Here is a 101,530-nt window from a genome sequence, read left to right on the forward strand (position 1 = left end):
TCTATTAGCAATAAAATTTTCTTCTTTTAATTTTAAGCTGGAGATCAAAGCTAATAATCCAATCAATAAAAATAGATCCAGTCATCCAAGCTTTCTGTGAGCTATAATATGAGACAAGACATCCATAGTCAAAATTTTTAAAACATCTAGGCATTTTTGTTTTCCAATCATCACAGGTTTCAATTATGACTTCCGGTCATGTTGAACAAAGCATATAGACACACGGTCTTAAAATTTTTGTATCCTTGGAATCGGTTTCTGCATACGCTTTTCGATGGAATAAGCTTGTAGTATAATGCAGTTTCATCCAAATTATAAATTAGATCAGGCTTATACGATTTAGAAATTTCTTTAATTCTTCACGAAAAGAATTAATGTCAACTACTTTATCTGTTCGCATCTCTCCATGTAATTTTAGCATTCTTAAACCGTGTCTCTTTTGAATTTTGCCAGAAATCCATTAGATTTTTAAAGTTACTAAGTTGTAGCTGGCCGGGTGGTGCAGTGCTTGAAGAATTTGGCAGTTTAGCGAAGCTCTGGGTTCGAATCTCACTGCTATCATTCCGGCTGAAGGTTCCATGCATTACATGCACCCAGGATTGACGAGTGACGCCGTCATCAGTGATTTCACTGCGGAACCGGATGTCTACATCAGCCACAGCACGAGAGAAAAATAGATGCGGGGGGGGACAGCTCGTTTGGATTCGTTCGTTTGGATTAGTTAGTTCCTAATAACATGTTCTCTCTTTCTATCTTGATCTTATGTGGCTGGCCAGTGCGAGATTTCACATTAAGTTGCGATCTTGCGGACGTGCCTCTATTATATATAAAAGTTGTAGCTCTTCGGCAAAATGCGCAGCCTTACACGATATTAAGGAATCATTCAAAAAACCACCTAAAAATTGGTTTTCAATTAATACCTTTAGACTCTATTGTATCCATCCATTCGATCAATTTTTCTTCAAGCGTAGGAAATTTTGGTTTGTGAGCAGCTTTATACGATTTTGATAGATTTTCGAATCCCGTAAAATAGAGTCTTATTAAGCAGTAGATTATTGATCGTCTTTCTCGAGATCGTCTTGTGGAATAAATGTGAGAATCTGTCAGCCAGAAGCTGACACGAAACACTGTCATTTTCTTCCTTGTAGTTTATAATTTGTGTTTTTTCAAGAAAAGTGAGCCGAGTATAACGTCCACGAGAAATTTTATAAGACATGTGATTAAAAATAGTTTATTTTCTAATTAAAAAAAAATAATAATTCAAAAATTGTGGCCAATTTGAGAATTGGCCAATTTACTAAGAAAATTAATTTTTTCTTAGTAATTGTGAAAAAATTGGCCAATTTAAAAATTGGCCAATTTGCGAGGTGGCCAATTTGCGAGGATTCACTGTAATTTATAATTTTGATAAATTGTTTTATTTATTTCAATTGTCGATATTGTAAATTTTATCACAACAAGAGTGAATTTATATTGCGAGACAATAATCAGATTTAATTAGTCTCAATTGAAGTCGACGTGCTTAAAAATTCTCTATCAGCCATCAAGTTTTTATTTTTAGATTTATAAAGACTTTTAGCTGATTTTTATTCGTTTTAAATAAACAAAATAGTTAATTATATAATAAATGATTTTATAAATAATAATTTTAATAAATTGTTGCACGTTTTATTCGTATCCTAGCTTTTGTTATATATGGGTGTTACAACTGTCGATAAAGTTCTTTAAAATCATACGATTTTCATTTATTTAGGGAGATAGACACTTTGCCCGTCAGCCGACTGTGTTCTTAAATAAAAAACCTTCAAAAATAACAAAAAAACAGAACCTTCGATATGTCAAAAATGTTGGCCTGGGCATTAAGACTCCTGCAGAAGTAATTTTTAATATTTTACAATTTAGGCTATAAATGGTACCTACATTGACAAGAAATGCCCATTTACTGGAAATATTTCAATCAGAGGACGACTTATCAAAGCCACAATCAAAAAAATGAAGATGAACAGAACTATTGTTGCTGTGCGGCCTAGTCTTCATTATATTCGCAAATATGGAAAGTATGAGAAACGGCATCAAAATATTTCTGCCCATATGTCTCCGGCATTCAGGGATGCCAAAGAAGGCGATATTGTTCTTTTGGGAGAATGTAGACCGTTGAGTAAAACCGTCAGCTTCTCTGTTCTTAAGGTTCAGTCTGCGACTGGAACTACTAAGAAGAGTTTTACCAAATTTTAATTCGATAACTTTCTCTCTCTTTTTAATTTTTGGACTTGTTTTAATTTTGAAATTAATGAAATATAGGTTAAAAATAAGAAACGAAAATATGTTAAGGGTTTTTTTCGGTTCATGAGTCTAAACTTTTTATAAACAAAGTTCTGTATTCAAAAGGTGGTTAAAAAGTTACAATTTTGAGACGTTAATTTTGAAAAACATGTATTTTTGGACACATTTTTAATTATTTTTGTTTTTTGTAAGAGATGTTCGTTTTGGCGAATAAAAAGTTTAAATGTTAATTTTAGATACGTCTCGATCTAATTAAGATCTAATTTGTCCAATTATCATCGTCATCGTTAATTAATTATCATCGTTGATTGAATGATTGATTTTTGAAAAAGAACAAAATAGATTAAGGAAACAAAATTTGTCCAATATTTTATAACGACGTTGATAAATCTGTAATGTTATTCGATTGGTGGCACATTTCGGCTTAGTAGTGTAATCACAAAATGTAATCAGGAAATTTGTTTTTATTCTAATAAAATTCTATTCTTTTTAGAGAGAAACGAAAAAATGAACAAAAATTGCTAGAAAACTAGCACAGATCTAAAAAGTACGACAATCTATTTCCTGAATGTGATCAGGTAAATTGAATAAATTTTAATTGAAAAAATTGAATATAGATAGTCGTGTAACGTGTTCATCAAATTGCTGATAATCAAGAATTTTCGACAAATTTAGGATCTACCGACAACATCACAACTGTATCTCCATTTTGATATCCATACCACTTACTACTTTTCTATTTGAAATAATTATTTACGACAGGAACAAACCAGGGAAACAAATTTACTTCTCCTGGTAACTAAGGCGATTACATTATAAAGCATTGAATTAGATTCGGTTTCTACAATATTATAAATCTGAAAAATACCTAAAATGTAGGTTTTTAGAGTTGTCCTCGAGACTTTATCCAATATATAAACCGTCTCGGATACTACAAACACACGGCTTTTAAGCTCCTTGTTGAGACGAATTAGAACAAAATCATTTACCGAAATACTGAAATTAGAAAACCCATTTCAACTTATTTATGGAGAGTTTGATTGATTTTATATTAATCTCTTCTGAGATAGAACACGATTTTCCGCAAAAATCTTTTTCGGTTATATTTTCAGTCGACATAAATAAATCAACTTCATCTTCGTTTATTTCATCACTCTCATCAATTTCATCCTTTTGCACTTTTTCAGGATCTGATGAATCCTTTTCAAATTCTCGCAAGATTTCATCAACTATTGTATGACTATCGGCCATGTATTTTGGAATAACAGTCGGATCAAGAAAATCATCAGCCTTTGCTTTTAGATAGCCTTTATTAATATATTCAAAGTCCGGATTTTCGTTTGAAATATTCTCGTATTTTTCAAAACTTTCCGGAGCTATTTTTGGCAGATACTTGTCATAATCAGATGGTATTTGTGCCTAAATTTATTACTGATAATAATTTACAGTAAAATTTAACGAAATTTCTTGATCCAAAAATTCAAAAAAAGCGACCAGAAAATTTTGACCTTTTTTGATTAAGTTAAGTTCAAATATACTCAAGAACTTGTAAAAATCTACACGTTTCTCGTTTTCACGTTCAGTAAACTTTTTTGCCTGGTCAATAACCTGTTTTGCCCACTAAAATAAATAAAATGAGTTAAATTATTACATTTTCGAATTTCATATTGACCAGAACCCGTCTCATAGTTTCTCTGATACCAGCTGAATATATATGGGAAGAGTTCAATATTTGATTTAGAATCTTAACATTAATATAAGACTTGTCCGAGTTTTTTATAAGGATAACTATTTCGTCTTTCAATTTAACAATATTTTCAATGTAACACAATATAGTCCTAAAATTTCATGGAAATGACATACATAGCATGTTTATTAACCGAATATTGTATATTTTCTCTATAATTTGAAACCATTTTGCATTTCTCTACTAATGAAAAATACTCTTGTTCATTCTTGGATTGTTCTTCCATTATAGAAGTAATTGACGTATTATTTTGACAAACTGAACTCATCGAATTAATGACGTCCTATCAAAATTTAAAATTCACATACATTAATATTTTTGAGAATATTTTGAGGCTCATTAAGTAAATCTGTCAGTAACATGCTAACATTAGAAAATATATTTTGAGGATCATCAGAGAAAAATAAATCTACAGTATTCGTCCAATCATTTTTTAACTTCAATATCTTTAATTTTTTCTAAAAGAATTATAATGAGAATATTTAAAATTTATGAGTGTTAAATAATACGACAAAAGCCAAAAAATTATCAGTAAACTTAAAACTTGCAATTGATCAAATATATTTAATAATACTTTGTCTAAATCTTTCAAAACAGAATTTGCATGTTCAAAAAAAGCATCCTCTCCCTTCAAGAAGATTATTAAACCAGCTCTTACAAATCCTTCAGGCATTATCCAATCAAACAGCGAATTGGATTGTAAATATTTCAATGCTTCCGAGTTTTGTTCATCGAGCCCATTCAAAACTGGATTCAAAAACGAATCGAAAGCTGGAATATTTTTTAATTTTGATAGAACGCTAGGAATACTATCGAACATATATTAAAACTGATATTACTCCTTAATAGAATTCTTCAAAATTTCACATTCTGTTAGAAAGTCATCAAAAAAATTCATGGAATCAGAAATCGCAGAAACGATTTCTCTGTTAAAATAAAAATATGTTCAAACTTTTTTGAAGCCTCCGAACTTTTTGCCATGATTATGTGAGCTCTGCAGAGTTGTGTGCACTCATAGGATATTAAATCAAACCACTCCAATATTTCAGTAATTTGTCGTTGCATGGTCTAAATTAATGTTTTAACAATAAAATTAATTTCTCTACAATGCAATTATTCTTCACTGCTGCGTAATCATCTGCTGAATTGTAATCAAATAGATTATCAAATGTAAAATTAGCTAATATATTATAGTGTAAAAAACGATTTTTATCTGTCAGTGTATTCAATTTATCTGCAAGTTCTGAGTCTTGGATGTATAGAAATAATGGAATTGAGATCTGAAATTATAGAATTTTTAGAGTACATGATCGCATGCAATTTCGGAAAGTAAAAGTCGATCGTAGCAAAGTCGCCCGTCCGACTGGAGAAGTATTTGAAAGTGAAATGGAATTTGCAATTTTTTTTCAATGCATTTTTTTAAATGTGAGATTTCAGGATTTTGCATGTTACTGTTTATTTAGATAGTAAATTTAAATAATGATACTCGAGTGAAGGAAATTGTCTTAATTTTCCCAAAGGAACAACAAAAATGAAATACATTTCAACTGAACTTGAAATAAACCAAATAATTGATCACAAAGTTTTATTATTTTTTTTAAATTAAATAATAGCAACAAAATTAAAATCATTAATATTTTCAAAATATTATCAAAAAATCCAGTAAAAAATGGGATTTAATAATTCTTGGTGATTTAATAAATAAATAAAACAAACGGTTGACGTAAAGTATGTAAACAGAGAGAATACACTATAAACTAAAAAATATATTTTTTTGGCAATTTAAAAAGAATTGTTTAATTAATGAACAAGATTACAATAATTTATATTAAAATCAATTTTAAAAATAATAAATATATTCCACGTTTGATTTTGCCTCCTTATGGTGATTTTTTCTTGTCATTTATACATAGACAAAACCATTAGTCAAATCAGTCAATAATATAAAAATCATCAAGAAAAGAACCAAAAAATTTGTTCGTCATCAATCTGATCGATTTGCACGTGTCAAGGTATAAGATATTTACCTCAGTCTATAATTAGAAAAATTGGAGGAAGCCAAAAGGTATTGACAATGTGGTTCGCCAGCGATGCAAGGGAACAAGAAGGACCCCAAAATAGGATACGGATCAAATAAACTCACCAAGAAAATGCTTCCAAATGGATTGAGAAAATTCCGTATAAACACCGTCAAAGTAATCCCTGTTATCTATATCTCAAGGATGTTGATATTCTCTTAATGAATAATGGGAGATTTTGTGGTGAAATTGCTGGAACTATTTCAAGCCGTAAACGTAAGGTTATAGTCGAGAGGGCTGATCAATTGGGCGTTTATATAACCAATAGAAATGCCAAACTTCGGACTGATCTTAAGGACTAGTTTAATTTTCTCTATTTTCATGATTTTAATGAATTTTGTTCTCAAATGTGTTTTTTAGTAATAAAATTTTTGGTGAAAAATTAAGATTTCAGATTTTTTTAAATTTGTTAGCACAACTGTACTTATTTGAGATGAATATTTGCAAGAATTTAAAAATGGGTCGTCGGCTAATTGAATATTTATTGTTTTTAATGCTATGAAATCTGTTAAATTAGAAAATAGTTTTTATTGTGCATCAATATATTGTTTTTTAGGATATGCATGCTAAAATAATTACAATTTCCAGCTGCTGCATTTCGATTTGTTAAGTAGCATATAATGTCTTAAATGAAAATATAATAAATGCAGAAGCATGATGAAGTTTATTCGATCACATCGGAATCAAATCAAATGACTGAAAATATAAGAAAGATATCGTGTTCATTAGCCAACATTGGTAGCCCTACAAAGCACGTTTATTTAAATTCCTTGCAAAAAAACCCAAATAATAACGTAATAAGTCATACAGTATTTGAAAATACATTTTGGGAACTCCAATGGCAATATAATGTTAAAAATTCGATCTTAGTGACAGTCGGGATAAAATTGTTCAGCTTTATCAAAACTTGGAAGAATTAAAAGATAGAAACCTTATTATTCTTTTTGAAGAACTTCTGACGTTCCTACTTACCGATTACGACAACATTTCCACTGATTTGAAATCAATTAAATTAAAGCACAAAAGGTACATAAAGTATTTTAAATATAAAATAGTGAAATTGAATATCAAGAAAGTTATATCGAGTCCATGGAAAGTCAATTTCAACGTGAGCTTAAAAATAGGGAAAATGAAGTTAGAAATCACGTTTTAATTTATAATCAATAATTTCTAACAGGAAATCACAGAGGCAAAAAAACAAATTGATGCAATTAATGATGATTACATGACGAAAATTGATGAGTTAAAACTTTTTATAGAAACCAGCAAAGTAAAAAAAAACTCTTTCTTTAGAACGAGCTACTAAAAAAACAAAATAATAATAATTTAGGGGATAACAATTTAGAAAACCAGCAACTTAAATCTCAGATTAATGAATTAAAAACTGAAAATATCTTGTTGAGTTGTGAATTAGCTCATTTCCGAAGTTTAATACAAACATATAAAATTACCGGAGAAAGGTTCTATTTGAAATAAATTATTATTAATTCTAAAACTTGTGGTTTCAGGGAATTGAAAAAAATGGCGGAAATTGAATATGCTAATGACGATTTAACCAAACAACTTCAGATTGTTTAGTATAAATATTTTAGTAAACACTAATATCAAGTTTAGTACTACAAACAAACGTTTACAAGATATTAATGACGAGCTTCAAAATTTAGTTGACCAAACTAAAGAAAATAATTTTGAATTAAACGAATACGTATGTTATATAAATATTACTTTTTAAGAAGACAGTAATAAATTACAAAGATTCTTTAAAATTGAGTCAAGATAATATGTTTTGCCATTTTCATTACTTTTTAATAGTAAAAACATCCAGGATAATAATGAAATCATAAACATAGAAGGTTCGGCGAAAGATATGGTATCAGAATGTAGAAGTGATTTCGAATCTATTCCTATTTCTGAACATATTAAAGATAGTTGATTTACTAAAATTAAAATTTTCAGACAATAATATTTTGGTTGTACGAAAGACTGATGAAAATGAAAGTGGAGACATCCTGAATACAAATATTAACGTTTAAAATATTTTATCAAAGAGTTAGTATAAACCGAGCGATTTAATAAAAATAAAACAACAACGAACGTTTCGCATAGTGATGGCCGGGGACTCCGCAGTCGGAAAAACGAGTTTTGTGATAAAATTATGCCAGCGAAAACTTCCATCAACAATTTCTTCAACTCTTGGTTGGGTTTATGAAATACAATTGAAGGAATTGATTTTCATTCAATTATGTTGAATATCGACCAACAATCAATAGTTTTGCAAATATGGGACACAGCAGGTCAAGAGAGGTAATTTTTATGTTTTATTTTCAGATTCAAAGGACTAACAAAACCTTATTTCCGAAGAGCTGATTGTATTCTTCTCATGTATGATGTGAGTTCAGAGCAATCATTTCTCAGTATACAGTCATGGATGAATTCCATTCGTGTAAATATTCAATTTAATCAGATTGCAGGAGAATATAAAAGACTCAACCATTGTCATGATCTGTGGAAACAAAACTGATTTAAGAAAACTTAAGAAAAATAATGAAAGCTTTGTAAGTACTAATGATGGGAAAAGACTTGCTAAAGTTGATATTTTTAATCTCATATTTTAATGAAAGCAAAATAATGCATTATTTATGGAAATCAGTGTCCAGTGTGGAATTAACATCATAGAATCTATAATCCAAATTACTAAGTGAGTTATATATTACTATTCTTCTTATTAATAGAATATTGTGCCTGAAAGAAGACGTTGAAGTATATGAAGCGGGGTTAAATCTGATAAACAGACCATTAAATTCTAAAACCCAGAAAAAATGCTGTTAATGATATTAAATTAATAGAAATATAATATTATGAGTTAAAAAATGTTTTCCCTAATTTATGACTTATCCTTTTTAAATATTAGAGTTCTATTAGGAAAGTAATCTTTAGTTTGCATAAATAAATGGTTTAGGTAAATATAAATTTTATAAAGGTTTGTTAAATTAACTTTATTTGATGTCACAGGTTTTATTTTGAACCAGGTTTATTTTGGACCGAGAAAAAAATCAATAATAAAAATTTTATTCCACTAAAAATATATTAGTTAATGTTAAATTATCGAATTTCCACCTTCTTTTTCTCTTCATATTTTCTCCAGCTTTTTCTATGTTCTCTAACACTTCTTTCTCATTTCTCTCATATTTTGAGTTTTGTTTTCATCTATGAAATTATCATTTTCTTCTGCATTTTCTCCTCCCTCGAAAGCAATCATGGAATCATTTCTATTTCTAATATGGGTTCGTTTTTTATTATTCCCATAAAAACATTAAATGGAATGTTTTTCGTTGTGGAATAATGCGTTGTGTTATAATCATATACAATACTTTGAAGAATATTAAAATATTCCCCAAATCTCCCATTGGAATTGCTTGTTGAAGATATCCATCTTTTGATTGATTTATTAAATCTTTATATAAAAAATTAGTTACCTTTCTACTTGTCCTTGAATTTAATTTTTTTGTCTCGATTAAATTTAAATTGGGAAGTAATTTCAGTACCAAAGGAACAATGTTACTTCGGAATGAAAAGTGCGAGTTACAAAACCTATGATTTTAGGATATCATTGTTTAATGCATGATTTTCGCTATTAAAAGAGTATCTAATTTCACTTTTTATACGGGGAATACCTGAAAATTCTGGGAGACCTTGCAAAGTACTGGGTGCATGAAAGATAGTTTAAGTGCAATATAATCATACTCGTATAATCAGAGTCTACTTTTAAATATTCGGAAACTAAATATAACATTTGGAGACTTCCTATTTCAAAGAAAATGTTTTATGAAATATTTAAAGTACAATTATTAAACTTTATCTGAAATAGGCGATTGATAGAGTTTTATTTTGTATTATATATTCCGTAGGGACACAAACAGAAAAGAGTTATATTCCTACACGTGCCACACAGGACACGACCTTCTGTATCAACGATTTCCAGCTTCCGCTTCCGCGGTTATTTTGTAATAATAAAAACATCTTAATTTTTTAATTAAAAAACTAATTATAAAATTTTTAACGAATACAAAACAGACTTAAAACAATTTTTAGTTTCCGCATTTTTTAAAAGTGGAAACAAAAAAATATAAATTTCCATTTTAAGGATTTTTTGACGAAAAAGTCTTAATTTAAAATAAAAAACGGTACTAAATATCATTTAACAATGGACCATACAGAAGAAGTCAAAAGTATAATAGCAAATAGCTTTGACCTTGTTTGGCAAAATATCAATGATCAATTTCAATCTTTATCCAAAGTAGTCAGCAATGTATTTACATCGAGTTTTAAATAGTTCAATTTAGAATATTGCCGTTTTGTGTGACAAAAATGAAATTCCAGATAATTTTAACAATGAAAAGGCGGAGAATCAGATTATTCTAGGACATTCTTTCATCACTGAAGCCATACATAAACCATTTATTGGTATTTCCCAAATATCATTCGGAGAACCATATGAAAATTCGTCAAATAAAGATTTATACGACAAATATTCAAGTTTTAACAGTGTATTCTAAAACTACAGATGTATCACAATCATCAGTTTTTGAACCGACAAATAAATCTATTAATTTGCAAAATAATATCATTTCTACGCCTAATGAATCTGATATTGAGACTGGAGATTCTGCAGAAGACGAGGAAAGAAGTTATTTATATATTTCTATAATATAATAGAGCTTGTAACGTGTGTATATGATAAAATCGCCAACGCAAAAATATATTCACATCCTAATGTTAAAGGAAAGATCAGTAAGCAATAGACTAATGATATGATAATAGTTGTACCTGAACCTGCGCCTCCTGGGGTTCGCAGGTCGTCAAGGATAAAAATATGTGGCCGCGATCATGTTATTGGAGAAAGAATTATCTATGATAAGAAATCGAGAAATATCATCAAAGGAATAGAAATAAACAAATCACAATGTATTATCTATATCAAATATTTCATAGATAAATCAAAATTAACCAAAAAATCCAACCGAAGACAAATTCGACAAGATTTTACAATTTGTCAGAAAACAGGCGTCAAAAAAGGTAGTTTTATTTATATAATGAAATAGACTGCATTGGATTAGTAAATGCCACTGTTTACGACCATGGAAATTATTTCACGGAAACAAGATATCAAAATTTAGAAAATGAAAATGGAAATCAAACAAAATTACAATGCGGTGAAATAACGTTGAAATCCAAATCTCTAAAACCAATGACTTTTCTGCAAAATTCCAAAATAGTATTATTACAAGCAATATTAAATTTAGATTTTTACTGTACGTAGCGGACTAATTAGCGTGGTGATAAATAACTCTTCTGAACGTAGATTAAAATGTGGAGACTATTTTATTGTTCCCAGAAGTTTGAATTTATAAATTGAAATAAATTTTAGAAAATTGGTATTCAATAAAAAACATGAAGAACTATCCTGCTAAAATATATTTCATAATCATTGAGGATGAAATATTAAATCTTTAGTTCTATGATTAATAGTTACTAAAATTAATTCGTTTTCTAACTTAAAAATCGTTTTTTATTTGTTTTTTTCCAATAAGGCAAATTACTCCCTAAGAAGTGCAGGAATTCTGCGGGTCATTAATTCGTAGAAACCACATATGGCCACCGTCGCAGAATTTTTATTTCAAAAATAAAATATTCAAAATGTAAATAAATTATCAGTATCAAACCTGATGAAAGTCAAACGTGCATATTGGCCGGAAAAAATCGCAAAAAGCCCTTACATTTTATTTTGTTCCAATATCTCATGAATACTGAAGTTGATGTTAGTGAATCTAATTGCTAGCAAGTCCATAGAAACAACGCGCCTTGTAATTTTTCTTAGTTATTTACTTTATGACATTCTTATTTTTTGATCTAAGAACGGTTGATTCGTTTATCAATATAATTTATTTTACAGCTAAATATCGAGTTCAGTTAAAAATTTCGAGTTTGTCATTTTTACTAAAGAACTGGCTAATCTTCTTTCATTCAAAAAAGAGGGAACGATAGATGGCTGTAACATATGACAAGACTCGAGAGAGTCATCTTGGCTCTTGGAATGTTTGTCAATCGCTGTGATCCGAGAGAATGGCCTTGCTATTTGCAATGCTAATAAAGCGTCTCGTAAAGTCTAAATAATTTAACTTTCTCGTGTGTCTTACAACTTTAATAAATTATTCATATTATTATTTATAATGATTAGCCACATGATACATGTCAATCTTAGTTAAAATCTGAAAACGTACCTAATCTTAAAATTGAGAAATTGTATATTATAGTTTTTTAATTTCACTAATTTTTTTTAATTTTATAAACCTGAAGCGCATGAGGTTTAAATTTGAACGGAACAAGAATTCCGAAGACAAAAACTCAGGAAATACTCGGTGTGACTCTTCTCTAAGCATATTAACAATCTGCTTTAACAATATACATTATATACGAGCAATATGTCGAGCTTTCCATTGGTTATGCATGTGGTGCCTGGGATGATATCTGTTCTCAACAAATCTGTAAAGATCTCGAAACTACAGCTGAAGGCTGCAAAGTCTATCTCCAGTTTTACTGAACGGCTTATAAAGCCACCTGCTTTCAAAACGCTTGTAAGGGCGACGGGCTCTTTTTTCCACGTTAAAACATATTGGCAACAGCCGAGACCCTTGCATCCTCCCTGCCTGAACACAGAAAGAAGTTGCGTAATTTAATTTGGGATGTCGGGATCACCTAACCGATTTTGTTCTGGCTTTGACGGTGTTCTTGTTTTAAATAATAATGAGTTATTGTAATGATTGAGAATATTCAGCATTAATTTGACATTTCTTTTAAAGCCTTGTCATTCGTCAATTATAATAATGATATCGGAATTTCAAAATTGTTTTTCTGACATTTCCAAATCAAATCATTGTATTTTTGCATTGTTGTGGCACAATCTTTCCTAGCAACACAACTTTCTTAACGCATATTAAACAATGTTATCTTTAATTCTGATCAAAATTATAACAGATAAACAATAATTACAAAAGGTCAACTTGTATTTACTCCAGACACGCTCAAATAAATTTGTCGATATTTCGTTTCTCTAATTATCACGGATTTTCAATTAGATATAGGAAAAAAGTATTAATTATCACAGCTTCATCAAAAATTTAATTGAACTACGAAATCTTATTATATTTTAAATCGCAAAAATAAAAATTTACACGAATATCTATATTTTTCCAGCACTTCAAATTAATTGAATTTTTCTTCCAAGATTTAAGCTCAATTAACGCATTTTTTATATTTCAGATTATGGTAATGAAATATAAATCGTATCAATTCTTTATTTATGAATTCAATGAATAACATTAAAATATTTTTTCAGAACCAGATGTATTTTTATATTGCATTTAAGTGGAATGTAAATTTTTAATTTTAAATTCCCTCCTATTGTTTGATGACATAGTAGTGATGCTTGAGGGGACAGGTGAGAGTATAATTGTGCTTTCTTAAATGTCAGGTGTTTGCTTATGTCAATGTCACTCACATTATTCACAATCAATTCATTTAAAATGCTTAAATAGTCGTTAAAGTGTTACTTAAATGTTCCCGGATTTGACAGTTAACTTTAAAAATCTATATACGTTAAAATCGGAAATTTTATATCCTAATTGGATATTTAGATAAGCTGATAGGTTAGAAAAGGCTTTTCTAGTTATATTTAAATTGTATTTTCAGTCTATTAATTTAGGATGGCAACTCAAATAAATAATCACAGAGTTGCAATAATGAACGACCATTTTCAATCATCAAACGAAAGCTCAAAAGAATCTTCGAAAGAAAGACTATTATTTGATATAAGGTGCGGTGTTTGTGGTGACTATTCATCTGGAAAACATTATGGAATTTATACTTGTGACGGGTACTCAATGCTATATTTATTTTTTAGATGCGCAGGATTTTTCAAGCGAACAATTCGGAGAAAACAAAATTATATTTGCAAATCATTGAGTGGGAAATGTCTAATGACACGAGAAAGCCGAAATCAGTGTAGATCTTGTCGTTTAGATCGGTGTTTATTTGCAGGAATGAATAAAAATGGTTATATTTTAAATAACATTTTAAGCTGTCCAAAATGAAAGGGGTCCAAGAAATGTACGGAAAATTAGTAATTCAAAGCCAAATCTTTACAATCCAATTCCGAATAATTTTCAATCAAATATTTCAGAAAACATTTTTTATCAAAATATGAATTTTAAAATTGACCCCGGATTAAATGATGTAATAAAAAAATATATAGTTTTAGTTTAAAGAAAATAATGACTATTCAATGAAGAGTGAAACAAATTTTTTCTATTTGAGTTTTTTAATCCGTTTAAGATGGACAATGCTTACTCCACTTTTTATGGATCAAGAGCCATCAGATCAATTTTTACTACTCAGACATGGACTTGTTGATATACTAATTATCACTGCTGTAAAACTAAAAACGAGAATTAATTCATTTTTTGATTTTAAAAGTAATCAATTCCATAAATATTTATTAGATATTGATGATAACGATAGAAGAGCAATTGAAGACATAAATTCTACTATTAGCACTTTCTTGGAAATGGATCTAAATGATTTAGAATTAGAATATATATTTGCTATTTTTTTCTTTAAATCAGGTAATGAAAGATTTTTGTGATATTTTAGAAATTGCCATTTCGGATGAAATTCGATTCAAACTATTGAATTATGATAAAAATGAAAATACACTGAAAGCAATTGCTACAAAATTTGAAAATTATTTAACAACAAATTCCGAGAATGGAAAGACACGTTATTTATATATTATGGAATGCATAATGAACCAAAATAATAAGCATCAACAAAGATTTGAAAACAATGCCTTTTTAGTTAAATGTTTGTCGGAAAATCATTTTGGAACCTATTATAATATTTAAATAAATATAATTTTGCTTTAATTTCTATTAATTTTAAAATTATTTTCACTATTCAGCTGTATCATAATTAAAATAAAGCTTTGTTTTTTCAAAAAACAAATTGCGATCCTGGACTAAACAACATAATGCCTTTCCCCTGGACTATAGTTAATATTAGTCAGCCATTCGTAAAACTTTCTAATATCAACATTTGGCTCTGACTGTATTTAAAGAGAATTTAATTATGCGCTTTTAATATAATAACACGTCTTTTTCTCCTCACACGCAGACAACCTCCTTCGCAAATGCGAAAAAAATGAACATCCTCCGAACTCTATCTGGTATATGAAAAACGGGTCGCACCCAGTACTGGCAAATATCTACCGCTAGTACTTTGAACCATCTATCGCCTACGCCTGCAGATCTTGGGGTCCGCGGTTATCGTGGTCCAACAGGAGGCGAATCAAGGAGGCCCAACAAAGGGCCCTCAGATTAACCGATCGTTGGTTGCATGATAGCGAACGCCCCGGTCCAGCTTCTCTGGAAGACCTTATCAAGCTGAATCTCGGTCCGTCAGCAAATGCTCCGTCGAAAACGGCCTGCCGCCCGGTGCGATCTTGTATGGGCTCGTGGAAAGATCACCGAGCGAAGATGAGGTCCCTGGTCGAGTGCATCGGGATCAGGTGACATTTGTTTGATCTTATCGTGGTCTTGGCGGTTAAATAAATAAACATGTGAATGATTTGATAAAGAGATATATTTTTACATTTTAATTTAGAGTTATAAATAAAAATAAAAAAAAAGCTGCGATGGCCGAGTGGTTAAGGCGACGGATTCGAAATCCGTTGGGGTAACCCGCGCAGGTTCGAATCCTGCTCGCAGCGATTTTTATTTTTTCTCAGATTAACAATTAAAACACCCGCAACCACCTCCTTGTATGATTAAAAATTTTCCATGATGTTGGTGGCAGAGTGCAGGAGCAAAATTGTTGCTTTCAAAAACTTTTTTATACATCGAACTCGTGTTTTTTCTTTCCGGATAAATAAAAAAATCCAGGACCCGCCAGAAAGAACCTATTACGTAGCTTGCAGATAAACATAAATAGGATCGCTCTCCTGAACTTTATTCTTTTATGAAGAAGTACAATGTGCACGTTGCTTTTGTGCAAGAAACGAAGCTTTTATTTGAAAACCGTCTGCCCAATTCTTCAGGTTACAAATATATCTGTCGATACAGACTGGACTCTGTAAATTGTGGCGACCTCTTAACTCTTATCAAAAAATCAATCCTGTTCACTAACTTTACACTACAAGAATACTCGCTAATCTTTAGAATGGTTTAAAATCTGACATTGACATACACGCCGCTGTTACACTAACTACAAAAGAGCTTTTTGGGACGAGTCCTCTATCGAACAGAGAAATTTAGATAAACAAATCACCGCTACCATAAATATCCACGCAAACTCCAAATAACTCAATTTATTGCCTCAATTACAGATCAAACAGCTCCAACATTTGGAAGATCCTAAATGACATGAATGCCGTGATGTATGAAAAGTCAAATTCCTACAAATGTGTTACCTCTCATTCAAATACTTCACTCAATCCGGTTTGTCGGGCAAATATTCTAATGAAACATTACACTTCATTAAGTCATAAAATATCTAACAAAAATGATCGGGATGTTGAGAAATCTCGAAGATTATCATTCACGGAGTCAATACTGATTTGCACCGCAGATGAAATTTCACAATGTATTAAAAACTCGAAAAACTCATCCGCCACGGGTCTTAACAACATTTTAATCTACCACCTTAAAAGACTTGGCCTTAACGCTATCGAGACTGTCTTATAAAACGACATTATTATTGCTTAAAACACAAAGACTACAAACCCGCCTCGTTCAAAATTCAACAACAACTATACTCAGTTGAAAATTCGCTCGAGGCTTCGTCCTCCAAGTTTTCCTTCCAACAGAAGACAATAAAACATACATCCCAACCAATCTCTCTTTGATTCTGACCTTCCGTTAACGAAAAACCCCAACGGAAACCCTCGGACTTACCTTTGACCCAACCATGTCCTTCAACATGTTGAACAAGACAAAAATTCTAAATACAATAAGTAGTCGCATTACTGATGCTTAGAAACTACTCCTCAAAAGGGTCTACAAACAACACACTTGCCCCGTACTAAGTTACGCGAATCCGAGCTGGCCTACCTGTTTATCTACAAGCTCCATTGGGGACCATAATCAGCACAAAACAAAGCTATGCGTAAAATATCCGGGTGCCTGAAATCAACACCCATCCACAACCAGCACCTTAAACTAATTTTCTCCCAATACCTAATTAGTGATGTATATAATTACATATTTTGAGAGATTTAGAAAGAGTGTTACTTGGACTAACTTTTCAAAATAAATAAGCAAAACTGATGTTAAAGTATTTTTGTTTATCAAAGACAATTTTGTTTAAATATTGAACAATTAAAATAATTACGGACAATGCCTAAGATGACTGCCTACTTTGACAGTTGGAGCGCAAACGAATCGAAGTTGCCGTCGGACTTCTTACAGAAGAGTTATGACAAGATTGTGTGCGAAGGTCGGTTCGAGAGTCTCCTAAAGACATCGAATCAACACCGTAGAGCATGCTTGCTTGCCGGGAGGTCCACGGGGAGTGGAGAATGGTTGGAAGCCTTCCCGATCGGAAGCTTGGGGACTCTCTTGGATTCTGACACACTGCGAGTTGGTATCTGTCTACGTATCGGTCTCAAAGTTTGTGAACCACACAAATGCCGCTGTGGTGCATTGATTAATCAATTTGGACTTCACCCTCTTTCCTGTCGAAAAATCGCTGGTAGATTCCTGAGGCATTCAGCTCTCAACGACGTTATAAGAAGAGCTCTCGATTCAATCGGATTCCCATCAGTGCTGGAATCACCTGGATTGAACCGAAATGATGGAAAACGCCCAGACGGGATGACTATCTTTCCGTTTTTGAAAGGAAAGCCTCTCGTATGGGATTCAACATGTTCCGACTCCTTGTCCAAGACAAACATGTTGGAAAGTGCCTGCAATGCCGGCACAGCTGCGGATAAAGCAGAGAAAATCAAGAAGAAGAAATATGATGGGCTCACCGATCGTTAGGTTTCCGGCCGGTTGCTGTCGAAACCCTGGGATCGATTGGGAAAGAGTCGTTGTGCTTCCTCAAGTGTATTGGACGTCTCAAGACCTTGAGAACACACAACCCTCTGTAGACGAGATGGCTCCTCCAGAACGTGTCCCAAGCAATAGTGAGGGGAAACAGGATCGCCATCAGTTTTTCTTCTTATTGACCTTAGTTAACAGTTTGTGATATTACGGACAAAGTATAATATAAGAAAAAGTAGTCAAAAATAAAATATATTTATTCACGGCATAAATATGACTATTCAATGTCATTATCAACTCCTCGCCAACGTTTCATGTAATTCCGACAATCAAAATTGGGTTTCCCGAGTATTTGATTCATGTAGTTGTGGAAATCGCACATCCAACGACAAAGGGAGGAATTACTTTCGACTTTTGGAGGCTTATTTTGTACACTAATAAATAAAACAATATTTATTTACTAATCAATGAATTCTGGCCGACAATGTAAACATGGATAGATTTGAGAAAGTGAGGTCAAAAAAACATTAAAATTTTTCTTAGTTTCTATAGATGGGTTGTCTGGATAATATGCGCTAATGGTGTGTAGCAATGTCCATGTAGAACGTCCTAATTCTGCTCTATCGGGAGGTTGTTCTTCTTGACTGTTTGAACTCTTTGAATTTGTCTAAAAAGTAAAATATTTTTGTACAAATATTACTTGAAATTTTGAGAATTCTGAATATTCGTCGCAAATTGGTTCTTTACAGTTATTTTTATTAAAAATAAATTCACGTGTCATATCACTTTAAGTAGGTTTAACACACCACGTCAAAAAATAGAATAAAATTTATTTAAAATCTATAATGTGATTTTTACTTAAGATAATATGTAAAAAAATCAATTACTACTTAATTACAGTCCGACCTCTAAATGGGGCACTAAGTGCCTCAAATCAGAGGTTTCCCCAAAAAAGAGGTTTTTTCAAAACTCAATAAATAAAGAAAAAGAACATTATTTTTTAAAATAATCAGTTAATTTTTCTCCATATTTATATTTATTTTTAATTCCTAACGACACTTTCTTTCTGAATTCATAAAAATCATGAAGAGAATCTGGAATCAAAGATGTTTGTCTCTAAGTTTTCCATCAAACTTAAAATTTGTGATATTGATGGTTCGCAGCTTATATTCTCATAGATATTTGGATCATCAAGAAGAAGATTCACGTTCACGTGGTTGCACTTTGTTGTTGTTGTTCATTTCTTTCTTTTCATTTGTTCATTTCTTATTCAATAATCCATTGTTGTAATTGTCATCTATCTAATAGTTATTCTCTGTTTATTCTTTTTCTGATCCTATGTCTCCCTGCAGCAAGTGCGAACTTACGTGCCCTCGGAAAAAGGGAAGGTATTGTTCTTCGTGCCAACTCTACTTCCACCTCTCCTGTGTCGGCTTATCGAAGATCAGCTCGGCAAGCATCGCAAACTGGAAATGTTTTCGCTGCTCTTCTTCCCCTCTGTACATCGAGGCCCCGACTCTTTCCAAAATACCTAAAGACCGGTCTTGTTGCAAAGCTCGCGAGTTTCTTGTACTTTTGTCTCGTTTCCGGAAATCGAGATCTATTCCGTCACGCATTCCTAAATCGGCCAGGATCCAAGTGGCTAACTCCTTAGCTTTGGCTATTGAGCGGGCTCTGACCTCGAATTCTTGGAACGATTGGCTCAAGTTTCTCTCATTTGTCCCTGTCTGTCTGGGCAACCCTTCAAACGGCACTCTTCGTGGTGACCGCTTGTCCCTCTCGCAGCAAATTAAAACAAACTGTGAGTTTTTCAACAATTCAGAATTTGATATGAGCTATTTTTCCCTTGATGCTGCTGAAAGGCTCCCTCGTTTAATTCGGAGCACTCAGGACATTTCCCGAATGGTTCGCAACAAGCTTATGCAAGGCGACGTTCGGAGTGCAGTACGTGTTATTTCCTCCAACACCACAATTGCCCCCCTTCTGACAAAATCCTCGACCAATTGCGCTCTAAACACCCCGGCGCCCCGGATGACTTATCCGAAATCCCGGATCCGGTGACTGATTCTATATATCCCGTCTCTTCGACGGATGTAACTGCCGCCCTCAGCTCTTTCCCATTCAGCAGCAGTGGGGGTATCGATGGCTTGAAACCGATTCATATAAAAGATCTGATTTCCCCTGTGACTGCAGAGGGTGGAAGACGCTTATTGTTGGCCATCACTTCTCTCTGCTCAAGAATCATCTCTGGTACGATCCCTCCTTTCGCTAGGGACGTACTCTTTTCCGCAAATCTGACTGCTCTTAACAAAAGTGATGGTGGTGTACGGCCTATCGCTGTAGGCAACAATCTTCAGACGCCTTGCTGCTAAAATTATTTGTCAATCAGTGGTTCCGGAAGCAAGTGCTAAGCTTATGCCAATTCAACTGGGCGTGGGCGTAAAGGAGCCTGCGAAGCAGCCGCCCATGGCATACGGCAGCTGTCTTCTGCAAAATGTACTGAAATCCCATTCCTTCTTAAAATTGATGTCAAAAACGCGTTCAACTCGATTCGGCGCGATCATATCCTTGAAATTGTTCGTTGTCGTTTCCCTGCCTTATATCCGATCGTCCATCTGTCTTACGCCTCCCCCAGCTGTCTCTTGTTTGCCGACAATGTTTTATGTCCGAAACTGGCATCCAACAAGGCGACCCTCTTGGCCCCTTTTATTCTCACTCGGGGTTGATCACATTGCCCGCCAATTGTCCTCCGAGGTAAACATTTGGTACCTCGATGATGTTACTCTCGGCGGGGCTTGGAGACCGTCAGGAAGGATATGGAAAAAATTATTTCTGGTTTTGCGTCTATTGGGCTCGCTTTGAATGGATCCAAATCCGAGCTGATATGCTTGTCTGCGAGCCCTTCGGAATTCAAATTAATTTTTTCGACCTTATCTCGCCATATTGAAGGCCTGGGCATCACCCAGCTTGATGACCTCATCATTCTGGTTCCCCAATCAATAGCAAGGCTACTAAGAAGGCTTTTATAGGCAGGCTCGAAGAATTGGAAACTTTAATCTCCCGCATTTCAAACTCGAATCCCATTTAGGCCTTTTTTTGCTAAAGAACTATCTCTTCATACCGAGGCTAACTTATCTCTTGCGCTCATCGCCGTGCTTTCTCGAACAAAATCACTTATTTCGTCTCGACAACATGGTCTCCGAAGCTCTTGAACTCCTCGTAAATATCAAATTCAAACCTTCAGACATGCGACGGGTTAATTTACCTATTCGTTACGGGGGCATCGGCATTCGTTCTTGTGTTGATTTATCCTTCCCATGTTACCTTTCCTCGTTGTCTGCCTCTGCTACTTCCTTCAACTCTGTTCTCTTCCCCTTCCCTGAACAGCCCGAGTTGTTGGAATATGCGGCGGGTGTCAACATGTGGATTTCTCGTGGGCTTAAAATCCCGGACGTCCCCTCAGTTCAAAAGAACTGGGATGATATACATTGTTTGCATACACTCGAAGATATCCGCCTACGTGCTGACCAGTTTCAGTTGGCAAGCATCAATTGTGCCTGTCAACCCCACTCGGCCGATTGGCTTGACGCTTTGCCGATTTCCTCCTGCTGGAATGTTGCTGGACGACGAATCTGTCCGCATCGGAATCTGTTTACGGCTTGGCATAGAGATTTGCCTGCCACATCAGTGCAGATGCGGAAAGGTCATTGACAGGAGAGGGCTACCCCCCTCTCTTGTCGCCTCAGTACCGGCCGTATACCCAGACATCCGCCTTGAATGATATTGTCAAGCGCGCGCTCAACGCCGCTGGATTCCCTTCGGTCCTAGAGCCGGTTGGTTTAGACCGTGGCGACGGAAAACGTCCCGACGGGTCCACGCTATTCCCGTTCAAGGGGGGACTCGCTCTCGTTTGGACGTGACTGTGTCGACTCGTTTTCCTCGTCATCTCTCATGGACTCTGCCTCCCGCCCTGGCTCAGCCTCCGCACATGCCGAAACAAAAAAATAACAAAGTATGCCTCATTGAAGAACACCTGCCTTTTCGTCCCCCTGGCTTTCGAAACGAGCGGGATAATCGGCCCAAAAGCTCTTGAGTTCCTTTCGGAAATCGGCTTGATGATCTCAAGGAGAGTCACGAGAGACGTGAGTCTAGTTGGCTTTTTCAGCGCATTTCGCTCGCGATATTGCGCGGAAACTGCCTATCTATTCGCGCGTCCTCTCAATCAAAGAATTAACATCATAAATTTACTTAATTAAAAAAAAAAAAATTTTTTTGATTTACTTTGGATCATTATCTTCTATTTCATCAAAACATTCATCAATAACATTATTAATATTTCTTCAGATGATTCATTTATGCAACTCGAGTCTGATGGAGATTGTCGAAAAACCTTTGCCAGCAGTTATAATAATATCCGCAGATACATTATTCCAGGCATCTGAGATTATTGTTACCACTTGCCGCAAATTTAATTGGATAAAGACTCTATAAACAAATCCTGGTCGTCTTGAAAACATAAAAAATCAATTAGACAATTCAAATAATTATCAGCAGATGCGGATTCGCCTGACAATGTTCGGAATTTTAATTCATGCCTCTGCTTGAATTTTTCTAACCATCCATTTGAAGCTTTAAACTTGTTTAAGCCCATTCTCGAAGAAACAGTTAGGGAAATTTTTTTTTAAGAGTTCCAGAAACTGGAACATTCTGATCCCTTAGACGCTGAAAAATATCAATGACTTTTTCATCAAATCCGTTTTTATTTTCACTTAATGATGAGGAAAGAAATCCTTTTTTGATAAATGGAAGAATATTCTTTTTTATACGAAAATAGTTCCCTTGCTAGTATTGTACATTATGGATAATCTCCTCTCAGAATGTTCTTTCTTTAAAAGATGATCAGCAATCTTCAACTTGGTTTCATAATTCAAAGGCATTACACAATAAATTTGAAATGAAACGTGTCTTAAAATATTTATTTTTTAAATTGGTATAATTAATTTTATTTAATAAAAAATCAATGCCACAAATAGAGATGTTAAAATTAATTGATTTTTTATAATTTGGTTAAAAAATTTATAATGCCCCAAAACAGAGTTTTCCCCAAAAAAGAGGTGCCCCACCCCTGGAGGTGCGCCCCAATTAGAGGTCGGACTGTATCTATCTAAGTACTGAGTTTTTCAGTAGAAAAGGGGCGGTATTCCACACAGCTTGTTCCCTTTTCTCTTCTGGTTTTCTAGACCTCCGAAAACGTGTGTCCAACGTTTTTCCTGACTAAATGTCGAAAAAGACTTAAATTGAAAAATATCAAATAAATTACTTTCTGGCTTCTAAGACCATTTGACTGTAAATAAGCCTCTAAAACATTTTACTGTGACTTATTCCAATTCTATTTAATGGCTAATCCGTCCCATATCATTACACAAGAAATAACATTACCGTTCTACATCAATTCTAGATCATAATTCTTTCTCTTCTCCACTATTAACAAACGGTCTAGAAATTGTATATCCACCTCCACATCATCCGGGGAAACAGTTGGGCAATCCCCCAGGCTACATATCTACCATAAACATAATACCATTAATTGTTTTAATGTAGTTTTCTTTACAAAATATTTTTTATATTTAAAAACAATAATTTAATTAAACGTGGTTTAATACTTTTTTTTGTTGTGTGTTATCCAGGCTAGTCCGTTTCTATTTGCATAGGAATGTTCAAGCACTGGTATATTAACAAGGAGATGTATTAAATGTTTTGCTCTCCGACATGAATAATAATTCCAATTAATGCATTTGGTTATCTTTACTATTTTCAGTAAAGTACGCGAAAGTGCTACATTATTAAAAGCTTCGTGTTGCCTCCTGTCCGGTGGTTAGTATGGCTTTTTACATTATTCAATTGTTTTGGCTGCAAAATTTCTTTTGTTTTCATTTTGATTTTTTAATAAAATTTGTTTTTTACTTCCTAATAGATGTTAAAAACTGCTAAAATGCAATATTTCTGAATTCTAGAATTACTGTTCTTATACTATACTAATTCTAAATCTGCTTAAATACTATTTATCTTCATTAAAATCTTTTAATTTAATTGATAGATGTTAACTATTCTCTACAAGTTCTTTTATTATTAGCTTATGCTGTTTTGCAGGAATTATAATGACATATTTGGTATAAATTTTGTAAAAAAACTGTTTCTTTTTAAGCAATTTAATGAGCTTTGTCTTGAAGATTGGTTCTTTCATTCAATCGAAAACCATTAAAAACTAATTTCTTTTGTGATTGAGAAATCGACAACTCATTGCTTTGAATAAAATTTGTCTTATTAATTAAACATTATTGATTAAAAACCAAAAATTTAATTAAATGTGGTTTAACATTAAGCTGGATTTCTAATAAGCGTTTTCATTCATTTGGTGGTTAGTATCCCTGTTTCATCATATTATTGATTACAATGAAATGCCAAAAATCCAGGCCAATTACCAGATATATTTTGAAAATCACTGCGCTTGTTTAGAATATGTGCCAATAAGGGAATTGTTAGATTTATCGTCTTTCTTTGTATTTTTGACATCAAAAGTTTAAACTGAATATTCAATATGTATCTCATTTTTAGTCTATGAAAATATAAAATTAGGATAGCTGATCAAAATCACTTCAAATCTAGACAGGAGGTGGGTCGAATTGGGAATAAAATGTCCCCCTATGTTTTTAGAAGAGCAAAAATTTTGCAAAGATTTATATGTAGCGGTTGAATACGGACTCTGTTGAAAACGATCACTTGATTGCTGCAAATTTCTATGTTTAATTTTCGCCTTCTTGTTGATTAATCGGGTTACTTTTTTTCAAATTTTAATAATTAAAAAAATTATTGAATTAACAAAAGTAATTGAAACAATAAGAATTTCAGATTTTAAATAAAGAATTTATGATTTGGCGTGATAGATTAGATTTATCACCCGGACACTTAGAACGGGTCCAGTCATTATAATTTATAACAATAATTAATGTAAAGTTGAAATTTTATCTAGGTTGCAAGTATTATGTGTATTTTATTGATTATTTTTGTTGACTGTGGACACCTTTGTTAATTTTTGAAATGGATATTTTATTTGCACTTTTAATTTGAGCGCAAAGATAAATATTTTAGAGGATAAAATTGATTAGTGTGATGGTGCTTCATGTCTTTTAATTTTATTAACGTTAAACGTGTGAAATACAGTCCAAGCTGTCAATTTCAATAAATGAATGTTTTTAACACAATAATCCTCAAAATTGATACCGATAGTTACCATGGATACGTCAAGAAAATATAACAATGTGGTATTTGTTACGAAGAAAAAATGGCTTTCCATAACTAAATTGAAATACACTTGTACTTGACCCGTTAATCTCCTTAATCTCTTATAAAAATATAAATATCATAAAAACCAAGTTTTTATAGTGATTTTTAGTGTTTTAAACCCAATAAAACTTTGATTTCCTTAAAAGCGAAAAGCAGGAATTTATATACGTTTTCGGAAATAAAAATTCAATTTATATTTTAAAAAAAGATCTTAAATTTAAAGACTGGCTTTACTGAAGTATCTAACAATAAACAAAATAAATTGATTATTAAATTCAATTTATCTTACTTAACGCACAATTGAATTTAATTTTCAAGTGTTTTACTTGTATATATTTCATTATTAAACACAGTTTAAGTATTATAAATAAATGATAAATGATAATGACATTAAAAGTGAAATTAACAAGGAAATAACGCTTTCTAATTTAATGAGATTCAAAATCAACAATTTGATTGAACTGAGTTTTTTAGAATGTAAAATTAAAAAATTCAGAAAAAATAATTTATCAGATTCATTTAAAAAAATTTCGGAAATGTGTTGCGATACGAAAATTGATAAATTGTTTGTAAATATAAATAATCTCGAAGAAATTTCAGTAGACATGTTTATCAAAAACTATAAATTTCGGCAATCGGATAACAATGATATTTTAGCAGCCAGAATTATTCTGAATAATGTAATCAATTTTCTAAAATTTAATAACAAAGCTACAAATGTTATAAAAGAAATTTCAAACAAATGTAAAATAATTGTAGATACTATACTAAAAATGATTTTGAAAATGACAAGTATCATTAAAATAGATTTTATACTTCAAATTGAAAATCGGATAATTATGAAAAGAAAAGAATTGCTAGAAAAATCTCATAAAATAAATAAATGCATTCAGTCTATTGACAAAATATTACAAAATTGTAGAACATTTCTAATTTTTCAAGATAAAGTAATTAAAAAAAATCAAATTTCATTGAAACTTTCCAATGATTTGATTGAACTTACAAAATACATTTTGAAATTGACCGATTTTATAAATTCAAAATTACAGAAAGAAATGATTAATTTAAAAAACCAACAAATTATTGAAACAAAATTATACCGAAGATGCTTGACTAGAGACATTGTAGCTCAAGCATGTTACAATAATTCAATATATTGTTTAAAGAAACGTGGTGCTTCAGAATTCCCAAATGAATTCACTATTTTTGCACAAAAACAAGATTCTTTAGCTTACCGTTTTTCTAATTTAATATGTTCCCATAAATTATTCGATAATAAATTTTCAATAATTAACAAGTCAAAAGAAGAAAAAATTAAATTTGATAAAGTAATTTCAAGTAAAAATAATCATTAGGCAAATAAAAATGTTTTAAAAATGAAAGAAATCAGAAAACAGTCCTGGCTTCGAAGGTTGGAGATATTCAATACTCAAATTGATGTATCGACTTACTACGAGTATGCTAAGCAACACTTAGTTCTACTTACTAGTTAGTAGCGTTTAATTTAAATTTCTTTAGGAAATGAAAATTTTTACTGACAAATTAATTCAATTATCGTTAATATAATCATGTTTTCTTTAAAAAAATTTTAAGATATTGATATCAATTCTGCACCCAATAGACTATAATTTTAAGAATTTGGCAATTACTAAAATTTAATTTATTGATAATTTATTTTGAAAATATACACGATTTAAAAATTATTTGGAATTAACTTTGTAAATGATAATATTACTGAGCTCAGAAATCTGGGGTTCATTATTAGCTTTTCCTGTAAAACTTGAAGACATTTATGAAAACAGAATGATCATGGTTTAAGACGCTTAATGCCACCTATTTTGATTTTAAGACCTTTATTTCGTTTAATACAAACTCATGTTGATAGACAGTTTATTCATAATCTACCTCTTTTAGCATTACATTTTATGAAAATTTTAAATAAATGAGTCATGTTTTTTAAGATCAGATAAACCTGTAAACATATTTTAAATAATAATTTTCTATGAAACGGGTGAGTTTTCTATAAATAAGTATTACAATAGCTTACTAAAATTTGAAAATAAATGTTGTTCATGCTATTCTTAATATTTATGTATTTTGATTTTGACTTTTTGATGATTCAAACATTTGATCCCATGCATATTTTTTAATATTTTGTATTTTCCTAACTTTTTCATGTGCCTAAAAAGTATAATATAATCTTGATTTTTGACTCACCACATCTTTATTCATTTTTCTACGATTTGATTCGTCCAATATTGATAATTTATTTTCAAATACTTTTTGTAGATAGATTACATTTGAAGAACAAAAAGATGATATATTCCGCTGTTGTCGAAAAATAGAATACTCCTTAACAATCTTTTGGTTTTTAAATTGATGATAAATTGAACTATGGTGAAATGCTTGAGCTATTATATGTCTACTTTTGTTCTTTCGGTATAATTCTTTGGCACAATTTTGTTCATTTTCTAAATTTTTAAGGTTTCTCCGGAGTTTTAAATCAATAAAGTTCGTTGAATCTAACACATATTTCGCACACTCTATCAAGGAAATCGAAATCATTATTGAACATTTGATTTTGGTAATCACTTGATTATGTATTATTTGAATTTTATGACGATTACGCAATATTTTATCAATTGAGTCAATACTTTTATTTAAATCGCTATATTTTTCGTAAAATTCTTTTCTTTTAGTAATTATCAGACTTTCAATTTCAATGATAAACTCCATTTTTGTAAAGTCTGCCAAAGTTGATATCATTGTGAGTATAGTATTTATAATCTTCAAGCATTCATGGGAAATTATTTTAAGATATGATGCACTTTCATCGTTGAATTTAAGAAATTTCGTTAAATTATTAGAAAAAGGATCTTTGTCTGCTTTTTGATCTACTGTTTCAAAATTGAAATTTCTCAAAAACATTCCAGCAAATAAGATTTGGTTCCAATAATTTTTTTGGCGTGGTAATTTAAAAATTTTTGGCTTTTCGATTTCCTTTATGGGTACTTTACCAGATGTTTGTTCTAATTCGGACAAATAGCTCTTCGCAAATTTCTGTACGTCATTTTTATAAAATTTCAATTCTATTAATTTATGATTTTTATATCTTTTCAAAGTAAGGATAGTAATTTCTCCTAGGTGTATACCATTTTCGATATACATTGAAACGATAAAAAGTAAACTACTATTTATGATAATCTATTGTGAAATCTTCATTATATAAAAGTCAATATGTGCGTATCTTATTTTTAATGTATTTAATTAAATATTGAAATTTTATTTTACACCAAAGCCTTTAAGCTTTATATTGTTACTACTAAGATAAAGATAATTGTTTCAAATCATAAACAATATGTTTAATGATCGATCATATTTGATACACAATAAAATAATCTAATGTTGAACTGTAGTTTCTTATTTTGTTTTTTTTAGTTACAAATTCATAGTCAAATAAATAAATATAAATAATCACAAGAAAATTGTTATTTATTTTTTTCGCAAAAAAGGGAATGCTTATTGACGAACAATTAATAGTTAACATAAAAATAACAAAGTGAAAAATAAATAGTTACCCTTTCTGAGAAAATTGTCGGTCTCAGATCGACAGATCTGAAAAATCTGGTTGTCCTTGGTTTGTCAATCTCCGGTGGAGGGATATCTACTGCTATCGCGGATAAGAAACGTGAGCAAGTCCTGACCCTGAAACGAATCTCCGACTTCTATGCACACGTGGGGCTATTCCTCATTAAAAACTATCTTTGTATCCCGCGTCTTACCTACTTACCACGTTCATCCCCGTGTTTCCGGGAACCCGACCTGTTGTCTAACCTGGATTCTATTATCTAGAAGTCTGTCGATAAATTACTTAATGTTAACTTCTCTGGAGACAAACTTACTCGTGCAATGTTACCTCTACGATTCGGTGGTATTGGTACCCACATCTCTCTGCATTGCTGTCTATCTTCGCTCTCGGCATCAAAAAATTTTGTCAGTAATGTTCTTTTTCCCTTTCCCGAACATTTTGAACTGACTGAATTTTCCTCTGCCCACGAAGTTTGGACTGCATCTGGTCTTGCCATTCCCAAGCTGGATCATTTTCAAAAAAATTGGGATTTCATTCGATGCAAAGAAATCGTAAAATCTCTGAAAACAAATGCCGATCAAATTGAACTCGCCTCAATTAACGCAGCTTCGCAACCACACTTAGGGGACGGTTAAATGCTGTCCCACTATTCTCACCTAATTTACTCTTGGATGATGAGTCAGTTCAACTCGGTACCTGTCTTCGACTAGGAATCCCTCTTTTTCATCCCCACCCGTGCAAGTGTGGGCAGTTGATAGACTCTGATGGCCTCCACCCTCATTTCTGTCGGTTAAGCGCTGGACGTACCCCGAGACACTCCAGTTTGAACAACGTCGTCAAACGGGGCCTTAATGCCGCAGGGTTTCCTTCGGTTTTGGAGCTCACTGGTCTTGATTGCGGAGACCGAAAACGTCCGAACGGAATGACGGTCTTCCATACAGAAAGGGAAGTGTCTCGTATGGGATATAACCATGCGGACACCTTTGTCCTAGGGACCGTTACTCAGTCTGCGTCGTGTCCTGGCTTCGCGTCTTGCCGGACCGAGGAAAACAAACGGAGGAAGTACGCGTCGCTTCCTGTAGCGTCCCAATCGCCGTGGAGACGAGCGGCGTGATTGGGCCCGAGGGGATGAGGATTCTTTCGTCGATCGGGAAGCTTTTCGGAAAGAAAACTAATGACTCCCGGGAAACCAACCGGCTGTACTAGACTAGTGGATATCAATAGCAATTTTGCGAGGTAGCTGGCTTGCTATCCGCAGTGCGGCCATTGGCGAATTCTGATTTTCAAAATTAGCAGTTATGACAAAAAAATTCAAACAATTATGACCATTTTTGCATTGGAAAATGTCACCAAAATAACAAAATTAGCTCATAATTGGACTATTTGTCAAAATGTTTGACTGCAATTTTTCCGAAGGATTTTACTAACACCAATTGTTTAGAGGCAACGAAAATAAAGAAAAGATTTTGGAAAAACGATTTCTTTCTTTTAGCACAAAAAAACATATCCAGGAATTACGGAAGAAAAAGTTAAGGAAAGCGAATGAAAAATTTTCTGCGTTTTTATGTTTCAAAAACTTTCAACATTTAATTGTTATTTCATAAGGTTATTTGCCTTTAACATCTAGGTAACCGACTAGTTAAAGGTTGAAGAAAATCCAGCCTTATCTAGTGGTCTGTTAACTTTCTAGAATAAAACATCCCGAAATAAAAAAAATCAGTAAAAAGACCTCATTAGAGTTATTGTTGCTAAGATCCTTAACATAGATTGGCTTTAAAAAAAATTATAAATACCAAAGGGCATACTTGAGAATCACTGGTCTAAATGTTGGGCACTCCAACTTTTTCACCTTCGAGACTAATCATTTATTTATACACTAGTTGGTCGATTCTAATGAGGAATGCGTAATAAACTGCGCGCTGTGGTTTACAAAAATAATCTTGACTGACAAAAATATGATTGCGTCGGATAACTCTATTTTGAAACCTTCATTAAAAAAATTAGTTTTTAAAATTATTTTATAATGATATAATAAATGAAAATCATAATTAAATTATTATGAGAAAACAGGCATTCTAATAATTGAAGGGGATATTGGGAAGTAAAAGACCTAAATCAAATTCTTCCGTAATTCATGGAAGCAAAATTGGAATAAACGTGACCTGAAACACTATTCAATAAATCATTCCATTTGTCTTTTCCCACATAATTGATAAACTCCCCAAAAAACTAAAAAAATAAATCAAATTTTTGATTACCAAAACAATTTTTGAAAGAAAGCCATCAGAAATATTCAACGAAAATAAAGCTTCACAGAATAGATTAAAATGATCCACCAAAGGAATTGGATTAACTTTCGAGACAATAAGCAGACCCCACATAGCTTCTTCTTTCCGGAAAATATCATTAACAGATCGAACAGCACACACCTTACATGAAACAATAAAAATACCAGGATTCTATAAAAGAAGATAAATGAGGAGAAATCTCATTCGGATAATAAACACATATTTGTCCCAGGGTGAGAGCTTAAAAATAATATTCCATCATAAAATACATATATTTCCATGCAATACGGAATTTGGGGCCGAGTAGTACAGGTTAATCAAATCTGAGATACATTGCGAAACATAACTGGGGGGAATTCCTTCTAAAATATTTATTCCTAGCCAAAATATATACTGCAACCACTGACAAGCTTTCCGAGAGCGTAGACAGCATTATTTGAGACATTTATGGATTGGTGATCAATATGAGCGATCAACAATTTCATAATCTCATCTTTTGTAAGTATAACAACAATACCGTAAATAGGGAAGATGGTGGATTGATTGTGGACGCTCAACTCTCCAATAAGAGTAAAAAGACTTCGCTTCCCGCCCAGACTTGGATCCTGTTAAAATGAGATAAAATATTTAACAATAGCTTCATTTTCTTCAATTTTTAAAAAACTAAAAATAAGGCTAATGAGTTTGGAATCAAAAAAGAATTCAAATGGCCCGTCAAATATTCTAATAGCGATCCCAACGAGATCCATCCCAGCGCAGACTAATTCCCAATTGACCTGTTCTTCTTTCACAAAAATCTATCAATACACAAAAATAATTAAAACGTCGAATCTGGAAAGTAAAATATCATATATTTTAAGAATGACAGCTCCAGAATATTCACATGCGATATTTCCAACAGTTTCAAACACAGTTGATACACACTATTCTAGAATGTCATAAAATACGTCAAAAAGAGGGATAATCGCTTCATCTCTGTCATGATTATTAAATCTGCAGATTAGAAGCGGTAAAATCATATCACAGTGGTTCTAGAAATAATCAGATAAATCACCTTTTTACGAATTTCAGGACCAGCTGACAGATAAAGAGTCGATGTTATGTCATAAAGATTTATAATAATTTTTTTCTGTAAAATCAGCACAAACAATATACTTTATATTTCTGGAACGCCAGAGAAATCGTATTTATTATTTTATCAATCAAAAAGTCAATACAACTACCAGACACTTCCTCAAAAATTGAAATAGCAGAACAGGCGGCAATCTGCACTCTTTTATAATCATCCAAAACACAACACAAAATCTAAAAAAACTCAAAAACACTAAAAACTCTATCAATAAGGACAGAGAAGAACTCCTTATTTGTTTTGGTTACAATAGTGTTGGCATAACGACTCAGAGTCCAACAAGTTATGGAACGGACGAGAAAGGATTGGTGAGACAGACAATTGAGTAGATATGGCATCAACGTGTCCAAATGTCTGTACATACTGAACACAGATCCATTAGATATTGCCCCGATTGCAAGTATTGCTGCTTCTTGCACAGCGAAATTATCGCATGAAAGCATTTGTTGCAACTTTGGACTAATTTTGTCGAGAATTTCATTTTGGAAAACTCCCGAAAGACAGTCGAGTGAACTAGAGGCCGCTTTCCCTGAACTAATTACTAAATGTAATAAACTCAGTGTCCATCCAGCAGAATCATTATAAAAATAATCATCGTCTTCCTCATTGAATAATTCCCCATCTTTGTGAAACTGGGGACAAATCTCGTCATCATTTTCTTGTTCCACTGCCTTAAATAACATTTTATAAATCATACCATAAGACTGTCTAACTCATGTTGGGAATAATGCATGTGGTCGAGTAGGATTAAACAGACACGGGCAATGTAAGGAGAGAGAATATCCCTCGCCACATTCTCCCAGGAAACCACACTCGTCCAAAATTCACACGATTCAATAGCCACATCAAGTTCATCGGTAATACAAAAAAGCAAGAACTAGAAAATATTAAATTAGTCAAATACATCAATTATCGGGCATATGTATTGAAAAATCAAATTTAAACATGAATATTGAATGGCTACTATCATAGAACATAAGCCTTTGCGAACTAGAGGGGACTGGTCGCCAAACATGGCCACAATAATCTACCAAAATTACTAAAATAAAAACAAACCTGACAAATTTCGTTAATATTTGACATAATTCTCGGATTTTGTGCGAATATTAGTTTTGTAGTACAAGACAGTGATTTTTCACTACAAAAATCAAAAAATATTAAAACCGGATGGCAGGATTGTCTGATTTAAATTCAAAAATGCATTTCTCAATAAGAAAGTCCATCATTTGTGAATTATGTTCAAAACTAAGCTGGTTGATTGAATCTTGACACAAATTCTCAAGAATAGCCAATAAAGCCTAAAAAACCTGAAAAATAGTCCAAAACCAAAATTTGGTTATCGGTTAGTTGCATGTTGAAATAATTACAAAGAAATTGGAGGAATCCAGGCCAATTATCGAGTCCATTGACGGAAATATATTTTGAAACGATGCTGGCAATGCTTGACTGCAGAATTGGTGGCTCGATCATGAGATTTTGGGATAGTAAATCGAGCGTGTTTTCAATCGCAGAACTGTTTTCAGAATTATTAATACAGATATGTCCTTTTAATAAAAATGCAGCAAAATTTCTTGAATTTAGTTCTTTTATATATTTAATAAGTTTAAAAACCTGCTGATTCCATTTTGCATAATATATAGCATAAGTAATATACAAATTCGGGTAGTTTTTGGAATTCTTGAGACATCTTTGAATATTTAAATATAATTTTGCCTCGATTGCAGCCTTTTGGGCTTCATTGCTTGGAATTCCAAATAAATCGAGCATTGTTAGTATTTCTTGTAGTTGTTCTTCTATCACAACAAACATTGTTTTAAATTATCTAATAAATTTATATTTCCATTATAATGTTTATAAAATATAATAATATTAGGATTGGAAATGTTGATTTTAATTCTCAATAAGACCGCAGATTGGGTATCATTTTTTGGTGTTTTCTGATTCGGTAATAACTATATTTTAAAAACTATTTTTAGCATAATTTTGTACATGTTTTGTCTGGATATTTCAAAAAAAATGTAAATAATATTCCTGGGTCTTTAAATTGTTATTTCCGCGTTCTATTATAAAGTTGGACATTGTTTTCCATTACACCAATCATTTTTGATAACTTTTTGTTAAAATGGCCATTTTTAGAGTCATTTAATTTTAGAAATAGATATTGTATTTGTATTTCAGTTTCGGATGCCTTTTCAATATGCTGACAACATATGGACTACCTTCCTCTTTCGACTATTCAAATACAAAATTCTATCATTTTAAATATTCTCTGATTCTCTACTATTTTTTTTTTTAAACCAATAATAATTAATAGTTAATCAGAAACTAAGCAGATCTCACTCCAGCTCGCTGATATCCACTCTCCTTCTCTTGGAAGAAGAGTCTACTTCCAGCTGCCTCTTACTCCCCACTACCACATCTGATTCAACCATTGCATCTTCTTTGCATTCATTGGGTCGTCTTCATTTTTGCATGCCATCTCCACATACCGGTTGGAAGCAGAAGCGTATTCTTCACCAGATACCTTCATTCCGTGCTTGTGTTCGATCATCATACTCTCGAGCGTTCTTTCAGTACAACGGATTGGATGTATGTCCTCATTCCTGCTTCAATAGATAGTTTCTTCATATAATTTTTGAAGCATTTCGAGACAACTCCATCCCATGTCATAACCACAGGAATTATTTTTACTTGACAGCTATACAGAAGCGAAAGCTCACTTGCCAATAGGTCATACTTGTGACACTTTTCAACCTCCACTTGCTGAGGCGATCCTGTGAAGTAATACCCACTTCAATTAGATTTATTTCGTTTCTGACTTTGCCGTGGACAAAGATATCTGGCTTGTTATATTCTACTTTTGTTTCGGTGAGAATTGTAGAATCAACCCTGATTTCAACTTTTCCCGTCGACAGTGTTGACTGAACAGAATGTCCCTTCAATCGTCTTGCTTTTTTGATTCTCTACTATAATTTTGGCTTCTTTTAATATTTTGTAAAGATTTAATCATTTTAGATATTCTCTAATGCTACGTTTCTTATTTATGGCTCAATCATAAAATATTCTCTAAAAAATTGTCATTTTAATATCTTAATGGATTTTGTAAAACTTGAGTCTATGTTTAACAGGAATTTATGAATCACTGGAAACAATTTGTTCATACTTTTATCAAAAAATGTTAATTTTTTTTTATTTTAATAAAACTATTTTTTAATAAATACTTATTTTATTTGTGGTTGTGAACCTAAATGAAAACACTTGAAGAGCAAGAGAAAATTAAAAAATTACTGCTTGGTGCGAAAGTATAAAATTAATAATTTTTAAAGGAAAAACTTCAAAATAATTTATCCAACAATCCCATTTCTTTTAATCTTCTAACCGGAAAAGTATCAAAATATATTTTATTCAAAATTAAGACAGAAAATTCACATACAAAATACGCACAACAAATGGAAGAAGAGTACGATCCATTACGTCCCAACGACTACGCTATATTTTTCAGAAAAATGATCGAGAATAAACGTTATATTCAATCCCTTAAGGAAAAATCAAATACTGAGTATATATTTATATATATTTATACTAGTTTAATAACGAATAACAAAAATAACGATTCAGACTACACTACACCACCTCAGCATAAGAATGTCGAAATTCCAAGCACTCCACTATTAAAAAATACAGGTTAAATTTACAAAAAAACAAATAAAATTCACAAATAAAAATTTATAAAATTTATGATAGTAACGAATTATTCAAATGCCGAGATTTCTGCAAAGAAGGTTGCTAATCCACCTGCTGTAAAATCGTGTGATAAAATTGATGTTGCGAAAAAAATTATGGAAAAAATGGGGTACAAGGCTGGACAGGGATTGGGGAAAAAAGACCAGGGGATAAACACTGCACTCAAATTTGAACGCACCACGTCAAAATTTGGAAAAATTGTTCAGCAAAGTGATTCAGTTATAAAAACTCCGTCAATTCCAGGTTTTTGTATTTTTGAACAATTTAGAGCCCGATAATAATTATCCTTCCAATTTTTTAAAAAATCCAACAAAAGTCGTCGTTTTGCTGGTTTTGTGGAGTTTAGAATAGTTTTTTAGAACTTGGTCCCACCGGGAACAGTCGACGAGGAATTGCAAATCGAGACGGTGGAAGAATGTTCCAAATTCGGGGAAATCACCAAGTTTCACATATTCGAAGTAATTTAGTTAATTCACTAATTTGGTAGATTCCTGAACATGGGGACGAAGCTGTGAGGATTTTTGTTGAATTTGAAAAAATTGACTCCGCAATTAAGGCTGTCAACGGAATGAATGATCGCTATTTTGGTGGACGTAAAGTCAAGGCTCGGTTTTATAATTTGGACCGCTTTCGAAGACATGATTTTAGTCATCGTATTTAATTATTATTTTTTCATTTCTTTTTAATATGAAATCATCAATAAATGTGATTTATTGGCTGGTGAATTTAAAATTAATACGACCAATTGTGAACATAATGGTTATTGTTATATCCTTGGAAAGTTATTTTAACGTATAAGTTCCAGAAGACTGGAACCACGTCATTTTTTCTGACCAATGCCGCATTCGGCTAGTTCAACTTTCAAGACAGTATGTCAGAAGGCCCCCAGACAAAAAATTACATCCAAAAAATGTCACAGAAACTATAAAATATCCGCTCTCTTACGATTTGGGGAGCGATAAAAAGTAATGGAGAAAAAACAATCATTTTATGTCGCTCGAATGTAAACTCACTTGAATATCAATGAATTTTAAGTTGTACAAGGAAGAGTAGCTTCTTCAGCAAGACAAAGCGACCTGTCATAAATTTACGTCAACGAAAATTACTTCACTAAAAATCAAAAATCTATGGTTTGTTTTACAAAATAGAATGAGAAACGTCAATACGTCATCAATTCAGGAATTATCGAGTGAGTTAAAAAATGCATGGAATAACATCGACAATGATGTCATTGTAAGACTTTTTGAATCCATTCCGAAAGAATTTCTTAAGTAATATGAATAAAGTCGGAACTACAAAATATTGACTTATTAAATAAAATTAAATTTGATTTTTTTGCGTTTTTAAAAGGATGCCTCTAATATATATGGACAGATTGTTTTTTCCCATTTTCTAAATTGCCAGAAATATTCCATCGAGGTCCTTATAATTGTTGCAAACGGATAGATCTTAGGCAAAAAATTATTTTATTCTTGTAGACTTATCGAAATTTTGCCACAAATATGAATTTTAGTTAAAAAATAGGGTGCCTCTAATATTTTCCCGGAACTGTAGTTGTGGACAGTGTTCCCTCTAAGCGAGTGGTAGCTATGCGCGCTGGGCACATTGCATTGTGCAGCGTTATAAAGTGACGTGTGCAAAAAATTTTTGGGGGGGAGGAAAATTTTACAATTAAAAAACCAATGGTTAAAAAAATAGGTCTAGTCAATTGGATATTCTCTTCTGTTTTTATTTTGCATCCAAAATTTGTATACTCGATCAAGATCCACTGTATTCCCACTTGTTAAATAGAACTTGATTCGCATGATCATCTCCAAATGGTCAATCTCAAGTCTATTACGTAGTTTAGTTTTGATACAGTTCATCAAACTAAATCCACGTTCAGCATCAGCACTCGACGCTTGAAATGTGCCACAAATATCCACAAATGTTGCAGTGGCTGAAAATTTTTTCTCCGCTAGTATATAGTAAATTACATCTTCAAATGTTTTCAAAGCACCAGAGTGCAGTTTTTCTTTTAAAATAAACTTGAGATCTGTATATTCCGACTGCAGTTTTATGAGTGGGACTCCTGAAGAGAGTAAATTTTCATATTTTTTCGCTAATTTAATTATCTCCTCTTTTCCAAATTCAAAGTTTGTCTGATTTTGAATTGCTTGAGTGTCAAATGCTACCCATTCTCTTAATTCGTCAGCTGGAAATCTTTCTTGTAAATGCAGATAAACATGCTCGATAAAGCATAGAATTTCATCTGTATTTGTATCTCCATAACCAGTTGTTGATAACAACATCTTCACACTGTCACTCCAGTAAATTTCATTTCCATCCAAATATTGAGATTTCAGCTTCGAAATTTTTGCTCTGGCAAACTGTACAGCTTCTATGGTCGATATACAGCTTCTTTGGAAAACTGTGCACAAATCTGCTAATTCAGCCAAAATTTCATTTAAGACAGTTAAAGCAACATGAATAAGAGGATTCTTTAGCGTCGCCACATATTTTACAAACAACTCCGCAGTCTTCGGAAAAACTAAAAATATCACCCAGTTGCACATGTTGGGGAATTTTTGAATCTGGTGTTAAGGTTTCGACGTACTCTATCAACCATTCCGGCTTAAAAGAAGGAGAATTTTTCTTAAGTCTCATATCAATATTATAGACACGTTTTCGTTTTGAAATGAAAATAAGAATATATAAATTCATATAAAAAATTAAAAAAAATAGCAATTTTTAATATTATACTTTCTACTGCGCAGAAAAAAATTTCGCTGCGCAGCAAGGTGCAAACTGCTGCGCGGCCGCGCACGCGCGCAGCTTAGAGGGAACACTGGTTAGTGGACCTACAGTGAAGTTAGTGATTCACCACTTAAGGAAAAGTGTTTAACTCGTCCTATACTATCAGGGTGAATGTTAAGTAACGAATTTCCCATTTTTGGGCAGATGAGCTTATTAACAGTTAAGTGCCAACAATGAAGTTAGTCTTTCATTACGTAAGGAAAAGTGTTTAACTCGTCCTATATGATCAGGGTGAATGTCTGAAGGCTGGTGGTAGGCTTTATTCTCTATTATGTTTTAACAGCCTTTTTTAATATAATGTACACAGGTCTATACCCTCAAACAGTTTGAAACTAGATTTTTAGACAAGGAAGTATATAGTCGGCGGCAACAAATACTTGCAAACGTAATGATGGATTTCAAGCAGTTAGAAAGGATAACTATTTGTCTTCAACAATGTAATATCTGATATTTAAAAAGACACGTTCAATGTAAATTCTTCAAAGTTGCTGAAGATTTAGTTTTTACTAGTTGTTGGAGGAGTACATTTATATGATTTTGGAATTTATTATCATTTTCACGTAACCTAAGGATTGAGACTATAATGATATAAAATCTTTTATACGATTACACTAATCGAAATTGGAATAACTTCGCAGCAAATTCTTAAAAAAGTCGAAGTCGAAAAATCCCACAAGTATGATCTCTTAGCAAGTGAATTGGCTTTAATCCACAAAGCAAAAGTGAATATAGTACCCATAGTATTAACGTGGGATGCCATTGTCAGTAAATACTACAAACAATACCAGAATGGTCTGAAAATTAAGTACCCTGTAAGAGCATACATCCAAACTATTATCATGAAGAAGACTCTTGAAAGTATGTGCATCGATTATAAACATGGAATGATGTCCCAAGAGGACGACGGTTTTGAAGAAAATATAACTTTCCTTGATAACAACATAAATCAGAAACTCGACAAAACCGACTTAATGACGGGAGCATTTGAAAAAGAGCCCTACTCCTATAATAACATTAATAGAGAGGAAGAGCGATGGAACTATGAATTGGAACCTGATGAAAGTCGTCTCATCCGGGAAAAGAAGAATGATCCTTTAGATTGCCTAAAAGAAGTTTGGAGACCGGTCAAGGTTGTCCGTGTTGGGGCAAAGAGGAGGATGGTCTATTGAGCTGGAAATTCGTTTAATTAGTTTAATATCACTTTTAACTAATTTAATTTCTTTTAATATTTTTTTAATTATAAGAATTATTTGACATCGGAATTTTATAATTTATTTTAATTGTTCATCGGTCAAGTACGTTTGCGTATAAACTATAAAAGCTGCATATTCGCCTCAAATACTTTAAAATTAAACACATAAATTAGAGGATAATTATAGCAGTAAAATGCCAATTATTTCCTAGTGCTTATATTCGGAGATGATTACTTTGACAATTTTGCCGTGTCTGTATCTCTTGAAATTGACCTGGCTGATATTGTTGCTAGATTAACATCCGATGTGATTGTTAAAGATATAAAGATTCACGAAATTGGTAGTCTAAATAGTTGCATTTGATAGATGAGAATATTGACATTATCCGCAATACTCGATATTTTATAATGGATCCCGGCGTCTATAAATTTATGAAGGATAAAATTGCATCTGCTGTATGGATACAGTCTACGTTTGCTGGAATTGATGCTTTTTTTACCAATGGAATTTCCGTAAATATGCAAATATTTATGGTCTAGAACACGGAAATACAGCTTACTCGATTTTGTGGAGATTTGGGAAACGTAATGGCCGAGTATGTCATATCTCAACTCATCTCATATGAGAGGAGGTTTCGGTATGCGAATTTGCTCCAAGAAAAAAAAATTTGGTAATTTTTGAATTAAAAATGTCATCAAAGGAGTCTTACTGAGTTTCTTACGTATAGATCATTAAATAAGAAAACAATTGGTATTTTAGGTTTGGGAATTATTGGAAAACAAGGTTTAGTATCTTTATTATTTTTGATTAGTGGCCAAAATATGCAAAGCTTTTGGAATGAAAGTAATAGCAATGAAGAGGACGATTGGTCCCGAAGAAAAATATGAATTTATTGACAAATTATGGCATTTTATTTAAAGTATTTATTTTGCAGTTTGAGCGATAAATTAATTGAATTATTAAAAAATTGTGACTACGTTTGCAATATTTTGCCTTCAACTTTAGAAACGGATGGAATTTTGAACTCAGTTCTTCATCATTGTGGAATGAAAGTATTTAGACGATCTATAATTTGTAGAAAACGGTCTTTATTAATGTTGGAAGAGGAAATGTCATAACAGATGAATCTTTGATTAAAGCTCTCAAGTTATTATTATTTACGTCATATTTATAGAAACAATTGGATTGATGGGGCTATTCTTGATGTATTTCAAAAAGAACCACTCTCAAAAGACAGTGAATTGTGGTCAATGCCAAATGTTATAATTACACCTCACGTAGCTGCTGTTGCTGACAAAAATGAAGTATTGTATTTTGAATTAATTTTTTAAAGGTTGCAGAATTGTTTGTTGATAATTTCAGTTTGATAAAAAAAGGTTTGCCGATGAAATTCTTGGCCAGTAAAACGACTAGATATTAATAACTTTTTAAAAATGGAATTTTTTTTGCATAACCCTCAAAAATAATTAAAATATCTTCAAAATTAAAACGTTTATATAGGATTGTAAAATACAAATTTTGAAAAATAAATTCATACTTTCAAATTATTTTAAATTTAAAGTATTTAGAGAAATATTTCGATATACCACGTATAAGTTAGATATTTGGCTAAACCGCAAACAAGCAAAAACCGATAATATTTATTTTTAAACCAATAGTGAATTTAATACTAAATTATTTTATGTTAATTTTAACACTAATAAATAGTGTATTGTCGATTAAATAATTACTGTTTTGCAATTTTTGATGATGTATAAATTTGGTTATTCCAAAACCAGGATTATACTGGTTGCTAGGTTTCTCTAAAAAATCTAAATTTTCTTTGCATAAATGAGGAATAAAAGCTTTTTCATATTTTTCTTCTTTACTGGAAAGCAGTTGCAAGACAATTTCGTGATCAAAAGGCCATTTAAGAATATTGTCATATTCCCCTTGATTAATAGAAACGAATAAAGATAAATATTTTCCATAACCTGGCATATTAAATTATTGTTTACCATCCCCTTCTCCATATGGAAATAAACGAAGATTCATTTTATAGCCGTATTTGTGAGAGTAGAAAGGAATGCTTGAAATAAGTACTTTTTTCTCAGCCTTGGCTAACATGAATTTTTTATTGAAATTTGAAATTGGCCAAATAAATGAAGAGTTGTTTAATGACAGTAAAACTATTTGATTATTTAGAGTTTTCTATATATTTAAAATGAAAAATTAACCTCTTGGTTTTTTAATGTATCTTGAATCATATTTTCCAATAATTCAAACTTTTTTTGATATTTAAGTATAATTTCAGCAAAATCTTCTGTATGAACTTCTAAATTATCTTTTATGTGTTTATTTAGTTCACGCCTTTTAAACTGTTAGAAACGATTTAGTTAGTAAAGTAACTTTTTTAAAACAGCTATCAAACGGACACATAATTTCAAATTCTTTACAACTTAATTTTCTGTGTCTATCAAGCTTTAAGAAATAATATTAAATTAAAACCATTTCTCTTTCGATGTTATTAACATTACATAATTCACAGTTGACAAGATGTTTTTTGCAAACAGCAAAATGGTCATTTAATAAACGGAATTGGACTAATTCTTCGCACAATGGACATTTAGTTAGTCTATGGGAGCATTCAGTAGTAGCATGTTGGGAAATTGCATTTCGTGTGGCCATTTTCCCACATTCATTTGGACAGTATATTTCAACAAAATCACATGAATTCAAATGTATCTGCAAGTAAAATATATTTTCAGTTGTACATACACTCAGCTCTTTAATTTTTCCATACCACATGCATCCGGCATTCGAATATGAGCACATTACTGTCAAATTGTTTATTTTTTTGCCGAGGAAATGATCAGGCTTTAACTAATTAATTATAAAAATGAAACAAACATTTGAAAGTGTAATTTTAGTTTGGTCAAATGGACAAATCATATTTGTTCTATTAAAATAAAATGATAATTAAAAACAAAACTCTTTGAAATCCGAAAGACACTTTGTACAAATATGGTGAGAGCATTCTTGTAGTTTTAATGGATAACGGAGTCTTTGAAAACAAAATATGCAATTATATTTATCTTTCCATTCATCCAAAAAAATCAAAGATTCGGAGTATCTATAAATTATAAAATTTAGTAAATCACTTATTTTCACTTTTTGTAAATTTTTCGCCATTTTCACCAATAATATCAAAAGAATTGTCGATATTAACCTCCTAAAAATAATTGTGAACTGAATCAACATTCATATTAGAACAGATTTCGTGTATTAATAAATATTAAATTGTCAAAACATTTTATATAAGTATGTTTTAATTAATAATGCCAACAGATATTGTAATTAAGATTTCATTGATTTTATAATGGATTATTATAGTTTTACAAAAATATCTGTTCTAAAATCTGATGGAAATCTGTTAATAACCGTTAAATGTCGATATTGGGTAACATTTAATTTGTACAGTTTGGCACTCAATTTTTCTTATATAACAAAATTATTCTGATTAAATGTTACACCATACACAATTGATTATTTATGTAAAATCAATATATTATAAAAACATATTTTTTGAGAAAATAAACAATAAATTGGATTATAATCTGATTTTGAAATATAATAATTTGAAAATCTTAAAAATATGAGATACCTAAATATTTTATACGCTTTTCTGATTAAAAGGTTTATTTAGTAGATTGAGAAATGAAGAAATATAATTTTTTAACATTTGGAATTAATATTATCTATAAAAAGTAACGAATGGTGCATAAAAACGACAAATGGAAAATTAGTTAATGATCAGATAGTATAATATATAACCTCGTCAGGATCTGGATATTCGGAAGGTGAGTCAAAACTTTCTGTAGTTGTAATTCGGGCTATCATGACTCAAATCGATTTTAATGAAACCGCATTAATCAGGAAAAAAAAGAAGCCGGCGAACATTGATATTATGTTTTTTTCAAAAATTGTCTAAATGTCTAAAAAAAATTTTCCTTGCAATAAATAATACAATGATACCGATGTGCTAATGTAGATAGTCTCTACTTCAAAATTTCTGAAATATCTGAATTCTATTTATTGAGTCATTATTATATAAAAACATAATAAGCAATGGAAATTTGCCTGTATGATTTATTCTATTTTTCAATAACAGAAAAAGATCAGATTTTGGACTCAGCCACTCACTTTTTTTAAATAACCTTAGAAAAAATTCATTTTAATAATATAATAATATATATTTTACTTTCAATATTTTGGTATATATAAATTATGAAATATTGCCTTGTTCTCATCCCTTGTTGGTTATTAACATTAATTTACGTAAAGATAATGAGGAACAATAAGAATGTTATGGAAATGAGAAATGGCAATAAAACACATAAAAAGAACTTTTCTTTTTTAAATTCTTCGGTTTCAAACAGTCTAAAACTGCAAGAATCTTCTTTTGATGCTTGTCCATGGGTAACAGATTCTGAGATTCTAACTGGAATTGTCGGGTTTGTCAACTAAAAAAATATAATTTAAGACTCGATAAGGAAATTCGACTTTTCTACGAATATATGCGACCCACTGAACAAGAGATTAAAATGCGCCAGGAAATTGTTTCAAAAATAACAGCCACTGTCGAGAAAAAATGGCCTGAAATACGCGTTTAAATATTTTTTTTACATTTTTTAGGTTCAGGTGTTTGGCAGCGTGAACACCGATTTGGCTTTACCTTTAAGGTAAGATTTGAGCCACTTTACCCATTTTAGTGACATCGATGTTGTCTTTTTCGGTAACTGGCTTAAACCTCCATTTTACGAACTTCGTGATTTATTTTTAAACACAAAAATTGCGAAGACTGTACAAATAATAGACCGAGCTGCTGTATATATGTCATATTATCTCAGGTTCCGATATTAAAAGTGACTGATTATGCAACCAACATAAAAGTCGACATTTGTTTTAATCGCGAAAACGGAATAATGAATGACGAACAGATTAAACTGTACATGGACCAGCATAGAGACCTGAAATATCTTGTCTATGTTCTCAAATATTATTTGTCGTACCTGAATTTGAACGAGGTCTATACTGGGGGACTTTCCTCTTATGGACTGATATTACTTCTTGTCAACTTTCTCCAAGTAGATTTGTCAGATTTCTGTAAAATTGTAGAATTGTAGGCCGATTTTATTTCCGTTTAAGCCAAACAATTTGGGAGTTCAGTTGATTGAGTTTTTGTATTTTTATGGATGTGTTTTCAATTTCGATCAATATGGGATTTCTCTTAAATCTGGTTATTTCAAAAAGTCGTACAATGGGCATCCTCGTATTTGTGTTTTGGACCCAATTGATTCAAGTTGGATTAATAATTCATTGTAGCGAATGATATTACGAAAGGGTCGTTTCGGATTTTGAATGTTTTGGAGAATTTCGGAAGTAGATATTACTATTTGTCGGCTTGTGTGATTCCCGCGAATGGAAAATGTGTGCGTAGTTTTCTCCGAGGTCTTTTTCAGGTGGATGAACAATTGAGTAATTTCCGAAAATGGGCGAAAACGACATATTTATAATTTATTTTTTATTGAAATTCTTCATTTTTTTAAATTTTAATCTTTTTTGATGTTTGTAAGTATTGGGGTTGTTAGGCCACCAAAAATTAATTTATAATGAAAAATAAAAATAGAATGAAATTTTTTGGAGGATTTTTTTAGACGCTGAGTAATCTCTTAATAAAAATTGTAGTCTAAAATATTTTAGAAGCTATATGTCGCCAACCACAAACCACTTAATTTAAATAAATAGCAGACAAACTAACTCACTTTGTGACTCAGTTCGTTTAAAACTCATTGCAAAATTGGCTATCCAGTTCATTGAGGAGAAATAAGGTCAAGTGAGTTACCACATCTATTTAAAAATCTGCCTCCTATTTAAGTGAGTTTTTTCGCTTATTTTGAGTGGTATGGCACAAACTAATTTTTGCTGAACCAATTTATGTTAAACGAAATTTCAAGTCTTTGAGTGATTTTGAATTGAGGATTTTTAATTCTTAAAGTGATTTTCATTAAAAGTGTTTTCTTAGTCCCGTTTGCTGTTCAGAGGTTTTGAATTATTGATTTCCCATGAGTATATTCTATCTTTAATTACGTACTAATAGCAGGAGAAAAAGTATTATTATGCACAAAACGCGACAAGTTTTTATCGCCGCTTGTGCGAATAATTTTCTCCATTAGAAATCTCCACACTCCTTAAGAGACTGCGATTTTTCAGGACATTTTGTATGTGCTTGGTCTGTCTAAAAAGCAAAGGTGCCTAGGAAGGACTTCTGCAACATGTGGCTTACAGGGATAGCAGGATCTATTTTCGGAATATATCTAAGTAGTCCTCATCGAGCATTTTGGTCTCCCGGCAATCAGATTTATATGTAGCATATAGGTTCTTGTTGCTGATCATCTTCGGGCAAATAAATTCTTATCATTTTAATAAAAATTTAAATGAATTTACTATTAAGTATTTTTTATATTAAATTAATTTTTTATATTAAATTATATTGCAAGGTTTCTTAATTTCTTTTAAAAAATAAATAAATTTAAACATTTCCTTGTTGACGTGGTGCTATTAGGTATTATATTGTGTCTATTATAATGATTAAATTAATTATAAATTAAATGAATTTTTTAACATTTTTAGATTTTATGGAATCCCGAACAAAAACAGAACACAGAAGCGAAGATCACAAATCTAGAAGAAGTCATCACCACTCAAAATCAAAAGACAAATCCCACCATTCAAAACATCACAAAAAACATTCAAGTAAAGAAAAAGAATCAGAAAAACAAAAAAGAAAAGCCACATCCCCAGAAAATTCTGACCCAAAACGAATTCCCCAAATTCCAGAAACAGAAGAAGTTAAGGAAGTTCCCAAAGAACCAGAACCAGTTGTCGACATAAAAGAACTACGCCGAAAAAAACTCCAAGCTTGGCGGGAAAGTCACAATTTACCCGAACCAGTCAAACAACCCCCCAAATCAGCAGATTTCGACTCAGAGGACCAAAAACCCGTCGATTCCCAAATCGAACCAGAAACTGTCCAGGAAGAAACAATTTTCGAACCAAATCCCCCAAAAGAAGCAGAAAACGAGGAAATTGACCCTTTGGATGCCTACATGGAGTCCTTAAAGAATGATTTGTGGAATAACGGACTTGTGAAGGGGGCAGACGGAGTAGTATCGAACATTCGAACTGAAAAATCACGGAAATGGCGGAAAGATAAAGGAGAACTAATGGAGAATTCAGAACACGAAATTGAATACACAAACCCTGAAGGTGGAGATGATTTGGAAGAGACAATCCGCAGATTCAGTATGAAGAAGGAGAAAGTAATCCAAATCGACCACACCAGTGTGGAATACCAGCCTTTCCGTAAATGTTTTTACACACCGATTCCGGAAATAGCGAACATGTCAAGCGAAGAAGTCCAAATTGTGAGACGTCAACTTGATAATATCAAAGTGAAGGGAAAGAAGGCACCTCGGCCGGTCAAAACGTGGGCACAAACAGGCCTGCATTTGAAGACGATCGACACTCTGAAAAGGTGTGGTTTTAATACGCCAACTCCAATTCAAGCTCAGGCTGTTGTGACTATTTTATCAGGACTGAATTTGATTGGAATAGCCAAGACGGGATCTGGGAAGACATTGGCTTATGGTTTGCCACTAATTCGACATGTGGCTGACCAGGATGTACTGCAGCCTGGGGATGGGCCTATTGCTATTATTATGACGCCCACACGCGAGCTGTGTTATCAAGTGACGAATGAAATCCGCAAATTCGCCCGTCTATTTGGACTGAAAGTGGTTTGTATCCACGGAGGTTCCCCCATTTCCGAACACATTGCCGAGCTGAAGAAGGGGGCGGAGATTATTGTGTGTACTCCTGGGAGAATGATTGATATGTTGGCTGCTAATAATGGACGGGTGACTAATTTAAGGCGTGTCACTTTTATTGCCATTGACGAGGCAGATCGGATGTTTGATATGGGATTTGAGCCTCAGGTTATGCGGATTTTTGACAATTCTCGGCCTGATCGACAGGCTGTTTTATTCTCGGCTACTTTCCCTCGACAAATGGAGGCTCTGGCCCGCAGGATTCTCGGCCAGCCGATTGAAATTCAAGTCGGAGGGAAGAATATTGTTTGTTCCGACGTTGAACAGCACGTTTTTGTGATACAAGAAAACCAAAAATTCCTCAAATTGTTGGAACTTTTGGGAATTTATGGAGAAAAGGGTTCAAGTTTGGTGTTTGTGGACACACAAGAACACGCAGATGATTTGCTGAAGGGTTTATTACGTCATTCCTATCCATGTATGGCCCTTCATGGAGGTATTGACCAGTATGACCGGGATTCGATATTCAACGACTTCAAAAACGGGGACATTCGGCTGTTGGTGTCGACTTCTCTTGCAGCACGTGGACTGGATGTGAGGGATTTGTATTTGGTGGTCAATTATGACTGTCCAAACCACTACGAGGATTATGTACATCGGTGTGGGCGAACAGGGAGGGCAGGAAATAAAGGAAATGCTTTCACATTTATTTGTCCTGGCCAGGAAAAGTACGCAATTCACCTGATGGATGCACTCAAGTCCTCAGACAGACCAGTTCCTCAACAATTGGAGGCAATGGCTGATTCATATCTCTCCAAACTCAACGAACAGGGCAAATCTCACAATCGGTTTAACGGATTTGGAGGCCACGGCTTTTCATTTAACAAATCCGAGTCAGTGAACTACCAGAATGAACAACGAACTGCATTTGGCTTTATTTCTGATATGATTGACGACGGGGATGCCGATGAGAATTCGGTCGAGATTGAAAGTAACATTGAACGAATCTTCCACGGAGATTGTGACAAAATGACACTATCATTATTGGGTGCTTCTGCCCGGAAGGAAGCTAATCGGACCAAGCTTGAGAAAGCCAGATTGTTGGCCTACGAAGAGAGTCAAGCCGCCGATGGAGTTCAATCAAGTGGGGAAACAATTCTTGACATGAGGTCACGTGCGGTTGAATTGGCGGAAAAGTTACACGAACGTGTTGGTTATACTCCGTCGCCCACATTGTATGCCGAGGAAGTTGAGAAATATACACGTTATGCCTGTGATCTGGAAATAAATGATTTTCCTCGACAGGCTCGTTGGAAGATTACATCTCGTGAAGTTCTTTCTCAGATTGAAGAGTGTTCGTATGGGGCGACCGTAGGGGTGGGTGGAGTGGTGGTGGAACGTGGGAAGAAACCCCCCTTGGGGGAGAGAAAACTGCACATTTCGATCGCTGCCACCTCACAGGGGGCGTTGGATAGAGCAAAGAACGAGATTGTTCGAATTATCAAAGAAGAGCTGGTGGAAATTCAGGGTTCTTCCAGATATCAGGAGTTTGGAAGATATGTGGTTTAAAACGCTTTTGTTAAATAAAATTTGTTTCATTTTTTCTTTAATTTTTAATTAGTTATCGTGCTAATGTTGTATCTTGTTGGTCTCGGTCTTGGAAGTTGGAAAAGCATATCGCTGAATGGACTGGAGGTGGTCAAACAGGCGGATTATGTGTATATTGAAATGTATACTTCCTTGATGTTTGATACTTCTGAACTAGTTTAGACATTTCACATTTATATTATTAGGAAAAAGAATGTAAAGGAAATGTTATACACGCAGATCGAGAAATGGTTGAAGCTCGTGATAGTATTTAATTATAGTTTATTAAATAGATATAATAATCCAACAATCCTTAGAAAATAATGTTGTACTTCTCGTGGGTGGCGACCCTCTGATGTATAATAAAATTATATTCAAAGGGCCACAACTCATATTGCACTTTACATGTCTTATAAGGACACAGAACAAAAGCCACAAATTCGTGTACTTCACAACGCTTCTATAATTTCTGCTGTTTGCACTTCAGGACTATCAGTTTATATTCAAGAGGTTACGATTTAGGCAATAAAATTCGGAGAAACAGTTTCTATAGTTTTCTGGACCGAGAATTGGCAACCTGATAGTTTTTATGATAAAATTTTGTCCAACAAGAGGCGTGGTCTTCACACTTTGTGTCTTTTAGGTTGGATTATGACTGTCTAATTATAGATCTTAGATACAGAGAAAGAACTATGGATAATATAATCAAGTTTTTAAATCATATTATATATATAGTCAGAGACCAATATATGAAACTCCCCGTTATATGACTATTTCAACTGCTGCTTCACAACTTTGCCAAATAACGAAAAGAAGATTGACAAGTTTATTTATTTTGTTTTATTCTCCAAGATGGAATGAATGAAGTAATTGAATTGAACTCGCCTTGTGTTGGTTTTGCCAGAATTGCTTATAAAGATATGAATTTCAGATATTCAACTCTCGAGGACATTGGTTCGTATGATTTTGGTGAGCCGGTGATTTGTTGTTTGGTGGTTTGTGGTGCTTTAAACGACGGTGAAAACCAAATGTTGGAGCTTATAAAATCTTGTAATTATTATAGTCAATACAATCATTTTCAATTTTAAGAATAAAAATTTTTATTCAATTTTTAACAGAATTTTTAAATAATTAAGAATTTATAACCAAGTAGTATTTAAAATTAAGAAAATAAACAAATTTATTCTTGAGTTATTTTTACAATTAGTTATTTTCCTTTTTTTAAACTAATGTTTATCAATCATTCAGGTCAATATATCTAATTAGCAGCAGAGGATAGGATGGAATGGCAATTCCCACGCAAGATGGCTATTGATATGCTTTGGAAAAGCCATGTCCGTTCCCGATGATCATTTCTTCTTCTGCTTGCCAAATCCCCCAGTTTAATAAGGAATTTTTTAGTTCTGGGGCCGAGGACTCCCGATGTCTTCACTGCGATCGGGGCAAAGATATGGCGGTGAGATAATGCACTGTATTTCTTGATTTTTAGCGTTTCGGCCAGGTTGGCTGCGGAGCCCGGCTCTGAAGCACCGGTGTTCCAGGCATACGTTCAGACCTAGGCCCAGTGATATGCCGATCCTCAGGCAATCATCGTCTAATAAGGTTCCAATAAAACCCATTGGGATAGCGGTCAACCAAGCCTCCGAATATGGTTGTGAGGCAGCCAATAAGCAACCCAAGCGATGTTGGTTAAGCTTAGGCTTGAGGTTGTTCAACTTCTGCTCGCAGAGGATCCTGTTCCATTCGACCTGTGCGTGCGGATTCTGAGGGAGCTCAAGAGATAACCCAAGCCAGCGGCTTTTTGCGGCGACTGACTCTGTGTCCAAAGAAGATTTGGAAAAGGGTTGGAGAATCTCTTGGACAAGGGTACTCGTTGCATGTGTGGAGGAAAGGAATGCTGGCAAAGAAAGGTCAGCGGCTGAGCGCGCACCGATGCCGCCATGACTGATAGGGAGTATTGCCTGTTCCCAGCCAAGATCGTCGAATGGTGCATTACATATTGATTCGAGGCAAGTCCTAAGAGCATGGTCGAATCTGGAAAGACTCTCGGGATTGGCAAAGCATGGTCGCTTCTGACAGTAAACAGTAGTTTAGGAATGGCGAAACAGTTCCTCAATAAGAACAGGGCCGAATGGGAATTGATGATACCAAGATTACAGGACATTGACGCAAGGTTTGATGTTTTTTCTGATAAGGTAGAAACAACACCGGAGTGAAAAATCGGGGAACCCAGAATCTTAAAAATTATTAATAATTATTTTTGAGTTTTAAAAATAAATAGACTGTCAATAATACTTTGTTGTAGTTGGTTATTTTCATAATAAATTAGATGAATCTAAAAGACAAAAACAATAATTCTAGCAAACATGTCCGAATGTAAGAATTAATAAATATTAACACAAGATTTCCAGTATATATACCACCATTTTATTATACACTCGAAGACAGCAGTTCTGGCATAGCCGTACCTTATCCCTACCACGGTGGACTTTACTGTTCTCAAATCTACCCGATCAGGGATTCTCAACAACCTCAAGATATCGTCAATGAACAGAACCTGTCTAATCCTGTCGTTGGTTGTGATTTTTTAACCTATTTTAGAAATAACGCAAAATTTAAGTTCTCTGTCTACAAAAGAGGACTTTTCCGATCCTCCCAAACCTTCAAAAAGAATTAAAACAAAAGCAAAACGTGGCCCTGCTGTCGATTTTGCTGTAATTTATTTGTTTTTTATACTAAAATAGAATATTGAAAACATGCAAGTTTTCCAAGAAAAAAAAGAAATCGTAAAACCCAAAAAACAAGTAATTTAATTCAAATATTTATCCAAAGTCAAAAATTGTGTCCTGTCCAAACATTCTCGACTCGACCGCCCCAAAACATTACCCGGGAAAAAAGGGAGAGCGCGGGAAACTGACCACACTAAAAAAAGTCATAATTCGAGAAAGAAAGACTGAAGAAGGTCAGATTGAATCTCCTCTCACAGATCAAAACATCAAAAAAAATATTCATAGCGACAAATTTAGAGAGTTGTTGATTAGTGGTTAGTTTGGCAGTTATTGTGATCATTTCTGTACGATAGACATTGATGGAGTTGTGTCTGAGATTGTGGAACGACTAAAGTTTTTTCAGTCAAGAAATATGGAGATAAATGCATATAAGGCATTGATGGATTTGAATTTGTAGGCCAAGACGAAGCTTCGTTATTGTTTAGGAATTCATCAAGTAGTCAAACAACTCGTTCTAAACAAAATTCGACTTGTTTTGATTGCTCCGAATATTGAAGATATTAAATCGAAAGGCGGCTTGAATGAGTGTGTTGGGAGAATATTGGAGATGTGTCGTGAGAAGGAGGTGGCTTATGTTTTTGCGTTGAGTCGCCGTCGTTTGGGGCAGATTATCAGACCTGGAATGCCTGCTTCCACGATCGGCATTTTCGATTATTCAGGAGTTGAGGTTGATATGAGATGATAGTGTAGCATTCCGTTAATCGACTTTTAAATTTGGTCGCAGAATCGCGGAAGGCTTACGAGAATGCTATCGCAAAGAATTTGGAGATTATAAAATCTGAAGAAAATTGTCAAAATTTAAAATCACATAATCGGAATATTTCGGATGGGAGTGCAGTGTCTTTTTCTAGTAGTGTATTGACAAATCCGATTTCCCAATGTGCCACTTTGTGTAGTGAGGTGTGTGAGAGTAAACCAGATTCGAGGATGGCTGACAAGTCTGAGAATGGATGCCGATCTAAACATTCTAGAAATGCATCTAATTCCAGTAATATAAGTGACATTCATTAATTTTGATTATTTTTTGTTATTAAAAATATACTTATTTGAAGAATAATTCAATCTGTGACAAAATTTTTATTTGTTAGCATTGCCAGAGGACGGTTAGATAACGGAAAAGTAAATAGTTTGTAAGCGAGATCCTCTGTCTCATTTTTCTCTAAACAATAAGGAGGCGAGTCCTTTAGGATTTTGAATGTTTGCGAAGGCTCCAGAGGTCTTGAATGCCAGAGGGACAAAGGAATGTTGGGCGGCAAGTTTTTGTATTTTTCGGTTTTATGGGTTTTCTTCAAAGCCCCGGTCGAACTGGGAAAGATGCAGACAAATCTAGTTTATGGATCTTGCAGAAATGAAGTCATGGTTGTTCTCAGGACTTGTTCTCAATGTTTTGCAAGACGTTTTATGAACACTCGCAAACTCATACATTTCGTCCTTTAATTCAAAAACCCTCGTTAATGCTTTACTTCTCGTTAGCCATCGAATTTCGGTATGAAGTAACAAATTTGTAAAGTTTGACCACATTTCATCACAAAGAGTAGTAAAAATGCGAGATTTTTTGGGTCGACTTTTTATATTATTAATCATTCGGATAATATTATCCAAGACAGATTTTAAATTCATAGGTAATGTTTTTACAACCAATACTTATCGATGCAAAAAACAATGTGATGATATTATCTCATTATTTTTAGATTTAACTAATGAAACAAGTCCATTAATACGACCAGACATAGACGGGGTTCCATCTGTACATATACCAATACAATTGGCAAATGAAATATTCTTGATATTGAAATAATCGTTTAATATCATGAACATATCAATTGGTTGAGTAGTGTAGTTAAAAGAGGCTAGCAAAAACAAGAATTGTTCTGTAATTTTCCCAGAATAAACAAATCGTATATATGCCAACAAATGTGCCATTCCCGAAATATCTGTGGCTTCGTCAAGTTGTAATGAAAATCGAGTTTCTTTAATAGAAAATGAGACACTTTTTTCAATATTCTCCGACAAAGCATAAATCCGACGAGAAACAGTGTTATCTGACAAAGGTATCTTCATTATTTTTTGTTCATGACCAAACATAGTTCGAGCAATAATACGACAAGCAGGAATTATCAAGTTTTCGCCAATTGTGTGAGGTTTTAGTTGTTTTGCTATCAATTCTGAGATCAGGTGTGAACATTTTAATGATTCCTTTGTGTTTACAAAAGTTTCATTGAACATCATTTGACTAGATCTACGATGCATAGTAAAAACTAAATAATACAGTAAAACCTCTCGAATCCGCCGATTTTTGGTCGGTCCCAAAATCGGCGGATTCGAGAAATCGGCGGATTCGAGAGGCAATTTAAATAATATTTTATAGTTGAAACATGAACTCACAATATAGATTAAGTATTTCTTTTCATATACAAATGACTGAATACATAAAATTATTTATATTCAAAAAAATCAGAAATTTTATTTTTTTTAATTGATTTTCTTAGCATTTCCCCAATTCGCATAATATTTTCATGATCATCTATATCTGCATTTACCTGAGAAGCATAAGTTTTAATAATCTCTAGAGCTCTGAAGGCTTCTGAGAGATCAACTTTTTTCTCATTTGATTCCTCTTCAATCATTGTTTCCTAAGTATAATTATTGTCGTAAGTTATAGCGTCCGGGCCAGTTCTAAGTGTCCGGAGTGATAAATCGGATTTATCACTCCAAATCATTATGATTTTGGGAATAAATTTTATTTGTGTCGCCTAATTTTGGTTAAATAGCGTCCTATACGGGGATACGGATGAAATTATTGGTAAAATGTACCCGCATGTTTTTCTGGTAGGCAAAAAAATTGAAATTTTATTTTTGTTGAATTAGATAGGAAATGGGTCGAATTGGGGATAAAATGTCTATATTTTTTTCCGGATTTTTATATTCAAAAATTTAAATTTTTATTTAACAGTTTTACGTTTTTTAAACTGTAACAATTAAAATTGATTTCGATAAAAATATAAAAACAAGAAAATATCCACTCACTAGTTTTTTTAGCAAGGAACAATTTCTAGTAGTGGAAGAAGTTTCTCTGCATTCCGTTCTCGTTGAGAATTGCACATCTGGTGAAAGGAAGACAATTCCAAAGTCAATGATTAAAAAAATTAACTTTTAAAAAATTACATTTTCATTTTATATTCAATCAATTTGTAATGTTTCTTTAAAAATTGTTTCATAATATAAGTGAACTTTTGCTTTGTTTTATTCGACATAGGAGACGTTGCTTCTATACTGGAAGAAGGTCATCTCGTCTAAACCCTCTTCGTCACATAAATAAAGACCGGAAGAGTTTGCACAGAATCATATGTAGCGGTTGAATACAGACTCTGTTGAAAACTGAATTTATATTATACGAGACTGTTTGGGACAATGTTTGTAAATTTTATTATCTATTTTTATGTTTAGTTTCGGTTTTCGATTTAGTCAATATCTATATTTTATAGTCTTTTTAGCAATCAACAAATAGTTATAAAACTAAAGGATTTGAATTTAATTAATTGAGGTTAATTGTGAAAAAAAATTCGCATAGAGTAATCTTACATTTTTATGTTCGTTACTATGAAAATTTCTTTGTTTAATTTCCGCGTTCTTGTTAACTGAGTTACTTTTTTCAAATTTTAATAATTTAAAAAATTATTGAATTAACAAAAGTAATCATTAAGAATTTCAGATCTTAAACAAAGAATTTAGATGATTTGGAGTGATAAATCCGATTTATCACTCCGGACACTTAGAACGGGCCTAGACATTATAACTTACGACAATTATTAAATAAAATCACTAACTGATTGAACTTTTTTTGACTGTAATGTACCAGCTTGTTCAGATTTGTCTAAAAATTCGATTAGCTCTTCATTTTCAGTATATCCGTAATCAACAAATTCACTATAAGATATTGGATCGTCAATTTGAAATTTCTTAATTATTTCTTCATAATTATTTTCGTAGTTCTTAGATTCACTGTTGATTGTGATTGTTTCACATTTTATCCATCCTTGTGCATGACGGAAACAATTTTTGATGGTCGTAGGAGTACTTTATTCCAAGCGAAGAATGTTAATGTCGCAGCAGTTTTAAGGGTGATTCCATTAATTGCATTCTGACAATTTTCCCCTGCCTCAACCTTTTCGATTATATCATTTATTTTCAAATTGGTAAATTCGGCTTTAAAGCACGTAGTATAGAAATTTTTTCGTTGATAGAAAGTCTAACACAACGACGCATCACAAAAATACAATTTTTTTTTGATATTTTAGAATAATGGTTAAAATGAACAACTACAAATATTATTAACTAACTAAATTCCCGGCATCGTAAATGGAAACACAGTTTCCACGTACTATGGCCAAGGAAATCCTTTCGAAAAGCCACTTGGACTCGCGTGGGTCTCCCCGTTTATGGAGATCATGCGGCCAAGCTTTTTTAAAAGGAAAGAGACTTTTCGCCGATGACGCCGGAAGTCTCGACGGCGATGGAGTGAACAGATACCGTTCAGAGAGCTCCTTGTACTTTCCAATCTTCATCTTCTCGGTTTTGCGAGAGACTGAGCCAGGCTCGACAGCTGAAGAAGGAAGGTTGAGCTCCGAGAAAGTGTCTGAACACGTCGCATCCCATAACAAGACTTGCCGAACTCAAACGGGAAAATACAATTTAACGTGTAATGAGAATTTTAAAATGTTAATTAATTTAACTTACAATTAGATAAAAAAATTTTTTCATAATACTTGAGGAGCGGATTCGAGAAACAAGCGGATTCAAGAATCATTCATAGGAAATTTCAAATTTTTGATTAAAACAAGCGGATTCGAGAAGCAGCGGATTCGAGAGGTTTCACTGTACTTGTATTGTTTTTTCAAATGGATACAATTTTTTTTAAAAAACTATTTGATGAATAACTACAAGTTAATTAATTAAAAGCTTCATGGACGGGAAGCCGACGCGATCGAGAAAGAGTTAGAGCGTACTATCACAAGGGATATCCGCTCGAAAAACCATCTCGATTCGCGGGCGTCGCCTGTGATAGCAGACATGCGGGACCCGATCTCCTGAACGAAGCTGATTGCCTTACTGCCCAAGGAACCGGAAGTCTCAACCGCGAATAGAAGGAATTGGAACTTCTCCGTAAGTGAGGAGTACTTCCGCATCTTTTTGCATTCCGCGGTTGTGACAATAGATCCAGGAGCGGAGGCGGACATCAGCAGGTTCTGAGGCGAGAAAGAGTCCACACACGTGGCATCCCAGGTGAGAGGCTTCCCCCTGTTGAAAGGAAACACAGTTATCCCGTCAGGCCTTTTTCCTTCATTCCATACCTCGGATTTAGTGCTTTCTTAATCAGATATGCAAAGAAATAGATCGGAGAGAGCGTGGGCAAGGCTGAAAAGTATTACACACATGTACTGAAAAGTTTCGCTATTTTCTGTCCGTCATGGTTAAAACTTCTCTTAGTTGAAGAGAGGAAATCTTCGCTAGTTAACTAAAGTGACAGACAGGACATACACGGTTATATTCTTGGAGAAAAGCCGCCGACTGGTATCTATTCTGGTAAATAAACACGTCCAGGAAAAAAGGGGTGATATTAATATGATGATGAGCAATTCCTGCTATTTCCTGGCTTGTTGTTAGGCAAGAGGTCGGTCCACGATGAGTTTTCCGTCAACACAAATCTCCTTTTCAGTTCTGGGTTCAATTGTTCCTTTCTCAACCTTATTGGTCAATGATTTTGACATCAATGAGGGCCAAGAGGACGTCTTTGAGGATTCCACTGGTTTCTCCATCAATTAGATTCCGCAAATCTTTTTTGTGGGCTAAGCTAATTAACAGTGCAAGTCCACTTTTGTTGTATAGCTCAACCAGTCATTGTTTTGAATCAGCAGGGCCGAGACTAGAAACGACTCGGACGTCCCAAAACCCTGTTTGCTGAAATCACTTATTTAACTTTGGTGGCTGCTTTGATTGCGTTTACAGTCAGCAGAACTTTGGACGTACTCAGTGCCACAGCCAGTTCTGCATAATGGTTCGGCATATTCGAAGTAAATTCAAACAGGAGGTCCTTGTAGTGAAACTAGGTAAACATACTGTGTTGTAATATTCCTCACAAACATCCTGCTTCTGTTCTCTTGATGTTGAGGATAAAAACTCAGTGATCTTATCTTCATACAAGTCTACTTATGAGGAAAGTCATCAAAGTCCTTTAAAATCGAATTTAACTCGACAGCTTCGTCTGTTTTGTTGAAAAAACTTTTTGGTTTGATAATTGGAGTTGATTTCTCGATTTGAACGCGTATCTCCATTCTGGCCCTTTTCACTGATTCTCAGTTTATTTTGGCAAATATAAGAGAACTCTGAAACGCCGAAATTCCATACATTCTCTAGAAAGTTTATTAGATTAAGAGTTTTTTTAGGACTAACTGTGTCCAAAATTATCATGAAAAAACATTTCAGCATCCTTTTTAGTGCGTTTAAGTTACGATCGGAGGATTTTTAAAGTGATTTTGTTAGGGATTGGTTCGGAAACTAACCTAGAAAGTTACATTTTTAAAGAAATATTTAACAAATCGTATATATTTATTTAAATATTTTTTCAATATACCTAAATATATTTCAAATATTTGTCACGACTATGATGTGCCGTATTTTGACAAAGGTGAAATTTACATTTTTCCAAAAAAGAAAATGTCAAAAACTAAAATTTCAAAGCCACGAATATAAATTGTATAATTAAAAAATAAAAACTAGATCTTCGGACTACCAATGTGACGTCGTTATTGTTGGCGGAGGAATAGTGGGCTGTGCCACTGCAAGAGCAATAAAAATCAAATATCCGGAATTAAAAACAGCAATATTGGAAAAGGAAATAGACGTGGGTGATAATCGCCGTTTTTAGTAATGTTTAAGGTCTTCATCAATCAGGCAGAAATAGTGGGGTCATTCATTCTGGGATATATTACAAGCCAGGAAGTCTCCAAGCATCTTTGTGTATTACTGGTCGTCGGAAACTAATAGAATATCTTAACAAAAATGAAATTCCTTACAAAAAATGTGGAAAGGTAAAAAATATATATTTTCAATAATAGTTGATAGTGGCTTTAAATCAATCTGAAGTCCAAGTTTTAAAATCTTTATATGAACAAGCAGTTACTAATAATGTCCAAGAAGTTAAATTTTTGGAAAATATTGAACAAATTAAAAGAATCGAACCTTTTATTACAGTTTATTTAATTACGTTATTTCAAAGGGGGTCTCGGCTCTCCACTGTGCTTCCACGTGTATAGTTGACTACGGAATGGTCACTGAGTCGTTTGCAACTGATTTTTCAAATTTGGGAGGAAAGATCTACACCCGCTTTGAAGTTTCTGAGATTGAAATGAGTCCATTAAAAAATTATCCAATTTCTATTCTTTCCAAAGATTCTTGTCAAGTAAAATTAAAGATTTAGAGAGCAAGTTTAGAAATACAAGATCGAGGCGAAATATGTTATTTTTTGTGCCGGTCTTTACTCAGATCGACTCGCTAGGGCATGCGGGGGTAGTTTAGTTCCATCGATCGTACCTGTGAGGGGAGAATATCTTATTTTAAAACGTCCAGAGTTGATCAATGGATGTGTTTATCCGGTATTTGTTTTGACCGTTTATTTTAATTTGAAGGTTCCATATCCTGGTCTTCCCTTTCTCGGGGTCCATTTTACTCCTCAAATTGACGGAGGAGTTCTTTTGGGACCAAATGCGGTACTTGCTTTTCACCGTGAGGGATATTCTTATGGACATGTCAGTGTTTCCGACATGTTCCAAATGATCACTTCTCCGTACGTTTTGTTTGTTTATTATTTATAGGGGCTTCTGGAAGCTAGCGTATAATTTTTATGGGTTTGGAATCTCTCAAGTCTCTAAGAGTCTTTTTATCAAAAAGAAATTGCATGAAATGAACAAGTATATGCCAGAATTGACTATTGATGATATAATTAGGTATTTAAAATTGTTTTACACATATTTAGAGGTCCTTCCGGTGTTAGAGCTCAAGCATTGGACGAAAAAGGGACGTTTGTTGATGATTTTGTATTCGAAGAAGGTCCTTTGTTGGATGGGTCGACCCCAAGAATTCTTCATGTTAGAAATTCGGCTTCTCCGGCTTCAACATCTTCAATGGCAATTGCTGACGAGATTGTTAACAGATTTGAATCAATGATTTTTCCTTAAATTTAATAATTCTATATTTTTCTTGAAAACTAAAAATTTTTTGTTCCAAGAGGTCTCAGTCGTTTATTTTAAAACCATATGAGATTTAACTCCATAAATACCACACGCATTCTAAAATATGTTTCTCAGTCTCATTAGTCAACAGCGTAAGTGTAGTATTGCTTTCATTATTATTTGCACTATCATAGAAACATAATGTAAAAATGCCCAGCTTTTTGGGGCACTTGGTGCCCCAATTCGGGGTCGGACTGTATAACACTAAAACGGAAGCATTATCTTAGTTGATAAAATTATCCTTAAATTTTCTATAAACTATAGAATGAAGGTCTATTACAAAATACAAAAAACTTTTACTCATCATAACCAAATATTTCAGCTAATTTAGACAGCATGTTGAGATTATCCGAAGTCATGTTTAGAGATGAATCATTTTCACTGAAAGTCCATTCACTGAATGCCGAATAATCTCTGTTTTTTGCATTTGCGACATAAAATTTATTCGGATCACCGGTAGGATGGACTTGGAATCCTGCCATATAAAGCCTTCTCAGGGCAGATTTTCGTCCAAATTTTGCATCTAAAAACGGCTTAAAAGGACTTCTCAAGTCAAATCCATCACATTCCTACATCACGAAATAAACCCAAATCTTACCTTCAGAGTGCAAACAGGATTGTTATGAGCTATCTCAACGAAAACAGGTGATATGTTAGTCTCTGGATCTCTTTCATTTTCAATAGCTTGTTCAAGCTAATTTATGTACAAAATAAGTAAATTACTGCAAAATGAATCTGCGCAGGAAGCTTAGTTTCGATTTTTATCGAAAAAGATTGGCCAGGTTTAAGAAATGTATAAATATTACTACAAGATCTCTATATTTAAATCAAACCAAAAGACCTTTCTATTTTTGAGAGACCGGAAAGAATTTTGATTAACCACAAGTGCTTGAATTGGGGAGATCCTACTAATCATTTGACTCAGTTGATTGGGATCCAGATAATTGTTGATTGGAGAAAAAATAATCTAAATATCACAAACATTACAACCTTTAGATTAATTGGTAAGAATTTTTTACAGGTATTAAAAAATTGAAAATTTGGATCTAAAAATAAATCAAATAACTCACACCGGTAATAATTACTCCATTAGCTGGTTTTCTATTGTCAAACAGTTTCATGAGATGGACAACATCACCAAAACATAATGAGACATGCCCACAAAAGACAACTGCGGGAAACTTCAAAGTCCTTGCAAAATCATCTACACAAATTAACCCACCAATTACAAACCATAACAAGTATCATGAAATAACAATCTTCCTGAGTTTATTAACTAAAATTTTAATTTCAGGATAAAAAAACTTCTTGGAAAGGCAAAGGTGAAATCGAATCGAAAAGGCGGGAACACATTTGTTCGGCCAACCTAAGCAATGATCCCTCAAACACAACCATTCACTGAAGATGTCACAATGTGATAGAACTGACTTTGCAACAGGAGAAACGACATAAATATAAATATTACGACCATTTTGAATTTTGTCAGCCAAAGACAAAATAATGTCAAAAATGTGTCCGTATGGCAAACATGGGATAATAACCGACCCCTCAGTATCCAAAATGGAGTCCATTTGATCCAATGTCTCCTGATAAACTGAATTGGATCGTTTTCCGCAAAACACGGGACTTGATACCAACACATAATCAGCTTTGGTGACCGATGTGACGTCCAATGACTACTATACTGGTAATAAAATTCATACTCGAGCATGACACGGTGAAAGACTCGTTCTACTGATATAAAAAATCTAATATAAAAATAAATATCCAACAGAAATCGACGGAAACTGTAAAAGCACGTTGGCACTTCCCAGTGAGTATCCCGAACTATAAAAAGACAACCTCAGCCTTCCCTCGAATAAATTCTTGAAGAATAAAGCCAAAAAAGACATACCACAATTTCCCCATAGCTTACGGTCTTAAAAAGAGAAAATATATTTTGTATATCTGCTTCTTCAACCATTGTAATTAGTGATTTAATTGGTATATTTACACCAATAATTTTATTAAATTTTCTATATTTAATTTTATAATTTGAATAACTTTAATATTTTTAAATCAATTTTCTGCCTTTGTCCTAGTTGGCTTAATCGTTTAATGTACTCGATCAACTCATTAATCAGCAATCTTTAAAATATTACAATTAATAATACTTTCCATATTGAAAACATGGTTCAGTTGCATAAATAAGTCCATTATATTCGCATTCCTGTGTAATGTACACAATTCCCAGCATATCAAGAGGGTTGGTCAATATTATAGCATTGATTGTGCTCATTACATCTGAAAATATCTAAAATTCTTAATAGAAATCACACTAACGTTTGGCGGTGAGAACAAAAATTCTCCATTGAGTAAGGATAAGTCATTTTTCTCAATTATTAACTAAAGTCAGTTAAAATAAGCCAAAAACGTCAGAAAATGTGCTTGAATTTTGTTTAGAGGAAATTATAGGGTCATGATTTGGGCCAAGGGACTCTGAAAATGGTCGAAAGTGGGATAAAGATGACATGTCCAGTCCACAATCGCACATTATTTGTAGTCCGCAGTGTTTTATTATACAACATGTGGTATTTGGAGTCGATTGAACATTTACCTATAATCAAATGTCAAGATACACACTAAACAATTTTCATGCTTTAAATTAAAAAATATTTAAGGACTGTTTTAAAAATAAATGATTTAATTATAAAATATAAATTATTTTCTAACTAAACAAAATCAATAAAATATTTTATGCCGAAAAAATGAAAAGATTTAATTCTAGTGAGATATTGGTTGTTGCTTTTCTGCAACAAGATTTCTAATATTCGAATCCATGTTGCTAAGAGCGATTCGTATATCATCTCCAACTTTCAATCGATTACGAGATTTATTTTTAATAAATGATAAACAAGACATTGTAGTTTTGCAAAAGTATGTTGTTGGATAAGGAATTAAATATTGCATACTAGCCATAGTCAATAACGAATACCTTGGAATCATTCTACTCCAAAATTCCATAAGTGTGCAAGAATTGAAATATATCTGAATAATCACAAAAATTGTAAAAGTAACCCTTGCAGTCGCAGAGCTTCGTAAATCGATTAATTCTTGTAGAAAAGGAAGTTCTTGAGCCTCATCAATCTTATACAAAAATGGTTCTAAAATCCAATCGGGGACAATCTGATCGCTATTAAAATATTCTCCGAATTGAATTTGCAAAATTTTTAGGTGTTCGTCGATGTTTAAAATAATCTATTTTCAGGTTTATTATTTCCAATTAATTCCTCCAACATCGGAAACATGGAAATAACATTTTTAGTTAATTTTTTTCTCCATAAATTCAACTTTTGCTTAAATGCAGATACTTTTTCAAAAGCTTCTATGCTTGAGATATTATTACCTTCGGGATAAAAAAGAAAGATTTACCTTGTATGCATAAATTTAATTCGTTTATTATTCCAAATATATCAGCAAGATAGAATAACTTTTGTTTGAAGGCATAATCTGCAAACATATTGGCGAGTTTTATATTATTTATTTCTTGTAAAAAAGTAATGAGTGCACCAATTAGTTCGGCAAACCGTTTAAGCACCCTTCCTCTTGACAACCACCGAACTTCAGTGTGGAAAATTAGAACTGAATGTTCTGTTCCCATTTCTTCACATAATAATTTTAAAAGCCTATGATTAGTCGCCCTCGCACGAATCAAATTAACTGACTTTACGATCGAATCAAGAAGAATTTTCAATTCTTGAGGCATCGTATCATTTCCTCGTGTTCTTCCTGTCATTTTCAAACAAAATAAAAACTCGTCCACGACAGAATCGTCTTCAACAAATCGAACCAATGCGACTAAATGGCACATTGAACTGATATCTGTAGATTCATCCAACTGGATGCTTATTAAAAATTGACTACGAAAAATTAGTTGTTCTAGCAAATCTTTTGACATCTCATGAATAGAAAAATGGTATCATTCGAAAGTAGTATATTCTTAAATTCTTTTTCAGCATCTTTCCCAATCAGTAATCTTGCCATTAGTAACGCGCCTGGTTTTATTAGTTTTCCTCCAGAACAATGAGATACTTTGTTTCTGACTATAAGTTGAGCAATCTACAAATAATTCATGTTTAAAAGACCTCATATGAAATCTCCATATATGGTTTTGCGATCTGAGGCAATACATATGATGTAAGGGTCCCGTGCTCATCATATTTAATGCGTTTTGATTGAAAAACTTCAAGACTATCTGTACAGTCTAACTCCGGGGTGGGGCACCAAAGTGCCCCAGAAAGCGGAGGTGCCCTTCCAAACAGGGGTCTGGTTCAAACTATTGAATTATAGTTCATTAAATTAAAATTTTGGTTTACTTGCGAACAAAGAATTCTTTCACATTCTCCAAAGTGTTTATATGCCGATAATACAATAAGTTGTGCTTTTTTGCTCTATAGTTTGATAGATTTCTATTCTGTTTTTTAATTTGATTTTGATTAAAATAAATCATTATTTTTAAAACATTTTTTTTGAAATAATCAGTCAATTTCAAATTTTTCTTATTTCTTAAATCTGCTTCTATCGATTCGACACAAGATCTTGAAAAAAATTTTTTAACATAGAAAGATGTTTCATCGCAATTAAAAATATTTTTATAACCATAAGTTTTCAATAAATTATCAAATTGAATATTAAAATCATCTTAATAATAACAAATTAAAAAATGTTCCGCGTACCCCCTGGATCTTCTCGAGTACCCCCTAGGCACATGTACCCCCGGTTGAGAAACCCTGATATAGTTAATATATTGGAAGAGCAGGGGATCACTGGAATGTTAAACAAAAAATACAAATTAACCTAAAAGTCGAAGAATTTTACTTGTATTGTCGTGCGGCTATATCTTAAAACGGAATCCTTAAAATTGTTATTTCTGTAGACATGAAGAAATGCAATTAGTAGCTACGAAAATTCATCAACTGACTTATTGCGAACACAACATCTTGGAACCTGCTTTGATTAGGACGGTTTATCATTCTATTTATGGTTAAAAAGAATCATCGTCTTTGGTCTGATTCTTACTCTGAATTTGAACTCACTAAATTCATTCCCTCAAATAATGAAATAAAGTTAAAAAGCATTGTCATGTAATATCCTGGAGCAATTAATTAAACGAATCAATAAAAATAAATTCAGGATAAGTATTCAATAGGAAAAATCAACCGACATTTTTAACGTCTGTTAGTTTGTTTCTATGTTCGCTTTTTGATCATGTGAATACTATTGATGAATTTTTATTTTGTGGGAAACGCAATAATAAGATGTCAATCTTATTTTCCAAAAGTGGTAAGTTTCTTTTTTGGGACACTCTGAGAGAAACTTTCAATTTCCTAACCTTCTTAGCAGTGACTTTAGGATACGCCTCTTTTAAGAAAGAAAGTTAAAATGTCCCTTTTCCTGAGTCTTTCTCTTTTGTTCTCTCTCACTTCGAATTCTGAGCAATGTGTGTGGGCTGTTGGAGTTATAGATCATACTAAATTATCGATCCTGTACTATCAAACAACACTATAAGGTCAGCATGCTCCAGCTTCTTAGAAATCTACAACGCTCAAACTCAGGTGAGTTGTCGGGTGACGACGTAATTATTGGCTTAAAAGATTCAAAACGTATTTTTTAAGTTTGCTCTTTCCGTTTTCGTAAAGTCCTCACCTCAACTAATGAGACAAGCTTACATAATAAAATTAACTATTTTGGAACTTATTTAGATTATTTCCGTTTTCGAATATACTGCTAAAAACACTTTTAAAGAAATTAAAAGTTTTATTAATTAATTAAATCCAAAACTAATAATCCGGATAACTCTAAACAATTAACAGTTAAGGTATGACGACAAAATTCCAAGCAACTAAAAATACAAAAAAATAAAAAAGAAACCGTAACAATGCTGATACTACTTCCTACTGCTGCTATTGCGATTTTGTTTCTATCGACCAGATTTTTGATTTTAGGTATGCAGCCCTAAAATATATTAAATTTCTATAACAGTATAGAATGTTTCATCCTTAGAGTTGCAGCTAGATGGGATGTTAGTAAAAGGATCATTCGGAGAATAAGAACCACAGCATTTCAAGGTTCTGTGCCAAAAGTCAATTTCTGGACTGCTATGTTCATAATTGTTGAACATGTCTTTCACATAATTTTCAATTTTTGTCCAAAAAGCACATACTTCGTTGTTATTCAGAAAATATAAGCAAAGAAATGACACTATCAATGCTAATATCGCCAACAGATAGATGACATACTATAATTTATCATAAAAAAATATTGTACAGTCAATCTCCAAAATGTACGTTTTCTAATTAGGGATATAAATCCAGCTGATAATCCAAATAAAAACACGAGGGCAATAACTAAATAGATAATCCCCGAGTAGCGAAAAGATTGAAGAGACTGATTCTTTGTGTCTACGTAGTTTTGCATCATCATTCCACCACAATAGAAAAAGAATCCCACAATTGTCTAATATAAGATTAATTTGTATTTTTACTCCAAGAAATATTAAGTTTAACGAAATCGACAGAGAACGTATTATTTTCATTTGCTATACAGTGTTGTTCGCTTTTTCGTCAATTTTCTTTTATTCGTAAAAAAGACGTTAATAATTTGTATTAGTACTAAAATAGGACAATCTGAAATATAATATACTTTTTTAGAAATTAATGAATATTTCCTTTATAGCAGTGGTTCTCAACCTTTTTTTGGTCGCGGACCCCTTGTAAGTGAATAAAAAAATTCGCGGACCCCCAGCATATTTTTACAAATTTTTTATCAAAAAATTATTACTTTTCTAAAAACACAATTTATTATTAAAAAAGGAAATAAAATTAATGAGAAGGTTGATATTGTTTTTTTGCAGCAATTTTTTCAATTTGAGGCTCAGTTATCGACAAACATGCTCTGATATCATCCTCAATATTTAGTCTTGCTCGATGAGTATTTTTTATATTGAGAAGTGCTGAAAAGCCATGTTCGCATAAATACGTGGTCGGAAAAATAAGCAACAAATTTAATGCATTTGCGCTTACGGAAGGATAAAAATAGCACATTTTGCACCAAAATCTTGACAAAGGAAGTTTTTCATACAAATCTTTAGCATTCGAATTATTGACCATATCAATAAAAGCCTCTTGAATATTTTCATCGACTAAACGTGGATCAACATCAAACGGTGTACGAATTAATTTCAAATCAATATTGCGCAATTCTGGAAAGTATTTATTTACTTCTTTTTGAAGATATGTTAAATGTGCGTAAATAAGGTCGATTATTTTTTTGGTTTCAACTGCATCTATTTTAACAGATTCTTCTTCAAAAGATTCAAACATAGTAAAATTATTCAGTTTAACTTTTTCTTTCCACAGTTGTAACTTCATAACAAAGGCACTAATAGTTAATATTAAAAAGCTCACAAACTTAATTTTATCCACAAAATCAACTACAGTTTCGCGCCTTCCCTGAAGCGATTTGTTGAGTAAATTTATACGAGAAAAAACATCTCTCAAGTAGGCAAGCTTGGATAGCCATGAACTATCCATTAATTTTGAAATAAATTCCGATGATTTGGAATTGTTTTCGCGATTAAAATATTCAGATAATTCATTCCTCAAAAAAAAAACTCTGGCAAGAATGTTTCCCCGAGATAGCCATCTCACTTCAGTGTGGAATAGCAAAGTCTTGTCGTCTCTTTCAAATTCTTCGCAAATTAGTCTGAAGATGCGAGAATGCAAAGCACTTTTTTTAATATAATTTACGATATGTACGACATCATCCAGAACATATCTTAAATCTGAGGGTAATGTTTTTGCAGCTAGTGCATATCGATGTAGCATACAATGCAAATGTTTCGTTTTCTCGTTAGCCAGTCTAACTTGACCTCTAAAGCCAGAATGAAAGCCAAGCATTGCTGGTGCTCCATCGGTTGTGCAACAACATACATTGTTCCAAGATAACCCAACATTCTCAAAAAACGTAGAAATTGCTTGAAAAATATCCTCTCCTTTAGTGGTCGATTCAAGTAAATAGGAAAATAAAAACTCTTCTTTAAAATCTCCATCATAGACATAACGAGCAAATATTATTAATTGTGCACAGTTCGCTACATCGGTGGATTCGTCAACTTGTATCGCGAAATTTTCATGGCATGACGTTTTTATTTGTTCTACCACCTGTTAAAATAAATAATATCAATAACCTGCTGCTTAATATTTTCTGACATTTCAGAAATTCGTCAATGAACAGTATCATTTGATAGTGGTATATCCGAAATCATATTTTCAGCATGAGTGCCAATAAGAGTACGCACTATGTCTTTACAACAAGGAAGAATCAGTCTTTCGGCAATATTGTGAGGTTTCTTTTCTTTCGCTATACGTAATGAAATCATATAGGATGCTAATAGCATGGAATTATTAGAAGGTAAAGTTTTTATGAAACGAGTCAATACTTGATTCTTCATTTTTTGACTCAAAGAAATAAAAAAATCCTTATTTTTATGGATCAGATGCGGATGACATGTGTGCAAGTGTCTTAAAAGAGTTGTCGGTTTCATACTATTGTGCGACAGAATTTTCATACAAACAACACATTTTGGGCTTTCAAATCCATCTTTTTCAATACAAGTAAACCCATATTTGATATAATCAGGATTATATTTACGTATCTTAGTCACGTGAGACGAGTTCATATCAATAACGTGCTTAAATATTTTATTATTATTAAATATTAAAATATATTAATTTATCTAATAATAGGGCAATTTTTTGCCTAAAATGCCTTTTTGCACCAAAAGGTCTATTTATTTAAATAATTAATTTAAGCTATAATTTAATTAAAATAGATTTATCTACAACGAGTTATAATGCCTTAAATGCTTAAAAAATTGTTAAGGTCCTAAAAATTTTTTTAAGGTCCTAAAATTTTTTTAAGGTCTTAAAAATTTTTAAAATAAATTATTTTTAAATGTTACAAAAAAATATTTTAAAAATAACAAATTAGGCACGCTATAAATTACTTTTTTGTGTTCAAATGCCACGTGTACGTTCTACAAATAAGTCTAAAGCTCTAAAAGCCTATGAAACTTACGTAAAAGAATTCACAGTGATTAAGGCAGTCTATATTGTAAAATATGTATGATCTACGTCAATGCATCAAAAAAAAAAATATATTGATCAGCATAGACAATCTACAAAACATCTAAAGCTTTGAGTAATTTAAAATTATTTTTTTAGATAACAATGAAGGATTCCAACAATCCTTAGATTCCCTATTCAACGGTCAAACCGAAACGGAAGACTTTCAGAGTATGCCGATGGAAGTTGCCAAAGCCTTTTCTGAAGCAAACATTCCTCTTCATAAGCTCAATAATCCAAGCTTAAAGGGATTGTTTGAAAAATTGAATATTTCGCTTCCTTCCCAGTCAGCCTGTCGCAATTGTATTCCTGCAATCAGTGAACAAAATTATCCAAGTATAAAAGTGATCTAAGGTTAACAAATGATTAATTTTTAGATCTCAAAAGATTTTTATGGTTGTTGACGAGGGTGACGTAAATGGACAGAAGTTTGTAGTTGTTCTCATTGGGAATATCGCTTATCCAGAGAAGACCTATTTAATTTCGTGTGAACCTTTATATGAATCTGTAACTGCTAACACAATTCTTCAGATTATCGATGAAGAGATTAAAAAATTCGAGATTATACGCAATAATTTTCTTCTTTTTCTTTCTGATGCAGCCCCGTATATGATTTGGGTAGTTTGTTGAATTATTTTTAGCCGGAAAAACATTGAAAATGCTTTATCCTAGGATGTTCCATGTAACATGTGTTGCACATTTGTTACATAATTGCTGTCTCAGAGTAAAGGCGTATTATTCGGACGTTGATAATCTTATTGCGACTATAAAGACATCAATAGTGAAAAACAAAACTAGAAAAAAAATGTTTTCTACAATTGGTTATCCGCCCGACGTCATCATAACTAGATGGGGTAGTGGCTGCAAGCAGCATACTATTATGCAAATAATTTTGTATCAATTGCTGAAATTGTGGAGAATTTCAAAGACGACGGAATATTAGTTAAAAAAGTAAAACAAGCAATTGAATCGCCAACCTTAAGAAAAAGTCTAATGGAAATAAATGAAAATTATCAGATACTTAATCAAATATTGAAAAAAATGGAATCCACAAGTTATACAATAAATGATGCACATTCAGATCTTTGTTTGTTAAAATTTCCGTCTGATAATGCAGAAATAAATGAATACATACAAAAAAGATTACACAAAAATGACATAGAATCAATTATAGAAATGGAGAAAAGTAATATCTCCCCTGAAGAATATGGACTAATAAGAAAATGTCAGTGTACATCATCAACCGTTGAAAGAGCATTTTCTATGCTTAAAAAATTAATTACTAAAGATAGAGGTTTCAATGCGGAAAATGTCAAAAATTATTTAATACCTTACTATAACAAATAATTTTTTACGACTTTTTGATTTAATACCTTATTAAAATGTGCCTAAAAATGTAGAATAAAGTCCTAAAAATTAAAAATAAAGTCCTAAAATGCCTATTTTTAAGGTCCTAAAAATAAATTTTAAGTGCCTGAAAAAAATTGCCCTACTAATAATATTTTGTCGCGAGCGCAGCGAGCACGCGAGCGCGACGCGCACATTTGACAGCTAACAAGCCTGTCATCAACAAATATATTTATTAAATTATTTAAAATTTTAACATGATTTAAAATAAAATTGAAATAACTTAAGTTTTCCATTGAATCCCATAAAAATAATTATAAGTAGACCTTAATAGAAAAAGTAAAATTAATGAATACTGAACGCTAATTTTGTTTAGGTTGTGAGGGGGGTAATAATTTGACAAATCTCATTGCTATTTTTTCGTTTTAATCTCTAAAATTAGGTCTTCTAATCAAAAATGAACTGTGCAGACAGGCTTGCTCCTTCAGAGATTCTTGTTTTGACATTTTAATAAATTATGAAGCATTTAGATTTTTTCTCATATTCTAAAATATCAATTATAAATTTTAAAATATTATTTTTATTTATGAAATCGGTTTTAAAGCTCATTCTGCTTTGGCATCGATTTTAATTTTTGTTATCGAATATATTTAATCCCAAATACAAGCCTGGGTATTTGTCAATTTATAGATTTTTTGATTGATCGGATCTAGAAATTGAGTGGTTGCTCGCTGCGCTCGCGTGCTCGCTGCGCTCGCGACATATTTCAAAAAGAAATATTATTCATTATGATTTAATTATATTATATATTAATTTGAAATTATTATTAAAAAATAAAATTTAAACAAAGGTTCAGAAGTTTTTCGCGGACCCCCTGGAATCTTTCGCGGTCCCCTAAGGGGTCCGCGGACCCCAGGTTGAGAACCACTGCTTTATAGGAACTAAAGTTTTCTACAAGTAATACTTCCGAAATCGAACAAGTTGTTTAAAAAAATATGCACCAGTTCAAAAAATTGATATTTATTGTTTTTATAATTTCCCTGGAAAGATTTATCTCGATGTTTTTGGATAATAAAGACTAAATAAGGCCATCTCGGGTGGTTTCTTAAATAAACAAATATTTATTCCGGAAATACTTTTAATTATCCAAAAGAAGATGTAAAGCGAATGGTTTTTATCCATGTGCTGTTTTAAGTCAACGAAAAAACTTGGAGAAGCATATCACTCGCCTGCGACTTGACTTGAGTAACGTCATTCCTTCAATTGATTCTTACTAAAATGAACGAGACCTTGTGGACTGGGTCATGTATCCAAAAAAAACTGCCATATTTGCTTTAGATAAAGTGTGTCTAGGAACCATAAAATGTAATTTGTCAACTAAGTATGGTTAGGTCAGGAGTGTGAAAACAATGGCCAGCGGAGTAATAATAGTCTTTTTCACGAGAGCCATAGTACAGTGAATACTCCCAAATTCGCCATTTTTAGTTCCGTCATTTTTTGCGGCGAATTTGAGAAATGGCGAATTTCAGAATATACTCAATAATTTTTGAATGTGAGTAGAACTGTTTAATAATTCGAAAATAGCAAAAATTGACGTAATTGAAAAAATTAATTTTATTTTAACAAAGAATTATACTTTTTTATCAAAGTAATATTCCAGTTTTTTTGGTTGAACTTGTGACGTGGTTCTTTAAAGATGGAGTCTAAAAAGCGCAGGAAACTAACACCTTTTTCGCTACTCTCGTTTAATGTCAGAGGAATCGCTAAATCTTGGAAAAGAACAGCATTGTGCGAAGATCTGAAAAGATACAAAGTCTCTGTTGGATGTTTACAGGAGACAAAACTGCATGGGGGATTAGAAGAGGAACTATCACTTCATTTTATTCCGAAGTGAATGCAGACACTTTGGCCAAGGATTTGTAATAAAGAAGGAATTGAAACCAATGGTTCATCGCTGTTGGAGCATATGGTGGGTCAAACATTGACAGTGACCACAAAATGGTCATTGCAAGAATATTGGAGAAAAGTAAAGAAACTCGGATCTCTATTGGGAGACGAACAAGACGTGATTATGCGGAAAACACATGCAAACAGTGCACTACGCAGCTTAAAGGAAAATTGGCTAAAACGAAAAGGACTCAGCACAAAAACACGGATACGACTATACAATTCACTCGTGAAGCCAATACTCCTATATAACGCCGGAACTTGGGGATTTTCCGCTACAGACAATGACAACCTAGACTCTTTCCATAGAGATCACCTCCGACGTACTCTAGCCTCCAAGTGGCATTCAAGGCTGAGTAGCAGAACAGTTTATGTCAGAACATCAAGCAAACCAATCTCGCTCGAAATTACCGAATGCAGATGGAGGCTGTTTGGACATATTCTAAGAATAGATTTGGATGCTCCGGCAAACGCCGCCATGGAGGACTATTTCGAAGCTGGGGGTCATCGTTTCCGTGGGCGACCAAGAAACAATCTCCCGGGTACGCTGGATAGAGACCTTAAGAGAACTGGTAAAGAATTGAAGGACGGGGACGATCTCGATGCACTACGGGACGTCGCCCAAAATCGCGGGAAATGGAATAAGCTAATTACTCGTATTGTTTCCTGTGCTGCACAAGCTTTGTCATGATCCATGGCATCGCGAAAGTGCCTATAATAATAATATTCCAGTCCCGTTTGTTGTCTCTTTATATTTTGATTTTTTCCTCGAATCTTCGAATTGAAGTAATTAGACGCACATCTTCGTTTTCGACAATTTCGATTAGTGACTTCTCAATTTTTCTTAATTTTACACCAATCTCATTTCTAGTGAGATGAACTATTGTTTGTTCATTTGAAAGAAAATTTTTATCTGCGGATTGTTCTTCAGGATCTTCATTATCGAAATTACCTTCTTCGTTAATTGCATTTTCTTCTAAATCTTAATAATTAAATGGTATGGTGTGTGTCTGTCTGTCTGTGTGTGCACACCAACTTCAAATTGGCAATACGATGTCCTCGACCTACATGACGAGGTCCTTAAAACCTTCCCCCCAAAAAAAAATTAAAAAAAAATTTTCTGCATTTTGGTTAAAATGAACAACTACGATGTCCTCGACTTACATGACGAGGTCCTTAAAACCTTCCCCCCAAAAAAAATTAAAAAAAAATTTTCTGCATTTTGGTTAAAATGAACAACTACAATGTCCTCGACTTACATGACGAGGTCCTTAAAACCTTCCCCCAAAAAAAATTAAAAAAAAATTTTCTGCATTTTGGTTAAAATGAACAACTACGATGTCCTCGACTTACATGATGAGGTCCTTAAAACCTTCCCCCCAAAAAAAATTAAAAAAAAATTTTCTGCATTTTGGTTAAAATGAACAACTACAATGTCCTCGACTTACATGATGAGGTCCTTAAAACCTTCCCCCCAAAAAAAATTAAAAAAAAATTTTCTGCATTTTGGTTAAAATGAACAACTACGATGTCCTCGACTTACATGATGAGGTCCTTAAAACCTTCCCTCCAAAAAAAATTAAAAAAAATTTTCTGCATTTTGGTTAAAATGAACAACTACGATGTCCTCGACTTACATGATGAGGTCCTTAAAACCTTCCCCCCAAAAAAAATTAAAAAAAAATTTTCTGCATTTTGGTTAAAATGAACAACTACGATGTCCTCGACATACATGATGAGGTCCTTAAAACCTTCCCCCCAAAAAAAATTAAAAAAAAATTTTCTGCATTTTGGTTAAAATGACAACTACGATGTCCTCGACTTACATGATGAGGTCCTTAAAACCTTCCCTCCAAAAAAAATTAAAAAAAATTTTCTGCATTTTGGTTAAAATGAACAACTACGATGTCCTCGACTTACATGATGAGGTCCTTAAAACCTTCCTTCCAAAAAAAATTAAAAAAAAATTTTCTGCATTTTGGTTAAAATGAACAACTACGATGTCCTCGACTTACATGATGAGGTCCTTAAAACCTTCCCCCCAAAAAAAAATTAAAAACAAATTTTCTGCATTTTGGTTAAAATGAACAACTACGATGTCCTCGACTTACATGATGAGGTCCTTAAAACCTTCCCCCCAAAAAAATTAAAAAAAAAATTTTCTGCATTTTGGTTAAAATGAACAACTACGATGTCCTCGACTTACATGATGAGGTCCTTAAAACCTTCCCTCCAAAAAAAATTAAAAAAAAATTTTCTGCATTTTGGTTAAAATGAACAACTACGATGTCCTCGACTTACATGATGAGGTCCTTAAAACCCTCCCTCCAAAAAAAATTAAAAAAAAATTTTCTGCATTTTGGTTAAAATAAACAACTACGATGTCCTCGACTTACATGATGAGGTCCTTAAAACCTTCCCCCCAAAAAAAATTAAAAAAAAAATTTTCTGCATTTTGGTTAAAATGAACAACTACGATGTCCTCGACTTACATGACGAGGTCCTTAAAACCTTCCCCCAAAAAAAATTAAAAAAAAATTTTCTGCATTTTGGTTAAAATGAACAACTACGATGTCCTCGACTTACATGATGAGGTCCTTAAAACCTTTCCGCCAAAAAATCAAAAAATTATTTTCTGCATTTGATTAAAATGAACAACGTTAATGTCCTCGACATTCATGATGAGGTCCATTAAAACCTTCGAGGCAAAAATCTCACGTATTAAGAATATCCTTGATGAAAACGACAGCGAGAATATTAACAATGATGAACTCCCAATTATTCGCGATAAAGAAATTCAATTCATCCTATGATTTTCTCTTTAAAATTAAATGCATATATCATTATCGACCATGAATCAAAATTAAAGCTATTATCATATTTGACTTTGACAGAATGTGCAATTACAGATTGCACGACCTTGAATAGAGTGTGCAATTAACAGATTTTGAAAAACACTTTGATAGTTGAAACCACATTAGCACAATCATTAACACAATTTACCACCAATTGACAGCGCAATCAGAAGAATTTGCGTAAAAATATTAACTATTTAGTTAAGTTTTTCGTAAAGATAGAATTTATTTTCGGTATGCCTCTTTTCCTAAACTTTTTTATTATTCAAAAATAATTTTTTCAATAGATAACCGAAGGAGGGAAGACGACCTTAAGAAAAGAAGTTTTTCGTAAAGATAGAATTTATTTTCTGTATGCCTCTTTTTTCCTAATATTTTTTGTTATTCAAAAATAATTTTTTAAATAGATAACCGAAGGAGGAAAAACGAAGCTGAAGAAAAAACGGTCAGCTTAAGGTAATTAATTAAATCTTTTTTGTGTGTCGCTTTTTTGGCTGCTGTTAAGTTTTTTTTTGTTTTTTTTTATTTTTTGTTTTTAAATTATTTATTTTTATTTGTTTTTTTTATTTTTTTTGTTATTTTCTAAAAATTCAACCGGATTGAATTTTTAAACTCCTTAGATCCCTCTGGAATGCCGAATCATTTTTTAAAGTTAAAGATAGGCGTTCCAGTGGTTTTATTACGCAATCTTGCGCCACCTAAATTATGCAACGGAACGAGGTTAGTTATCAAAAATTTGATGGCTAACGTAATAGAGGCGACGATATTAACAGGTAAGTATAGAGGTGAGGACGTTTATATTCCACGAATTCCGATAATTTCTGATGAATTACCATTTAGATTTAAAAGGCTGGAATTTCCTTTGAGGATGAGTTTTGCAATAACAATAAACAAGGCCCAGGGACAATCATTAAAGGTAGTTGGGTTATTTTTAGAGAGTGAGTGCTTTTCACATGGACAGCTGTATGTGGGATGCTCGAGGGTAGGCAGAAGAGAAAATTTATACATATATGCCAAGGAAGGACGGACGACAAACTTTGTTTATCAACAGGCGATAGAATAGGGTTACATTAAACCAGGTAGTTTTATACATCTACATAAACTTATAGTTGTTTGATGAAACAGGCCCTCCGCAGGAGCTAGGTCGCGGTGAGCGAAGCGAGCTGCCGAGCTAGTAATTTATAGAAATGAATTCTTCAATTTGAATAGGATTATAAATATCTGTTTTAATTATCAATTCATCAATTAAATTTTTATCTGTAGATTGTTCATCAAAATCTATTTTTTCAGTTTTTTGAAGTAATTTTTAATAGTTTTCGAGCATACGACTTCTCAAGCCATTTTTATAAAAAACAGTGTCCTTAAGATTTAAATGTTTATAGGATTAATAAACCGAAGCTTCGTTTCCAAAATTTTAGTGAGATAAAATAATTTGTGCCGATTTAAGTGCACCTTAAATGTTTTGATAATTCCCAAGTCAATTGTTTAAATTATTCCTGCGGCATTTTTAAAAAAGGACATAATTTTTATATTTTCAAGATGACAAGGTATACAATGAGAAGGACAATTATCGATCAAAAGCAAAATTGACTTTTTTTCCTTCTTCAAAGAGTTGTCAAAATTAATCAGCCATTTACTAAAAATTTGGCCCGTCATCCAAGACCTTTTAGAACTGTAATATGAAACAGAGCATTGATAGTAGTAATTTTTGAAACATCTTGGCATCATTGATTTTCCAATTAAAACAGGCTTTAGTTTGTGATTCCCAGACATATTTGCACACAACATTACAGATACCCGATCTTTAAAATCTTTATATCCTCCAAACTGAGTCTTGCAAATACTTTTAGACGGAATTAGTTTGTTGAAAATTCCTGTTTCATCAAGGTTATAAATTTCATCGGGAGTATAGGACTTGGATAAATTTTGAAATTCATTTAAAAATCCTTCGATGTCAACTTTTTTATCAGTTTTCATCTGCCCATGCAATTTTCTCAGGCGGAATTCATGTCTTTTTTTAAACTTGAACAAGAATCCGGCAGAGTTCTTAAATTTATCGAGAGAAAGATCACAAGCAAAAATATTAAGGCATCATATTAAGGCATCAATTAGTAATGCACCTTAAAACTTTAAAATATTAAAAATACCTTTCGATTCCATAAGATCCATCCACTCGACGAGCTTTTTATCAAGTTCCGAATATTTTAGCTGTTTTAAAGTTTTTGTAGAGGAATTGACGCTTTTATATTGTGCGAAAATCCTTTCACGCATCTTCGAAATATCGTTGATTGTCCTCCTCGAAATCTTTACTTTAAACAAATGAGAAAATCTATCAGCAATTCGCTGACAGGATAATTGTTTATTTTCATCCTTATATCGCAAAATTTCAATTTTTTGTTGTATTGTAATTTCGGATCAATATAATAATTTTTAAATTAAATAAAATTTAAATTTTATTGACCTGAATTTACTTTTAATGGATTCACATAATCAAAATGCTTCTGAATATTCAATCGAACCAGCCATGGTTCGCCGACAAATTAATATCTAATGATGTGAGAGAAAGTATAATAAACAAATCTTTGGATGGATATCCAACCAAAGATATTGCTCAACTGTTCTATAGTACTAAACCCACGTTGCACCATGTTTTTTAAAAATGTATTATTTATCAATATTTTTGTATTTTTTATTTAAAGGAAAAAATTTTTGGGAAGTGTGACGTGTATGTCTGTTTTCACCAGTCTGCAAACATATCCTGAGGGCCTTCCTATGCAAAATACAAATAATAATAATCAATCAGAAGTTGGAAGCGTGTCTTCAGGGCTGCATGGAACGCCTGAAAATTGCAATGATCCTTATATTGAACCTTCACGAACGCATCTGCTCCCCCTTAAATCATTGATAACTGAAACACACTCTAACGACAAATTGGAGTGGATATCTTCTGTTGTTGATTCGGCTAAGCGGAGATTTGGAAGAATCCCTCGTGGTGGATGGAACCTCATTGTACATATTTTCAATACCCGTTTTCTTGTTCAGAAAAGTGCCTCCGATGTTAAAAAATTATTGAAAGTGAAACCCCATAGTGAGACTTGTGGTAATCAAAAAAATAAAATAAGAAGCTCTTGGAGGGAAAATATTGAGAAGAGAATTACTAAATTCAAAGAGAACCTCACTCTTATTGCTAATTTCTCCAAGCTGAAATTCAAAAGTGAAAAGAATACGGCCCTGGACTTTATGTGCTCCTTTGGATACAAGAAGTCGAGAAAGTGAGAAATCGCCCGAATATGTACGTTAATTGAAGATAGAATAAAAATCATGGAAAAAAGGATTTCGATTTATGAGTCACGAAAATCATTTAGAAGAGACAATTTTTGTTTTGAACTCAACAGAAGGAGGTTTTACCGAAACCTGAATGCTGTAGAAGATAATAAATATACGTTGCCGGAAGGTGAATGTTTGTCATTTTGGGAGAAGGTATGGAAAAAAGATGAGAATCATATTGCTACTGATGTTGTTGGAAAACGCATAACTGGCGTAGAACAATCCCCAGTTGACATCAAACCAGACTTTATCAAAAGTATTATTAACTATGCGCCAAACTGGAAGACTTCTGGATGCAATGGAGTATACTGCTTTTTTATTAAAAAGTTTGAATCCCTCCATAATTATTTATGTGATGAAATTTTGAAGATTATTAAGGGAGATTACTGTCCTGGTCAGTGGTTTTACACTGGGGTTACATTTCTCATCCCATAAAAGCTTGTTGTGAATCACCTAATGACTTGCGTCTGATTACATGCATGCCTATACTATACAAACTTGTTACAAAATGTGTCAACACTAAACTTACAGACTACATTGAAGCTTTTGGTCTTGTTTCGGATAACCAACTGGGAGCGAGAAGACATTGCCAGGGTGCAAAAGAACAGGCTTTCATAAACCAGTGCATTAACAATCACTATGGAAATAACTTATTTGCGACATGGATTGATATAAAGAAAGCATTTGATTCTGTTAACCATGAATTTTTATCGCTGGTATTGGATTATTCTGGACTCCCTGAGTGGATTGTGAAGTTTATTAAAAGTTTGATAAGTAAATGGAAAGTGATTCTGAATCTCAACGTAAATAGAATTGGAACAGTGAAATTAGAAAGAGGAATTCTTTAAGAAGATTCACTATCTCCCCAACTTTTTACGCTGGTAATGGATCCGTTGAGCAGAATACTAAATCAGAAGTTTCCTAAAATCTGTATTGACCAAAATGACCCGTCTCAAATAACATACTCAACTAATCATCTGCTATTTATTGATGATTTGAAAATACTTGCTGAGAAAGAAGATACGATCTTGAGGATGATGGATAGTATTGATGAATACTTCAGTGTTGTTGGTGTGAGGAGGAATTCTGAAAAATCTGCAACCAATCTGAATGATGTTAAAGAAACTAGAAGCCTTGATGGATATCGATATCTGGGAGTCCTGGAGGATAAAGGAAGCAATTTATTAAAGCATGAAGTTATGAAAAAAATTGCAGAAAATGTAAAGAAGAGAATTGAAAGCTTAGTGAACACGAAGCTAAATGCAGTGAATCTATTTAAGGCGATTAATGAATATTCTCTATCACTTTACAATTACTATATTGGACTAATTGACATTGAGCCACACGAGTTTCAAGCCATTGATACCGAAGTTCGAAGGATTCTATCTAATTTACATGTTCATCTGAAACCTGCAAATAAGGAAAGATTATACATAAGCAGATCTAACCTTGGAAGAGGACTTAATTCAATTGTCCATAAAAGTGAATGCATGTTATACCAATTTTTGACTGATCTTGAAAGAAAGTCTGCAATGTGTCTCAGAAAGGCTGGAATCTTGCGGGTCTTGAAAATAATAAAACACATATGACCACCATCGCAAGATTTCTTACCTTCAAATACAATATTGAAGATCCTTCAGAATTGAATATAAACATAATCAAGGAGAATCAACAAAAGAGTCTAATGAAGATTATTAAATCGAAGATGTTGCATTCCGTACTTTTCAAATGTTGTGAGGATCAGAATGTTGACATCAATATGTCTACGGAATGGCTAGTGAATGGAAACAACAGTCCGAGATCAGAAGCAATGTATTGTATTATTCAGGATCGAAATATATTTTTCAACGATAACGGAGGAATATGCAATCATTGTAATCAAGCTAAAAAATCTGTTGATCACATGGCTACAAGATGTAGCAGAATGCTGAACAGTGATTATACCAGAAGACATAATGAAGTTATAAGATGCATCCATCTGCATCTCTGCCGCCAATATGGAATCAGGAAAACCAAAAGGTTAAAGTCACACACAGTCCAATCGGTTAGCTCAAATCATAAAGTGGAGATAAGACAGATGTTCATGTAAAAAACAATAGACCAGATATCTTTGTCCTTGATAAAACGAAATCACTCTAATTGAAGTCGGAATACTTCGAAACAACACGGGGTGTTCCACAAGGAGACTCGCTATCTCCCGTGCTTTTTATTGTGTATCTTGAGGCCGCTCTGAGGGACTTTAAATCAGTCATAAAAAATGATTATCACGAGATATCCTACGCAGATGACGACACAGAAGATGTTACCCGAAGGAAAATCCTTTCAAATGGAGTTTTTAGAAAGCTTATGTCTCTATGGAGAACTAAAAAGAAGCTAACTGGAAAAACGAAAATAAGGATATACAACTCGTTTGTATTGCCAATCCTTACCTACAACTGTGGAACCTGGGGACTCACAAAATTGGAAAATCAGAAACTAGACAGAAAAATATTTATTGATTGTGTTTTATGTATCAAAATAGGTCAACTTAAATATATTAGACCGCCGCAAACAAGTCGAAATCGCGAAAATTCCACAAATATGATTTATTGGCAAATGAACTTTCGATACTTTGTAAAGCAAAGGTGAAAACTATTCCGGTGGTTTTGGCGTTGGATACAGTTGTCTCTTTAAATATTACATGAATAAAATAACTATTGAAAAAGCAGCAAAAACTTACATTCAATCCGTTATAATGAAATGAAGCATGGTATGAAGGTCTATAGTGAAGAATATTCCTCTGCTACCGACCAACTTGTAAAACTGGCATGCTTTTGGGACAAGTCAATTGAAGCTATGGAACATATAACAATTTGGTCCGGCGAAGAGATAAAGAATGAGGAGAGTAAAGAATTAGTTTTTGTAAAATAATCTAAAATTTAATTTTAGTTTTAAAATAAATGTCCAAACTTTGATAATATTTAAAAAATTTTAAATTCTTTTGTATTTTGTAAATGAAGCGTACTGATCTTAGTGTGTCTGTGAATTTTGCTCACGAAATAGAACTTGATGTACAGAGAATAAAAAGAATATTTGGGTAAACAACACACCAATTTGTATAAATTATAGTATATCTAAAACAGAGGACAGCAATCAAGATATATATGTCAATCTTTTGCAAAACAGCAAAAATATGCAATTTACTACTCACGTTTATTCTCACAATATTTATAAAAAATAGATAATTAAAAAATCCTTGAAAAATCTGAGTAAAAACTCTCAAAATCCCGTAGAACTTGTTCAAAAATATGAAGAAATTAAAGAAAAAAAGTTGTTTATTAAAATTGTTTCAGTTTTAAACATCTGGATCCATTAGTCATAATTTTATCTCGATTGGCAGATTTGCCTCAAGTTAATAAACATCAATTAATTTTATTAGATGAGATTGAAAGTTGAATCCAATCAACTTATAGAAAAAAACGTCCAAGTTCAAACTTTCAAAAAAACTGAAAAAGGCGGTCATTACAAAAATGGTTGTCTTTTTTCATTTAGTTTAAAGTTCCGGTATCTTATTATGAAAAATGGCTTGTAAATCGGCCTTTTTTATCTTTAAATTTTGTTTTCCACACACCTTCGTGGTCCAATAAAGTCAATGATTTCATAATCTTATCTCCAATTGATAGAACCAAATTATTATGTACTGATCTACTTGCCTGTCTTACTGTACGAATTTTCTATTTCTATGTCCAGGGGTGCAACGGTAGGTTCATCCAGGCCAAAAAATTAAATGGTTTGATCACTTTTGATTTTCATCCTGAAATAGGCTAGTCAATTTCATTTTATTATTTAGATTGTCAGACCAAGACTCAATGCCAACGGATATCGAATGTGGCGGGTTATTATTGGGTTGTGATGGATTTTATTGAGGAAAAGTCCACTTTTCGTTTTGGAAAAATCTATCAAGCACTTTCCTCTGCAATAGAACAGCTAATAAAGGTTAATATTGGCCAGTCTCTATTTCTAAGGAATATTTGATCGTCGTTGTAGAGTTGGAAGAAAATCTTGTAAATGTTTTGGGATTATTGGTTTACAGGAAAATATGGATTTGCAGACGTTTTGGTTCAAACTTCAACCATCGGCTTGGGTTTTGGAAATCTTGGCCAATTTAATCATAAAAATTAATCAAGTTGATTTTTAATTATTTTTCTAGACAACTCCTTCTGGTGGTCTTCTGCTCAGGTTATTGATGGATTATTCGGATACTTATGCGACGTAATAAAATTATTTTAATATATTAGGATCAAAAAGGCCAAGGAGCTCTGTTTCTTTTTAGTCAAAGCTGTTATTTTTATTTATATCTTATTTTTAGACGTTTGTGCCCTACATTGCTATTTTGATGTCGTGGATCACAAAGGGAGTCATTATTGACCATTTTTCAGAAGTTGTTTTTATATTTAATTTATAGTTTTTCATTGAACCTGCTCTCAAAGGTATTTTTAGATTGATGTTGTGTTTTTTTGATTTTTAAAAGATTAACAATTCAAATTGAATGTGATTTATTAATTTTTACAGGAATTAGCTATGATTGGTACAACAATCACTGTTCCATTGTGAGACCGGAGAGTGTTCCTTATCCTTTGAGTCAATACATTGACAAAATATACAAAACTGGGGAATATTTGAATGCAATCCGTCTTTGTGGACTTCATGGTTATTGTATATATGAATATTCATAGAAAGTTCTATTTTGTACAAAAATACGTCAGTTGAATACGATGATAAACTGTCTTCTATAATTGAGGCGGTTGAAATTTCGTTTGAACGTTCAAGCAGTAAACTTGTTCAGATAATACGTGATACTAACAATCTTTCTGACTGTCTTGAGTTATTTTATGTTTTTTTAATTTTAGATCTATCGGAAACTGTTTTTTGTTCTTTAAAGGAGATTTTGTGGTTCAATTTTTTGATTATGCAAGTGATGAAATAAGAAAATTCGTCAAAGGTTATTTTACACGACACTTTATTTCTCAGATATTATTCCTGGAAGATTAAAGACATATTTTGACTTGGCAGTGAGAACTTCCACTCTTTCGAATGACAAGTTTTTGAGTTATATGGGGTAATGTTGCATATACTCATTCAGTAGTATACAACTTCTGTCGTATGATTTGATAAATATGCTGCATAAGGCTTATTTAAATTCAACCGATGAAGGTTTTTGTTATTTTTATTATCAGAAGACTCACGCGAGTTAATGGGGCTTGAGTCGATTGTTTTTGATTACAAATTTGATTGGCCACTGTCAATCATTCTTGACCAACAATCACTGCACTATTACCAAATATTGTGCAGACATATATTATTTTGTAAATATGTAGAGAGACAGCTTAGTCGGCATGTTTAATTGAGATTAGTAATAGATTGAACTGTAAGGGGAATTCAGGCTGGATTAAAACTGTGTGGATGCTTCGATATAAAATGATTGCATTCGTGCAGAATTTACTTCGTTATATATCAAATGATGTTATCAAACCAAACTGGGGAATACTTATCAGTGAGCTTTCCTCGGTGATTAATTTTATTTTCACGGAATTAGGCCAAATCAGTGGATGAAATTATCGAAAAACATACCAAGTTTTTAGACTCCTCATTAAAGTTATTGATGCTGACCAATGCATATGTATTCGAGACATTCTACAATATATTGTCGTGTTGTTCCAGTTTTTGTGACATTATAGAGGTAAATTATTATTTCGATATAAAATAGGAATTTGTTTCATCCGGCGAACGCCTCTTAGGATTGACAGTATACTGTTCCTGGACACTGATTATAGGATTGTGATTCTGTTGGGAGTTTGGACGAGAAGCTTGAAGAATTGTCATCTTCTTTTGTGTGTGGGGTCGGTCGTCTTCATTATAGCATTATTGAACTTAGTGAATCCAGTCAGGATAATCGTATTTGCAACTTTTTGTGCAGGTATTTGGTTTTAATATTTTTTGAATAGTCTGGACTTTAACTCATATTATATTCAAATTATTTGACTTTTCAAAATATTTGTTTTTGATCTTTGTATATTTTTAAATTGTTCATTCAAATCTGTCAATGTTTTAGATCAGTGAAAAATTATTTTGTTAAAAAATAAAACTATTCTAATTTTTATTTAAAAATATCAATAGTGGGATTCGATCCAGCCCACACACGTATTTGCCCTTATTTTTCCTGATACCAACAAGAGTCATTTTTTCTTTACGAAGGTTAACCAGTTCCGTTATAGCCTAAAACAAGTATCAAAAATTATTTCAAAAGTCCTGGCTTATCACGATTATATCTAATTAGAAAATTGGCCTGAACAAGATCGAATATCCATAGTGGTAATCTTCTAAAAATTTTCCTTCCAGAAATTAGACTATCTTACATAAAGGAATAAAAAATTGTTGTTTCAAAAGAATAAAATCGCTCATTTAAGTTTCGTTAATCCGACCGCATTCTTCATATATTATTTTCGAATGAGTAAAATAATAATGAAACAGATTCACACGCCTACAACCTTCAGTGTCTGTAAGGTTGATTATTTATTTTTATTTAAAACAAACATAACTTCCATTCCTCTATTTTTACCTGTTCATTGCATCTAGTTAATTAGCTAGCAAGTCATATTTGTGTAGCTTTTCCACTTCAATCTCCGAAACAATTTTATGCAGGGATTGCCACTTCGCTGAGAAAAAAAAATTTTTTTTGGTTAAACTGACTTAAATATAAAATAATTTTATATTTAGTATCAATCGAATTTAGTATCAATTGAACTGCTATACCTTCCTGCAAAAACGACCACAATTTTACAACCTATGGATCAGGGAATCATCCGCTCATTTAAAGCGAACTTTAACAAAATTAAATTTGATGCGATGTTAAAGAAAATTGACAATGGAACTGATCCTGTCGATTCACACAAGAAGCTGAATTTAAAAGACGGCCTTTTGTTTACGTATTTTGGATGGAAAAATGTTACTCAAGAAACAATTGCAAATTGTTTTAAGCATTCCAAGTGGATTACTTGTGAAAATCAAACCCAAGAAACAGATATAACGATTGATAATTACGATAAAATTATCACTACGCTTAAAATTCTGGATCCGATAAAACCAACGGAATTTATGGATCACAGTTTCACTGAGATGGATGAAGTTGAGGAATTCCTCATGGAGGAGTCAAATCAACCTGCCTTAAGTTATTCAGAAGATAACCAAGAAAATCAATATTAATTAATCCAGAAGAGGCATTGAAGATGTTAAATAAATTAAATAAATTTTATTATCAAAATGAAAATTTTGATTTAAGTTCACTTGAATCAATTAACAACATGATCAGAAACTTACCTATGAAGAAAAAAACTATTGATGATTATTTTCATTAATTTTTTTAAACAATTTGGAAATTTCTTAACTTTTCTACAATTTAAAATTATATCATTTTAGATTATTAATCAGAATTTCATTACATTTATAATTTTTAAATTATTTTACATATATAATTTTCAATTTTTGGTGAACAACCGGAAGTGCAAAACCTCTATTGCTCGCCAAATTCTAAATCTCGCTACGATTTGGTCGATCCCAAAAAATGGCGGGATTTAGAGGTTTAACTGTATTTATTGATTTGAAAATAAATCCCCTAGCTTCAAAAATAAATCCCCTGGTTGGGACTACATACCGATGATTATCTTCAAAAAGGCGGGAATGCCTTTATTATATAAACTATGGAAGTTATTTAACTCTTCGTGGAGTATTGGACATGTTCCCCAAGCATGGAAGAGGACAATTGTTCGCATGATCCCGAAGAAAGGAAAACCGAGTTCGGATCCTGCAAATTACAGACCAATCAGCCTCATATGTTCTATCTCAAAAATCATGGAAAAAATTGTCTTTAAAAGACTATCAACTTATATTGAAGATAAACAGTATCTCTTGAAAGAGCAATGGTGTTTTCGGCGGAACAAGGGCACTGGAAATTGCTTTTCACTGTTAAAGGAGGCCATATCTACAGCACAAAGGAAAAAAGAGTATCTTACGGCTGCATGTCTAGACATATCAAAAGCATTTGATAGCGTCTGGCATGCCGGGCTATTACGAACTTTATACAATTTTAACGTTGGAAAGACAGCCCTAGTTTGGATGAAGAGTTTCCTCTCGGAAAGAAAATCGTTTGTACGGGTCGGTAACCAATTATCGAAGAGAATTTTGCTTAAGAGAGGAGTTCCGCAGGGATCTGTCATCAGTCCACTTTTATTTAACTGTGTGATGTGCGACATCCCTCAAGTGGATCTCCCTAGCATGGAGATGGTCATCTACGCAGATGATATTTTAATTATGGATTTCTCTATGAGCAAACCAATATCGTGAAAAGAACCCACAGTCATATCGAAAAAATTGGCAAATGGTGCCAGGATAAAGGCTTGTCTTTATCTTTTGAAAAAAGCACTGTTTGCTGGATTGGTAAAAGGAGAAGGAAACCTGATGTTTGTATTAACACCGGAGCGATAAAACCCGTGGATGATCTTAAATACCTCGGAATAGTTGTGGATGCAACTGGTTCATTCAAGATGTATATAAGGAAGAGAAAGAACAAGGCTACCCAAATGTTGAAAGCTCTGATGCGATTCCAGCTGAAACCGGAAACGTTCTTATACGTATACTCTGCGTGTATAGAACCCTTCCTGATCTATGGATCTCAAGGATGGTTCGGAAGCTGCGAAGGAAAGAAACATATTGATCTTTTGGAGAAAACGCGGAGATATGCCATTAAACTGGCACATGGCTTGGACTTAAAATCCAAACTAACCCCAGAGCTGGAGGGATCGGTACGATCCATTGAAAAACTGTTGCATCACTTAAATAAATAGTGGTGCAAGGGGTCGTTATTTTTATCGAAGGGACATCTGGTGTCCCATTAGAGTTGACCCCAATCAGCAAACAAACTCGTTTCTTCCGTCTCCTTGGTTTCGTTTGGCTCTTCTCAATTATATGTATATTCGACCCTTTTGATGCAGCCGCTAAAGTAGTGCATCTTGTTCCCTTTAGCGATCTTCCTTCTGTCCTGCTGATATGGAGATTAAAGTTTGATTCATCCATAAAGCAAATTGGTCTGTTTTCCGATTGAAATTTTAAATATTTTTCAACAAATTCCTTTCTCTTGATTTTGTTAATTTCACAATTAGCTTTTTCAGGCTCGAATCTCACTTTCTTTAATGTATACAAACTTAGATCGAGATGTCGAGCGATACTTGATGTTGATATTGATAATTTCGGAAAAACTAATTCAAATTTTTGTTTTATTCCATGAAGGGTAATTGTGCTATCGTCTTCAATGCATGATATTAAAAAGTCGACATGTTCTTTGTCAAACTTTTTTCTATAATTTCCACCTCTCGTGTCAGGTTTAACTCCATCCCTTATCCAACGATATGCTGTTGTTCTCGAGATATTGAGTTCAAGTGCTGTTTTTTTCCAATCTCCACCTGATTCTGCAGCTGAAATTAAATGTATTTTATTTCTATGCATTTGATTTTTCTCTTCCAATGATTTACGTGGCATTTTTATTTGCTGCGCCGAAATATAATATTTATAATAAACGTAATCCACTTAGTTTGACCTTAATCCCACTTAGTTTGACGTTAATCCCACATAGTTTGACCTTAATCCCACTTAGTTTGACGTTAATCCACATAGTTTGACCTTAATCCCACATTGTTTGACGTTAATCCAACTTTGTTTGACCTTAATCCCACTTTGTTTGACGTTAATCCCACATAGTTTTGACCTAATCCCACTTTGTTTGACGTTAATCCCACATAGTTTGACCTTAATCCCACTTTGTTTGACGTTAATCCCACATAGTTTGACCTTAATCCCACTTGTTTGACGTTATCCCAATAGTTTGACCTTAATCCCACCTTGTTTGACGTTAATCCCACATAGTTTGACCTTAATCCCACTTTGTTTGACGTTAATCCCACATAGTTTGACCTTAATCCCACTTTGTTTGACGTTAATCCCACTTAGTTTGACCTTAATCCCACTTTGTTGACGTTAATCCCACTTTGTTTGACCTTAATCCCACTTTGTTTGACGTTAATCCCACATAGTTTGACCTTAATCCCAATTGTTTGACGTTAATCCCACATAGTTTTGACCTTATCCCACTTGTTTGACGTTAATCCACATTGTTTGACCTTAATCCCACATTGTTTTTGACGTTAATCCACATAGTTTGACCTTAATCCCATTGTTGACTTAATCCCATAGTTTGACCTTAATCCCACTTTGTTTGACGTTAATCCCATAGTTTGACCTTAATCCCACTTTGTTTGACGTTAATCCCACATAGTTTGACCTTAATCCCACTTTGTTTGACGTTAATCCCACATAGTTTGACCTTAATCCCACTTTGTTTGACGTTAATCCCACATAGTTTGACCTTAATCCCCTTTGTTTGACGTTAATCCCACATAGTTTGACCTTAATCCCACTTGTTTGACGTTAATCCACATAGTTTGACCTTAATCCCACTTTGTTTGACGTTAATCCCACATAGTTTGACCTTAATCCCACTTTGTTTGACGTTAATCCCACATAGTTTGACCTTAATCCCACTTTGTTTGACGTTAATCCCACATAGTTTGACTTAATCCCACTTTGTTTGACGTAATCCCACATAGTTTGACCTTAATCCCACTTTGTTTGACGTTAATCCCCCATAGTTTGACCTTAATCCCACTTTGTTTGACGTTAATCCAACTTTGTTTGACCTTAATCCCACTTTGTTTGACGTTAATCCAACTTTGTTTGACCTTAATCCCACTTTGTTTGACGTTAATCCCACATAGTTTGACCTTAATCCCACTTTGTTTGACGTTAATCCCACATAGTTTGACCTTAATCCCACTTTGTTTGACGTTAATCCCACATAGTTTGACCTTAATCCCACATTGTTTGACGTTAATCCAACTTTGTTTGACCTTAATCCCACTTTGTTTGACGTTAATCCCACATAGTTTGACCTTAATCCCACTTTGTTTGACGTTAATCCCACATAGTTTGACCTTAATCCCACTTTGTTTGACGTTAATCCCACTTAGTTTGACCTTAATCCCACTTTGTTTGACGTTAATCCCACATAGTTTGACCTTAATCCCACTTTGTTTGACGTTAATCCCACATAGTTTGACCTTAATCCCACTTTGTTTGACGTTAATCCCATAGTTTGACCTTAATCCCACTTTGTTTGACGTTAATCCCACATAGTTTGACCTTAATCCACTTTGTTTGACGTTAATCCCACATAGTTTGACCTTAATCCCACTTTGTTGACGTTAATCCCACATAGTTTGACCTTAATCCCACTTTGTTTGACGTTAATCCCACATAGTTTGACCTTAATCCCACTTTGTTTGACGTTAATCCCACATAGTTTGACCTTAATCCCACTTTGTTTGACGTTAATCCCACATAGTTTGAGAATTGATATCACGTGGTGTTTGTGACGTGGTGTTCTTGTGAGCAAAATAAAAGAAAAATACTAATAACAATTTCACAATGAATTATTCAAAATCCAAGAAGAATTTTAAATCCCCGAATATCCAGGCTTCTGTGCCATCAATCTCGGCTTCTGTGCGCTCTATTTCGGCCTCTGTGCCTTCTATCTCGACCTCTGTACCATCTATCTCGGCCTCCGTGCCATCTATCCCGGCCTCCGTGCCATCTATCCCGGCCTCCGTGCCATCTGTATGCCTGAGTATTGTACTATCAATACACAACTCAGAGCTCGATTCTATTGAGATAGCAAACACACTTTGTGGTTGTGAAATCGCTTGTAAGGCTCGAGTGACACGTCGTCACTCGGGCGACTACGTTTTGGATTTCAAAAGTAAAGAGGATCTTTCGGCCTTTGTTGACTACTGTAAGTATACCCAGCCCTTTGGACCAAATGGCCACAAAATCGAGGAGGCAAAGCCACGTGCGTCCGCGATAATGCTTAGGAACCTCCCGAACTGGGTTGGAACCGAGGAACTTGTAAAGTATCTGGGTAAACTAATCTCTCCGGGGTTTTTGGTTGAGAGATTTTTCCGAAATGGAAGTCCACTTCCTCTGGCTAAAGTGACCATCCCCTCTAGGGGTGAAGCAGCCTCTCTCATACGAATGGGGTTGAAAATTGGTTTCCGCGAAATTTTCTGTAGTTGGTACAAGCAACCAGACACGCAATGTTTCCGCTGCCAGCGTTTCGGACATATCTCACGGTTCTGTAAAGAAAAAGTGAGATGTCTCATTTGTGAGGGCCCACATACCCGTTCGGAATGTCCTCTGACTGGAAACTACCCTACCAAGTGCATAAACTGTGGATCCTCAACACACATGGCCAACTATGGAGGATGTCCTGTTGTCAAGGAGCTTCTTAAAAGAGATTACCTCGGAAAACTACAGATCAGTCTACTAAACTGAAATTTGATACATCTCCCGCAATGAAAATACAAGGAAAAACGATCAAAACTGAAACAGGAAACGTGAAAGTACAAAATACCTGGAAAGGATGGAACTTTAATAAAAGTACAAAATTCGTGGATGCTGAGGTTCAGACTGACGATATCTCTGAATCCATGTCAAACACTTTGAAAACTGCGACACCCACTATATCTACGCAAAAACCAAAATTAAAGTTGGAACAAGGCGTAAACACAACCGAATATATGACTCAACCCAAAAAAGGCATGAAACTCGGGGACACTTCCAAATCAAACCCGGGACAACCACCATGCAACATACAGGTGGCAGATGAAAAGACAAATGCAATTGAACATTTAAAAGCAAAACTGGAGGACCTCCATCTTAAATCGAAAACGACGACTAAAAAAACGTTTAAAAATTTACTGGAACTGGTGGCGCTCGTTATGGAGGACAGTCACCAAAACTTGACGAGATGAGCGTTTTTACGCTTATCAACGCCCGGTCAATTCGGAAACGGGCTACGGAGCTAACCTACTTGGTTAGCTCGGTAAACATGGACATATTGGTTGTTAATGAAACGAAGCTTAAGGGAAATCAGCATCATAAAATCCATGGTTTTCAGTCGATTGATATCCCATGGCGACCTGACGCAGTGGCTGGCACTGGGACATCCATATATTATAAAGACAATCTGATGGTGAGGGACTTGAAAATCGTCGAACAAAATTTGTGCGAACTGATTACATTGAAACTACTAACATCCCTTGGATGGATATCTGTCGGAGCTATGTACTCCAAAGCAATGAAGAATTATCAAAATCTTATTGAAGAATTTTTCCAGAACAATGATAGAGGAATTCTAATAGGAGACCTTAACGCAAAACACACATCGTACGGATGTGCCAACACAAATTCGGACGGTAATATACTCCTCAGATTATCGGAGAACTGCGGTTTTAGTGTTTTGACCTCACGAGAACCAAACCACTTCTCTTGTTATGGAGAGGATTGTATTGGAGTTTTCCTCGTATCGGCAGATCTTGTTCATCAATGCAGCATACCAAGGATTGAGATAAACATTGGTAGTGATCACCTACCTCAATCCTTGTGTATGCGAACATCATCTACGATATGCGAAGATCTGTTTATCGGATACGATACGTCTCGGACAATCTGGTCGGACCTTGAGGTATCAATGAAAAAGCATTTGACACCGTATCCAATACAAAACATCTCTTCGAATATACAAATTGAAAAACTTGATAAAATTCTCAGAGAAGCTATACTGGACTTTCTCCGAAAATCTTCAATCAGGAAATACATCATGTCAAATACTAACAGAAAAACCCGGATTGACGAATCTTTGGGAAAACTTATAAAATGGAAGGGAAACCTTGAAAAGAAGCTAAGACGATGCAGTGACCCCATAGATCGTATTCGTCTTCGGGATAAGATTCGTACCGTGAAAATAGAGATAAATGATGTCGCAAAAAAAACATTCAGACCTTGCTTGGAAGAGTCAATGCTCGAAACTGAATAAGAAAAACCCTCATTTTTGGAAGGTTTTCAACAGACTGAGTAATATGGAGAACAAAGGAGAAGAGATCCGACTAAAAACAACTGAAGGAATAGATATCCCGCTCGATGAAGTTCCCTCACATCTGCGAAGTCAACTGGCAAAAGTTCAAGAGGTGGATCCGATCGACATGGTTCCGAAAGAAGTTATATGTGAGGCTCAGAGAAGTCTAAGAGCTAATTTGAGTCATACGGGACCACTGTGCAGAGACATAACGTTGGAAGAAACGTATGCCGCAATTATGAGCTGCAAGAATAATGCACCCGGCCATGACTACATTCCAATTTCTGTATTCAAACATGCTCCAAATATTCTCCTACGATACTTGACCGCACTATACAATGCAAGCTGGAGACTTGGATACGTACCGGACTCTTGGAAAAAGTCAATCGTACGTATGATTCCAAAGCCTGGAAAAATAAAGGACCATGCAGAGAACTATAGGCCGATAAGCCTAATATGCTCCGTCTCTAAAATTATGGAACGGATTGTCTTCACAAGACTTTCGAACTTCGTAGAGGAATCAGGTGCACTTGCAGTAGAGCAGTGGGGATTCCGACGAAAAAGATCCTGTGGTGATTGTTTCGGAGAACTCGAGAAAGTCATCTCGCTTAGTCTTGCTAATAATACAGCGACTATTGCTATCTGCCTCGATGTCTCAAAAGCTTTTGACAGCGTATGGCACCTGGGCCTCTTGGAAAGTGTCGCCAAGAGCAAACCCGGGTCTAAAACGGTCAATTGGCTGAAGAGCTATTTATCAATGAGAAGGTCATACATACGATGCGGAAACCGTTTGTCGGAATCTGTCGATCTCAAAAGAGGGGTACCTCAAGGCTCGGTCTTGAGCCCCCTGCTTTTTAATATTTACGTTGCTGATATTCCAAAACCGAAAGATCCTACCAGTCGTCTCATGATCTACGCGGACGACATATTAATAACGGATGCTTCGTGGAGAAAAGACATCTCGTGGAGGAAGTTAAAAGGATACGTGACAAGAGTGGAAGAATGGTGCATATCAAAAGGACTGACGCTTGCAAAAGAAAAGTGCACCGCCACTTGGATTGCAAAACAGGGAGCAAAACGAAAACCGCCGAGAAACCTCTATGGGTTTACAGTAACGGAGAACCTGAAATACCTTGGGGTTGAAGTTGGATCCAAGGGTTCTTACTTCAGATACATCGACTCGAGGAGAAGGAAATGCGCTCAAATTCTCAGGAGCATAATTCACTTCCACCTTTCCCCGGAAACGTTTTTATATGTTTATAAAACGTGCGTCGAACCATTGCTTACCTACGGGTTCGAGGGATGGTATCCTACTGCTGAAAGGGATGGCATTATCGCTAAGCTCGAAAAGACGAGGCGATATGCCATCAAATTGGCAAATGGACTCCAGTTGGACCAACCCATCCCTCAAGTGATGGAAGACGCGACGGAAACGGTTGGAAGTGTTCTTGAGAGAGCCTTTTCCTCTCGAATTAAATATTAAAAAAAAAAGAGGGAAACAACGAAGAAGAGGCATACGTTGTCTCATTAACTTTCTCCCTCTTTTTTCGGCTTTTCCGTTAATAAAAATTCATTCATTCATTCATTAGTTTGACCTTAATCCCACTTTGTTTGACGTTAATCCCACATAGTTGGACCTTAATCCCACTTTGTTTGACGTTAATCCCACATAGTTGGACCTTAATCCCACTTTGTTTGACGTTAATCCCACATAGTTTGACCTTAATCCCACTTTGTTTGACGTTAATCCCACATAGTTTGACCTTAATCCCACTTTGTTTGACGTTAATCCCACATAGTTTGACCTTAATCCCACTTTGTTTGACGTTAATCCCACATAGTTTGACCTTAATCCCACTTTGTTTGACGTTAATCCCACATAGTTTGACCTTAATCCCACTTAGTTTGACGTTAATCCACATAGTTTGACCTTAATCCCACATTGTTTGACGTTAATCCCACATAGTTTGACCTTAATCCCACTTTGTTTGACGTTAATCCCACATAGTTTGACCTTAATCCCACTTTGTTTGACGTTAATCCCACATAGTTTGACCTTAATCCCACTTTGTTTGACGTTAATCCCACATAGTTTGACCTTAATCCCACTTTGTTTGACGTTAATCCCACATAGTTTGACCTTAATCCCACTTTGTTTGACGTTAATCCCACATAGTTGGACCTTAATTTCACTTTGTTTGACGTTAATCCCACATAGTTTGACCTTAATCCCACTTTGTTTGACGTTAATCCCACTTTGTTTGACCTTAATCCTATTTAGTATAGGAAATGGTATAGTGACGAGTTTGTTACATAGAAAATAAACATTTCAATAGCAATAGCTTCATCGGTCCAATTACCTTTTATGATATTAATTTTTGTGTCTGTTCTGCAGGCTAATTTACTTGCGGGGCTCATATAGACCGCAAAGGTCTACACCCGCTCTCCTGCCGCAAATGCCCTGGGAGGTTCCCCAGGCACGGACAGCTTAATTCCATTATAAAGCGTCTGCTCGAGGCAACCGGCATCCCGTGCCAGCTGGAGCCCTCTGGCCTTAACAGGGGCGATGGCAAGAGGCCGGACGGCGTCTCGCTCTTCCCGTTCAAGTGCGGCAAAGCGATCGTCTGGGACGCGACATGCTCTGACACTTTTGCGTCAACATGCCTTCTCGCGTCCGCGATCGAAGCTGGCACAGCGGCGAGGAGGGCAGAGACCCGGAAGAAAGACAGTACGCCTCGCTCGCCGACAGATTCCTCTTTGTGCCTGTTTCAGTCGAAACATCAGGCACATTCGGCCCAGCCACGCTACGTTTTCTCACCGAGAGAGGCCGTCACCTCGGGAGGATTAGAAACGACCCCCGCGAGGTCAATCGGCTTTTTGAGCGCGTCTCAATAGCCGTACTCAGGGGGAACAGTTTCTCTATTCTCTCTGCGGCTAGTAGCTGACTTCCTGTTCCATTTTCTTTTCTATTTCAAAAAAAAAAAAATTGATTTAAAAAAAAAAATTTACTTCAATGTTTGCCAGTTTTCTGAGAATATCTTTTCCCACGGCTTATCGTGTGGTCCCAGGATCTATCGTATTTTGCACCAGGTAAATCTCCTCTACAATTGAACCCACTGGAATCGATCTGTATGATGGGAAGATTAACTTTTATTATGTCATTGTCACTCAAATGCGACGCTACGTGTGTGGATTCATTCTCGTCTAAGAACCTACTGATGCCCGCTTCTGCCCCTGGATCAATCGCTACAAAAACTAAAAGAAAGAAGATCCGGAAGTACTCTTTACTTGCGGAGATTTAAGAATTCCTTTCTTTCGCAGTTGAGACCTCCGGTTCCATGGCAGGAAAGGCAATCAGCTTCGTTTCGGAGATCGGTTCTCGGATGTCTACATTCACGGGCGAAGCTCGAAAATCGAGATGGTTTTTTTCCTTGCGATAGTAGCTCTAATCTTTTCGTACGCCTTGTCGTTCGTAAGCCTCTCTCAGCAGAAAAGGACTTGACCATAGCACCTGAGAAGAGCACCGTTTCATTGATGCAGAGAGGGAATCGTTGTGCGGCGTAGTGTGTTTATGCTATGGGTGGTTATGCTATGGATCTCTCCAAGAGCTTGAATTTACTTAATCATGGAGTAATTGTCAACTGTCGTGGCTCGTACGCCGACAACGTTGCAAATCAAAGGAAAAAAGGTTTAAGGATCCTTAAAAGCCTAACCAAGTTACATCTGGATCCGGAAACGTACATTTACGTGTGTACAGCCAGTACTCACATATCGCTACGAGAGCTAGTTCGGTACAGAGTAACTACCTTATCGAACAGTTGGAAAAAACAAGACTTTTCGCATTGAAACTGCCTAATTGTGTAAACCTTGACGGGAAGCTAAAAGACTTGCAAGAATCCTCTGTGCTCACCATCCAAATGATCCTGGAGAAAAGTTATATTAAGTAATTATAATTGTGGTTAGCATGGAAAGACACATTTTGGTGTCTTTTTTTATCTCCTCGTTATTGATTATTCCTTGTTTTTTGGGTTTTGGTCTGGAAAAATAAAAAACTATTCTATTCTAAACATATTTTATTTTTACTATTTTTTATTTTATTTCTACTAAATGATTTATTTTTATAAATAAGACAACGAAAATCGTTAAGTCCCAGCGGCATGAACGCAGTGTGCGTTGCCCCGAACAATGGCCAGGCCGATGCGCTGGCGGAACCAGAGGCCCTCTCTCGTGTCCTTGAGCCTTCTCTGCGCTGGCGGAACTAAATGATTTAAATATGGAATCTGAAACAACATTAATATTGTATTAAAACTTTTTATTTTTTTATTTTTTTTTTTTTTATAGAAATAAAACAAGACAAAAATTACAGATAGCTAAGTTAGTTAAAGGCCTCACGAGACACCCGACCAGCCGCGCGAATGGCGAAGACGTTCCCTCGGATCACAGCAATCGACAGACGTTCCAGGAGCCAAGAAAACTCTCTTGGATCGTGACTAGTCCTTGAAATCCGTCGACCGAGCGAGCGAAGGAAGCGGAGTGTCTTGGGACCGAAGATCCGGAGGACTCCAAGGCAATTGGAGTAAAGAGCAGCGAGTTGGACAGGTGGCCGTACTTGAGAATCTTTCGCTCCTCGGCCTGCCTGGAAGCGTGCCCAGGATTGGCGGCGGACAGCGCGAGATTTCCCAGCGAGAACGTGTCCGAGCAGGTAGAATCCCAAATAAGGGATTTCCCCTGCTCGTAGGGGAAGGTGGACATGCCGTCAGGGCGTTTGCCATCCCCTCTATCCAATCCAACAGGTTCAAGGATAGACGGGATGCCTGCTGAGGCGAGGGCTCTCTGTACGACTGAGTTGAGTTCACTGTGACGGGGGGCACGACCGGCACTCCGCCGGCAAGCGAGGGGATGCAAACCGTACTCGTCAACAGTTCCCCCACAACGGCATTTGTGCGACTGGCAGATTTTCAGCCCGACACGGAGGGAGATTGCAATTCTTAGGCATTCCTTGTCCAACAGGTTCCCGATGGAAGGGAGAGGGAGAGCCTTTAACCAGACACCGCTGCTTTCACAGCGACCTGCACGGAGGCAAGCGACACGGTGTTGATTGGAGACAGGAAGCAGGCCTTCGAAGATTGCCTGACAAGAGATTTCGTCCCATTGGCGCTGTACAGATTGAGAGTTGGGCAGCTTCGAACCAAACCGAGCCTCCCACCGACCACGGGCTGCAGAGTAAACTTCAGACAATTTCCGTTCGGGGAGGTTTCTAAGAACGATGTCTGAGAGAGTACGAGAAGCGTGATGAGCGGATAGGAATGCCGGGAGGGCAAGATCGGAATAGGATCTCAAGCCAAGGCCACCCCAGCGCACAGGCAGGGATGCCTGAGTCCAGCCTGGATCGTCGAAAGCCAGATTGCAAAGAGAGCTCGTACCGAGCCTGAGGATATTGTATTAAAACTAATTATGAATAAATATAATAGTCAGTAATTGTTTCTCAAATTTTATTTTCCTTTACTGTTAGGTTAATTTCATTTTAAATCTTAATAATAAAATGGTATGGTGTGTGTGTCTGTCTGTCTGTCTGTGTGTCTGTCTGTCTGTCTGTCTGTGCACACCCACATTCAAATTGTTACAAACCAGATCAAATTGTCAAAACCTTCCCTTTTGTAGTTATTCGATAATGAGGCACAATAAAAGGTTGATATCCTCTAAGAACTTCCTGTCAAAAAATTTTAATAAGAAAGAATATCCTCGATGATGAGGTCCCCCAAAACCTTCAAGTCAATTTTCTGCGTTTTTGTTAAAATGAACAACAAGAAAGTCCTCGACTCACATGATGTGGTCCCCCAAAACCTTCAAGCCAAAAAATTAAAAAAAATTATTTTCTGCGTTTTTGTTAAAATGAACAACAAGAAAGTCCTCGACTCACATGATGTGGTCCCCCAAAACCTTCAAGCCAAAAAATTAAAAAAAATTATTTTCTGCGTTTTTGTAAAATGAACAACAAGAAAGTCCTCGACTCACATGATGTGGTCCCCCAAAACCTTCAAGCCAAAAAATTAAAAAAAATTATTTTCTGCGTTTTTGTTAAAATGAACAACAAGAAAGTCCTCGACTCACATGATGTGGTCCCCCAAAACCTTCAAGCCAAAAAATTAAAAAAATTATTTTCTGCGTTTTTGTTAAAATGAACAACAAGAAAGTCCTCGACTCACATGATGTGGTCCCCCAAAACCTTCAAGCTAAAAAATTAAAAAAATTATTTTCTGCGTTTTTGTTAAAATGACCAACAAGAAAGTCCTCGACTCACATGATGTGGTCCCCCAAAACCTTCAAGGTAAAAAATTAAAAAAATTATTTTCTGCGTTTTTGTTAAAATGAACAACAAGAAAGTCCTCGACTCACATGATGTGGTCCCCCAAAACTTTCAAGCCAAAAAATTAAAAAAATTATTTTCTGCGTTTTTGTTAAAATAAACAACAAGAAAGTCCTCGACTCACATGATGTGGTCCCCCAAAACCTTCAAGCCAAAAAATTAAAAAAAATTATTTTCTGCGTTTTTGTTAAAATGAACAACAGAAAGTCCTCGACTCACATGATGTGGTCCCTCAAAACCTTCAAGCCAAAAAATTAAAAAAAATTTTTCTGCGTTTTTGTTAAATGAACAACAAGAAAGTCCTCGACTCACATGATGTGGTCCCCCAAAACCTTCAAGCCCCAAAATTAAAAAAAAAATATTTTCTGCGTTTTTGTTAAAATGAACGACAAGAAAGTCCTCGACTCACATGATGAGGTCCTCCACAACCTTCAAGCCTCGTGAGGCCATTAATTAGCTTAGCTATCTTTTTTCGATGACATAAATTCTTTTTTTTTTGTTAAATTTTCGTTAAAAAAATAAAATAAAAGCTCTAATTGTTATCGACCATGAATAGACTGTGCAATTATCAGATTTTGAAAACCACTAAAAAGGAAAAAGCAAAAATTATTAGAGATTTACATAATTGATTCTTTTTAACTGCCGAAACTGACAAATTCGATTATGCTACTGTTTAGATTTCTTAAAAGATAGAGGCAAATAAAATTAAATTAGTCATGTAAATTTCAATTTGCCTATATTTAAATCTCCTTGATTTAACAGGCTTTAATTTTTTTCCTTATAATACTACAAAGATAAAGCTGATTATTTTCTTTACCGAAACAGACAAGTTCGATTATGCTAAAGTTTCAATTCCTTTAAACATAGAGGCAATTAAGTATAATGGCTTTGATTGGATAATACACTTTACATAATTTCACTAAATAAATTTACGTAGAAAATTTAATATAAATTACTGATTCGCGTTTACAAAATCATAAGCATGTCCTATAAAGAGAGATCTGAGAATGTTAACAAACAAGAGAATATGAACCATATAACAAAAAAAGAGAAACGAGGGAAGATGTGCTTAAATGGTGAGGGAACTTAGACAACAGCTGAACAAGGTCAGGACTGCTGTTAGACTCAACTACGGGTAATAGAATTATGCATTCTAGGTTAATTGTTGGGATGAATGTACGATGGCTCATAAAGGCGCATTCAAGCAGTTGACCGAACATATAGAGATATCAAGAATTGTAGCGACCATTTGTTTGGGGGAGCATTAGTTGTATTGGCAGGTGATTTTAGACAGACGCTGCCAATTATTCAAAGAGGGACGCCTGCGGATGAATTGAATGCCTGCCTCAAATCGTCATATTTGTGGACACACGTGAAAAAGGTAAGCTTAGATGTAAATGTACATGCACATTTACAAGGCGTTAATAGCATATTCCCACAAATCCTTCTAGATATTGGAAATGGGGCAATCACTTCAGAAATGCACGACCAGAAAATTAGGCTACCGGAAGAATTATGTATTTTCGTAAAAACAGCAGAAGAATTATTGAATGCCGTCTATTCCGAACTATCTGAACACTACGTGAATTTCGACTGGCTGCGTGAACGAGCTATATTAGCTCCACTTAATGATGAGGTACTTAATATAA

General features: G+C 33.9%; 6 protein-coding genes, 2 long non-coding RNA genes, 1 other non-coding gene and 1 pseudogene across 9 annotated transcripts; 6 read left to right on the plus strand and 4 right to left on the minus strand.

The window, feature by feature from the left end:
• Positions 1–4,383: 4,383 nt before the first annotated feature.
• On the minus strand, positions 4,384–4,813 carry LOC118761100. The gene is made up of 3 exons (XR_004997152.1): positions 4,689–4,813; positions 4,605–4,658; positions 4,384–4,488 (listed from the first exon to the last, which is right to left on the minus strand). It is a non-coding gene; the product is annotated as an uncharacterized LOC118761100 (long non-coding RNA).
• Positions 4,814–8,613: 3,800 nt separating this feature from the next.
• On the plus strand, positions 8,614–8,897 carry LOC115227940. The gene is made up of 3 exons (XR_003883175.1): positions 8,614–8,696; positions 8,730–8,806; positions 8,841–8,897. It is a non-coding gene; the product is annotated as an uncharacterized LOC115227940 (long non-coding RNA).
• Positions 8,898–15,850: 6,953 nt separating this feature from the next.
• Trnas-cga lies at positions 15,851–15,931 on the plus strand. Its single transcript has one exon. It is a non-coding gene; the product is annotated as a tRNA-Ser (tRNA).
• Positions 15,932–40,831: 24,900 nt separating this feature from the next.
• On the plus strand, positions 40,832–41,617 carry LOC115227908 (glyoxylate/hydroxypyruvate reductase A-like). The gene is made up of 3 exons (XM_029798615.1): positions 40,832–40,956; positions 40,987–41,074; positions 41,426–41,617. The coding sequence occupies exons 1-3, from the start codon at positions 40,874–40,876 to the stop codon at positions 41,615–41,617; spliced, it is 363 nt and encodes a 120-aa protein (XP_029654475.1). The 5' UTR covers positions 40,832–40,873.
• A 343-nt stretch (positions 41,618–41,960) lies between these two features.
• On the minus strand, positions 41,961–44,165 carry LOC115227910 (annotated as a pseudogene).
• Positions 44,166–46,600: 2,435 nt separating this feature from the next.
• Positions 46,601–49,723, plus strand: LOC115227911 (probable ATP-dependent RNA helicase DDX46). Its single transcript, XM_029798616.1, has 2 exons — positions 46,601–46,676; positions 47,166–49,723. Exons 1-2 carry the CDS (start codon positions 46,601–46,603, stop codon positions 49,721–49,723), a joined length of 2,634 nt encoding a protein of 877 aa, XP_029654476.1.
• Positions 49,724–54,174: 4,451 nt separating this feature from the next.
• Positions 54,175–54,780, minus strand: LOC115227912 (protein FAM200A-like). The gene has a single exon (XM_029798617.1). It carries the CDS (start codon positions 54,778–54,780, stop codon positions 54,175–54,177), a length of 606 nt encoding a protein of 201 aa, XP_029654477.1.
• A 12,042-nt stretch (positions 54,781–66,822) lies between these two features.
• LOC118761105 (zinc finger BED domain-containing protein 5-like) lies at positions 66,823–69,237 on the minus strand. Its single transcript, XM_036498776.1, has 3 exons — positions 69,157–69,237; positions 67,880–69,019; positions 66,823–67,095 (listed from the first exon to the last, which is right to left on the minus strand). The coding sequence occupies exons 1-3, from the start codon at positions 69,235–69,237 to the stop codon at positions 66,823–66,825; spliced, it is 1,494 nt and encodes a 497-aa protein (XP_036354669.1).
• Positions 69,238–73,223: 3,986 nt separating this feature from the next.
• LOC115227914 lies at positions 73,224–73,967 on the plus strand. The gene has a single exon (XM_029798618.1). The coding sequence runs from the start codon at positions 73,224–73,226 to the stop codon at positions 73,965–73,967; it is 744 nt and encodes a 247-aa protein (XP_029654478.1).
• Positions 73,968–80,342: 6,375 nt separating this feature from the next.
• Positions 80,343–81,047, plus strand: LOC115227916. Its single transcript, XM_029798620.1, has one exon. It carries the CDS (start codon positions 80,343–80,345, stop codon positions 81,045–81,047), a length of 705 nt encoding a protein of 234 aa, XP_029654480.1.
• Positions 81,048–101,530: the final 20,483 nt, after the last annotated feature.

Source organism: Octopus sinensis, unplaced genomic scaffold (genome assembly GCF_006345805.1).
Source record: "Octopus sinensis unplaced genomic scaffold, ASM634580v1 Contig08735, whole genome shotgun sequence".
Lineage (NCBI taxonomy): Eukaryota > Metazoa > Mollusca > Cephalopoda > Octopoda > Octopodidae > Octopus > Octopus sinensis.

Coding starts and splice junctions, on each gene's coding strand:
- LOC115227916 (XM_029798620.1), top strand. CDS start 80,343: ATGGATCCGTTGAGCAGAATACTAAATCAGAAGTTTCCTAAAATCTGT.
- LOC115227912 (XM_029798617.1), bottom strand. CDS start 54,780: ATGCATCGTAGATCTAGTCAAATGATGTTCAATGAAACTTTTGTAAAC.
- LOC118761105 (XM_036498776.1), bottom strand. CDS start 69,237: ATGATTTCATTACGTATAGCGAAAGAAAAGAAACCTCACAATATTGCC. Junction 69,020..69,156: donor TTCCTTGTTGTAAAGACATA/GTGCGTACTCTT, acceptor TTATTTTAACAG/GTGGTAGAACAAATAAAAAC. Junction 67,096..67,879: donor TGTGCTATTTTTATCCTTCC/GTAAGCGCAAAT, acceptor GATAAATTATAG/TATGTCATCTATCTGTTGGC.
- LOC115227911 (XM_029798616.1), top strand. CDS start 46,601: ATGTGGCTTACAGGGATAGCAGGATCTATTTTCGGAATATATCTAAGT. Junction 46,677..47,165: donor TCGAGCATTTTGGTCTCCCG/GCAATCAGATTT, acceptor CCCAAATTCCAG/AAACAGAAGAAGTTAAGGAA.
- LOC115227908 (XM_029798615.1), top strand. CDS start 40,874: ATGGCCGAGTATGTCATATCTCAACTCATCTCATATGAGAGGAGGTTT. Junction 40,957..40,986: donor CTCCAAGAAAAAAAAATTTG/GTAATTTTTGAA, acceptor ATGTCATCAAAG/GAGTCTTACTGAGTTTCTTA. Junction 41,075..41,425: donor TTATTGGAAAACAAGGTTTA/GTATCTTTATTA, acceptor CTTTGATTAAAG/CTCTCAAGTTATTATTATTT.
- LOC115227914 (XM_029798618.1), top strand. CDS start 73,224: ATGCAGACACTTTGGCCAAGGATTTGTAATAAAGAAGGAATTGAAACC.